Raw genomic sequence first — 144,179 nt, forward strand, 5'->3', positions numbered from 1 at the left:
ATCACTGATTTTAATATATTTTCTATTTCTCCTTTTACAATACCATTTACAAGCCTCCTTTAATTATGCCTGGGATGCCAAATGAGACAGGCTCCTCATTACCTTTAAGCATCCCCAGTCAACAGCCTGCCCACTTCTGAAAGAGCCAGGCAAGGAGTGGAAGGGAAAGAGCAGTACCCATGGCCAGCTGGGGAGGTAAGAGACTTGCCCTGGGTTATACAAAAAGGCAGAGGTAGAGGTGGAATGTAGCTTTGGCCTTCCAGTGCCTCAGTCCTACATTGCATTTATAGAGCAAACCTTGCATCCACAGGGATTGAGCTGTTTGGACTTGCTCTACCTCTGAAGCAATGTCATTTAAACACGTTTTACTCACTGCTTTTGCTTCAGACTGGGGAACAACTGGTTTCTGCCTTATCTGGAGGAATTAAAAAAAAAAGAGACAGGGAAACCTTTAGTTGTTGTGACTGCCAAAGCAGGAAATGTTCAGGATTTTTCAAGCCTTGCAGGCAGCTGGGAGCTGCAAATGAGTGCCCTCGAAGCTGATGTGAAGACAGGTTCAGCCCCCACAGCTGCCTCCTGTTCCCATGGCTTGACCCCAGCAGAAACAAAGCCCTGACAAAACCCTGGTGTGGGAGCCCTGTCCCTCTCACCCCTTTGTGACTCCCGCCCCGGTGGCATCTTGCTTTTATTTTTCGTGCCTGGTCCTCTCAAATGAAAATGCTGCTCGAAAAATGTTACAGAAGCAGACGGAGATACAGATTTTTTTCTTGTCTGTGGAGGAGGGCAGAGGAGAGACAGCAAGGGGGAAGGCTTTCTGGAGTTGTGTTGTGTTTTTTTTTTTTTTCTTTTTGCAACACTAGTTGTTCAGGGGAGTGTCTTACGTTATTAATGCTGAGTGGCTCCGGCAACTACTGTGGTTTAAGGTCGTTAGTCATCTGCCGCTACGGCAGGAGACACAGCAGCGCTGAGCCAGAGCTGTTCATGCAACCCCCTTGGTCCTCCCAGGCCAGCAGGTTGGGAAGAGCTGCAAATGGGGCAGTGGGGGCGTGGGGGGGGTGCTGGGAATGACCTGGGGTGCCCATGTGTATGGGTCTCACTGGGATGTGGTGGATGCCCCCCCAAATGGACTGAGAGGGGCTGAGGGGTGTGCAGAGGGCAGGAGCCAGGAGAGCACCTGCTATGTGTGGGTGTGGGATCCTCCATCCACCCCATGAGAGGGCAGATGTGGGTGTCCTCCCCCCAGAAAGCAGCCCCTGCGTTACGTAAAGCAACATGGGTGCCGAGCCTCCTTTTACAGCAAGCTGCTCAGGAAAGAAGGATGCAGGATGCTCCCTGAGCATTCAGGGAATACAGGTCCATGTGTGCCCTTCCCACTTGATTTCTTCCTTTTTTTGATTCCTTAGGATGAGGGGGTCAAGGCAAACATTCCTTAATTTATTCTGCGTCCTCTGGCTCACGCTTCTGCTGAAGGCTGCCTCTTCCTCACCTCTCCGCCACGGAAATGACCCACCAGCCCCTTCGCTCCCCTCCGGACTGTACAAAGGACACACCTGCGTTGGTATGTATTCAGGTTTTGTTTGCCTGCTGGACTAGTTCGTTTGTTACTTCACTGATGAGTTGAGAATTCCTCTGCACATCATAAATCACTCCTTTATCTATTTCAACAGCTATACCACAAAATACTCGTAGTCTTTGTTGAAATAACCACCAAAGATTTTGCAAGGCCAGCATGGTGTCTGGAATTATTTTATGATTTTGTTTTTGAGTGGCTACTTCCCAAAGTTCATGTTTTTACTCTGCAGGGAATGGCATCTGAAAAGCTGGCTTTAACATCTGCAGGTCTGGAAACAAGTTGTTATGGGATTCTGGTATTTGTTAGGGTTCACAATGCTTTTGGCTTAACTGCAGACTTGCCCAGGGTCTCCTCATTGATTTCATTGCCTAGGAAATAATTCTTAAGGATTGTTGGTCCATATGCAGGCCAGAGAGCTTTGTGGTCTGGATGGTCATCTCCGGGTAGCCAAGTTGCAAGGTCTGTTTCCTCACATTTCCTTTCTGTTTCGTGAGCACATGCATCTGCATGACATGTACTAAAGTGGGGTGAGCATGTTTTGGCAACCCCTCCTCTCATGTCACTTGGTGACTGTGGTGATCTCCCCAGCAGCTATAGCTGGGGGTATCCTATAAGCCTCAGCTGTTTACGTGATTCCAAAAGCAAGACCAATAATGCCAAAGTCAACATGAACTGTGGGTATTTCTGCCCCAGAAATGCCCTTGGTGGGAAACTGTACACCTAAAGAGATGTGGTAGCTTATATTTTATATGTAAGCAAGTTCTAACTGATGGATATGATTCATGCATTATGATCAAACATTTTATTTTCTTTTCTTTTAGCTTTTGTGCTGTAAACATAAATCCTGTCGCAGTTCTCCATCATTCAGAAGGAAATATTTCCTTTCAGCCCCAAATTATTTTCTCTGTGGCTCAAGGAACACAATTAGAAATAATCCTACACTTGATAAAAACAGCTTTTGCATCACTTCTGGGCCGTCTGCAGTGCCCCTGCAGATTTTGGGACTGGTGAGGCAGGGTGAACTGAAAATGGGGTGAAGTCAGATCGGTGAGGTTTGCGGAGCTCCTGCTGGGGTTCAACCACCAGCCAGAAAATGAGAGCAAGTTGTGAAAAGCAGAAATGGCTGTCAGGGACTGACCTTGTTTGGGCTGACAGCCACATAAGCAGTGACCCGGCAGCTGCCAGAGCGAGAGGGAAGTGGTGGTTTTTAATGGTGAGATCTTTAGGCAGCTACCATTTCAATGTCACAGGAAAGGCGGAGAGCGTGCTCACCCGTATGATTTTTACACTGCTGCTTTTCAGATGTCAGATATGAGCATTGTCTGTCCTTTCCATCCTCTTGTCCCAGCAAGGCTCGAAATTCCTAAAGTGACTGTACATTGGATTGAATTTGCCTTGCACAAGATAAATTGTGCACCAGCCTTTTTGCTGGGACCACTGAGCATCTCCCCAGTATGTTTGGTCAGCGGGGAGACAGCAAAAAAACTGCCTCCCACACCAGTTACTCTCTCTGAGGTGTCCCTTCACATGAAAGCCTCCACATGAGCTTGACTTGGGACCAAAACAGACTGTCTACACCTCTGTGAACCACAACCTAAAAATGAAGCACACAGGGCATTAAACCACACAGGCCAGGCCTAGCAAGGAGAGCTGCTGCCTGCAAGCCCAGAAGGCCACCTCTGGGCTTTCACTGATCATCTGCTCTCTCAAGTAACCCTTGAAAACACTGACAAACCATCCATCCACATCTCTTCCTTTTCACAAGTGGGAAAGGGAGGAGCTGTGGGTTACACCTGCTGTGGCGTGGAGCAGGGATAATGTCAGTTCTTGTGGCTGATTCAGTGACCAGCCCTCTTAGGAGGAGAAATTAAGCTGAGATTAACTTCAGCTGTGGGAGGAAGCTTGTGATTTCCTTTCAACAGCTCAACCCCAGACCCTGCTAGTTCAGTTTTCCATCTGGGAAGGCAATGGGAGAGAGCCCCAAGAACTTCCTCCATGTCTCCTTGCCCTTATAGATCGAGACAGCATTTTTAATGTGAAAAATGCCAAATATGTAGGAGATTTTATTGAAGAAATTGACTTTTCAATGCAAGTTAAATGTGTGGTCAGATGTCTAATCTTTCAAAGCTATTTGCCTCTCTTTTTCTGAGGGAAATGAGGTGTCTGCACATTGAATAGTCATTTCTGATCACTCCTGTGTGTACCACCTGCACGATCGAGATTGCTATGTTAGTAGCCAAAGCCAGTCAGAAAATGGATGCTGTTTCAGTAACAAACCCAAGAAAATATTTTCCATTAAGCCTTTCCACTGAAAGTATCACACTTCTTAAAGAAAAATGTAGAAATGATAAGACAGGAGAGTGAAATGCATCTCTGGTAGCTCTGTTGAATGTGATATAACTTGGTTGATGCCACCTTCTGTTGCCCTTGCTAACAGTGCTCCCTGGGTTGGCTGCATCTTCCCTGGTATACTCTGGTAACACTGGGAAAGCATCTGGATGCTTCAAGGGACTTCCATGCTCTTAGCACATCCTAGGAAATGTATTTTGGGAAGCACCTATATGCTGATACTGAATAAGGCAGTTAGAGAGGAGGGTATGTGTCCAGGGAAGTGCCACAACAGGCTGAACAATTCAGATGACATAGTGGGAGGCTGACCAAAACATTTCTGCTTTCAAATTTTTACTTGTCTAAAAGAGAAGGTGACTTTTTTACAGCAAACTTGTGTTAGAAAACATCTGGAGAGACGTTAGTCATCCTCAGTAACTACAGAAAAAGTCACATCATTTTTGCTGCATTTTCTTGAAAAATTTGCCTGCTTAATTCAGGGAAAATCTTAACTGACTTGGTGTAAAAGTAAAACATCCGTAAAGTGTTCCCACTTAAAAAGGGCTTTAATACTACTGCCCTTTAGAATTATGGAAAAGAGAGGCAAGGGACCTGATGATGATCCTACATAAGATCAGATGTAGTATACCAAAGCAGTTCCTAACCATCTCCAACCTGCTCTTAAATAGATACATGGTGTTTCTTTGGCCCTGTAACTAGAAAAAAAATTCCCAATATCTGACAGTCTCTTTTTTCCATCAGTGTTTCTTGCCTCCCCAGGCTGGAAAAAATACCCGCCTTTTGCATAACATGAAGTCAGCTCAAGTACTTCCTCTGGGCCTCTTGCATGCTTGGTGTGTGATATATTCTTCTGCTTTTTCCTTATGGTAGACAAAAGGGCTTTAGTAAGTTTTCCGTTATACAAAGGCCCATGAAGCTGTTTTTCCTCATGTAAAGATGGTGATTATTTTTGCTCTGTGCACTGGTTTTGAAGCTGGATGCTAGGTCTGGTTTTTATTTCTGGCTTTGTTACTGACTGGCAGTATGGCTTAAAGGATTTATTCAGGACAAGACCTGGAAACCCTTTTGCTGGGTGCAACCTCAGAATTTCAGTTGGACATCCTGACAACAAGACGTTGTGTATTTTTCTCTCAAAAAACAAGTTTGAGTGAGCCCTTTAGACACTCAGGTCTTTGATTTCCCCACCTGTTAAATGAAAAAAATTCTGCCTATTTCACAGGGCAAGTAAAGTTTTACTTAAGTTCACAAAGACAGTACAGTAACACTGCGAACTGTTCACACTGCTGTTAATGTTTCATCGTACCTAAGATCATGTTCTTCAATTTTCTACTACTTCTGATTAATTTTTAAAGGTTTTATTCCACACCTCTCACCACCCTGAATTACAACAAAGCCATTAAAGGGTCTTTGCAAATTATCCTTTTCTTTAGCAAAGGTGAATTCATCCAGAAGAATCTGAAGCAACCTCAGGAAAGGCAGAAGCTGCCCTGGGGGACACAGAAAGCGGGGGAGATGCTGAAAAGCAGGAGGGAACTGCTGTGTTCATCTCTCTTCAACATGGTGCTGAAAGGAAATTTGAGGAATTGTGGATCAGTCAGTTAAACATCAATTCCTAGAAAAATCCTGCAATAGTTAATAAAACTTTGTAAAAGCGCCTTTCAGAAGTAAATATGAGTAAGATCCTCACTGGATTTATCAAGGAGAAACAATGTCAGATCAATCTAATTTTCTTTTCTGGTGTGATAATGGCATGTAAGCACAGAAGGAGTAGTAGATACTACAGCTGGACTTTAGCAGGGATTTTGGCACCACCTAAGCACTAATCTAATGGCTGAGAGATATGTGACATTGATTAAGTTTCTACAAGGCAGGACAAAACTGATGGGTGGCCTTGTTCAGAGAGTAATTATGAGTGACTCACTCCCTAAGTGGAAGGATGTACAAAATGAGGTCTTTCCTGGACCTCTGTTTTGAACATAGTATCATTCAATATATTCATTAGCCAGGATAATGAAATAGTGTGCTATTAAATTAGAAGCTCATTTAAAGCTGAAAAAGTTTGCAATGGAGGGCAGGATTAAATTCAAAACAATCTTGAAAACTTGGAGTACTTGCCCCCCAAAAAGATCATTTTAGTATGGGTATGTTGAAGGCACTTCAGCAGAAGCAGTCAATGACACACGTAGCAGATGAGGAACAACCAGCAGGGTAGCATCCCTAGGGAAGATCATCTATCTGGGCTTAGTGGCACAATGATGGCATGCTGTCACAAAGAATGCACATGCTGCATACACCGAGATGTGTCAACAGGAGAGTGACTGGAGATTTTGGAGAAAAACAAACATGAACTGTAAAGAAAGACTGAATAAATTAGAATTATTAAGTCTAGAGAAGAAAAACTTGAGAAAAAAAAACACGATATCTGTCCTCTAAAACATTAAAGAGGTGATCTGCTCTCCAGGTTCATAACAGCTATGCCAAGAAATAACAGAAATGGATACCAATAGGGACATCTAGGTTAGGAAGAAAATTTTCTAATCGTAGTGATAAGTGAGACCTGTCACCAGTTCCTGAGAAGGCTGTGGAAGACCTCATTAGAGATCTTAACAGGTCTGTGTCTGCCCTGTCCCTTTGGAATGACATATATGCCATAGATCAGCTACTAGGGCAGAGGCTTGTGTGAGATGACTTCTGCTAGGCCAGCTTTTCAGGGTTTCTGTGCTGTGACCACATGAACCATTTACAAATAGCAGGGTTTATTTATTTTCTCCCCAGCAGCAAGACTGCCCTGCTCTTTAGGCGATTAACTTTGGCTGCCCTTATTGGAAGGAGGCGATTAGTCAGGGAGTGCTCAATAGAGTCAGACAGCAGCGCTTTCCATCTCCTTTGCTCATGAGCAGAGATCCTGCGAGTCAGCAGCCGGAGAAGCAAATTTCCCTGTCTTTATACTCAATATAATGCCATTCTCAGCAAACTTTGCAGGTCACCTCTTCCCCTAACCCACTAGCATATAATTCCTGGCGTATGAAGAAGCATGTTTTTGGAACATATTTTTAGCTTCAATTACATTAAAGAATGGATGTTTCCAAGCTTCCAAGCAGTGTAAAACACCGGCTTCTACCTGTGTTGATTTGTGTGATAGTCAATGTCCCCAACAGTTTGCCTCCGTCAAGCTGTGTGTGAGTGCAGGGATGAAATATGCCCTGTGGTGCGGCAGCAGGACCGGTGGCATTTGGAGTTCCCAATAACCTCAACACAATGGAACACACCAAATGGACTTGGAGGCTTTTAATAACTGCGCTCAGACAAAGTAGCTGTACACATATTGTATGGGGAGGCACCATGACAGAACGTATAATTTACAGCTCAGCGAGTTCTGTAAAAAGGCCATGCCCAATATCAATGTAGCACTACAATGTATTTTGCTCTAAAAGGCTGGGAATCGACTTTGAGTCCAGATAAAGCAGTGCCAAGCCACAGCACCTCTGTTCACTTCATCAACATTGCTCATTTTAGTCAGTGGCAAAATTTGGCCTGATGATCAGTAATAAATACCAAATCTGACCATAAAATTTTTTCCTATGATTATACTTTGAACAGAAAAACCACAGGCATTTGAGCAGTATTGTAGTGATAATAAAGCTGCTATTAAAATAAGAATGTTTTCTACAGGGATTCACATTTTCCAGCAACTGATGGTAAAAATTTAATTTTCAAAATCACACCAAGTCTTATTGGAAGTTTATGTCTGTAAAATGCAAATATATCTATCGATCACAATAAAAAGGTGTGCTTAGCATACCGAGATATATACATGTATGTGTATGTAAGTACACAGTCATATGTATTTCTTTGCTCATTGGTAGACATGGGTAGTCTTGTATGTTTTTCTTTACTGGTGCTTGCCTTTGGTGTAAGTTTCTTTTTATAATCTTATTTATTAAGTATTAATGATCTAGTTGGTTGCTGATTGCCACAAGGTGTGTGCCTCCGACACTTGTTCATATGTTAGCCCTGTACAGAACTTCTGCTTATGTTTAAGCAATCACTTTAAGCAGTTTTAGGAACTGTATATCCGAAAAAAAGTTTGTGCATTCAGAATCTTAAAATGGTCAAACCATTGTGACAAGGATTAATATATCCACTTACATTAGGTACCCCTGCAACCATGCAGCCTTCAGTAAATTTTTAATACACTTTTCTGATTTGTAAAAGAAAAATATGTTAATGGCACACATACATACACTTTTTTCCCCCCTCTTAATTAGTGCAGAAAGCATTTCAATTGGAAATGCTTGGAGTTATAGATTTTGTTAAATGAAGTTCTTTAAAGTGTAATGTAGGAATCGCTAGGGATACATTTGGCTGGCAGGTATGGATACCAGAGTCTTCTACTAGACAGAAACTGAATTTTCTGTACTGGCATAACCGTATCACAGTCCTCTTTGGGTGTCTTAAGGAAACAATAATGAATACACAGAACTCTGAAGTTAGGGGTCTGAAGTGGCTCACTGCTATTGCATGAGCAACAGAAATCACAATTGATATTCTAGGGTTTGCTGGTTTTGTTACAGAGCTACAATGCACTCAAAACACTGCCATATTGATATTAATATTTTTTAAATGTCTTTAGCCGGTATATGTAATTTTATGTCCAGTGACAGGTTTGGTTATAGTGTACTATTTAGCATTTCCAAGATCTTTTATGACACTTAGAAAATTTAGGGGGAAAAGGTCTGGTATATGCCAACAGATTTGAATATGGATACCTATAATTATATTCCATCACTTCAGTATCTCTGTGAAATACATTAACACTGTAAATGGAATAGGAAGCAAAGTCTGAGTTAAAAGACTTTTACAGTCAGTTCCTTTTCTAAATTACCTTTCAAAGCAACAAATCCTCTGCGTGTATATGGGAAAATAACTATCCTAAGTTTGCATGTACAGGTATGTCATTTGAGCTTTATATTTCCACACTGGAATGAAATTTTGAGGTTATAGAGGACTGTTCTTTGAAAGTATCAGCTCAGTTCTGAGAAGCAGCAAAAGATGGCAAAATGGGTATTGAGAAGTATTAGGAAAGGAATGCATAGCGAAAAAGAAAACGTTTCTGTATTGTAACTTTGCATTTCCATGGTCTGCCTGTACCTAGAACACCCATGTGCATGTCTCCATCTCAGAGGACAAAACCTTATTTCTTATTAGCTCCCCGTGTGAACGCTGTTATTTCAAATAGGAATGTCTTGTTCCATGTGGAATTGAAACTGGATTAGATGCATTAGAAAGGAGTTGTTTTTACACCAGATCAACAACATCTGCATGAGAAGTAGCAGTATCATCTTTTGTAAACAGGCTTTGGGGACTCCTCATCTTTAGGCTTTAAGAACTACATTTGAGCCTATGATGACCTCTAAAAGGAAGAAGCAAAGATTATGTTTTGGGAAAACCCTCATCTTCTCTATAAAACCAGCAATGTGATAGATAGGTTAACTTACACAGGGTCTTGGTGCTGCAGACAGATATTTGAGGCAGAGTTTTGCCTCTTTGCCAAGAAAGGCTCCAGCTCCTGCTCCACCAGGAGCGAGCAGGGTGACCACAGCCTGGCTGGCAGGGTTTGCAGGGAGCTATTTGTGTCCAGGGCCACTTTCTTGGGCTTATTTCCTCCTTGTGCTCCAGGGGATATGTTTAATTTATGGCTGGGGAACAGTGATATGGTTGGAGGGGCAAGAGATATCTCCAACACCCAGGAATGTGAGCAAAAGATGGCAAAGAAGGATGTGCCAGGTGCCAGAAATCCCATTTAACAGAGTTTTACTCAGACAAATATATCTACAAATCTGAAACTTAGAGAGGCAGCTTTCACTATCCAGACACTTCTTGACATCCCTGGGTATAATTCTAATTATAGAGGCTTTCAAACGTGTGCGGCAGAAGTGGATTAAGTTAAATAGTCTGCTCAAACTGCCAGAGGCTTCACAGTGAAGAAATGAATTTCTCTAGCTCTGATTTTTTATTGGAGTATGATTTTTTTTTTTCCTGAGCTTATTGGAAATGTCATTTTATTATTACACACTATTTTCAAATTCATGAAGAGAAGTACTTCCTGACGTATGAGTTTTCAGATTACTGCTGCTGAGCAAAATGGTTATGGTTTTCTCTTATCTCTTCAGAAATTAATAGCAGATGGGACAAACTATCATGAAAAGAGACAGGCATTTTATTAATACCAGAGTCTAGTTTCTAATGGCTGGTAGGTATTAAAATACCAATGAATTTCTTCCGAAGAAAGCATCCTTCAGCCTGTCAAGGCACTGAAACCTGTTATTGAAGTGCGAAAACAGAGTCAATTTCTTGAAACTTATTTCTGAAGAAATGATGTGCAAGTATAAAAAATTTAGAGCTTTTTTTAACCTTTAATTATGAAGCCTATCTACATTGCCTTATATGTGCCCAGCTCAAGAAGAGAAACAAATAGCATGTAAATATCTACTAAATTAAAAGGAAGCAATAGTTGCTAATGACTGTCCAGATCTGGAAGTGCTTTTCTACTGATACCAGTGTATTACAAAGCTTAAATTCTCATACACATCATAAGTAATTAAAACAGTGAGATTTCTACAGCCAAAGACAGCTGAGTTCCCCCTGTCCTTTTCAGCTAACTAATTATTTTCCATTTTTAGCCAGCAGAATTAAGACCTATTAAAGGCTAGGATAACTGGTTAGCATTTCTGATGATACTTGGTGTGCAGGGAGATTTCTGTTGACTTCATTAGAGGGTAGTAACTTCTTATGCTTAGCCAATAGTGAAGTCTTTTTCTGTCACTAAATCCAGAGAAGATGGTACATACAATTAAAAAGAGGGCAGGTTTGGAGAAGGAGCGAGGACAGTCTGAGTTAACTTTAATTTATAGACACTAACCTCTTGGGGGTTTGCCTGTAGCCCAACACAGGAGATAGGTTGTCCTAAAAGATAAATCTGAATTACTGGGAGGAGCACATTTTTATTTAAAAAAAAAAAAAAAAGAGATTGTGGGTGTATTAGACTGCCTGGACTACAGTGAGTCCGCTCAGACATTCCTCTTCCTCTTCTCCCAGGATGCAGACTTTTTCCTGAGTAATTTATAATCTTCAGCCCAAAAACTGGTCCTGATGAAAGGCTCTGAAGCCACCAGAGCTCAAACATAAGCAGTCATCGCCATGGACATGGTCCATGGTGGGGCAGTAAGAGCTGCCAGCAGACCACGAGAAGTAAAGAGAGATGGACCAAGAGCACCGGATAAAATCTCGGGTAGACAGGGGAACCACAGAGCAGATCAGCTGATGGCACATGTTGGTGACACACATTCCTGGGGAGCACTTTTCCCACTGAAGGGCAGGAAGGCTCCCCAGATTTGAGTCTAGGGACTTCAGCTGCAGCACCTGTGGCTGAGGATGCCCCAAGTAGAACTACAGACCCCTTTGAAAGTCAGTCAAGACTTTCTTTACTGTCTTGCCCCGTGAAGCATAGCATTTCATCTGGAATAAGTGCATTTGTGCGGAAGCATTTGAATAACCACAGTGGGGTCTGTGGGTACCTGAGTCAGAGAGGGTATAATAGTGTGACCAGAAGCATCCTCTCTGTGATAGCAAGGACTAGTTTAGGAGAGTAAACATTTTGAAGTTCAGCTCTGTGGGGTTTTCCCAAGTAGTCAGGCTATTATTATTGTTATTTATATTCATATCGCATCTGGTAGCCCAAGGTACTGCATTAAGTACTACACTAACTCAGCGATGGCTCCATTAATTCTCATGTGAAGCAAATCTCCCTTTAGGCCTGGTTCAATAGACATAAAAATGTCTAACTGACTTAATCAACATGAAAAAATTCCATTTAATTGCTGGGAGACCGCTCTGTGAGCAGGGTTACCTGCATGATTGTGTTTGTGATTAAGAATTCTGTTTCCATTTGGCAGAGCCGAATCAAAAATAGCTCTTCTTTTTCCCCCTCTCTGTGGTACCTTGACAAACATGAGAGAGAAACACATTCCATGGAGACTGTTGTCTTGTATAACAGAGGAAATAGAAACACCAAGGCTATTTTTATCCTCGGCCTAACTTTTTGGATTTTGAGCAATCAGGCTGGTTGTCCTTAAGCCCCTTTCTCTGCACTGGCTCTACTGGAGGCAAGAAGACCTCACTGTGATGATGAAAATGAGAGTCATGGGGACAACATCTGAGTCAGAGAGAGAGGAGTCTCTTTGCACCGTCACTCTGAGATGAACCATTAGGCAGGCTGCTCAGCCTACACTTGGGGTGAATAACTCTATTTCAGTGCAAAAGCAGTGCTCTGAGGTGCGATGGGGCTGTGCAGCACTGCAACCACAGGAAAGCTCTTTTCTTATCTGCCCACATCTTCCCCAGCAGACAAGGAAAGAACTTTCCTCTGGCCATGTCATGGGCTAGTCTCTCCCATTTTGAGAGGGTCAGCTTGTTCCATGGATGTTTTTATTTGGCCAGCTTTTGCACTGAAATAAAATATCTCCTTGCAGCACTGGAACCAGCATTTTGTCACCCAAGGATGCTGTAACTGGAAGCAGAGATACTGCAGGCGTTGAATTCTGCTTGTGGCTGAAGCAGACCCACCACCACACAGGAGGCACAAGCCGTGGTGAGGGTGCTGGGGGGAGGTGGGCAGCGTTTGCATTGTGACAGTGCATGGCACACTCTTGGCCTGCAGAGGATGAGGGTGTGCTGGACGTGGGAGATAGACTTCTAGAAAGCTGGACCCAGCTGGAGCCCCCCATTTCCATGCCACTCAGCGAGGATGCCCAGGAAGTGAGGCAGGTGGAAGAGGTGGGCAGGGCAGGCAGGGACCAAGAGACAAGAACTATCATCTCCTCTCCGCAAAGCATGCTGGCAGGCCCTGGTCAAAGGTGCAGGGGTGCTGAGTTACACAGCACACGCAAAGTTAGTGTAATTTCTTTCTGCTGCAGCTGGTGACACTGTCAGCTCCCTGGTGTGATAGCTTTCTGAGTCTCAGGGACATGACATCCCAGATCCCTCTGATTTTCGCTTGCCCCCCTGTGTCTTGACTCATGCTTGTGCTCACAATGGGGGCTTTTCCCTTGCTTTGTTTGCATCCAGGCTTGCAGTTTCACAGTCTGGTCAGGTCATCCTACTTCTCAAGCTGCATTGGCATCTGGTCCATCTGTGCTGTCCATTTGCCCCTCTGCTCAGTTCTGTTCTTCTACCCACTGAAGCATTTTCCTCTGCTAACATTGCTAACCTCTGTGTCTCCTGAGTTTCCTTCTCTCCTTATCTTCACACCTCACAGACTCCTGGACCCATGTTCGCTAAGCTCTGGCACATCCTTATTCATAGCTTCCTCAAGCTCCTGGTGCAAAAGAATGAGAGGTAAAACAACAAAAGCTATCTCCTTTAGAAAATATCAAAGGACTAGCTTTTTGCTGTCTTTCTGCTTGAACTCCTTTTTGTCTTTCAGACTTCTAGACAGCAAGATTGTTAGATGAGGGCCTGACCTTGGTAAGAGGAGAAAGGAAGACAATGAAACAGTATGTGGTTTTGTGGTTAAGGCAACATGTTGGTAAATTAATTTTTCTGAGCCTCCATCCTCATGAATAAAGCAGACACAGAAGGCTAGTTTTGGTTATCTGTAGGTTGCTCATGTGTGTTAATAATATGGCCTTGTAAGAACCAAGTTATGCTATGCCTTTTAGGTGTGTTTCCAGTGTGTTTCAAGAACATGCACTGCCATCTCAGCCCTAAGCAACGGTCAGTCCACTGTGGCTGTGCTCACGCTACCCTTGCAAATAAGCCAGGGTCTGTTTTTCTGTCTCTGGGGCCAGTACAGGTCATGGCTTGCACCCAAACAACTGAAGTTTAAGAAACACATCTCAACTCCGCCCTGCCTTAGCTGGGTGTTGTCATCCACCTGTGCTCTGGGGACTGGTCCCCAGCACAGGCACAAGCATTGTGCCTGGCGAACAGAAGGCTCTGGGGAGACCGTATTGTGGCCTTTCAGTACTTAAAAGGGGTCTATAAGGAAGATGGAGACAGACTTTTTAGCAGGGCCACTTGCAATAGAACAAAGGGTAATGCTTCTAAACTAAAGGAGGGGAGATTCAGGCTAGACATTATCTGGTTGAAGATATCCCTGCTCATTGCAGAGGGGTTGGACTAGATGGCCTTTACTGTTCTGTAATTCTATGATTGCCTGGAGCATGGCATGGGTTAAGGCTGTGCTAAGGCATCTACTTGTGGTTTAACAGGGGCCAGATAGCCCTGAGCTGTTCTTCAAGCCCAAGTCCTGAGCACACTTTACCTTCCAGCTTGGATGTACCTTTTGGTTTTAGTTTGGGTCTTTATTATTCTACTTGTACTTTTTTCTTTATGAGCTCTTGTGTTTTAATTAACTGTTAATTCCTTGGGCTAGCCTGTGGCTATTTTGAGGGGTGGAAGGGAGATGGAAGATGGAATGACTTGCTTCAAGCGTTTTTCTTGGTTCTATTTGTCTCCATTTATTCTCCTGTTCTTTTAGGCTGACTGGAGGTAATGGCTCTTAGCAAGCTTTATAAATCATTCTGCAGAGGACTTGGAGTGAGCATTTTATTTAATAAGTATGGAGAAGTGGGCTTTTATCCCTGCAAAAGAGATGGCAAGTTCACTGTAATTTCCACTAGATTTCTGTATTTGGGCTAGAAGAAGTAATAGAAGACTCAAAGATATTGGTCTTACAGCAAGTTCCAATTGTATTACCTCCTCTTTGACTTGCTACTTGATCCATAGGAGCATCAAAGTTATTTATGTTGAAAAACAGCACTTTGATTTAATAGCACATAGACAGAGGTACTTGGAAGGAATTTAAAAGATCACTTTGAAGAGTTTGGCCAGTCTGAAAACATAAACATTAATGCTCTTGAGCTTTGGAAAAAAGTGGGTCTGCAGCTACATCCAAATACTGCAGCTCACCTCCACTTCCAAACTGTGTCAGAGCAAGCCCTGAAAGCTGAGATTTCTTCCAGAAGGGAGGAAACAGGGCTCAGCTACAGGGATTTCCAAGAGAAATCTCTATTCAGGCTGCTGGGAACTGGCGTCCTGGCTCCTTGTGTCCTGGCTGCCTGGGATACCCATCTCTGTTACACAGGCTCCGAGTCCAGGCAGTGACCTCACTCTGACTGTCAGGTCTGACTATATTGGTCAGACTTTGCATCACCAAATGTGGTTTCTTTATAAAATGGTGAAGACACTGCAGAGAGAGCATGGTGCTGGCCTACAGCAATTTAAAATTGAATTGAAATGAACCACTTGTGTTCATCATGTGGATTTTGAATGATTGCTGTGTGGGGATCACATTGAACCTACTTCATCCCCAAAATACCAGAAAAAGTACTGCACATCTCAAGAAACACTTTACAACGGTGTGTGAGTTCTTGGGTCTCAGCCACAGCCAGTCCAAGGAGCAATTAGACTCAGAGATGAGAAATAACCAGCTTTGTAGGTCATAGGAAGTGGTTTCTTTCCAACCACAGCAGCAGAGCAGAATGAACTCTGAAGACATTATGGCTTTAATAAATGCGTAGCTGGGCCCTTCAGCCCTGTGCATGCCAAGCACTGTGGGGCTTCAGAGGAAACCCTGTGAAGAAGTGAAGCCGCGGAAGCCACATTTGCTTCATGCCATCTCTTCTGCAGGCAGTCACACCCATTTGCTTTTCAGTTTCAGTAGCTCTCTGTGTGGCTTGTGTGGAGAAGGTATAGAAGTCCTATCAAGTACAGACCTGTGCCTTTTTTGTTGTGAGAAATAATGAGAGAGCAGGTGGCCAAGCAGGCAGTTGTAACAGTGTTTTTCCCCCAGCTACTTGAATCTTAATCCTTGAAAGGGTGGAAAATCATTTTTTCAGGAGCAACATCCAGTGCTGTAAAAGCCAGGCACTTCAGTGCACTCCTCTGGCATCAGCATCCTCGTTCCGATAACTTACAGGTTTTGGATAAAGTCAGAAATTCACAGGTATTTTTTTCCCCTTGAACACTCGTCTGCCGTGGAACATCTCAAGAAATGAAATTCCCAATGATGCCTGAAATACTTTGATGGCGTGGAGTGCTTCATCACACTTCACAGATAACCATATTCACTCGTTTTGTTTGTTTGTTTGAAGGATGCGTGCTTGTGGTGTCTGTAATTGAACAGCTTGCACAGTGGCACAACAGTACAGTAAAGGCAGCCATGGAGAGACTGTGCAACTACATACCAGGTAAGTACCAAATAATATGCCATATGTTGTGTTGGTACTGCAGTATTTCTCTGTTAATTAAAAATTCACACGTGGAGTTTGAAAAAGCTTTATATACTTCTTATGTACCTTCTTAAATGAAGGGAACTGAAAGATAGCAAGGTGCTATCTGCAGGGAAGTCAGTGGTGTGTCTCACTTGGCTTCAGAGCTGGGATTTTGTCCCAAAGTTAGAGAGGATGGGGTTGTATTAAGCCCACATGTGTGTGAGCAACAACACATGCAGACCCCTTCCCCCCCTTTTTTGTCCACTTTGTCTCTTTGTTAGCAGCTTAATAATAGATTCGCTGTATGCCCAGCCATTTGTCCTTTTTGTTGATATGGGTCTTTATAGGAACGGTGAAGATGAAAATGTTTTCAGCAGGTATAGAGAGCTGCTATTGTAAAAATCTCAAAAATGAGCTGAGATTGACAGGTGTAAGATGTGAACATTTGGTGTGCACAGCAAAGCTATTGAAATGTAACCGATGATACAAATTTCAAAGCCCTTTATTTTATCTGTACAAAGGAGCTTAGCTGTCCGAATGCACATCCCTAAATAGAGAACAGCATGAATGCCAGAAGAGCTTTGTGCCTCACAGACCAGTCCTATTACTATTTAAGTAACTAGATCTCATATTCATTATATCTTTTAACGTTATGAGTGTAAAAAGATGGTTTAGGATTCTTAATGAAGAAGTCATTTATATAGGACATCACAAAATGTATTTCTGAGAAACCATCTTGCTCTGTAGACCCTAGTTTCATGGAAGATGCATGTAGAATATTAATTTCCTCCTTTCCAAGAGAGGATTTCCCAATGCAGGAGGGAGCAGGGAGGTAATTGCTGGGATTCATTCATTGATAGAATGATGCTTATCTGATTTATATTTCATAAGTCATATCCTCAGTGTTTTAAATTACAGGCACATAACCATGAAGTAACAATTAGAAGAACTGATCCTGGTATTAAAATACAATTTTCTTCTTTAAAATATGACATGCTAGCTCTGTGTTCATGATTCACTCAGTGGACCTTGTTCCACTGACGACATGTCAAGATATTTTTTTCAGCTGCCATTCTTTACAAACATAAAATCCTATTATCCCTGTAGTTAATCTGTATAATCCAGTTACCTTCTATGAGATGCATGGATACACTCAATAGAAAAAACTGACCCTGAACTTGAAAGGAGTGAAAAATCCTATGGATTGTGTGGGAGCTACAGTGTAACCTGATTTATCCTCTCCCGGGAGGTGAATGCCGCAGCCCAGGAGGAATCAACAGCTGCTTCTTGCTGCTTGAAACAGTAGAAAAGCTTTGAATGTTCACAAGGAGCAAACCTACTAAAACAGGCCATGCCATTTCACCTGAAGGAACAATTTCATTATTATACACTTGCCTACAATTGATTGCAGGAGTAACAGCAACAAATTAATGGCAATGGGGCTTTTCCTAGGGCCAAAAAGGGAATGAGAACTTGTGTGGTTTAAGTGCTTCCTATAATTTTGATACAATCAAGTTGGGGTTGGATCAAGCCTCCAGGAAAGTTACATGATGTACAAAAAATGTTTAGAGAAAAAGAGAGAGAAAAATTCAGTACCTGTCAATCCCACTCGATCCCATAGGCTGTGTAGAAAACACGATCACATCCTTATTTATATGTAAATATTTGCAACATGTGTGATTCCAGCAACACGTCCAATGAACCTGTGAAAATAAGAACCGTAATACCATGAATGAAGGAGGCTTTTGAGCAGCGAGAAAAGGCCAGGTCTGAGGCAATGGGCAGTATTTACTGTGTAAGAGACGTTGTTAGCAAGAATGTATGTTCACCTGGCTACTGGCTGTCTGCTTGATGAAGCAGAGGTATCTGACACCCAAAATGTGCTCTGAGACCATCTGCCTCTGGCGTTGCCTCTGAGTCCTGCTCTGCTTCTGTGTCGGTCACTGCTGTGTAAATACCTTAGTGCTCAAGTGGAAATGGCAACGTGATTAGTACCATCTTTCTTGTAAATATTTATCCTCTGGGATTCAGCCAGAATTTGTGTTTCTAGGATTGTGAAGCTACGGAGGAAAACCTGGATTTTTATCATGTAAGAACAGGGCAGTTTAGGGAATCTCTTTTACCTGAAGCAGGACAAAAGCAAATAAACTCTAAATTTTCTCTAATTTTCCCAGCATTTAGTTTAAGCTATTCTCTTGCCCTGAGCACTCGAAGTTATTAGTGTTTTTTTCTCTTTCTCTCTTCTCGTCCTTTCTGACTTATGCAACTTTTTCCTAATGAAGCTTTCTCTCTGCAAAATCCTCTCCTTGTGTGTGTTAGCAGAACCGGAGATTTGTGAAGAGGTGAATGCAGGCTGGTCAGAGGGCAAGTCCTCTAAACACTATGCCTGGCTTCGGTCGGTTTTGCTGAAAGCCAAAGCCTGAATGGCATCTGTATCTTCCAAGAGGACGATAATTTTATGTTATTGCTGTGCTTTTTTCTACCCATCATTGGTTACACCATGGGATACTTACACGTCAAGTTTCCTATACGCATAAGGAAATCAGCACGTAGAAATCAGTGTGACCAGCAGACCCCCAATGTCAGTTCCCCAGAGCTTGACAGCCAGCCAAACCCTCCCCTCCTCGCTGCTACCAGGACAGGTTACAGCAGCCAGCTGGCTCCTCCAGGGCCAGAATTGTTATGGAAACCAGCTGATTTGGGAAACTCATGAGGAGACCACTGCCTGTGATGCACGGGGAGGGGTGTTGGGGAAGCCGGCCACCTTCTCTTCTGACTGCTATAGGAAGCCAGGTGTCCCACAGGCAAGGCTTGTCAGAGAGTGTTTTAATCAGTGATGATACCAAACACAGGGCTGTTGATATCTGTGATGTCCTTCCTTTTAGGCGAGCAAGAATAAAATCTAATTCTAGCCAGGAAACCAATTTATAACTTGCAGATTGCTTTTAAAGAGCCAATAGAGAGGAGTTAGATGGCAAAGGAGGTAAAGAAAGGAAGCTAATAACTTGATTGAAATAGAACACCTGGCAGGGGATAAGAAAAATCAGCTATCATAGTTACAGAAGCTACCTGCAATACTGTATGAGTAGGAGGGTGTTGGGGAAATTATCTTTTCATTCCCTGCTATGCCCTTCTGATGCCAGTCCTCCTATTTTGGGTGCAAATTGCCAGCTGCGGTGTTTGCAGTCGTGGTGCAAGAGCAGCTGCAGGAGCAAGAGCAACCCATCCCTGCTGATGTAGTCAGTGCTGCAAGGTTTCGTACCTTCCTCAGAGCAAAACTGCCCACCTTGTATGCAGCAGACCCCCAGCCCTGGGCATGTCCAGTCTGATGCTGGTTGAAATTGAATATTCAGCTTTGTGGTTTTCTAAGGCTTTTCTTTGGGAAACACAAGGATGTTCTATGTTTTCTTCCCCAAGTACAAATAGTTATCTGTCTGGTTAATGGAGGTGCAAGAGAAAATGACATGTCTCAGGAATTTCAGCAGCTGCAAGTTTGTCAGCACTGCACTTGTATGAACCTGCCTCTTCATGACTTTTCACAACACCACCCCTGCGAAAACAAGGCCTGACACCTCCTTTACTGGATATGCGAATGGTTAACCAGCTCTTGTCTGTTCAGGCCAAGAAATAGTCAATTTTCCTTCACGGGATCTATGAGACCAGTGCTACCATCATGGCCTACCTGTATTTAAACCCCCTGCAAGTGTCTTTGCTCAGGTGTGGGGACCAATTTTTTACAACAGCATCTTAAAGAAATCTCTGATGAGCTGTCTTCTGGAAGGCATGCTTCACCAGGATTGAAGAAAGCCACCTGAGCCAGCATCCCAAAAAAGGCACACAGCTGCAGTCTGTGAAAGGAAGCCAAACGAAAAGTGTCAGATATTTGTTTGAATGTAATTACTCCTGCGCAACTCCTGCTCTACCCAAAACATATTCTCTTAACTCGCAAAAACCCTCAGAAGCTCCAAGGCAGCTCTAGAAGTAGCATCAAGCCCTACATCACTTTCTGCCCTTCAGTTTATATATTTGTTTTCTTTCTTCTTGCAAACATATTTAGCTGTTTGTTTAAACTGCTTAGAAGATGCTGTGGCATGTATGATTTCTTTTGATTTTTCACTATGCCATACTCAGAATATTCAACAAATGCTACTTACTCTTTTTAGTCTTTATCATGTGGTGTGCCTACGGTCAGAGAAGGGCTCTAGGCAAGGTTAGAAATTCAGGCTTTCTCATTCTCTGGTATTCTACTGAGGTCATGGATTCACACCTTCCCCTAAGGTAAATCAGCATTCACCTTAATGAACCAGCTCCTGGTGTATTTTGGCTGTTATAAAACCAGTTTCACTGTGCTCAATTGCTTAAAAAAATGTTTTCTAGAAAAACTGCAAGGATTCTGTTACGTACTTGCTGAACTTTATGGACCACACATAGCTGAACTGTAAGTATTGCTGCATCCTCTCAGGTCTTTGCTTAGCTTGTTATTGACATGTACAGATATGCTGTTGGATTGAAGTGCAGGGGTTTCGCTCTTAAAATCACATTATCATTAAAGCAGAGATGCTTGGGAGTGATGCTGGTTTGGCATTTAGCACAGCTATTGCTGAGCGAGCAAACACAGGCTGCCACTGGTAACCATTTTCATACTCCATTTGAATCTCAGATCAGGCCCACCTGATGTAATTACCTTTTGAAATTCAGCTTGTTTGGCTGAGGGTGGAACATGAATAACCCATGTGTGCGAGACAGGTTCTACAGAGTCATACTACTGTAATACTTGGCTCTTGCTTTCCCTTCTACCTTTAATCAAGCTAATTGTCAGTCCCTATGTTCTCTCAGCCCCAACCTTGATACACACTCTCGGGGAAGCCTACTAAGTAATGTAAGTGATTAAAAAAATAAAATGTAGGTCATTTTATTCCTCTTTGAAAGTTCTTAGTTTAATTAACAGAGCTTGTGCTAGACCTTCTTTCTCCCTAAGGTTTTTATTTTTATTTTTAAAACTAGTCAAGGGACTGCAAAGTGCTTACAGGACTAAGAAGTGCTATAATCAGACATTTTAATTTAATTCCTGATTAGCCCAGAGGTGTATCCCAAAAAGAAAGAAACAATCCTAGCACTTGTGCTTGGTGATTAAAGGTTAAGGATCTTTGAAGGTTTTCTGGTTATTTTCTTGAGTTAATGACTGAACATTCATATGTGCCAAATTGCATATGCATTAACTTCAACCTTTAAAATCTTTGTCAGACTTATGATTGATTAAAAACCAGAACAATCATAATATATTTGATTCAGGTGCTGTGTATAAAGCATGGTGCTTTTTCATCATCCTGGGATCCAATTTTAAATGCTGAATAGGGTGTCGTGGCAGAAAATCGTTAGGACCCAACAATGAACTGAGGAGCAATTTCAGGCCACAGTGAAAGGAGCTGAGGTTATTGTTTGCCGTTGGCTTCCCATGGAAATAGCTTCTCCTTCAAGCACCCAGAAGAACATAATAGTCTTTGTTTATGCACCATTTCCTTCAGCATAGACAAGGAAATGAATGCCGATGTGGTCTGCCATTCCTTGAAGCTGTGTAAACAGGATCCAGGCCAACCACTTTGTCATCTCTACCCTCCTCCCAAGGTGAGTAGGTTTTCTACTTTTCTCAAAGCTACTGATTGTGGAAGGTCTTTTAAGCTGGAGCTGAACAGTACAGAGGCTACCAGTACATGTGCATTGTCTGGGAAATAAACTTCACAATTTTGAGCATGGACACTTTTAGAAAAGGTCTATTTGAAAGGCGCATAACATGCTAGCTGTGTGTGCCACCAACAACATTGTTGTCAGACAGTGGAAGTTACTGAGCCAAATTCTCTTGTACCGGTCTGGGTCAAAGAAGAGTAGAGAAAATAAAATTAGCAGTACAGTAACTCCAAACCAGATACTGAGATTCATCTACAGCACAGCATTGCTATGGAATGATAAGTTATCCCCACATTGCCCGATTTGCTGTGGCAGGCTGTATAGGCTCTAGATACCCGCTGCAAATGCAGGCCTGTTTGACTTGGATTAGTCTGCAATGCAAGAGGTTTAAGTTCACATGCATAATCTTTCACCACAGGCTGGAAACATAATTAGTTACCACTACTTTTGTTATGTACAGTTACCTGCTGCACCATGGTAACCTGATTGCATGTCCTAGACCTTTGCTACACAGGCACATACATAGGTGTCTAGACAGATACAGTTTGTTTTGGGATTTTTTTAGTTGTGGTAGGGTTTGTTTGTTTGTTTTCTTTTGTTTTCCAAGTCATCATGCAGCCCCAGTCACGCTAAAACCTGTGAGTGATGGTCAGGTTTTGGCAGTGTCAAAAAGCAAGTGATTCACTTAGGCATCTGTTTTTGGAAATATTTTTCCTTGCATCTGAATGGGTAAAGATAAGTTTGATTTCTAAAGGTTTGCACCAGATGTTTTACATGGGGCCTCATCCAACAGCCACTTAAATCAGTCAGAGCCTTTTTATGGGATTTGGTGAGCTGTGGTTCATCTCCAAGATGGATTTAGTTCTGGCAGTATTAAGGTGTGGAGAAACACTTGGATTCCGAGACTGACAGTAACATTTGTTTTATAGCAGGTGTGTCCCATGTGACTACTATGCTTCATGGTATACCAACATAAAGATATATGGGTGTGCAACCAGGAAGGGGTGAAAGAAGAGGAGTGCAGGCAGCAGAGAAAGCCCCCTCAAACTTGATTCAATCAGGGTATTGTCCAAACTTCATCAAATGGGTTCCTTCAGAAATTCTGCATCTGAATTGATAAAACAGCTCATGGGTCCTTCCACCCTTCCCCAAGCTAAATCAGAACCACCCGACTACAAACTCTCCATTTATAATTGCCAGGTCTTTAATCACCCCACAAACATTCAGGAGTCTCTAGCACCTTCTGACCAGGTAATTGCTTATTTTTTTCCTCCCCTGCACTTTTAACAGCAGGAGAGACCTTGTCAGTGGCTGTGGGGACTTTATTATTTTTATTTTTTTTTAATTGGGAGTCCTGCAGGTAAAGGGGCGGGTACAGCAGGGGCTGGGAGGCTCCCCCAGCCCACAGTGTAGCAACTCACTCAGGGGGACAGCAGGAGCTGTAGCAATGGTGGTGGCATGTGCATTGCACTGCCAGCACGAGAGTTAGATTTTTATGTGGACTTCCTCGCTTGTGTGAGGGAACAAAGAGAAGCAGAAACCACCCTGCACCCTGACTTCTGCTGGTGGCAGACGTGCAAGCTGTCTCTTGGAGTGAAAGAGGATGCAGGCAGTCACCTACATTGAAAGAGAGGGACGGACTCTCTGTGGCTGCACAGCAAACTAGGCTAACGAGTCTGGACAGGGAGGCTGTTTAAACCGAGGTGGCTCCCATGCAGAAATTAGAAGACCTGTAGTGAAGTTCCTGACCTATCAACCAAAGGGGACAGGCTGCCACTCATGGGGTTGCTCTCAAATCTTTGGTTAGCTTTTCCCATCTGTCAGAGGAGGTGTGGGACCAATCTGTTGACTCCTTCCACCTCCAGGGACAGCTCCAGCAACTGCACTTTCTTTGAGGAAAACAACAGATGATTTTGGTTTGATTTGGGATTTTTTTTTTAAACAAAATTTAAACTCTTATTTTCGTAGCCTGGACCCTGTGAGTGTCTCAAGTAAACTCTCTCTCTTCCAAGTGGCAGTTAAATCCCTTTCTGTCAAGGTGTATTTGTTTCTCACCAAGAATAAGGAAACTCTACCAATAAAACAATTTTACTACCCTGACTGTGCCTTCCTTTCTAGCACACCTGGTGCCCCAAGACAGTGTGAGGAGGCTGGTGGAGATGGGAGGAGAAGAGCAGTGCTTAGAGTTCATGCTCAAGTGGTTGATAAATTGCCCACGGTAACTCTGTGACAAGTCAGACTGAGTAAAGATGAATTATGGGCGAAAAAAAAATATACAGTCAGAGATGCAGATGCATAAAATGCAGTTTACCTCACATTTGCTTCTTTGGTTTGTAATTTGATTGATCACTTCAGTTACACGATCCTGCAAATGTTGGCTCAGTCCCCTGCCAAGTGTTTGAGCAAGACTTTAATACTAATGACTATTTTGTTCAACTCTATTGATTTTCAGGTACTTCGTTTATTCATTTAGATTTTTGGATGCCCATTTTCCCAGGATTGGTATCATATTTGTAGTGGTGAAGGGAGTGAAATAATTATAGAATTACTGTCTCTCAAAAGGCAATGTAACATTCAGGTTTTAATTGCCTTTAAGGTGCTGAATATCAACATGTAGCTGCTTTTTCAGTCAGTAGTTTTTGTTCTGTTTCTTTGATGTTGCTCTAGTGAAGATTGTGTGTCTTGAGGAAGGAAGAGCCCCTGCTTCAGAGGCCTTGCGAAGAATCTACATAAAGGAGACACTGCAAGCTGAATAAATGATACATGCGTTATATTACATACTTCCCTGGTCCCTGACAAATTAGCCCAAATTAATTTTTTGCCAACCTACTTGGAGCCATTAGCACTCTGCGATTGTTCTACAAGACTTGACTCTAATTATGAATAAAAAATGTTGCTCATTTGCACAGAGCACAGTGCTCTCAGCACAGAGCTGGAGGAGGAGATCATCTAAACTGGGTGAGGGCAACTCTGTCACAGGGGCTTGGGCAAGGTGGGCTGCCCCTCTGGTGGACAGTGACAGGAGGAGACCCCTGATGCTGGTGGGGAAGAGTGGATCCTGGATTACCAGCATGGCTATGCAAGCAGATTGTCATTCATAATGGGGTTCCTGTGAGCCCCTAATTGCCATCAGTGGCCCATAGACCAGAGCCTGGGCCAGGGCTGGAAGTGTGGGTAGATATACATGAGTAGGCTGCACATCTACACTGCATGTTTCTTGCCCAGTGAGATGTTCCCCTCTATCATTAGTATGAAAGTAGCAACACTGTGGGTTCCTTCAAGTCAGGAGGCAAAATAATATGGCTCATCACAAGTCTAGGCTTACCATAGGTAGCTGAAAACTGGGCAGCATCTCAAGCTGCTGTAATATGCCTTGTGGTTTAAGATACATTGACAGCAGATGCTCTCATATTTGCTGCAGCACCACTCCAAAATACTGACAGTGGGTACAGGTAGGTATCCAAGCTACCTGGTTTAGGATGACTGCATGTTTTTTCAGTCAAAAAAGTCTATCAGCTCGCATGGTGGAGCATTTTCTGCAACAGGTCCTGTGATGCGGGGCCTTTCCTCTAGAGAGTAAAAAGGGTTGAAATAGGGTGAGGGGCTATAGGCACCACCTACCAAGCTCCCCTTCTAGCCCCAGGAGCAAGCAGGTTTGCGGGAGATTGTTCTCAGCTTGTCGGTAGATCATTTCAAGCCAGCTGGCCTGTTTGGTTGTATGGCAATACTTTAATTGATTTTGTTGGGGCCAGAATAATGGCTCAACTTCAGCACTGAAGTCCTGCTACTGGCAATCTTAAATGGTCTGTGTTGGAAGGAGCTTATGCTCTTCTTTCTGACTTTCAGAATGCCTCTTCTGCTCCCCATCACTTTTCTGCTCTGGATTATCAGAGACCTTGCTTGTGGCTGCAGACTTTAGCTTACACTCCAGTAGCAGGATTTTGCTGGGAGTCATTTTAAGTCAGCAAAAATATATGTATTTATGCTAATGTCATTTTATCTTACCAAAATAAGCTTCATTGCCACAAGCACTCATGCTGGTACGTGTCCCCTCTATCAGGTCTTTCACTGACTTTGTGAAAAGCAAAAGCTACATCCCTTATGGACATTACTGCTGCCAGCCTGTTCTTTGACAAAGTAGGAGCCAACAAATTCTGGCTGGGAAAAAAGCAAGCATTTGGGGTTCCATAAAATAAAAACACTCCCACTATTTTTTCTTGTTCCTCTCTCTCTTTCACTGAAAATGTGAACTGCTTCCCAGGAGGTGAGGCAGAACCAAACTCCAGGGAGAGAATGCTTCTGCATTCCTGATAAGAGCAGGTTGCCACCCAAGGGTAGACCTTGTGACGGGGACCCCTTTCCTTCTTTTGTGACCACAGACTGTAAAGCAAGCATCTGGGAGGCAGGATAGGTCCTGGGGAGGAAGATGCCCTCCTTTCAGTCTTTCTTTTTAGAAACAGGTAAAATCTAATGAAATGTGAGTTATTTCTGCTGCGGTCAGAGCTAAGCCCTGAAGAAACAACCTATAGATAAGCAATAGTAGAAGGCACAGTTTGAGCACTAGTTCTTCTTTCACTTGTTTTTCACAATTTCCTCTGTTCCTCTTCATTGGCGGAACATAAAATGAAAAAATAAACCAACCAAACAACAACTACAATAAGAATCAAAGCCAAAAACAAATAAAGCAAAAACCCAGCTAACCAAACACCAAGCCACACAAGCCTAACTTTCCACCAAAAAAACCCAAAGGAAATAGGGTGGTGTGGGGTTTGCAGTGTGCTGCGTGCAGCTGTGTTATACCAATGCAGATGCTTCTCCAGGCAGGTCCCCTGAAACAAGTCTCAGCTGACCCACAGACACAGTGGCATTTAGGGTGGGAGACTGGCAGACAAAAGTATGAGGTCAAGGGAACATTGCTCATGGATATTGACTGTGTTTTTCAGAGGTAAGCTAGAAAAAGTAAATCAAAATGTTTCATCCAGAACACACTGAGTCCAAGTCCAAAGGAAACAAGTGGTGTAAGATAAGCAGAAGTGAGACTAATTGCCCTGGGAGGAAAAAGAGCCAAGTCAGGCTTCGTGTGTTTTAGATGTGAGCTTGCAGGGAAGGTCACTATTTTGTGTCCAGGGCACATATTGTTTGGTTGGGCTGTCTCATGCAATCATAAAGATTCCCCCTTGGCCTCTGCAGGATGAAAGGTGGGAGTTGTAGAACAAAACCCAGTTTTGCCAGTGCTGTTTAACAAGCTCTGCTGCATTTTGGTACCTTTCTAGGTATACTCCTGGTATAAGGATGAAGAAAATGAATTAGAAGGGAAAATTTCTCGAGTGTTTTGTAAATATCCACTCTCCTGGGGAAGAGCTGGCTAACAAGGATGATAAATGAGAGACAATTAAAGTTGGTCTGTGCATTTGTTTATGATGAGAAATAGATCTGTTTGCAAAAAAATTCATTACTGGGAATACACAGGCTCTGTGGAGAGCATTGAAAGAAAGCAGTGAATGAAACCTCAATGATCCCCCTGCCCCCAGCCCCAGGATATTGGATATTTTGTGTAGTGCTGGGCATTGGAACTGCATGGATTCAGACGTGTGGGGCATTGCTGCTCCCCAGGACCTCTGCACACTTTATGGGTAGCGGCTACAAGTTCGTCCATCAGCTGCTGAAGACTGGGACCTTTCTCGATGGTGGTGTCATGCCATGGGCAAGTGAGGAGGCTGCTTGTTAGCTAAGTTGCAGCAGGAGAGGTTGTATTGGCTGTATGGCCCTTGGTGGGGCAGGCTTGACATGTTGGTGTCAACCAGGGATTACAGGTGACCCATGAAACCAAGAGTGTTTTCTCTTGGATGAGTATTTCAGCTTCCAGTCCTCCACAACCCATCCTGGAGTCCTGGCTGAAGTAACTTCTGCAGTGGGAGGAGATCTCATTTCACAGAGAGCATTTTCTACATGCAGAGGCAATGCAACCTTTCCTCCCTTGTATTTTGCTTTCTCTGTGCAATATTGCTGTAGCTGGCTGAAGTGTGTGCTTCTCATGCATTGCTACTGAGAGCAAGAAAGGTTTCTCCTCTCCTGCCCAGCAAAAAAGGATTGGTGGAACTTGCCTCCCTGGAAATTTTTCATGCATCACACTCAATTTTAAGCCATTTTCTTCATCCAAGTCTCGAGTTATTTTATAGCAGAAATGAGAGCAGCTGGTTGCATCCAACATAACTAAGGCAAATGCAAGAAGCTTGTTTGGTTTTGGGGACAACAGTTGCCCAGGGGGAAGAAACTAGGAAACCATGTCTTGGTTCTTTCGTAGCATCTCTCATCTGTTTGTGACATACCCAGTAGACACAGTGAATTAAGCATATATTAAATATATATATTAATGTGACACATATATTAATGTCATATGTATATTAAAACCCAGTAACTTAGAAGTCTGTTCCTTGCTGCTTACTCTTATTCTTCCTTATCCCTTTATATTGTTCATTGTAAATTTTTGACCCTTGAATACCACAGTTAATTAATTTGCTTTGATCACTGCCTAAATCAACTATAATGACATGCTAAATTTTACCCCTAGTAAAAAAAATGTTGGTAATGGTTGCTTTAAATGCAAATATATGCTGCTTTACTATTCCAACTGGCATGCCCGCTGTTCAGTAAGGTGCCATCACTTGAGGGATATTTTCTTTTTTTCCAAATGCTTTAATACTATCACTTGGCCAAGCATAGTTTTTCCCCCCATGTTGAGTTCCTGTAGCTCCAGCCAGATAAATATAAACTTGTACTGAACTTTGCCTCAGAGCCCTCAGACCTGTTTGGAATGAAGCTAGCAGTTATGTCCTTATGCTGAGCTGTAGGAGAGACTGATGACAGGTCATCATCAGACAGAACAATTTGTCCTCACCATTTTTATCAGAAACAAAGTGCTAGCATGTTTCTGATATACCAGATTTTCCCTTCCATTTTTGAAAGTAATTGATTTTAGTCTTATTTTATTTTATTTTATTTTATTTTATTTTATTTTATTTTATTTTATTTTATTTTATTTTATTTTATTTTATTTTATTTTATTTTATTTTTAAACTATCCTCAAAGCTTACAGAACAAGAGAAGTTATTTCTCCTCAAAGAGGGCAAGTGGGTGGTATTTTCAGCCTTCTTCATGCTGGATGCTGAGGGGAAGGACAGAGGCCATCACACAGATAGTGCCTCACAGATATGACTGCAAAGGTGGCCCTAATAAAAGCAGGACACCATATGGCAATTACCATCGTTGAGATGAAAGAATATTGTCCAAAAGTGAAAAGGGAGCAGCAGGAGGGAGCATGCTGGCATTATCCTGCCAAAACTAAATGCTTTTGCCTGAAGTTTGCACGCAAGTCTGCAAGCTGGGCTCATGTCAGGGGCACTCAGCAACTGGCTGTCTCATGAGCAGGACACCCATGGCACAAACTTAAACCACCCTCCCAGACCTCCGGGACTAGATTTTTTTTCATGGAAGTTGTGGGATCTTCTTTTCATATGGAAGATGTGGCTGAATTTACAAAGTACTGTTCATCAGAGTTGTTAAGCAGTTGTTAAATATTTTGGACTGCATGAACATGTCTGGGGCATCTCCTCACCTCCATGACTGGGTAGTGTCCTTGTGACAGGAAAAACACTCGTGACAGTGTGATCCTTCTGCACTGTGGTACGGGCCACACTTCATAAGGCCAGAGTAAGCACTTAACAGCATGGTGCAGAAACAGCTCCTGCTTACTCCCCAAGCCTCAGCATTCAGTCAGGACTGTGGACCAGGCAGGCAGAAAAAGTCTATGGGTTGAGGTTTCTGCAGTGGCAGAGCGTGGAGGAAGCCTCCAGAGCAGGACCTCAGCAGTGCTGGGCAATTCCCAGCTGTGACAAGCGGCCTTCACTGTGTGTTCAGCTGTAGCCCTGGTGCACTACTTGTGGCACATCCATCCTCCTGTTGCCAGGCGCTGGTCCCTGGCTGTCACTCGCACGCACAGTTGATACCCCTTGCACAAAATTTCCTCTCCTTCTTGAGGAGCATGCTTATAAATGGGAAGGCATTTGGGGAATTATGAAGTTTGAGTCACCATCCCTGGAGGTGTTTAAAAGATGTGAAGATGAGGTTCGCAGGGACATGGTCTAGAAGTGGACTTGGCAGTGCTAGGTTAACACTTGGATTTGATGATTTTAAGGGTCTTTTCCAACCAAAACGATTCTATGATTCTATCACCAGTAGCTGTAACCTATGGCCTTATGATGGCCAACCCATTCTCCTTTGGTAAGGATGCCTTTCCAAGGTCTTTTCTTACAATGGTTCTCCCACTCTCCCTTTCTGTTTAGGTATAAGTACCTAGTTTTGCAAGAGTCCCAAAAATGCTTCTTCAACACAAATTTGCATGAACCCAACAGAAAAACACTCTTACCACTGTCCACGAGAACTTGCCCTCCAGGGCAGGTGTTTCCAGAATAAATTCTAACCTTCCTAGATCCTAAGCAGGAAATTTTTCTTCCAAATTCTATTCCCTGCTTTGTACCTTCCCACATGGCAGCTGTTGCCCTGCTGAGATGAACCTTAGCTGAGAATAACCCTTATTCATGCAAGACCAAATGTTTTCTCTGCACCCTTCTGCAGCAAGTCAGACCAGCATCATATGCGTAGCCCTCTTCTGACCATCTAATGGATGAGTTGTTCTTCAGCAGGAGTCCCTAGAGACTTCTGTCCTCTGCAGCTCATGCAGTGCAGTCAGGATATGAATCTCAGCTTTTTAACCAATCTGGACTTTTCCTGAGGAGATAAATGATGCCCTGGAGCAAAATAAATGAACTCTTGCAACTGGAGTTTCATAGCGGGTGATCAGATAATTGATTGTTAGTCCAATAAAAAGTAACCGATGATGAGTTTGTGCACTCATACATCATTTTTGTGCTGTGACTGATATATATATATTTTTTAATGATAGAAAATGGGGAGGAAAATTGGTAGAACACTGTGATGCTGACCTGTTTTTTTAAAATTTTGTTCTTGCTCTTCTAGGTGGGGCTGAGTACTGCAATAAGGAAAGCAAAAAGGATGATGAAGACTTCCAAGGATCTGGTAAGAAATCAGTGGCATTATGATTTTTTTCACTGTACTTGTATTTTATCACGAATGAGTCCGTGTTTATTATGTCCAATTGAGAACCCACCTCTTCATCACTGAATTGAATGCTGACTCTCTCCTACCTGGTATAGGATCTGCTCTATCAAGTGACACCAGGAAGAACGAGAGGGAGATGACAGAGAAGAAATATGAAAGTATGGGGAGAGCAGAAAAAAACTCATGAAAAATGCAGACTGCTTGTAGAGTAGGCATAACTGCCTACATCCATCCAAGACATAAATTCTGTGAATAGAATTCATGCAGCAGCTGAGGATATAATCTGTGAGTTCCATAGTGCAACTCTGTGCTGAGACACTCACTTGTACTAGTCCAACTCACCTTTGGTGGGGCAGCCACCCTTAAAATAAGACAGAAGCAGATATAGATTTTGTTTAGATTCTTTTTTACAAAAGCAGGAATTTCCCACTGAGATTTGCCCTGTGCTTTTTCACTTAGAAAAGCTTCCTTCCTTAGTTCTTTCAAAATTCTGGCGGTGTTTATTACTTCTTCTCCTCATTTCAGGCTTCTTCCTTGTCCCTTGTCATCCTTGTCTTGCCCTGTTAGCCTTATGTAAGAGGGAGCCTCAGAAACTGAGCCACTGCCTCAGAGCAGTAACTGGCTGCACTTTGGGGTTGTCTGAAACTCATGCAATGGCCCGAATGAAAATTCTGCCTAGTTCTCATTTATTTGAGAGACTGCTTTTGCCTCTAAACTTGAGAACTGGGATTTAAAATCTTACCACCTCCACCAGTTTTCAGATTTATAGAGGATATTTAAAAGGTAGCAGAGAAAGAAATAGCAGCTTTTATTCTGCTGGGTTCACTTACATGAGTCAGCTCAGCCATGGAGTTTGCTTCCAGTTGTCCTCAGACACTTAATGCAGAGCTAATCTTTTTGCTCTTTGTGAAGAAATTATTGAAATTGCTTCTTCCTGACTCCTTACTGTGATGCTACTCACATAAATGAAAATCGAGGTGCCTAATTAGCCTTTGGGCAATTGCCAAATTGCCAAGCCAGGGAAATAACCAATGTGCTGGAGAGATGGGTCTCAGCTCCCGCAGAATAGCAACCAGCAGGATCTTATTCATCTTCCTTCCTATTCAGCACTGTGCTACTGATGGCCTGAGATTTCTGCTCAAATTACATGGAGTTTCTAGTCCGCTTTCCCCGGGTGCAAGTCCTCATGTTAACATCTGCAGCAAGATGCTTTGTGTCAAGGAGGTTCTCTCTGATAGCCAGAGCCAGGGCGCAGGTGTGGGGATAAAGAAGGATCAGCATGCTGGTTCTGCTTCCTAGGACACAGGGCTCCTTTGGTCCCTCATATGTGCTTCTACCCCTGGCATATCAGGCTGTGTCCCTTTCATGGTTGGCATCATCTGGCCTCTGATGTCCATGTGTGCCATGTCCTTTCATAGAATCATAGAATAGTTTGGGTTGGAGGGGACCTTCAAAGGTCATCTAGTCCAACTACCTTGCAATGAGCAGGGACATCTTCAACTAGATCAGGTTGCTCAGAGCCCCATCCAGCCTGGCCTTGAACGTCTCCAGGGATGGGGTGTCTCTCTGGGAAACCTGTGTCAGTGTTTTACTACTTTCATTGTAAAATATTTCTTCCTCATGTCTAGCCTCCTTTAGTTATAGACCATTACCTCTTGTCCTATCACAACAGGCCCTGCTAAAAAGTCTGTCCCCATCTTTCTTACAGGCCCCTTTTAAGTACTGAAAGACCTTGAGTAGGGTGGCATGGTTTTCATCAATCTTTGGGTGCAATGGGGTCTCCTTCCAGCTTGTCTCTGCTCTCCCGTATCCTCAAAGCTGCTTGATGCCCTGATGACCCTATGTCTCTGTTGGTCTCTATCATGATGCCCTTGGCCTCTTCCTGCTCCTACTTGCCTATTTAGAAGCAGGAGGAAGGAGCAAACTGTGTCTCAGCTAGAAGCAGCAAGGCCCTGGTTATAGTTGAGTTTCTTCGGTCAGTGCAGTCACAATACAAGGTCAGATCAAATTAAAACAGGCATCATGTGGTTGTTTGGGCCCCTCCTGCAGGTATTGCTAGCACGTTCTCTGTAATGACCCTTGCTGAAGCTTATTTTAAAGCTAGAAAATTTAAAACCAACATTTCTAGAGGCATTGCTGTCTCTTACAACTTCCCGTTCAGTTGAGTTGTGGTAAGTTTCGTTTCATATCCAGAAAAACAATGGAAAATCTCCAGGAGAGAACACAGCATGTATCAGGCCTGCAAAAGCCCTATATCCCAGAGCAGCATCATGTGATGAAATGGTAGGAAAATCACCAGCAGAACCTGAATGCTGCTAAATCATGTTCACCTGCCTAAGCACATACACGTCAGTGAGCAAAGGCCAGAGAAATTTAGGTGCTCTTGCTGCTTGGGGAGAGGGTTGTGTGGGTGAGGATCCAGAAATGCCCTGTCTGTGGTGTGGGACATCTCTGTATCCACACCACTGCAAAGAGAAAACATTCACCTGACCTGCTTTATGCTTTGGCTTATACTGGACAAAACCATCAAATTGTGTCTTCTTATTCATACCGTATCTGATATTTTACTTGCTTTTGCCCCATTGTGTATTTGGGGAAAACCATCTGAAGAGGTTCATGTAAGTTATCTGTCCCCATCTTTGCTTGGCAGCTGTGTGTGACTGTGCATAAAAAACATGCATGATTATGGCTATGGGTAATGAGAATGGTAAGTCTGTCTGACTTCCAGGGCGGTTGTATTTACTGGGCATTTCTTAGCATCATTGTGGATTTGAGAAAAATAAAAAGTTTTTTCCAGATATAGAGACACAGTGAAAGTGGCTACAACCCCCAAAAAATCTAATAAATGTCTCCATTCTTTCAGAGTAGTGAGCTACCTGTGAGCGACTGGTTTAAAGCAAACACCAACAAGCGTTAAGGGCTCATTATTATTCTTTTTTGTAAAACAAATTAAAATCATTAAGCAAATGTCACTAGGGAATGTGAACAGGCAATTAATAAAACACTGGTGTTATCAATCACTGTGAGCACTTCTAGTGCTAACTTTTCTAATGGGTGGAGAAGACACTAAGAGGCATCTTTGAGCAACAGCAGTGAAAGAATGACAAATAGAGTCATGGCTGTAGCATTTAATGGGAGCAAACACACAGAAGCACACAACCACAGAATCACAGAATGTTAGGGATTGGAAGGGACCTCAAAAGATCATCCAGTCCAATCCCCCTGCCGGAGCAGGAACACCCAGATGAGGTTACACAGGACTGTGTCCAGACAGGCTTTGAATGTCTCCAGAGTAGGAGACTCCACAAGGTCCCTGGGCAGCCTGTTCCAGTGCTCTGTCACCCTCACCATGAAAAAGTTTCTTCTCAAATTTAAGTGGGACCTCTTGTGTTCCAGTTTGAACCCCTTACCACTTGTCATATCATTGTTTGTCACGGAGAAGAGCCTGGCTCCATCCTCGTGACACTCACCCTTTATATATTTGTAAACATTAAGGAGGTCACCGCTCAGTCTCCTCTTCTCCAAGCTAAAGAGACCCAGCTCCCTCAGCCTTTCCTCATAAGGGAGATGCTCCACTCCCTTAATCATCTTTGTTGCCCTACGCTGGACTCTCTTCAGCAGCTCCCTGTCCTTCTTGAACTGAGGGGCCCAGAACTGGACACAATATTCCGGGTGCAGTCTCACCAGGGCAGAGTAGAGGAAGAGGAGAACCTCTCTCAACCTACTAACCACCCCCCTTCTAATACACCCCAGGATGCCATTGGCCTTCCTGGCCACAAGGGCACAGTGCTGGCTCATGGTCATCCTGCTGTCCACCAGGACCCCCAGGTCCCTTTCCCCTACGCTGCTCTCTAATAGGTCATTCCCCAACTTATACTGGAACCTGGGGTTGTTCCTACCCAGATGCAATACTCTACACTTTCCCTTGTTATATTTCATTAAGTTTTTCCCCGCCCAACTCTCCAGCCTGTCCAGGTCTTGCTGGATGGCGGCACAGCCTTCTGGCGTGTCAGCCACTCCTCCCAGCTTGGTGTCATCAGCAAACTTGCTGATAGTACACTCTAGTCCCTCATCCAAATCATTGATGAATATGTTGAATAATACCAGCCCCAGTACTAACCTCTGAGGCACTCCACTAGATACAGGCCTCCAACTGGACTCCGCCCCAATGTGCGCAATCCTGTCATGACTACGTGGTACCTGCAATTCCCAACCCAGCAGCAGGAGAAGTGGGAAGCCATGGAGGGAGCCAAAAGGGAATTGCAAGGCAGAGGGGAGTATGAACCTGTCTCCTGCCCACCCAATCATTACCTGTCTCCTCCAAAACAACACATACTGCAATCATAGCCTGGTTCTGCTGGGAAGGGTCCTGTAGTGCTTGCTCACCAGTACACCCCTGCTTACACATGCACATGCAAAGGTTATCCCTTTTTTTAAACCCGGTGCTCCTTGCTGCCTTTCAAGAGTAGACCAAGACACCTTCTAAGAGCAGGTGAGCTGCTCTCCTGCACATCTCCAGGCAGAGCCAAAGCATTATGCTCAGATCTCACTGTCACACATACTGTGAGGATGTGTAGGCTGGGGAGTCCAACTTGACATCACCCATAACACTTCCAGGGCACCATCATGTCAACCGCTCCCACTCAAGTTAGGTAGTCTCTGGGACTGCAGCATGGTCTTCCTTTGAAACTAACAGAGATCCAGTCAGCAACAATCTTCAAATGACTAGCTGAGAAAAGGGCAGGAAGGATTTTATTCTACTTACCACAGAGGGCAGATTTCAAATGCAGCCTATAAGCAGAATGAAAAGATGTTTTATTTATTTATTTCTTGCAAGCCCTGTAGTTTGTCTTTCTGGCACAGTTTCAGTTCCAGATGCCTTAACTTCAAAGGCTTTGCATCCTGTGACTTAGGCTGAATTGAAAAGCTGGTAGCTCAAATTAAGACCCTGTAAGTCTTAGCCTGATGGAAAGCTTTAAGAGCCTCTAGTGCTTTTTGTAGGCAGCACTGAGATTATTCCTACACGGAGAAGGCAGTGGAAGTGGTTTCTTTCCTCTTTCCAGAAAGGTGTGGCTAGGTTTGCAAAGCTCTTTGAGAAAAGCTGGCATCCCACTTGTGCACCCCTCAATCTCTACCTGGCTGCCCATCCATGCATATGCACATGCACAGAGCAAAGAGGGGGTCTGCATCCCTGCCGGGCTGCAGGACATAGCCTTGGAGCAGCCAGGAAGGTTAAATACAGGGACATGGATGGGGAAGAGCATGAGGTGACTGGAGCCGCAGCAGTGGGGCCAGGTTGGACTTCCATCTCATGGAAAGGCCCCGCTCCCTGTTGCTTTTGACTCTGTCTATCCCCTTCTTTTGCAGCTGTGTTCTACTTTCTCCTCTGAATCCACTGACACCCTCTCGACTTCATCGCTCCCTCCAAGCTGGTGTGACTTCAGCTTTGTCATTTGTGTGTGTTGGACAGAGCTGAAGAGAGTCAATTGGTGGGTTCTTTTGCAGGTTTCTTGTCTCCCCAAGTTTCCTCCTTTTTTTGTCCTTTGATTTCTCCATGTCATCCATCAGAAAGTGCAATGTTACAGCTGCACCTCCACTGCAGGTCTTCTCCACAGGTTACTACTCTTTTTCATCTTTACTTTGTTGCTTGGTCACTTCAGCCACCAGTGCAAACGCTGGCTACTATCTTTGTACTAGGACCTCCATCCCCTCTTCACTAGCCCAGCCCTCCTCTCCATATTGATATCCTGGTCATGACACACTGCTGTGGCTGACCTGCTCTGGGCAGTGTGAGACCCTCATCTCCATCACCCCTTGTTACCTGCCCAGGCAAACGCACTCCTGCCTTCCCTGGAGCTGCAGAGCAATCCCTTAATCACTGTGGTACTGCTGGCCCATTGCCCTGCAGTGCCACCTCAAAGTTCTCCTTCGTCACTCGGAGCTTTATATGCTGGGGTTACTGCCTCTCATGGTGATTAACAGCTTTTCATTGTCCTCTCCTGAGCTGTATCCAACATTTATCTTCTGTTCTGTGTTAGATTTGCGTTGTAATCTTATTAAAGCAAGGACCTTTTTTTTTTTTTTTCCTGTGTGGAACACAAGGGAGTTGGTCCAAAGATAGAAATCTTAAGTGCTATGTCAATAAAAATGATTACCCTTCTTTGCATAAACTTATGGGTATGTCCATCTGCTCATCTGCTCCATATTTACATGCTGAATGCAGCCTCAATGAGTATAGATAATTAGACCGTGCACTGACTAGCCCTCCGTAGTTTTAGACTACCCAAATGCTCTTGGTGTTTAAAGACCACATGAACTCAGAATGAAGGCTGTTTTGAGATTGATTGCTGATGTCGCACAATGTTTCTGTAACTTGAGAACTCATTAACAAGATCTCTTTGAGCTTCTGAACCTTCCTGTTTACCTGAGGCCTCAATTGGATTGGCCAGTGGTTATGGTCTACCAATGTTGAAAGAGTTTTTTATGCAGCAACTGTCTTTTACAACTTGTAGCTCTGACCAAGATAAAGTCTATTTATGAGATTTCCAGGTTAAAATCTCATTAAAAATCAAGGGCATTCTATGCACATGCTGGATCTTCTCATTTTTCCTTTCTTTGTGTTTGTTCCTTTCCCTTTCCATTCCCTGAGCATGCAGAAACCAGCCTTATGGCCCACAGTGTGTTGCTTTCACTAGTTTTGCACTAAGTGTCAGATATCACCAAGTTTATCAAACATGAGAACAGTAATTTTTACAAAGAGTGAAAAAATAACTTTGGTACATGAGTGGAGACAGTTTCTCAGGAGCATCTTCCTTCCTTTTTACTTTTATAGCTCTTTGAAAGCAAGAGTATTTGGTTTATAAAATGTTCAGTCGAAATCCTTGACTGCTGCCTCAGGTCAAAATCCTCTAGCATGTAGCATCCTTAATAGAGTTGTTGGAATTTTCAGGCATTTCTAGGCAGAAAATACATGATTTAGGACTGGACTTTACTGACACTGAATATCACAAGCCACACTGCCCCTATGAACTAATGCATTCTTCTTTTATTTTCTTCCCCTCCAGAAGAGCTTCATGGGCTTCTCAAGTATATGTGCATTTCCTCTTCTGGCTAACCTGTGTGAGAAGATTAAATAGTATGTATAAAGTTTTCAGCCCTTAACCAGAAACAGAATATGGTACATTTGTTTCTTTCAAAAATCATCCTCAGTTAACAAATCTTCCTGTACTTCTGTTGATTTCCTTCATAAAACCACTGTGCAGGTAACATAGAGGGAGGTTGCACACACTTCAGGTAAGATTCCTCAGAGAGATGTTTCAATACTTAAAATATTTGCATCATTTTAGCAGGTCCCAGAAGTCAATTATACAACATACTCAAAGATATGACACTTCCAAGAGGGAGTAGATTTTCTCCTGACATTTCCAGAGCCCAGGATACTTCTCCGTTTCATTTGTTCACACAGTTGGGGTGCTCACGGCTGAAGTGCAGGAAGAACACCAACACCTATGTAACTCTGTGAGGAACGTGAATTAAGTGGCAGTTGCAAAGTGCGGGAGAATCTCAAGGTACAAAGAAAGCTGGGTGGACGGTAGGCAGGAAAAACAAATTATGACTTCAAGTCAGTTTCTGAGAAAGGCCGAGGACATCCACTGGGTTATTACTCCTAGAGCATATTTGACAACGTGCTCCCATGAGATGGAGTAGGAGTCAAGAGAATCTAAGAATAAGTCAGTATTATCAGCAGAATATTTTTACTAATTTGACTGCCAAGACCAACTCTATCACCAATTTCTGCTCATTTGACTGAAACTGCAAATATCAGGAGTTTATTTGGAATGGATTGATTAACATGAAACACCTTGTAACTGCCTTTGAAATGCTAGTCAGGACAAATAATCTGAGTTTGAGCCCTGTGAATTAGGATAGTGTAAACAGGAATCAAATTGCGTATCATGTTGCATTGAATGTGTTCAACTCTTCTGACCTTTTTCTCTCATGCACTCTCTCACTTTCCTCGGTTTCTTCTTTCTGTAGCTACAAAAAAACACATTTGGCAGCTGGACTTTTTGGACTTTTTTATCTGATCTGGATCTGTACCAGTTCCTTGTAAATAAACCTTACTGCAGAGAAGAAGTAGCCCAAACCAGCATGTGGAAATTATTGATTACAGACAGAATAAGGGTTACAAACCCCATCAAAAGTGCATGTCACCTGTCATCTCTGTATTTTTTCTTACCCTGATGCTCATGCAGTCTGAGGAATCCACTTTCATTGCACCTGTTTGCTCTCTGAACCAGGTTCAACATTTCTTATGAGTTTAAGAAGTTGGAAAGAAAACTTTCCAAGGAAAGAATGATGAGCATATTGTTTAAAGAGTGCTACCTGCTGGGCCAAATATGAAAGGCTGCTCAATGTAGGTGAGCCAACCTGTGTCCCATAGCCAGAGAGAGGTGACACACTTGGGCAGCACCATGTGAAAACTAGGACGTGTCCAAGTTTAAAAGGAAGGGGCACAGAGCTGACACCATCATTTGAACAGTCAGTTCAGGCACTGCTAACACCTAGAGGATTGCTGGAAACAAAAATCACAATGAAAAAAAAAGGAAAAAAATAAAGTGTCATTTTCAAAGGTTAATGTAATTAAGCATTGTGAGGGACTGCTGAGGGCTCAGGTAAAATACTTTTCTCGAATATGTTTCAGCATGGCCAGACGTTTGTGGGACTAAATACAGAAATGCAAGATGAGACCCTGATCCTCAGTTAAGGCATAAAGCCACTTATGAATTCAGTGTGTATGGTCCTCATAAATTCACTTTTACTCCATAGAATCAGCTACTTTTGTGTAAACTGCAAGTCTTCTAGACTGAACACAGCAGGAGAGAGATGGTCTGAAGACTTTAGGGATGAATATGAGAAAGGGTGTTTACCATTTGCTTTTAATGAAAGGAGGAGGTTAGTCTCCATCAGCATAAGGTCCCATTCTGCAGCTCTTTCCCAGGTAGAAGAATTTATGCCAGGCTGTGTCTGTCATTGCTTCCAAAAATTATAATTATTTTGACTACATATTTGATATCCTGATTTGGTTTAAAGACTGAAGGTTTGACATTGCAGCCATAAACGAGTCCATCAGCCTCACCTCCTGAGCTCAGTCAGCAGATATTGAAAGAAATCAGAATGTCCTCATTTGGACAGAATCACTTTGTTGAAATACAAGCCTGGAGCTAAAACTGAATATGGAGCTGCAAACAACATGCTAGCTATTATCTATTCTGTGCTCTTTAGTGTGTTTTTTCTTCTGTTTTTTGTTGTGTTTTTTTTTTCTTTTCAAATAGGTTCCCTTCCATATGCTAACACTGCATTTGTTGCTTTTATTTTTACAGTGTCATAAGAAATAAACTGCCTTTTGAAGATTTTGATGGGGATAAATTTAGCACTTTCCCAGTAAGCAAAGTCTTTCCTCTGGTACAGTAATCCCTTGGTAATAACAATGTCTCCGGTATTCCCCCTACTTTCTACAAAGCCTTATTCATTCATGTGAAAATAGATATAGGAGTAAAGTGAATTGAGGGTTTTTTGTTATAAAAAGTGTTTTATTCTGGATGAAAAAACTATCACCCATTTATGCCACCTGGGAGATACACACGTAAAGCTGTGCTCCCTGCAGAAGCAAATTGCTGTGTTGCTGAGTGGTCTGTTTACTGAATTAATAACAGGTGAAATAAAGTTACATTAAAAAAAAAAATTAAATTGCCATCTTGTTTTGTTTCTGCACCAAATGTGCAGAGTGTCGTTTATTAAAGCCTAGCAAAGGGACTCTGGAATACAACCCATTTACTGAGTTTTATTCCTATGCCTTGAGTTAGATTCTCATTTTAGATATTTTAAATTAAAAGTGCAAGAGTAACAATGAATGTCTGATCTATGTGTTTCTCCTGGTTTTCAGACATTGAGGGGCTATCACTGGCGAGGCAGAGACTGCAACGACAAAAATGCCACTGTGTACCCTGGCAGACGGTAAAGCTTTTAATTATTTTAAAAGTGTCCTGGTAATTGTGGCTCCTTGAAGAACGAGCTCCTTATTGGATTTTGGCCATACCCTTAAGAGAGCATGACGCTGCTTGTTGCTTGATGTCACTGTGACGGAGATGAGAGGGGATGACCGAGACCAGGGATGGGGCACATTAGCATGAGGGGTGGTCCATAGGTTTCTTTCCTTTCTCTGAAGGATCTGCAGACAAAATGGGTCAGACAGACCAAAGGTGGGGAAGGAAACCAAGCTGCTGAGGCTTACAAGCCTTATGACACTTGAGTTGATGTGGGCTGTGCCTACTTCAGGGAGCAGCAGGGCAGGAGGGTGAAACAGTGGTGCTCGTGGCTGGCTGCTGAGCTCCAACATCCCATCCTCATGTTGACAGTGGATAGTAGAGCTAAACATGTGTCCTTCTAAGTGAACATCTTCTGGCTGAATACCTCCCAGCTGCCTGAGCATGGACTTCCATGCACACTTGAAATGGAAAACAAGGTCCCCTGTTCTTGCTATTTTATCCTGTGCTCAAAATACTCATTCAAAAATAGAGCTCTCCTCTACATTGGGTCTCTTAGGAAGTTGTTGACCAGGCCTGTTTTTAAAGCCTGGGCATTAACTGGCTTGTGACTAAATAAGCAGAGTTTAAGGGTGTGGGCTTGGAAGAATTATATACCATCAGCCTGGACAGCACACCTGCACTAGCAGAAATATCCTTACGGAATCCATGTGTAATGCCAGACTGAATAGATGGAGTTTCCCTGTAAAAGGGATCTGAGCTAATTAAACTGTGTTATGGGCCAGAGCAAATCCTCATTACCTGCACTGAATTTGGAATGACAGTCTTGGTGGATTTCAGTGAACAATTAAAAGCAAAGAAAAGGGCAGGAAAAAGGGGTCCGTCTTCTGAAAAAATCAGCTCCACTTTGCCTAAGTGAATACACAGGCTAAAAGGAAAAGTTTCGTTCAGCAACTTCCAGTATTAACTTTAAATTAATACTGGATTTTGCTAGGAAAAAGTAACCTTCTGTGCAGAGAGGAATTTCTAATTAATTTATATTTTTAGTGAAAAATGAGAGAAAGGATCTCATTTCCTCAAAACCCCCTTTTGCTTTATTTTCTGTAAAACTATATATCCTTTTGTAACTCTTTTTCAGTCCTGATAACTGGGATGTGACAAGTGACTCTAACTGCAATGGCATATGGGTAAGTAAATGAATTTACGTCTTATACTTCCTTCTTGATGGCTTCTTCTCTTTTTTCCTCCATTTAAATTAGTCTGCAAATGTTTCTTTTTTATTTATCCTGGTTTATTAACTGATTTAGATTACGCCTCTTTGTTTACTACCTTTGATATTCCAAGTAATAAAACTGTATTTATTAAAAACTAAGGAAGCACGGGGGAAGTGGTTATGAGTGAAGTTTGTTTATTGATGTTTATGATTATTTAAATGATAGCTGTTATAAGTAACTTAGATATGCATATACTTATTAAAATAATGGAATGGAAAGCATCATTATCATGATGCAGCACTACCTGCTGGCAAACATTCAAGAAGAACTCAATTCTCAGCCTCTGTTTCGCACTGCCATTTTTCAGGGACTAGGTAGATTCTATTGTCTGTCCCTTCTCTCTTCCAACAGGGCGTGGATCCGAAAGACAGAATTCCCTACGAGGAGAAATTCTGCAAAGGTAAATCTTTACAGTCATTACAAAAACCAGGTGTCTTTTGCATTAGTTTCATAAATATTTTAATATTTTCACAGTCATTGCCAATGTAGGGGAAAGACAATGGGTTTTACAAGGGTTTTACAGCTTCAAGAGAAAGGCAAAATGGCAAAATCTTTTTCTTTCTTTCTTTTTTTTTTTTAATCTTGAGGATGGGCAAAGATTAAATATGAAAAGCAGATGCTGCTGGTAATTTCCTGTTAAAAGCCAGCTCAGTTATTAAGTTGAAATACACAGACGAGGGACAGCATCAAACAGAGATGTCACCCCTGCATCTTCTGTGGTGCCTGAAGCCTAACCAGAGGGTCCAGGAGAGCAGTTTAGTTGCTCTGTGTGTCCTGTTTGACCCATTGCCATAAACACTGGCAATTGTACCAGCAGTGATGCTGATGCTTTTCCAGAGAGGGCCTTAGGGAGGTGAAGTGATGCTGTCAGCCAGTCTCGCTGACAGTGATATGGGTGCCTGTACATACATGCATGTGCAAATAATACTCCTACTAAACAGACGTGGCTACAGCTGCTGGTCATCTTGCTTTACATTTAAATCAGCATCCTGGGGGTGAACTGTTGCCTGGCAAGACTGTTCAACATTTTTAGATGAAAGGCAATCTACAAGTGCTAAATAACATTAATTATAAACCAGCCAGATTGTTCCAGCAGAAATACTCATATGAGGAGCACATCCACCACCCAGTTCTGTTATTACAATAAGGAACTTTAAGTAATTTCCTGAGTAGTCTGATTTCTCTATATGTTTGAGTACTTTATAATGCTTATTCTATGGGTAGTAAAGATAAATGTTAGCCACACATCTTTGAATGCAACCAGGATTTTTTCTGATTAGCAAGACCTCTCCCTGTTTTTCATGCCCAGTCCCCAGTGGCTTCTCTAGAGTTGCTGGCACATGCCTGTCAGTCAGCTTTTTGCTGCAGATGGAGCAAAAATCCCATTGCAGGGTCTGAACGTTTCAGCCAGGTGGAGGGTGGCGTAGCTTTCATCAGCTGCCATTGCTATAAGGGTTGTTTTCCATCCTCTGTTTCCGTTTGCTCTTTCTGCACGTGTGACTAATAAAATGCATTCATTAGGTACAGACTCGCAAGGGGTCGTGCTGTTGGGCGACTCAGCCGGTGCTCACTTCCACATCCCTCCTGAGTGGATGACGGTCACGCAGATGTCAGCGGTGAGAAATCATGCTCGGGTTGCCGAAATCTCTCTGTCGCGGGTTGCTGTTTGTTTTCTCCCCGTGCGCCACAGGTTGCCAAGGGGGAACAAATGCAAAATGTCTCATTGCACTGGAATTTGTAGTCATGGTCTCACGTGAATCAGTGCCCTACCGTGGCTGCTCTTCTGATGATAAAAAAAGCACAGCCCTGCGCTACCACCACTCCCCCAACATCTGTGCAATTGGGTCAGGGAAGAGTTTGGCTTCAGTGGTGCGATGCTGTGCCAGAGACACAAACCAGGACATCTGGCCTTCCATGTGCATGCCTGCAGCTCAAGGCAACCCGTGCTGTCTGTGGGATCAATCCTGCCATTAGCGGGCTTATTGGTATGGCTCCTTGCTGTGACAGTGCTGCAGAAGTGACACTGCTGACAGTCTGGGAACTTCTGTTTTAGGCATTTGACTTTGAAATGACACATCCTGGATTGTTTTCCCTCATCTGTGGCATATGTGAAATAGGTCTAGTAACTCCAGTGTTGAGGCTTTGAGGCTCATTCCACAAATACATCTGCAGGTGTTTAGGGGTCATCCAAGGGTTTATAATGGACTTATCCAAAAGGGAAAAGTTTCAGTACTGACCATAAAATATCACCAACACATTGATGTCAGTCTCTGGGCAGTACCCCAGCATTTCCCATTTTCAAACAACAACAAAATGCTCCTGACTGTGAATTATGCTGAGCCTCAGCTGTTGCAGTTCACTGGCACGGAATGAAGTAATGAGAAGAACGGATCATTCTAGCAAAGTGCAATTGGGGGGTGGAGATAAGAACACAGTTATGTTCCTGTCCTTCGCTGTTGTTTCCTATCCTGAGTTGGTGTCACTCCCTAGCCAGGGAGGACCATGTGTTGTCCTTCTCTGAACAAGGATCTGCTGCACAGGGCTGAGTGCATTGTCATTGCCCACTTTCCCTGGTGAAAACCTGCTCCTCCTCCACTGATCTCTGTGGAAGAAAGATGTTAACATTTTCTGGAGAACAGTGCTTATTCCAAAATACAAGTAGTTACAGTGCTGTTGGAGGTCTGAGAGTTTTCATGCATTTTCCAACTTTTGCTCCTAGATCTCAACTGATTTAAAAGTTGCAGATTAGCAGTTGTTTTCATTTGTTAAATGTTTACGAGCAACGATTAGATGAATGACACTGATGACAGAGCTGATGATGAGCGTAATAAATTAACACTAACGATAATTGAGATTATCTTGTCTAATGAAGATGGTAATAAGACTGATGGTGATGATGATTCTGGCAGTAACAATGGTAGCAGAGCCGTGTAGGCAATAATAGTTTTAGACTATATCAGCATTTTGTTATCACTGCCGTGAAGGGTTAGAAAGTGTTTCTCTTGCTTGAATCTTGCTGGTCCAGTAGCTGGATGGGTTGAGGGCTGGTAATGGCACAAAGAGGCAGAAACTTCAAGGTAAGAAGACGCAGTGCGGATTATAAAGTGAGTTTTGATGACAATTTGTTACTCTCTGATGGGTGCAGAGCAACTTGCATGCCAAGGCAACTGGTGCTCTCTGTGTAAGGCCCAACAAATAGATGCTCTCAGTGCCCAGCTCCATCTGGCCAGCATGTGAGGAAGATCAAGAACTGATTGGAAAGGGAGAACTGGGCTGCTTTCCTTTGCAGAAAAGGTGACTCCAGGTCAGAGTTAGTGGCCTATACTGGGGCAAGGAAGTTACAGCTACCTTGATTTTGAAGTTTTTGACCAACCTGGTACTGCTGAGTCCCAAGGTCTACCCTACAGAGATCTAGCTGAGGTGCAGCAACACAGAGAAAATTATGTTGGAACCATCGCTGAGGACACCTGCCTGCCTGTCCCTGCAAAGGCAGCCAGGAACATGGCTCTGTCCTTAACCTGCCATCGCTCCAGTAAATCCAACGCAATTACAGGAAGAGAATTATACAACTGTAACAAGGGGATGAGTCAACTTTATTTTGGCTTTCTGCTTGTCGATAGGTTTTAGTTTGCCAGGCTTTTCTTCTTTTAAAAGGTTCAGCAGAAATTGACCTGAATGTTCATTCCTTTGACCTGAAAATTCAGACACTAAAAATGAAGTCTAATGCAGTGGACATGCACTTGATGATGTTTATCAAAGCAGAAGAAATACTGGGGTGGGTTTTTTTTTGAGGTGATGGTTTTCACGGAAAGCTAATGTTGAAAATACTGGTGTGTCTAGTGATGGATATTATGTTCCTGCTGCTCTGTCCATCTGTTTGCAATTGACTTCCAAATAGCTACTAAATGCAGCATTTTTCTGTTATATGTCTGGGATAGAAGCTTACTTTTAAATCTCATTTTAGAGACTATTTTATCTGGAGATAAAAGCCCTGTATTTATAAATGTGCTGGAAATTATACCCTTTCTAGGAAGATGCGTTTTAAAACTCTTGGATCTCTATTTCATGCTGAATAAAGAGAAATATAAATCCCATGTCTATCTATAATCCCATAAACATCTACTTGTGCACAAACTCAAGAGGTTCTCAGTTCTCATTAAGTAACTGTTTTGTACTGTATATTTCCTGTTAAAAGAACCCAGTATTTCTTAAAATGCGGATTCAGGATATTCCAAACACTTATCCCACTGACTTCTTTTTTTGCACCACTAGAAAAAAAACAGGAGTTTCACCTGTGATAATCTTATTAAAAACATTTGCGAGCTTCCCTCTAAACCCAGTGAATTGTAGGTGAATTGCAGGCAAGTTTATTCCAGCTAGTATTGTGATGACTAGGATGCTACATTTTGGGGGAAATAATAAATTTGCTAATTTCAAACCTATATCCCATGCAGCTTTACAGAGTAGAAATGCCATACATACTTTTTAAAAAGACAGGCTGTGCTTTCCTCAAGAACTCTAAGGCTTGCTTATTTGTATACTTAGAATAAGAAGGTCATCTGCTGTACTTAATGCTGTCATGAAGATTTGAATATCATTAAAGTCAGTATGAAAACAAATATTCAATTCCTCTTCAAATTAAGGGACACTTCAGTGTTTCCAGGATTTTGACAAGTGCAATTTCTAAAGACCAGCATCACTGTTAGGTTTCCAATGCCACTTTGTGTCCTCATTTTGAAAATCTCCTACCACAGCAGCCCTGAGCCTTGTTCCATTTAAGCTAACTTGGTCCAGAGCATCTCGGGGTGTGTGTGCATTTAGCATCAGCCATGGCTTTGGTTACATGGTGCAAGAGAATCAGGAGGATTCAGAGAGATGTATTTTGAGGTAGAACACATCTAGGAGGTGAGGACATTCCTTTGAAATGAGACCCATCTAGAGCATTTGAGGCTAAAACATGGCATTTGAAGCTAGGCTGGAATAACTTTCTAATCATTCTCTACTAAAATCTGGCAGATAGGCTGAGGCATGGTTTCTCAGCCAGGATAATCTAGGGAATGGTATTTAAACAAGGCTGTGCTCAGAAGAGTTTTAAGCTAAAAGTCAACATAGATCCACCTCTAGAGTGGGACGGATTTGCATCTGAGATTAAGCAAAATGCAGTCTGTTAGACCATGCTTTCTAAACTACATCACTGCAGAGTTCAAGGTCTAGAAATTTCCAATAACTACTCATCTTCAACCTTCAGTCCTGAAATATTTTCAAAAGTCTGGCTTTAAGTGCTTTGCTGGAACAGTGTCAATGCTAAACGTATATAAAGTTTTCAAATGCAACTGTAATTCTGGGCTCAAATGTTCCTTTCCAAATCAATTTGCAAGTCAATTAGGTTCTATCTAATTCATATTTAAGCTAAGTTTTCAGGGGGAAAAAAAAATGCAGTTAAAAATTATTGGGACTTGTCCAATGAAAATATTGTTTTAGAGTGCCAGTGGGAAATAACGAAAGAATTGGTCATAGAAGGATTTGTTTTAAAAATATTTAATCATTTTTGGGCTGTTTTTGTATTCTTACATGCTGTGACTTATGAGAGATCATATCTATAGTTTGTTCTATGTTAAGTGACTATTTCAATATTTCTGTCACCTTTAATGCAAAGCTAGAAGGAGGCAAATATTGCAAATGGCTAAGCCATTCTGTACCCCTCCACTTCTGCTCACAGTTATACCCTTAGAATAAGTGCCTTTTTGCATGCAAAACTATCAGATTTGAAGAAGGCAAATTTGGAAGGACACAAACCTGTATTTATACACATATAAATATGTGTAAATATAAATATGTGTAAAAATAAATATATATGAGAGAGAACCAACTGAAAGATAATTAAACCAGGCCCATTTTCACCCTGGTAACTAATGCAAATCTACTGTAAGTAGGTCAAATATGCTGTTATATGCTTTAAACTGGCATCTGCTCTGCATTAGGCTGCTCAGAGCTTGGCTTCAGGATTTCTCCCGCCCCACACAACCCCCCTTTTCTCACCTCTTCTTGCCTTTCCCTGCATCTCCCCCATCCTCTTACAGAGAAAACCTATAGTCATATACTCAAGCAGAGCTCCCATTCACCTAAACAATAATTCTGTGGGAGTGAGGATTTGGTGGGGACCACAAGCATTAGCTCTTCTGTGGCTCCTCAGTTACCTCTGACCCTCCTGGAGAAAGAATTACTCACCTGTTTGCTGTTTATAGCAGTGAGTGTTTAAGGTAACCCCACAATTGCAGCAAAAGAAAATTAAGCTAATAAATTACATGGATTAAACTAGCTTGTAAGTTCTCTGATTTTATGTTTTGACCTTCTTTTGGTTATTACCTTTTTCATCAACAGTTTTTCAGTATGAGCACACTGGATTTATGTATTTGTCTTTGTGAGTGTACCCCAGACTAAGAGAAGCTGAAAATTTACTTCATGTTCTCATCCTTCTGAGGTGGCGCAATTTCTTGAGGCCATTTTTCTCACCTTTCATGATTTTTGACATATTCGCAAATCAAAGTGGAAACGAACAGGGCACTGTGTTTTGAATGTGCAACATGGCTTGCATCTGCATAGAGACAGTCACTTAAAAAAAATCATTGAGGACTAATATTAGCAAAAAACATAGAAGGGTAAAGGTTGCATCTGTTTGCATGGAAAGGTTATAGCAGAGCATGCAGTTTACCTCCCTGGTCCCTTCCATGCTTAGGGGCCCTTCTGACCCAGAAATTTGCAGTGAGGACCAGACAGAGGTTTTTAGGGGGTCAGATACCTGCAGTTCATCCTGCAAGAGAGCTTTGAGTGAATTTGGTGTTGTCCCTCTGCCGTATATGCATCTCCACTCGTGCCCAAGGAGACCCACCTTTGGACAGGACAGATGCTGCAGCAAACATCTACCACCTTGATGGTCTGCACCTGCAGTACGTGCTCCACCTCAGGAGGAGTTTTGGGCTCTTCCAGAATTAAACAGTGCCAAGAGATGCAGTTCAGATTTCTCTTCTGCTTTTCCTTCCTCTGTCTGTTGATATGCCCATCTTACAATAGCCAACTTTTTAGGTATATGCATAAATAATTACTGCTACAGCTATAGTTACGGTCACTTCTGCCCAGCTAATGCTCCAGCTAAGAAGTGCTCAAGTTTGCTAAAAGGATTGTTTTGTCTGTGAGGGTGGAACTGTGTTGATTTTAAAATTTCTCTTTTCAGAAATCATTTTCTAACCTCCCAATGGCTTTCACTGATGAGTTTGACTGGCCCCAGTTCTCAGAGATCACTGGATTTCTGAACTCCACCATCGGGTAAGACAACAGGCAGGGTGGCCAGGTCGTAGAAAGTCTGAAGGTCCCTCAAAGCACAGCAAAACAAAAAAAGTGTTTGAAAGATAAAAATGCTAGTCAGCTCTGCTTCTGCTCTTTTTGAAATCAAAATCAACATGAGATCTAGGGATTTAAAGAAATCTTTTAAATATATAGACAATGCACAATACTCTAGCCCAGTCAGTCTTCCTGAAATTCAGGGTAGTTTTTAGAGCTGGTCAAACTGTAATTTAGAAGGAGAAAAAAAACTGAACAAATAAAAACCAATCTTGTTTTTCTCCAAAGTTCTGGAGCACATAAAAGGGAAGCATTGCTGAAGCTAACAAAAAAAATCAGTATTTTCTCTTTTTTTTTTTCTTACTGCTTCTTTTTTTGCTGTTGAAACAATGGAATAAATGGTAACCCCAGGTTATTTCATGGTCTTCCCCTTTTTTTGGGCAATCTTGCTTCTCCTTTTTCTCCTTTTTTTTTTTCCCCACATTTAGAGGGAAGTAGCAAAAGATGAATTTGGAAGTGCCTGTGACCTAATTTGCTGTGTTACATTGCTCATGTGGATGGAGAAGGATGCAGGGGTAGATGGAAAAAAATAAGTCTCTGTCAAGGGGGAAGAAAAATAAGTCCAAACACAAATCAAGCGCCTTGAAATGCCTACAGTTTTAACTGTGAAGTTAAAAAAAATATTAATAGTCTTGTTAATCATCTTTCTGGCCAGCATTAAGAGGCCCTTGACCCCTGCCAGATTGGACAGATACAATCATCAACAGTGCCTGTCTGGCCTGAATTTCAGATAATTTTTATTTTATATGTCTAAGTTAGGTCACGAATACAGTGAAATGCCAAACCAAGCATGAATCAAGCCTAAAGAGGCTCTCCACCAACAGAATTTGAAAGTTGGCAGAATGTATTCTTTTCCAGGAAAAAAATCTGTTGCACCATACACTTGTACTTTTTGATGCCTTTTTTTCTCCCTGTGCAAAAACCAGGCTCCTAGCCTCAGCTGCAGTCACACAGCCTATGCTTTAAGGAGGTACAGTACTTGACAAGCCAGCAGAAAATATCTATGCACCCTCCTTTTTTGGAGTCAGCAGCAAAACCAACCTTTAAAAAGCTGTTACGATGTCCAGCTACTCAATACACAGTATTTAACTGAAGTTCACAAGTGATCAGAGCTTGGTATTGACCCTGAAGTTGTCAGCGATAGGCCTTGGTTCAATGTTTAGTTTTAATCTCTTTTCTAATCTTTTAATCTTTGCCACATCTGGAAAAAAAAATAATAAAAGGACTATTTGGGATTTCAAGGCATTTTTAAGAGAGGAATCTCAAAATCTCACATCTCAATGATGAAGTGTAGTGCAGACTGCTCTGGCAAGGTGCAGTGGAAAGCTCCCATTTACTCCAAGACTGCAGAAATAGAGACACAAACTGATGTGGTCCATGCCCATCTTTCCCACTCCCTGATGGATGAACGAGGACACTACTTTTTAAGTAATATCCTCTGACGCAGAACATCTGTTTGCTTCTCCTCATCCGCCCACCTGCTATGCTGAACACCAAAGAGCTTGACCATTTCTTGTGTAGCACATTGCGTGGTGACTGGTTGATGTTCTCATGCATTTCTATGTAGGTAGTTACTTTTTATTGCTGGTTTCAAAACTTGTCATTGTCTTCTGTTTCTCTGCATTCGTCCAATTTTGCTGTTCTTAAGGCATTGTGTTCAAGTTATCTGATTCCTTTGGTGTCTCTGTTCAAACACAAAATCAGCCACCTGGATCAAGATGACCATGTACTCATGGCTGGGAGTGTGGTCTTTTCATCAGCTTCCTTTTGGGCTGGTACCCTTTTCATTTGCATTTTCATTTTTCTCAACAATGCAAACTAAAAAAGAGAACTAATTACAATTAAGCATAACCTGCTTTCAGATCAATCCTTCCAAAATTTATGGCATTGAAAAATGAATGCCTTGCCAATATTTCTTCTCTCTTATTTATTGTTGCATAACAACCAATTGAAAAGTCAATTAGTGAGCAATCAGCAGGATTGTTTTGATAAATGATGTATAACAAAAAGGTTTTTAAACACCTTATCTAAAAGACCAACATGAAAGCACCCTGGATGGAACAATTTCAAAGAAACTCTCCATGAGTTTATAGTTTCTGAGAGGATATCTTGGCTTCCATTTTAGGCCAACCTGTTAAAGATGAAAAAGATTTATGACCACAAAAAAAGAAATGGTCAAATAGAAGTATACACATAACTGGGGCACAGAGTTGTTCAGAGATTAAAACACACTTCATTTTTAATATCATCTGTGTTTTCATCATGAGTTTAGCAGCTTGCGTTTTCTCAATTTGTTTTAGAGGCTGGACAGACTCTCTGTATCTACGTTTACGCAGGAGAAATCGCTGTAATCACAGAGACTTACAGAACATTTCCCAAAATGGTATGTTAAGTTTTTTCAATTTCTTTTTCTCAGCCTTGTTAGTCTGATACTTGGTGCTGCATTAATGAACATCTTTCAGAAACAAAGAGAAACCCCTTTCTAATTGCATGAGTTTCTCATGGAAAAATAGAAAGCAGCATTTATTTAACTCGGTGTCTTTTCTTCTAGCTCGGAGTAGGGAGGTGTGTGGCTTGATTACTTCTATCCATGTACAAAGAATTTCCACTGGACTAAAAACCAGTGTACCCCACTGTAACTCGGGGGGGGGGGGGGGGGGGGGGCGGGGTTTGGCCATAGCCAAAAAGGGGGATTTAGAGGGATGTTGCTAGTATTGATGGAGCTAAAACTCTGCTCTACATCTCCTCCAGAGGCTGTGGCATGGTGTCCTCTTGCCTGCACCCTCCTGCTCTGCACTCCCATGAGGGATGCTGGGGGGGTCCTATACTGCTTCCCACAGTAGCACAGGGGACTCACAGGGCTACCACACCGGCTGGCAGAGTGGGCACAAAACAGTCATCAGTCTCATAGCAAGGGTGTCCATGAGATCCTGTGACATCCTGTGGAGCTGGAGACCAGCAAACCTCTTGTAAAACTGGAGAGGCCAGTGGTGTAGGCATCTTCTTGTGCTCTTAGAACAGATTTTAAAAGAATAATCAAGCACACACAAGTAAACCAAAACTGGGACAAAATGTAACACTTACATTTTAATTAATTAATTATTTTCATGAGACTGGCTTAACACCTCTCTATGAAATAGCATCTTGAGTTGCCAAGGGCATATGCAGCAGACCTAATATACCTAGAATTAAATGCCTTGCATGGTACCTCACAGGAAATGCTTGTGTACAGTGAAGAAAGGAAGATTAATACAAGATGTAAGAGGTAGGTGGAGAACCACCTAAGCAGGGAAGAGCAGTGGGCTTGAACAGAGTACCTGTGTTCCTCATGCTCTCTCCTGAGGGTAACGCTGCTTAACACTTGGTGTGCTCACCTGAGAGCAAAGACCAAGGTGCATGCTGGACAGCATCTGTAAATGATGCAAAATTCCATATTAACCATCCTGAATTGGGCTACTTTCTTTCACAGGAATAATTTAGGTGAGCTTGGGAACAGCAGTGACAGAAATTGCAGAAAATACAATTTTACAATACATGCATTTCAGAGCTAATGATGAAACTCTTGTCTGTACATTAGTGGCTCATCAGCCAGAGACAGCGGAAGGAGAGAGGCATTGGGATACAAAGGGGAATTTCAAGGAACAGTTGGTAGTGCAGGATAAAGCTGGAAAGAGACCAAGGCGGTTGCAAAATGCATCATGCACAGCATTTTCTCTAGAGACAGTCCTTCCTCGTATAAGCCACCGATAAGACCTCAGAATTTGGTCCCCTTTGCTTAGGGAGGACAGATTTAAGTGGGAATAGATGCAGAGAAGGGCTTTGGAGAAGATTAGGGCAATGGAGATTTCTGAAGGGATGTTAAGACACCTTGGCAACTGAGCAAAGCAAAAATTAAAAGGGATTACAAGAACATGGATTTAATTAATCATTAATCCTACCTCTATTTGGAGAGGAAATTTTTTAAAAAGGTTACTATCAAGGAGAGAGAAACTAGAATAGCCCTCAAAATCAAGGAGTGGGGACAAAACAGAAACCCTGAGTTGTTTCAAGATGGAGTTTGATTAAATTTGTCAAAGGGATTTTATGAAAAGATGACAGTAATCTCCCTTAGAAATTGAGGTTTATGATGTTAGCTTTTGTGTGTTGGATTAGGTGATGTCCCCAACAGCAGGTTTAAAAGATACTTGATTATTCTATGATTAGCTCATTGTGTTTCCATTGTATTTAATTAATTTTCGTGCTTCAGAAAACTGGCTGTAGAAGCTTGGGAAAATTTATTCTCCTTGGGTAGATAATTTGGCTTTCCATAAGAGTGCTCTTCCTCTCCAACAGACGAGTCGCATTGACTGCGAGTGAGGAGCTCCGCTGCCCCTAGTGATACTTAGAAACCTGTTAAATGCTCCGGATTTCCTTTGAGATTTAGGATCAGAAAGGGTCTTCCCCAGCCCCCCACCTACGACTGACAGAGATCTTACCAGGCAGAAAAGGTTGCAGAGATGAGTGACATGAAGCAAGGATGACTTCCAGGCTCAGATGGGCATTTTTGCTTAAAAAATTGCCTTCTGGTGCCAGCACTGATGACATTGGCAATGCCTCTTATTCGCCTGTGGCACACGTGAGGTTCCTGAGGCTCTGGGTCTTCTGCACAAGTGTTTTACAATCTATTTGGTGTCATGGGTTGGGAGCTTCTTTCTCATCTGTAAGTCGCAGGGCACTGGAGCTGGTGGCTCCCTTTATTACAGTCCCCTATATGTGCTTTCTGGTGAAAGAATTAAAAAAAAAAGGCCAAAATAGATGGTCAATGGATGACTAAGTGTCAGTGGTTCTTCTCATTTATATCCAGTTCATCTCAGTGTCCGATACGCTATTACCGTGTTCTGCTCTCTTTGAGTTAATGGGGGTTGTACTTTCTGGTTTTCCTTTTTTCCCAATTCCATCATAGACTTTTTTTTTTTTTCTTTAAAGTCTCTCACTGTGTTCATCATTCCTTTTTCTCTCCACTTCACAGATCTCCTTTCCACTTACACTACAGACACCTGCAGGATACCAACAGGATAAAAGGAGGTGAACCTGTGTCAGGGAAAAGGCTCTGAATAAAATTGAGAAGCGAATTTAAAAAGGGGGAAATTACAAGTGACAGAAAAATCCCAGGATATCTTCCCTCAGTATCTTCTCTTAATCATTGCTTTTCTTGTCTCATTTGGCATAGTAGTTTCCCTGAATGGGAGAATTTGAATGGCTGCTCTCAATGACAGTAAAGCAAAAATCTGGCCACCAACCTGACCTTAGCCCCGCCTGGAACAACGTCACCTTCCTCTGAAAATTACGATTCACATCCCCACATATGGGCAGTGATAGGAAGAGAGACTAGAGATACAGGTCTGATGGGGGAGGCATGCAGCCAAAAGCCCAGTGATGGCAAGCCAAGCTGGAGACCAAGAGCAGTGGTCATCTCCAACCCCTCAGTGGAAACACCAGCGCTGTGTCAGAGCTCAGCATGGAGGGACTTTCCCCCATTGCCATTCCCAGGACATGCATCCTAAGCCTGGAGGAAGGCTGCCTCAACATCCATGCTAGCAGGATTTCTGCCTTTCTTAAAAGATCTGATTATCTTAAAAAATCCCATTATCCCCTGGAGATGGTGGATCCTTCCCTCCTCTGCAGCCTGCTGAGGGGTAAGGTGTTCAGCCAGGGACAGGGATGGTGCCCCTCAGCTCTCTGTTTATATTACAGAATCACAGAATTACAGAAAGTCAGGGACTGGAAGGGACCTCAAGAGATCATCCAGTCCAATCCCCCTGCCGGAGCAGGAACACCTAGATGAGGTTACACAGGAAGGCATCCAGGCAGGCCTTGAATGCCTCCAGAGTAGGAGGCTCCATAACCTCCCTGGGCAGCCTGTTCCAGTGCTCTGTCACCCTCACTATGAAGAAGTTTCTTCTCAAATTTAAGTGGAACTTTTTGTGTTCCAGTTTGTACCCATTACCCCTTGTCCTACCATTGTTTGTCACCGAGAAGAGCCTGGCTCCATCCTTGTGACGCTCACCCTTTATATATTTGTAAACATTAAGGAGGTCACCCCTTAGCCTCCTCTTCTCCAAGCTAAAGAGACCCAACTCCCTCAGCCCTTCCTCATAAGGGAGATGCTCCACTCCCTTAATCATCTTTGTTGCCCTGCACTGGACTCTCTCCAGCAGTCCATTACCTATGATCTGTGTATTTATTTGCATCAGAATTGCTGGTGTTCATTTTGGGTGATCAGCTTTGCTCACTGAACACCCCACAAGGCATTTGGTATATGAGGTATAGGTGAATAATCTAAAGCAAATCTGTTCTATGCCACCGTTACTGCTTTCAGCTTATGGCTGCACAACAAGCTGTTCATAGTCCCAACTAATGCTTTCCATCCAGTTGGCTTCCTGAACAGTTTTCTACAGATAATTTTTACTGGTTCGTTGTTTCCAACATGGTTTTGGTGTCTGGCCTTCCAGCAGCTTCACACAGGTTTGTAGGCCATGTGCTATTTCTGGGTTCTGACTTGATGAGCAAGATGCTCAGGTATGAGGGCCAGGAATGAAGGCTCAGGTGTGGAGTCACAAAGTTCTTCTAAATGTTCTCCAGCACTTGTTGAAGATCTCTTGTTTTGATAGGAGTATCCTGATAGTAAAATCAGTTGCTAAAATATTCCAACAAATCATTAGGTAAACATGGGGAAAGTGAAGACCCTCAGAATTTCTAAATAATTACAGAACAATCTTGGGATTGTAATCCATGTTTTGCATTAGATACTAGGATAATGTATGCTATTTCAAAACACAGGTATTGTATAGTCCTTTGCCATTTGTAATCTGATCTGTCTCTTTGAGATTCTTGCCATTGACCAGAAAAATTATGCCTTGTTAGCACATGCTATGACTCACTGAACCATCGAGCACCAGATATCTCACATTGGCTTCAAAAACATTAAATAAGTAATAACTTTTCTTTATCCTTCATGTCTTGGAAATTGTAGCCCACCTGGAGTTCATTTGGGGAAACCAGAGACATTTTCCTTTGCAGTGTTAAATTTCCAATTGCTTTTACAGCAAGAAGGACCAAAGATTAGAGGGCCATCAGCTGTTCTCATCCACACAGTCCTTTTGTTGCTGTCTGGACCCAGGCTCTTTCAGCGCACATTGGTATCACAAAAACTTCCTTGAAAACTCAATTTACCCACAAAAACAGTTCTCTAAAAACTCACTTCATTTTCTGGATGTTTTCACTTGATTTGTAACTGTGCTGATGCTTTCCACAGAGCTGCTTATAACTGCCTGCGCTGGGGGGGGTAATACATAACCAAGAACAGCTTCCTACTTTTTTGTAAATATGTTTTTAATTTTTAGAGATCCCAGCAGTTTATTTGTGCTGGAACTGCAGCCCCAGTCCAGGGAGCCATGCAGCAGAATGGCTTAACAGAGGGGTGTTGAACTCTAGCTGAAAGAAGGCTATTAAACAGGAAAAAAATCTACTGGTGGTAGTTATGTTCCAAGCTGTATTTTCTAAGGATTTTGTGGGGTTCTTATTCTACTGAAAAGAGCTTCTCAGCAGAAGGGCTGGATTTTGAATGGACCGGCAACCCTCAGGAGAGAAGCAGCAGACAGATATATTCACTTGTAGCCTGGAAGAACTGGATTATTTAAAACATCAAGGATTCCTTGATATATGTGGTTGGCATCACTGTGAGTGATAATAACAAAGGCACCACTATTAAAATGCAAAGTGTACTATTGCTACCTCAGGGGTTTATCTCTTAGATCTTTCCCTTATACCAATCCAGCAGGGATTTAATGATGTTCTGTCCACAAGTTTCTCCCCAAGAGCTGCGGGGAGGACAGGATTTGCTCCTCAAAGCAAGTTTCAGAGGCACAATGCAGAAAAGAGAGACCAGGGAAGAGCTGAGTGAAGAATAGAAGGAGCATAATACAAGAGGAGAAGGAGTGAGAAAAGAGAGTGAAAATACTGCAAAATAAAAGCCAGTACAACCTGTAGGGCCTGCTTCTCTGAAGTTTTTATTTCTGTACATTGCTGTGAGGTGTGCTTCTTGCAATCACAGTCCTGGTCTGATCTTGAACAAACCATAAAGCCCTTTTCATCTCTTTGCTATCGTTCTTGCATTGCAGGTGATGGACTTTGATTTGCACGCTGTGGGTAGTTGGGATGTATATGCATAACCTTTAAAGACCTGCTAGTAAGTTTCATGCATAAAAGCTTTCCTAATTGGGAATGCTTTTCTCATTCAAGACATGAATGAAGAATTGTAGACACTCACAGATGCTTAGGTGTAGCTAACTCTTTTCCTGGAGGAGAGTTTTGTATCCAACCATTTGGGCGGATTACCATTGAAATGCAGAACTTCTCGGGAGGGGTGCAGCTGGCCTAATGCTATTTTTTGTAAGACTGCCACTCGTGGGGAGAGCAATGCAGGCACCCAAATGTTGGTATATAGTGCTGTTTAAGATGCTTTACAGTATCTTTCCCACTGCCAGCTGCCTTTCCAGAAGTGCACAATCTCTCAGGCATCCTGTGTTGTATCTGCCAACCCTGCTGCAGGTGTCTTGGATACTCTGGGATGTCAAAAATGGCACTTGGTGCCTATGTTTAGGACCTGAATCTGTCCCAACATGGTATAGCTGTGAGACGCTTACTTTCTCAGAAGAGTGAGAACAGTTCTCTTTGCAATTCATGGGGAAAGTTAAAAGTAGATCAACTGTTGACAAGTCAGGTTGGCTGGTTTACAGGAGACTACAATGTTCAACAGATGGGAAGAAGCTGCCAGATCTAGATTAAAAACTGGATCCAAACAACCCAGCACTTAAAAGTATTTGATTTCCTGCAGTCTGAAGTGTAGGACTCAGGTGAGAGGCAGTAGGTCACTGGATATAGCTGGATAGTGCCAGCACCCAAAAAGCTTGCAGAGAAGGCTTGTTGTTCCATTTCTATTTTTAATGCTTCTACATTCTTGGAAACGTGGAATGAAGTTGGGTTTTGCACTTTCTTTTGTTTGTCACTATAATAATGTTCTACTATTTCTCTTATTCCCACTATGTGTGATCAGGTGGTTCTTCAGGAAACCTCCTCTATTTAATAAAAAGGTGAGTGTTTAATGGGATTCTAGTGCTGATTGGGAATACACAAGTGTTTCTGGAGTCTTGCTTCTTGGAAAGAAACATGCAAAGTACACAGCTTCCCTTGGCCACTGTGCTCTGAAGTGCTGGCTATTTGTTCTCTGCTATAAAAGTTCATCAACAGAAGAAAAGCTGTCACCATCTCCAGGGCCTTGGTCTTAGCCCAGTTAAGCCAATTGAGTGTTTCCAGTGATTTTAGGGAAGAGATTAAGCCTTTCCCTAAATCTGTACTTTGTGTCCCCCTAAATGTGCTACTCCTGATGTGTAAAAATGTAGACAGACATGGGCAGGCCCACTGTGCTATCTCCATATGGACATGATTGAGTAGCTACTGGATAGTGAGCGGCAGCAGCTCTCCTTTTCAGATGAATTTGGATGGGCTGTGGGGCAGCTGGGTTTGATTTAGTTTGCTTGATGCTGACATAGTTCACATCCTAAGGGATTTATTGTTCTCTCCTCAAAAAAAAGTAGTAATGAATCTTTGCCCTCTAGCACTGATCTTTAAACCACATCCTGATTCGATCTTGAGCCCAGTCCTACACATAAACTTAGTTGTCAGCCAAACATAGTCTTCTTCTCCCATCTCTGATTAAAAACTTCCCATCTTGATTTATGTCTTTGCCCCAGGATGAAACTACTTGATTTGGCTTCTGAATAGTACAAAGAAGATAGAAAGCCAGCAGGAAAAACACTGAAGATGACAAGTCCATGAGGGGCAAAAGGGAGAAGTGAAAAACAAACAAACTAACAGAATTTCAGAAATGTTACTAAAATATAAAACTGTAGGGAAAAAAAAAATCTCCCAAATTTAGAAGCATGGTCATCTGAGCATTGGCCAAATCTAAATGAGCTAATTCCAAACGTGATCTCATGCAAGCATGGTGTGTGATTCAGACACTGAGAATGTATTTCCCCATTAATATGGCTGTGTATTTATCTTTTAGCCTGGCCAGAAACCAGCTGTTGGACAATCCAGCCATAGTTATCTATGCTACAATTGGGAATGATGTCTGCAATGGGTAAGGTGTAAACCAAATTAATATTTAGAGTATCATAAATTTGACTTTAGAGTATTGCTGGCTGCTCGGACATTTATGTCTCACTGCTTCGCGCTTCCCCGTGTTGGTATTTTTCTTTGCTATTGGTCGGTGCTTCATTCGTATTTTTCTGCTGAAATTACTGGTTGTTGCCTTACCTGTATTTGTCATAGTCACCTACCGGTCCTCATTCAGAGCTTGTCTTTTTTTCTTTCTTTTACATCCTGGTGATAAAGTGACCAATAGCATGTCTGAAGTAGAATATTTCTAACTTAGTAGATGAAACAAAGTACAACAACAACAGGAGGGGGGGGGAAAAAATTAAAAAGAGTTTAAAAGCATATATATGCATCTTACCCAGTGTGTCACCTCCTGTCAGCAGGTAGAGCATGACTGGTTTACCTTTTCTGAAGAATGACAACGTAGTCCCCTGTTGAGGTCTATTTTCACCCTGCCTCTGCTGCACGCTGCCTGCAGTCTTTGCTGTGCTCTCCTGACAAGGTTTTTTGTCATTCTGGCTTTACTCGCGTCATAAGCTCAGCAGGAGAATGAACTGAAGCTTTCAAAACTAATAGTTCTGGCATTATCCATTAACAATGCTCTCGGGGACGCCAAGAGGTCACTAGTTGGATGTTTCCCTTCCTCCCGGCAGTGGGAAGGCAAAAAACACCAGGTCAATGCTCAGCACATACCTACCACAGTTTTGGTTTTGCAGGTGGTCGAAGTGCTGTTTTTAGTTAACATTATTTTCACCGTGATGAACCTTCAGATTTTATTTTAAGCATAAAAAGAATAAATCTGACTGATGTGGAGACATTCAAAACATTCATTTTACTAAATGACGTATGCTCAGCTAGGTCCCCTTCTGGAGCCTTTGAAAAGTCTCACCTGCAGGCCGCATAATGAAGTTGGAGCTATTATGCAGGCTTTCAGGATTCGCAACTAAAATATCCTGGTTTTGGTACCCTTAAACTTTGCTGAACAGCAAGTGCTTGGGTTGAAACTTTGCACATGAGGTGTTGTGCTCCAGACGGGGATGGCCAAAGGCCAGGTAGGGCTTTCCCTGCTGCTGCAGCACCTGAGAGCCCTCAGATGGGCTAGAAGTGAGACCACAGGTGCCAGCTTGTAGGTCCTTCCCTGGTAGCAAGCAGAAATAACCTGCCATGACACCTTCAGCCTTGGCATCTCCCTCTGGTGTTCATGCTTTCCCTACACCCCTGCCTAGAACTGCCAAATCTGCCCTCAGCACCACCCTCCTGTTACGGGAAGAGCGCACAAATCCTCAAAAGTAACACCACCACCTTTCAGCTGAGTGGGAAAAAGCAGTTGCAGACCTCCTGCTACTTGCTGACAAGACTTGTCCTATGCCCTTGTTTATTGAGAAGCTTATGGAGGCATCATTACAATCACCCCCAGGATGATGAGCCCACCACCCCAAATAGCACCTTCAATAAAGTCTGTGGCTCCTGCCACAGAGTCTTTTGAGGTGTCTTCTCCCAGGCTTGGCCCCGGCTCTGTTGTGTACATATTTCAGTTCTGCTGTTTCGCTAGCTTTGCTAAACACACCTCTTTTTCCTTTGTTTTTTTCCTCATTCTGCAGGTTATTCTCTTCACTTGCCCTGTCTCTAACACTGATCTCTATTCTTGCCTGAATAAATAGAAATTTTCCACAAATTTAAACCATTTTGACCTCGCCTCGCCTATTTGTATGTTACAAAACAGTATTTATTACTTGAAACTCTGTTGTCTTTTTATCCCAGCTTCCGTTACCTGGCAGAGACACTTTCGTCTGCTCAAATTCTCTCTGCTCTCTGTTTTCTTCCAACACATTTACAGCATCAAAAGAGGCTATCAGGCTGTAGTGATCCCTGTGACTCCAACAAGGAAAGATGCTGCAGCTTCTGTAGCAACATGCTGTTTCCATCGAGTGGGATGTACAGCGGAGAGAGGTTTTTTCAGCATCTGGTCACCATGTGCAGCTGCCCTTGCCCTGATGTACCCACAGAGGTTACGGAGGATGCGGAGCATCCGACAGGCTTGCCTTCAAACCTTGGGGTTGACAAATAAAAAGCCTCTTCAAGGACAGCTTTAAACTGCAGTAATAGAGCCTTTCCGGCCACGTCCTGTATTTTACCTTCAAAAGGTAAAATGTGCTGAGTACACCAGAGACACAGCACGTAGCCAAAGCATTGTTACAATGCCAGTATTTAATTCCACTCAAAGTGTAGGGCAATGAGTAATATGAATGTTTGTGGAGGAGAAGGATAATGAAATTGGCATCCTGTGTTACGTGTTCCCAGTAGTCTCCACATTGTGGTGTCCAAACAGGGGGGTTAGAAAAAATAAAGACAGATGGCAATGGTATCTCTCAGCCCACTGAGGTGTAAATGTGGGACACATAAACCTAGAAAAGTAAAAAAAAGATGCAAGAAAATAATGAGTACCAGCAGTCTCAAATAATGTACAATTATCACACCTATTAGTTGTACTTGGGGTAATGCACCATTTATCCAGCCTCTCTTTCCCAGCTTTGCAGTTATGACATCTACAACAAACAGAAAGGTGACACCAGCAAAGTGCGGTGAGCAGGCAGCCACCGGGAAGGAAATTTGTACAAGCTGACACTGGCACCAGCAAGAGAATAACATGCCCTTATTGTAAGGCCACTTTCACCAAAGCACTGCTACACCCCTGCAGCCCTAAGAATAGTATGTCATCATGGAACACATCTAGTGCTCGTGTACTGAGCATGCCACCTGTCTGCAGCGAGCTGGAGCTGAACTGTGGATCCATCTTTCCATGTACGTGCATGTGGCACGTGTGTGTGCACGTGGTGTGACAACACATCAGCTCATCAACCCATGTGCCCAAACCCTGGGTATGTAACAGCATGTGGCTGGAAATCAGAGGTATAGCTGAAACCTTGGCTGGGGGGATATTTGTTTGGGGAGGGGGCAATTGCTACCCTGTAGGACATGGCAGGCCAGGCCCACGAACTTCATGCAGAAGGAGGGTGGAGAGCTGTGTTTGGACTATGCCAGACCCAGTTATAAGGGCCTGGAGGAGGTCGCTGTGATAGAAGAGAGCTGGAAAAGCTTTGCACAGGTTGCATGAGGCTGTCTGGCCCCTCTGTGTTGTATGTGTGGTGGGGTGCGCATGGTGTTGTGACATCTAGGAGCTGTGTATTTGTGTATTGGAGTGGGGTAGGGAGAGCTCCCTAAAATACCCAGATCCAATGTAGCAAGAATCCTAACATTTAACATCCTCTTGCTATATTCTGGTGCAATGAACTGTGGCCAATGTCAGCTCCCAGAGGTGCCAGGTGGGCAGAGGTGATCTCTGGCTGATGCCTCCTAGGGGGACTATATGAGGGTACCACAACAGCCCCCGGTCCTCACCCAGGCACCTTGAAGTCGTTATGGCAGAGTCCAAAACAAACATGACTACAAGACAACTTGCTTCTCAGTCAGTTTTAATTTCATAATCTGACACGGAAAGGATATGTGAAGAAACACACTGAAATACTTGCATGACTTCAGCAGAGAATGACAAAAGAAAGTGAAATTATGAATGTCATATTGATTTCAGCTCACACTGGTGTGTTGACTTGTGGTAGAGGCTTTACATCAGAGCAGTACTTTGAAATCAAGTGCTGCTATACCTGTAGGCAAAATGAAGTAATTTAAGGGCAAAACCACAGTCTTATCTCAAAACTACCTTGCTTGGGTGGCTGTTACAAGGATAAGCCTGAATCTTAATGCTGTAATTCAGTTCTCCCCAACCAGAAAGTCTCAAGTGCTTCAGGAACACATACTACATTAAGAAAAATTTCTGGGCCCAGGGAACTCATCTAATTATTATTTTGTGTGCAAATTGCAGCCCACTGAAGAATCCCAAATTCTTGCTAGGGAACAGAGTTCTCTCACATGGGACTCAGCACCTCCACCCCTCGAGCACAAACATTTCTAATGCCTCAAGACAGAACAAAACTTTTGAAAGCTCCTATTTCTTTGTTGTTGACTGAAAATAAATCCTACCTGATTCCCCAGCAGCTCCCTTGGCACTGCAAGCATCAAGTTTGCCCTTCTCTGACTCCCGGGAAGCCATGAAAGGGATTAAAGGACTTTCTCAGGGAAAGGACCAGGATGGAGCCTCTTGACTGCTGACCTGATGGCTTCCCTGCAAGCCCACGAGGAGAAAATGCGGGAACAGCTAAAAAACTAAGGATGGACATTAGTGCAAACTTATGCACTACTTGGAATGACATCGCCTGTCTTTCTTCTTGAGCAACAAGATCAACTCCTCAGCAGGTGTCGTGGCTTTCTCTCTGAAAGCCTTAGTCCAGCTGAGCTGCACCACCGAGACAGGACCAAAACTGTCACAAGAGCCTGCTTCCCAAGGTGTATGGTACATGCCATGCATGGCTGTACACCTTGATGTGCTCCAAATTCTGATCATTTCTGGGGGCTCTTAAGAGCTTATGTTGCAATTGTGTGTCTTTATTGTCTTTCTCAATTCAAAAAAAGGCAACTTAGGTATTTACATGCTCTGCTCTGCATGCCCCAAGGGATGCCAGGCCACCCTAGAGCTGCTTGGGTTTGGTGGAAGCACACAATGGCCTCCTTCTTTCCATCCCACTGACTCTTCACTCTGAGGGAAGGCAGTGGGACATCTCCAGACAATGGAAGGTTTCTTCCCAGAGCCAGTCTTGCTCTGCATTCAGGTGTTGCTGGAGCAGGGCTCCATGGAGCTGGAGTCTCTCCCATCCCATGGATGCTCTCTTGCTGGGATGGGACATTATCTTCTGGACAGCATTCACCTGCTTGCTTGTAGCCCCTGTTACGGACATGTGCACCATGAGAGCATGGCGATAGCTCTCCAGGGGAGAGCGGGTGATCACTTTTTCTGTAATAAAGTGGTTGTTTTAATGACATAACTAGAGCAATGTTCTCTAGGCAGCCTGGGGTGCTTTTGCTTGTTTGTTTTTCTTATATAAGTTGAAAATTATTTCAACTTCAGGATTTTTTTTTCCCTGTGCAGCATTTACAGCTAAATGCAAGAGGGGAAAGATAAACCTGAACCTGGGATTGTGGGTTGAAGAGGTTCAGGCCTGCCAGTGAGCCATAAAACGTGGGCTTTCAGTCCATGTAGGACACTGACAAATCTCCTGTATCCTAATGAACATTTCTAAGGACTATTTTAACTTAAATACCTCTCCTCTGTGGCCTCCTACCCTTCCCTCCAGTCTCCCATGTTTGTCCAGACCCTTTGCTACTCTTCTGCCTTCCTGCAGTGCTGTAGTGCGAGGCATTCAACACATGAGAGACAAAGCTACCTTGGATATTTCTACCTTGCATAATCAAAGAGCATGTTGAATGTAAGCTACACATGGAAACTCATATGGAAAGAAACATTCCTGTCACCCATCTGTAGGGCATCCTGCACCCTGAAGCCATGTGTGTGGAGCAAAACTGTTTCCACCTTGTTCAGATCTGAACCATGGAGGCTCTTAACTAGGTGCAGCAGCACCCTACATCCCCTTAGGGCAATGAATTCTTTTCCTGCAGAAACCTGAGGTAGACATTAGCTCAGTCAAATGTCAGTCGGAGGCTGGAGTTTGAGAAGACTTTTAAAGACTCCATCTAGGCAAGTTCCCGGGTATATGTGCTATCAAGTGGCTTAAGATGCTCTGCAACAGCTGAAAAGAGTGAGTCACCAGGGTTACCAAAGTAATTTTACATGGACTTTTAGCACTGCAGGAAACCAATGTGATCATAGTCTGCTTCGTGGCTCTCATTTGCCTCTCTGCACTGTAGATAAAGACTCACTCATTTTCAAGCTATGGAATAAAACCAGCAGGAGAGCTAAGGCTTTTTTCTTCATGAAGGTGTGCTTGGCCTGGCTCGGATAGAGTTAATTTTCTTCGTAACAGCCCCTGTGGTGCTGTGGTTTAGATTTTTGACCAAAACAATGCTAATAACACACTTTTTCAGCAGTTGCATAGCATTGGGGCCTCCTCTATTTCTTGCTCTACTCGCCCAGTGAATAGATTGGGGTTGCCCACAACTGACCCATGACCCAAGCTGACAGAAGGGATAGTCTGTAGTCCATGCCATGTAATGTCATGCTCAGCAATAAAAAAGGAGAGGAGGGGATTTGGGTGGGGGATTTAACCACCTTTTGCTCAGGAACTGGCTGGAAACCATGGGAGGTGATAAGTGGTTGTCTTTGCATCACTTCTTTTGCTTGCTTTTCTCCTTCTTCTGCTTCTCCTTTACTTATTGAACAATAACTTTTTTGTTTGTTTTGTTTTGTTATCTTGACCCACAGGTTTTCTTGCTTTTACTTTTCCTTTCCTCTTCCCCCACCTCACTGCAGGGTGGAGGAGAAGCAAGCAAGAGGCTTTGTGGTGCTCTGCTGCCCACTGGGGTTAACCCACAGCAGGATGCCAATCCATAAAAAAAGGGATGCATCTGTCTGTTTTTAGCAGGGAGAAGGGTTACACCAAGGGAGATTTCAATATCACTTTTGATTTTGGCAATAACAACGAGAGACCAAAACACCTAGCAACATTTTTGTAAGGTTTTGTTTAGCTTACTTAATGTGGAAGAACAGCAATGAGGAAAATTCTGCTGTTTCACGTGCCTTTTGGGGGGCACTGTATTACCTGACACAGTGTCCTGTTAGCATCCTCTTCTTCTGCAGGAACCGTGACACGCTGGCTCACATGACTACACCCAAAGAAATGCTCTCCAACGTGGTGCAAGCTCTGCGATACCTGGACTCCCACCTTCCGAATGGCAGCCACGTGATTTTAACAGGCTTGGTAGATGGCCGCTTCCTCTGGGACAACCTCCACGACAGATACCATCCTCTAGGTAAATATGAGGTATTGTGGGGTCCTCCTGGTTATCTGCCAGGTCATGTTGCCTTTTCTCCCTGAATAACTTATGAATCTATTGACAATTTCAAGCAGACCTGACAGGGTGGAGGAGATCTGAGAAATATGAGGCTGTGCAGGTAACAGTAGAAGAGCCAGCTTACTGTCTGCAGTGCAGGACAGGGCAGGTAGAGGGCAGATCCCTAACCTACCTGCCCTCCCTGCCCCAAACTGGAACCTCTCAGCTCCAAACCAGGATCACCACTTGCTGTGGATGTGCAAACATGCTGTTGTGCCTCAGACATGGCCCAAAATTGTGACCAGCCTGCCTGCACTTCATCCTTGTTGTTGTTATAGGTGTAGCTGGACATTTGGTGAACACCTCCACTCACTGACTGATAGAAGTCTTGGTAAAACTGGATGTGGGCTAGGACAGAAGATTAAGTCAGGGGGTGGCAAAAGACTGGTTAGATATTAGAGAAATACATTTTCCACAAGTGCTGGGTGCGTGCCACCTCCTACCCTACCTACAGGTGTGACGACTGAAACCTCACACCACTTGCAGACATGTTTTGGGGCATTACCTCAGAGTGCAGTTGCCACAAGATGCTTTGGGACATTTTTTTCAGAGATTCAGAGGCTGCCTTTGGGAACTGTCATCTCAGAGCATGCACCTGACTGTCAACAGACCACTTGCTCCTTGGCTTCATCCTGTGCCAAGCAGCAAGGAGAAACATCATCATAGCGGGCTGCATTCACAGGAAATGACATGTGACATCCTTGGTTAGTCCGATGGCCATCCCTTTGGGGTCATTGTGGAAATGTTTCCCTGGGGACATAGGAGGTTGTGGGGTGAGGAAACTTGGAAGCTGCAAATTCATACCACCCCACAGTGGATAGAGAAGGTGAAATATTTTATGCAGGTAGGAAAGAAATACAAAACAGCTGATGTAAGTCTTGTTCTCCAGTCAAATGTGTGTACAAGGAACTGTCACGGCCATTTGACTGTCAAATTTTAGAGTAAAAGCATGTTGGTTTTGTTTTGGTAAAGGAAGTTCTCTTGCATGTGAACAAATTGAAAGTTGTCATCTTAGTTCTCATCCATGAAGAGAGAAGCTAAATCGCATCATTGAAATGGTAGATTATATCTTCAGATCATTTTGGCAACCACTGGATACTAGCACTTTCAACAGACTTTATGCCGTGTTTTCCCCAAGGTTCCTGAATTACTGCCTCACAGCTTCTGCATTATCTACTGTGGGTTATTTTACCCCTCAAAAGTACTGTCTCTTCTCAGAAAGTCTGAGGTCTCCATTTCTATTCCTGACATCTTGATACATTATTCTCTAGTAAGCAATATACTAGTATCAAGTGAAAGCAGAAAAAAAATAAAAATAAAAGAAAAGTCTTGTCCCTTTCAGGGCAAGGGGAGCCTGTCATAATTATTTTTTTAATTACATAAACATATTTCTTACCTTGCATTCATGTTTATCACAGGGACTGTTCCTCTACTGGATATCTAATTATCAGAGAAAACACGTAGCATTTTTGGCACAAGCCAAATCAGGAGTGATATAGGACCAGTTGGAAATTTTTCAGAGGGACTGATTTGCCTTAGAGGGACCCAATTAAACCTAAGCAACACGTTTTATAGCAAGAGATCACTTCTGTCAGATCATCTGATGGGTTGTGAACAGGTTTCCTCTCTTGGCTGCCAGGCAGGCACGACCAGACATTAGTCTGGCTTTCTGCCACATCCCTGGTCCCTCTGAGAGCCCATCCCAGGGCCCGATGCTTTCAGGCTATGCTGGTCTGGGACATCCCAAATATCCAGGAGTAACACTAGATCTTTGAGCTCCTCATCTTTTATTCCTCAGGCAGCTGATACTGGGTCATGGGCAGCCATGAGGTAGACAGGGATCACATCTCTATCAGGAAGCCACTGCAAAGCAACCTGAGGAGCTCATTTCACTTGGGAGAGATCATACTTCTTAGTTCCCAAAACAGCAACAAGCATTTCATATTTCAGCACTGCGGGAATAACGAAGCCTGACAGGGTGATCAGTGCACTGCAAACTCAGAGGACTGAGAACGGAGTGGCCATTTAATTTCCAACTTGGTTGTAGCTACCAAAGAAGCACAAAGGTCAAGACAATTATTTTCTTGACAAACCAGGCTATTGCATGGCACAGTGAATTTTAGGGCATGTCAGATGAGTGTTTGACTTGGTGCTTGAATTTGCTCACCCACACAAGCATATCCGCTATCCTCCGTGACAGCAAAACTGTTCCTCCCATTTAAGCCTAACCTCTCCAAGCTAAATGCAGAGCTCAGAGTATATGCAGTCACCTCCAATTTTCCCTTCATCTTTGCAACCCCTGCATTTGTTTGGTGGGTGATAGACACGTTAATAGATAAAATATCAGTCACGCACCTGGGAGATTGGCACAGACCATGATGAAAAACTCCACAGACGAGACAAATCACCCATGAAAGGCCAAGAGGGTTGTTGGAGAGATGAAAGTGGCTCTGCAGGCTGTAGGGACACGGGTGCCTTAGTGGGACGGATGAATGGGTGCCACCTCTGTTGCCTCCTGGCTGTAGTAGCAGGGGGTTAACCTGGGGGGAGTTGCTGCTCCTGGGGTGCCTTTCCTCCTTGAGGGGTCTATGCAAGGGAATGCATGGACCTGCAAAATGAGGCTACGTTTGGCCATCAGGCACACAAGGTTTCCTTCTCTCTGCTTTGCAGGGCAGCTGAACAGAGACATCACATACAGTCAAATTTATTCTTTCCTCGACTGCCTCCAGGTAAGGTCTCTGGCTGTAGCTTACAAGCCCCCCCGCCTCTTCTCCTCCCACGGCTAAACCGCACCTCCCCGTACCTGCCCAGGTGAGCCCCTGCAGCGGATGGCTGACCCCCAACGAGACTCTCAGGAATTTGACCTCAGAGGTAAGTTTGGACGAGGACACAACAGGACAACCCTCTTGCACAGAGGGCCTTCCAGTCTGTCCCTGTGTCTGGGGATGTAAGTCTAATAAAGGCAAGACATCAGCACACTTTTTTCTTCCAAAGGCTGGGAGATGTGGAAACATCCATGCCCATCCTTTCAAACTCCTCTCAGGTTCTGGGAAGCAACATGGTTGAGGGGTTCATAAATGTATTCCCTTTCCAACCTCTCAGCTGCCCAAATTTATTCTCAGTGGGTGCAATCTACCTGAGGCAAAACTGTTCCCGTTCACGTCCTTGAAGGAGCAAAGGTACCTGATAAGAAAGAAAAGGTTTGTGAATCAAGCAGCTGTGAGTATGAAAAGCCAGCTGCATAGATTTTACTGGCAGCAGGAGCAGGGCCCAAGCACAAGAGCCTTACCCGGTCTTCATTTGGGATTTGTGCTAATCTTCCTCAGACACATTTCTGTAGACTTAATCGCCAGATGGTGTGACCAAGGAGCATCCAAGCTCAGTGCAGGAATGGGAACAGACAAAACAGAGAGGTCTTAAAACTCACCCTAAACATCTGACTGCAGAAGTGAACGTCACATAATATCAGCCACTTATTCCCTTACAGTACAAGCTGATTTTTAATCCCAGCACACCCCTGCAGCCATGTAAAAGAGCCAGTAACCAAATATCATCAAAGGTGTCATCACTGTGTATAGTTGTATTAATGTTTGCATTCACTAGACAAAAAAATATGGCCTTAATTTCACCAAGGCTTACAAATGTTTCATTTTATATCCTGTCCCTCTTGACTTCAGAGAAGGCAATTATGCACATTCCTAAATCTTTGCAGGACTGCAGTTTATACATCCGTACCAACAATACAGAACATACAGTACATGTAACTTCTGTCCATGAACAATTCATATGTCTGCAGGGTATGAATTAATCTTCTTTCTGAGCCTCTGTCTGAAACTAATTGCCTATGTTATTATCCAAACTGCACAATTTAAATATTTAGGAAATCATGATCTCTGTTACGACTGTAGAAATCACAGTAGATATATCAGTTAGGTAGACAATGGTGATAGTTTACTCTGCTGAAAGTAAGAGCAGAATTTGGTCCCTCCAGATAAGCATTAGCACCAACAACATGATGGTGGAAAGGATAATGGGAAAGAACATTTTTCCTGTATGAAAAGTTTCAGTTTTCTTTAAGAGGAATGGAAAAGATTGGGATGCTACTCATCAAGAGGGGCCTCTAAACCAATAAATTTGAAATATTTATATAGGTGCAGACATACTACTAAAAGGGGTCTCCAGTAAAATAATCATGTGCTGTATTAAACTTATTTCATCAGCTGAGGCCTCAGTGCAACCTGCAATGACGAATTGTGTGCGGAGCCCAAGAGCTGGTCATGCTCATGCAAGTCTATGTTAGAATGAAGAATCCCATTTCAGCTCCTTTCCCCCAGCTGAAAGGGCAACATTAGCTTTCAAATTCCTGACTGCACATCAGTGACAAAAGCTGTATCCATGCAAAGCAGCGTGAGTAGCAATGAACTGTCATTAAATCGCTTGATTTTTGCAGAGAGCTTTACAGCTTTCCAATGTCCTGAAAGAAATCGCAAGATCTGAGAAATTTGCCAACTTTGACATTTTCTACATGGATTTCCCACTGAAACAAAGTAAGTTGCTTTTTTCCTGTCTTTATCATGAAGCATTTAGTCAAGTGCCGGGCTGCTGCTATGTTCCTCATATGTTATCTCTGTACTGGGAGAAGGGCAGCACAGCCAGCCAGTCTGGTTGACTTTGCGGGCAGGCCAAGGGAGGACCCTTAATGCCATCTCCTGGCTTTCCTGGTTAGGGTGATCACAGACCTCTGCTAAGACAAGACCACATCACCAACCTGGGGGCCACAATCTCCCCTCTGCTCCCAGTTGCTGGCACCCCCAACCTGGTGCACAGAACCCTGACTGTTTGCACTTCGATGTCAGGGGGTGTTGGTGGTGAGGTGATAGGGACAGCAGATGAACCTCTGCTAAATATTCCTCCTGCTTGTCCACTGCAGCTTATCTGGTTGATGAAGAAAAAAAAAAAAAATGAAATCTCAAACCTATCTCAGTCCATAAGATTTGTTTTTAGTTTTGATCATTGCTTTTGTAACGGGTCATCTGGGCTGGAGGTGGCATATCTGCAATGGTGAAGGTGGTTTTTGTGAGCGGTAGTGTACAGCATCACTGACTGGGCTTCACATTGACTCCCCTGGGATGAGCAGTGCCTCAGGAAGAATAACTTTTCTCAGACAGTTTTTCTGCTTGAATAACACAGCCACCCTGTCTCAACTCACTGCTTTCAAAAGTAGAAGCACCTCTGCCAGGATGAGCTACCTTCTTTCATATGCTTCCTTAAGCACCTACATACTGCTGTAACTTTTGACTTGAAGAGTTTACAAAACTCATCCTTCTGTGATCTTAACTGACATTAAGTAAGCACATTACCTAAATCACCTTGTTCTGCAACTGACACTTAAAAAAAAATAATTACAAGAACCAGAAAATTTTCCTCATTGCCATGAACATAGGTGGATTGTGTCCTTGCAGGGCTGGGGACAGACACTTGTCCCCAGATCCCTGTCAGCAGAAGCACCCTGGCAACATTTCAAGGTGTACATCTCAAACACTGCTCCCCATCAATCCCTGGCTCTCCTTGGAATCACAAAGCTGCCAAACCACCTAGGATTACTGAAAAGTTCTCATTTGCAGCCAAATCCTCTCAAAATTCACAAACTTATTTTATCCTACATGACCCAGTTCAGGAAGCTGTTTCTGGGTCTCATGAAGACCACACAGAGGAGGAGGTAAAGAAGAGAGGATGGGGAAGGGAGCCTTTCTGTCCAAAACTGCATCTTGGAGAGGTGGCCTCTACTGTTGAGTTCAATATTGTAGCACAGAGTTTCAGGATATCCAAGTCTCTTTGTGGCCTTTGCCTCAGCTACTTAATATTTAACAAGTCATTAGGATTTGGAACAAACTACCTGCTGGGTAGGCAAATTACTTTAATAAGTTAAATTACTAACTTTAGGTAATTTATTTGCTTTCACGAAAATAAACATCTAATATAATTTGCTGTTCTTGATTACATCGCGTTAAATAAATGAGGTAAACAAAATCATGCACGCACATACTAACATCAACTCTGAAAAACACTTTGCAAAGTTTACTGAAGCCCTGGAGCCAACAATTCGAGTTTCCCATCAGGAAAGCTGTCAGTTCATGAGTGTGCTCAAAAGCCAGCTCTGGCTGCTGACCTACTTTTCTGTTCTCTTTCTAAAGCAAGCACAAATTCCCCCTAAACTCTCCAGCCATCAAATATTTAGCAGTGATTGCACGCTGTGATGAGTACATTGATTTCAGGCTGGCCTGGACATATATATACACATAGCAGCTCCTAGCTTTCTTGGAGTAAAAATTGAGTATACTAGCATTTATTCCAGGTTTACATGCCCACTGAAGCTCAGATATTGCCTTTGGCTGTAGAACGTAGTGGTTTCTTTAAGAAGCAGTGCAATAAATAGGAGAGAGATGTTGCTTGTTTTGGTTTTTTCTTGGTGTGGATGAGAGCAAACTCCAGTCTAGTTTAGCCAAGGCAATGGGCACTTTTAAGACAAACTCTGGACATACTCAAGCTGGTAGATATTTGTTTAAGTACTCCAAGATTTTTGGAGGTCAAGTATAATGGTCTAAATTCACCTCTCTTGATATAAACCTTACTTATCTTACTTACTCTGCTATTTCTGGCACTGGAACACTAGTTCCTCTATGAAGTAAAACACAATATATAGCCTCATACTCAACATATAATATCATATAAAAGAAGTTAGGCAAGCTCATTCTGTGTGCCCATATATGTGCTCTATGGTATAATCTAAGGTGAATATGTGTTGTATCCAATATATTGCAAATCTGAAACAAAGCTACAAGCCTTGTATCTTGAAATAGTTTACTTTGGGTGTTGACTAATGCATCTCAATTAGGTTCCTATAGTAAAACCAGGAATAACGCCCTTCTGTGAATTCAGTGTTAGTACAGGAACCCAGACATCACTTTTTGACACAATAGCCAGGGTCCAACAAACAGTCAGGAGTCTAGGTCGAAACTGTGGTGCTTGAATGGAGAATATTTCCCTCCTGACAGGATGCCTGCATAATGTTATTAAGAATTCTGGATCTATCGTTGTAAAAGAAATCATTGAATTTACAGTCTGTTAATGCCATAATCACTAGCCTCATGTTTGATCACTCCACAGCCCTTTTGAAGAGAGATTTTTAGTTCTCTAATGGCTCTGGGGCTTACAGCAGAGCATCATTTGCATTGAATGTCATGCTTACGTAATTCAAAAGCTTGTTTTGTTGGAGTTGAAAAAGACTGCTCAGAAGAGAAGTAACTGAAAATGACAGTCTATTCCTGAAGACATCAGCCCATGCGAATATTTTATTACCATATCTTTCTCTAAAAAGCAGATTTATCTCTTTTTTTTTTTTTACACTGCTGAAGATGAGACTAAAATGGAAAATGCAAAAGCATTAAATCAGTATTAAATAATTTACAGCCTTACTTGCTACAGCATCCATCTTAGTTGGGAGGGAAAGTGAATTGTTTTACCATCATTTGTGTTCAAAGTGCTTCCTTGCATAAATATAACAGAGAAAAAAAATAACAATAAAGGCTTAAATACTGCCACGAGGAGAGGGGATTGTACACAATATTGGCTTTGACAACTTTATATGAATTATCATAATCTTCATGCAGAGCTGTCGTGTGCTTAAAAATACTGGCGGTGCTTTGAGGAAGTGGGAGCTACATCTGGTGGGCACCTACGTGGTCACAGGTGATAACCCCTTTCCTTATCTTGTTGGCAGCGGCTGAGGAGTGGCAGAAGATGGGAGGTGAGCCCTGGCAGCTGATCGAACCAGTCGATGGTTTCCACCCCAGCCAGGTAAAAATCCTGTCCCGGGAGATGGGCAGGAGTGGGTGGGGATGCCAGCACCCACTGCTGCCCCAAGCACACGGTAGGCACACCATAGGTATTCAGGTTTCGGGGATTTCTCTTTTAAAAGAGATGATGGCTTTAGCTCCAGAGCAGATGTCCCTGTTTCAGCCACCTGCACTCTGCTTGAACTCTTGCAAGGTCTTGTGCTGCTTTCTGTCACTCATTGACCAGTACCCTGGACAAACAGGTCTTAAAACACAAAACCAGACCCTTGCTGCGGGAGTTCTGCAGGATCAGGGCAGTGGGGCAGCACTGGGAAAACCCGAGAGGATCCCTCCAGCCAGCCCCTGTCCCTGCCCTGCAGCCTCAGCCTCTGAGGTCCCCAGTAGAACAAAGCTTTCTTTTTGAAGCTATGCATTTAAATTGCTTTATGCTCTGCGGCTACATATTATGAAGTCTTCTCCCACTTGCTTGGCCTCCAAGGACAAGTGGCAGGGGAAGGTTTACAGTCAGAAATAAATGAAAGGGAAGGAGAAGCAGCTGCTCCACTCTAAGTCCTTGCTTGGGTTTGTTAAGTGAGGCAAGGCTGCCCGATTCCCACTGCATTCGCTTTCAAGGTACCTCTTTTCTGACTCTCTCAAATGCTTGGAGAGAGCATGTTCTGCAATCAGCTACAAACCAAGCCAATTGCTTTTTTATACACTAGCTTCAAATTTCAAACACACAGAGTGAAGTAGCAGCCAGTCTTCCCCATACTGCCCTGAGAAAAACTGTGTGAGCTGAAGTATCGCATGGAGCTGAAATCCTTGCATGGAGCCTGTAGCAGCAATGGCTCACCCCAAAGCCAAAGACCACTCCTGTTTCCCATGATTTTCGATCTTGGCTTTTGAAACAAGAATTAGGCTGGGCTAAATTACAAGGGGACAAATTGCAGGAGATGGGTGAGATGAGGAGGCACAGCAACAGCAGCGCTGATTTTCCCCTCTCTGCCAGAGGAATCTACCTGACAGCAGCAGCAGTGGCTGCTCTCCATCCCATATACTTAGCAATGGGGCCAGAAGTTTCTTGCTACCTGCTGCCATGAGGGAAATGTGCTGTCCAAGCAGCCAACTCCACTCCCAACATCCCTGCCCAGAGGTGCACATCTGGAGGACAGCTGGGAGAAGAAGGAGTGACACTCAGTGATGTTCTTGTGGTCCCATGACAAGAGCAGTTTTGAGAAGGGCATTGTGTAGGGCACTGCTGCTTTCCTCTGTGCTCCCAGCTGTGTGCTCTATTCCACCCCAGCACAACCGAGCCGTGCAAGTGAACCCCACCATGCCACCCAGCCACCGGCAGTGCCACTTGGCAGCTCCCCCTGCTCAAAAGCATGGGGTGAATTTGTGGAACATTTTTATGATGCAAGCTAAGACCCTGCATATATTCACTTCCACTCCCCCATCACCAAACAACCCTACACAATGCTGTTTTGCACGCTGAGAAAGAGCAGTCCATGGAGAAATACTTCAAGGTGTGCATTTTAAGCACTGATGGATTCCAACATTTCAGCAGCTTCCCTGTCGACTGTGCTGTCAGTTCAGCCACGGGAGACCAACAGGGAGAAGTCCAAAGGCAAAATACATATTTTAGTTGCTATCTCTTACACCTGTGTCGGTCAGCTGGAGCAGTACAGTGGCTTGCTTAGCCTTGCTGAGTCAAAAGAACCTCCTGTTCAAAGAGGGACTCCTTCATAGCAGAAATTCCTGCCTTGCTACCAAACAGTACCAGCAGATAGCTGCGTGAAAGTATGAACTTGCAGCCTGGGGACATGGAGAAAGTGCATCTGGATTTTTTGCTGCAGGCCTTTTGCAAGGAAGCAATTAGAGAAAACTTGGCAAATGAAATGAGAGTGAAAACAGTGATGAAATGAACCCTGTTCCCAACCCTGCCATCTGGGAAACCTGTGTGATACGAAGGGTCTGGAGTGAAGAAGAAAAGGTCTTTGCATTATATTTATGTCCCACCCTGAGGCTTCTTACAACCCCCAGCCACAGGCCACTGAGGGAGCCAAGCTCAGGGATCACAGCTTTTTGTCCAGGCTCTTGCCCACATCCCGTATCCCACCAGCAGCTGAAACATAGCACAGACCTGAAGGCAGCAAGTGTTTAACTTAGCAAGATCCTACCTAAGACAGAAGAAAATTACAAAAGGGCACTGAAGGGCAGCCGCAAACCTACATGCATCCCCTGGAGTGCTGAGCTGCAGGACTCAGCCAAGCGCTGCCATATTTCACTCCCTGGGGACCTGGCATCCTGCAGCGGTTCTGATCTCCCCCTCCTGCTGTTAGGATGACGTTAATGCTTTTATAGGTACATTTTCCCTTACAGTCAAGGTGCCAGCTGTAGATATGTCTCACTTCAAGTGAGTTATTGCCCTTCTAGGATTTATTAATTAGCCTTATCCAAACATCCACCGTTTTAAATCCATTTTTGTTCTCCTGCTAGTATACAGATGTCTGTTATCAACATACCACTGTTTGAACTGAGCCATAGCACTCTGTTCTGAAAGCATGGCTCTCTTAAAAAGAAGGGGAAGTGTGAGCAGAGGGTGATATTTAAGCGGATGCTTGAGAGAGATGATAAGCAATTCACTCCCTCCTCATAGTAGTTTTATTTAAAGTTTTACTTTATCCTGACGTGAATGCCTCTGGCCAGGTACAGTTTTTATACCATCTAGAGTTGCCTACTGGGAGAGGATTGATGCTGTGTGGCTCATCAAGTGAATGGGGCTCTTACTTCAATCTCTGCAGCTCTTCCCCTTGCCTTACCTACAGCTTGACTAATAAACAGGATGGATAAGACCTAGCCTGGGCATTTATACTGAATTTTCTCTCTGAAGATCTCAAAGCACTTGACAAATATTCACACATTTTTGAACTGAGAAGCACTCCAAGGAAAATATAAACATTTTAGCCCTTTCCTTCAGATACAGGGAAACCTTGGAGTCTGGGATACTAGAACCACAGTGCCCCTCTCTGCCAAGAGAAAGCTGGAAAGGTACCAGGATCCTTAGTCATTATGATACAGCAGTGGGCAGGATAAGCTGGGATCTGGGATCTGCCCCTGGATTTCACCTGCTGTTTATCTGCTCTTTAATTAAAAAAAACCCAATCTGCTGGCATAAACCTTGCAGAAGCAGGTGTCAGCATGGATATACAGTAGTCCATCTATGCAGGACAGTTGTGGAAGGGAATTGAATCTCCCTAACAGTTGTGCACTTAGCATTGCAAAGACAAGGAAAAGAAAAAAAAGGCAAAACTTGCCTTGTCCCATTAGAGCTATTCTGTTTTTTTCATGCATTGGAAAAAAGTCTAGGCTGGGACACTCTTGAAGGAAAAACTAGCCCTTATAGTCTGCACTCTAGGCAGTATTTTATGTTTAAAAACCCTTGAAAGAAGGGATAAACATCAAGTACTCATTTGCTTAGCCAGGCCCAGAGCTGTATTCTCTTACTGCAAATTTCTTGGGGGAGAAGGGAGTTCCCTGCATGTTTTTATTAAGTTGCAAAACAGAAGGCTGCAAAGCTAAAATTTGGCTCCATGAGTTTGTTTTCCAGAACACCCAGCTCAGGACATAGGTGGAAAAAAAATTCACACCATTTTCTTTTGACACTTAAAAGCAAAATGTATCACTCAGTCCTACTAAGTTCCCTCTAGAGCTTTGTCTGGATACACAGTTCCCCAAAACCCATCTCAGTTGTCTTCAGTTGAAATCTGACTTCTTCTGTTATGATGGAAGCCTAGGGACTTCTTTTTCACCACCTCTCCCATACTATGAAATCTCACAGTGAATTGTTCTGAGTGCCAGATGGCTTCAAGGTCATCACTTCTCTCTAGAACAGCTGATTGCTCTGTTTGGATGACAAGACCATGCACTTCTGTGATAAGTAAGGAGGATGGTCAGCAGAACTGCTGCTTTGGTCTTCTGAAGGGCAGACTGTTTAGGAGGCTGGTTGGCAGGGTCCCTTGGGTGGCAGTCCTGAAGGGCAAAGGAGCCCAGGAAGGCTGGTCACTCTTTAAGAAGGAAATCTTAGAGGCACAGGAGCAGGCTGTCCCCGTGTGCCAAAAGATAAGCTGGTCGGAAGAAGACCATCCTGGCTGAATAGAAAGCTGCAGCTGGAACTTGGGGATAAAAGGATAACTTATAAGCTTTGGAGGAAGGAGCAGGCTACTCAAGAGGAATACAAAGATGCTGTGAAGTTATGCAGGGAGAAAATTGGAGGGCCAAAGCTCAACTAGAGCTGAGCCTGGCTACTGCTGTAAAAGGCAAGAAAAAGTTTTTTTAATAAATACATTGGCAACAAAAGGAGGGCTAAGGAGGATCTTTACCCTCTGGTGGATGTGGGGAGAACACTGTGACAGAGGATGAGGGAAAGACTGAGGTACTAAGTGCCTTCTTTACTTCAGTCTTTAACAGTAAGAGCAGTTGTTCTCAGGATACCCACCCCCTGAGCTGGAAGACATGGACAGGAAGCAGAATGAAGCCCCAATAATCCAAGGGGAAACGGTTAGTGACCTGCTAAACCACCTAGACACACAAGTCCATGGGATGGATGGGATCCATCCAAGGGTTCCGAGAGAGCTGGTGGAGGTGCTCAGTAAGCCACTTTTAATCACTTATCAGCAGTCCTGACTAAATGGGGAGGTCACAGCTGACTGGAAGCTGGCAAATGTGATGCCCATGTACAAGAAGGGCCAGAAGCAGGATCTGGAAAATTACAGACCTGTGAGTCTGACCTCAGTGCCAGGGAGGGTCATGGAAGAGATCATCCTGAGTGCCATCACACAGAACATATGAGACAACCAATTGATGAGTCTCAGTCAGCATGGGATTATGAAAGGCAGGTCCTGCTTGAGCAACGTGACCTCCTCTATGACCAGGTGACCCACTTAGTAGATGAGAGAAAGGCTGTGGATTCTGTATACCTAGACTTTAGTAAAGCCTTTGACACCATATCCCACAACATTCCCCTGGAGAAGCTGACAGCTCATGGCTTGGACGAGCACACTCTTCGATGGATAAAGACCTGTCTGGCTGTCCGGGCCTAAAGAGCTGTTGTGAACTGAGTCAAATCCAGCTGATGGCCAGTCATGAGTGGTGTTCCCCAGGGCTCAGTATTTGGGCCAGTTCAGTTTAATCCCTTTACCAATGATTTGGATGAGCAGATTGAGTGACCCTGAGTAAGTTTGCAAATGACATCAAGTTGAGTAGGAATGTTGATCTACTTGAGGGTAGGAAGGATCTATAGAGGAATCTGGACTGACTGGATTGCTGGGCTGAGGCCAATTGTATGAGGTTTAACGAGGCCAAGTGCTGGGTCATGCACTTGGGTCGCAACAACCCCAGACAGCGCTACAGGCTCAGGGAAGAGCGACTGGAAAGCTGCCTAGCAGAGAGGGAATCTGGGGGTGTTGATTGACAGTCGGCTGAACGTGAGCCAGCAGTGTGCCCAGGTGGCCAAAAAGGCCAACAGCATCCTGGCTTGTATCAGGAATACTGTGGCCAGCAGGACTAAAGAAGTGACTGTGCCACTGTACTCAGCACTGGGGAGGCCCCACCTCAAATCCTGTGTTCACTTTTGGGCCCCTCATAACAAGAAAGACATTGAGGTGCTGGAGCAAGTTCAGAAAAGGACAACAAAGCTGGTGAAGGATCTGGAGCACAAGTCTTATGAGAAGTGGTTGAGGGAACTGGAGCTGTTTAGCATGGAGAAAAGGAGGCTGAGAGGAGACCTTATCACTGTCTACAACTACCTGAAAGAAGGTTGTAGCATGGAGGGTGTTGGTCTCTTCTCCTGAGTAGCAAGTGATAGGACAAGAGGAAATGGCCTTGAGTTGCACCAGGGGAGATTTAGATTGGATATTAGGAAAAATTTCTTCACAGAAAGGGTTGTGAAGCATTGGAACAGGCTGCCCAGGGAAGTGGTGGAGTCACCATCCCTGGAGCTGTTTATAAGACGAGGTTCTTAGGGACATGGTTTAGTGCTAGAGTTAGGTTATGGATGTACTTGATGATCTTGAGGGTCTCTTCCAACCAAAATGACTCTATGATTCTATGATTTCAACTGGATCCTGCATAAATGGCTTCATTTCTTGCTTTTATGAAGTTACCAGAGAGAATGCAAAAGCCCTGAGCATCAAAAACTGGAACCTGAGACACCTGAAAAATTCTTAATGACTATGTACAGCCAGATAAGCACAGCTTGAGCATGATTAGATTCTCCTTTTTCTCTTTCCTTAAGACACAGCAAAGCACAATCCAGGCAGGAAAAATAAAACCACAAAGAGAGAGGAAAAAAACTGAAGTGATGCATATCAAATCAGCTGGTTATTTACACTTTGCTCAGAGACATACCCATTGCCAGATTGGTGCAGAAAGAGGAAAGCGATAGCCAGAAGCTGCTGAAAAACACAGCCGCCTCCCAGTTTTGATCACTTAGGGCTCTATGAGGAATAGGTAATATTTCCTTTAAAATACTGGTTATGGGTTGTCGTCCTCACAAAAAAATTAATTGCAAAAATGTATGAATTGTAGCGGGCCTCAAAGCACAGGAACTTTGGAATTTAAAAAAGACCTACAAGAAAAGTGATTTCTAGAATCAAGAACATTTCTATGTGCCATGCTACTAATCTAAAGTAAATTACCAAAACCGCTAGGACCACATTAAGTGATGTCTGAGCTGGACCTACGTAGTTTAGGGCAGTCTAAGCACATATGCCTAAAATTCCAGTCAACAGTAGAGACATTGTAGAGCATACTTCCAGCAATACTTTTGTAGAGGGTGCACCATGCAAAGGTAGTATGACTTTTTAAACAAAAAAACAAACAAACTCTGGCAAAAAAACCAGATGAAACTTAGGGACTTGTAAAGAAGATTTGGAGATGATCATGCCAGAATGGACCACTCTGAAAGAGATCAGTCTCAGTCCTCTGGCAGCCATAGGATGTCCCAGAAAAATCCACATTTTGTAACATTAGAAATTTTGACCAGGGGAAAACAACCTATTGTTGCACAATCTCCCCATCCCTCTCACCCCCAATTCCTCCAATAGCTTAGCGAGACCTCGAGTGATCAGAGTCTAAGAGCTTCCACCTCACAAACGTGTCTCTTTGTATATTAGCTCTGAATAAAATAATTTTTTTGTCTTCTGGCCCATCATTTGAGCTTCTTTCAAAAAGCACAGGATTTAAAAAGAAGTGCACAACAGTTCTCCAAAGGCTCCAGTCTGTCCCAAACTCTGAAACATCAGTATTCAAATAGTTTGATTCCATAAAGCCATCTTGGCCCTGAATAAAAAAGCTTTGTTAGCCTTGTTTAAGCCTCAAAATTATAATCCATGTCAGAGCGAGTTTTAGGATTAAAAGTGTTGTTGCTGTATAGCAGAATATAATTGTGGGTCAGAAATTGAAACAAAAATGCATTAGCAGGATGTGTAAACTTGGTTAAAGGAGAATTGGGCTGTTCTCTCTTCCCTGTTCTCCTGCCTTAAATGTTTTCCATTCCCTTTCCATTATATCCATCCGTGATATGACGGATGCAATTTCTCTTCGGTGCTTACCTTCTATGTCAAAGCTAGAGTGGTTCTGATAGCAAGGAGAAAAGCTATTTTACCACTTCTGTAGGTCTTATGGAAAAAAGCTCTGAAGACAACCAGCAGCAGGAGCAAGCTTAGAGCATCAGAGCTGGGTGGTTTTGAACATAGATATAATTGGGCCTCTTTTTCCTCAACACCCGTGGTTTCCTTGTAGGACAGCAGACAGAATATTTATTAGAAGTATCAGCAGCATTCGAGAGCATGAGTTACTTTGGGTTTGCCAGAGTTTTATGGATTGTATCTAAGTGATGCTTTTGAAACACTTTCAAAATTTTTTTTTTTGGTTGGTTGGTTTGGTTTGGTTTTTGGTGGAGGTGGGGGTGTGTGAAAATCAGACTCTAGGGCTTTTGAATACAAGTTTATGGACCAGGCATCAGCAAGTGGTTGCAGACTATAAGTGGATGAAATCCCTGGTCAGGGAGGTGCAGATATATGGTCCTTGTCTTATTTTTACTGTTCAGAATGATTTTCATCCATTGAAGCAACTGGGTGCAATATTTTCTTTGGTTAGAGGTTACAGTCCATCAAGCGGCCATACAGGGGAGTCTTCTTTCTGTTGGAGTCTCCTAAGTGCTGGCATGAAACAACTACTTTATAGGGGCACAAGAAGTTGATGGTATTTGTGCTGTTTGCAGATTGCTGGAGCCCTCGGAACAAGCATTACCTGGCAGAAGGCGTTACGTGAATGGCCTCAAGTGCTTGGAAAGGAGAATCCATTCAACGAGCAGATTGAAGCTATATTCAAAGATCAAGGTGGACACTGACTTCCATGCTGCTAGAACCCTGACATGGTTTATGGTGATGCTTCCCAGTGCATTCCACAAAACAAGATGATTAAAGACACACACAAAAAAAGGGGAGGGCAAGTTATCAGAGCCAGTAGCAGTGGACATAACACAACAGCATTCTTTTCAGCTTGTAACTCACATGCACAAATAGGCTATGCTTTTTCTGTGGAGCTACGAAAATAAAAATCAAAGGATACCTGCTAGTTAGGCCATTTATTGTACTGGTTTGCAAATCTGTATGATTGTTTTTTTCCATACATAGTAAACTCCAAGCCCCATCTTTTTGTTTGTTTGTTTTTTCTTTCCCCTGCAGAACATTATTTTTGGGCTTTCAGTTTGTACTGTTTCAACAGTTAATCTGATCTCAAGGGAGTGTGGGGGAACCCCAAACTCATGATGTTGCTATAAATTGTCTGTATGCAATTGCCCTGACTGTCAATACATTATTTAGCTGCTATTTGCTTATTAAAATGTGCCAGGCATAACAAGCATTCTGATTTGCCTGGCACCATTAGTGCAGGCTGACTGAACACTTTGCTGAGTTCTCTTCCCCCCATTAATAAGACAGTAACTTGACAAACCTACATGTATTTAAAACAGGTTGCTTTTTCAAGCTTTAGTATATCTTTACTCTTTTGCTTCCTCATGATATGCCCAGTCCTGTGTCTTTCACAGGCATGACCTAAGGAATCACTGAAGATACTGGGCAGCTCTTACCTGCTGTGCTTCATACACAGACTTGAAGGTTGAGAATTACTAGTAGGTTTTTTTTTCTCCAACTTATCCAATGCCCTTAGCAAAACAGATGAATAAATTAATAAATACATATAGACAGCTCTACCCCACTTGCAGCCCTGCCAAAGGGATCAGACAGCATAAAATGTCACTAATTATATGTGGAAAAAAATCTAGTAAATAGAAAGTGTTGGCAAGATATAGCTAAACCCTGTCGAAATTAGCCAAAGCTCAGGTAGATTTGCTCTGCTGTTTGTTCAGAACATGTTCTCTGTGTCTGGCTGGGTCACCCATGTACCAGCTCCTGGGCTGTGGTCCAAGCTGAAGGTGATGGCCTGGCCATGTATGGACCTCACCACACTGGCCATGGCCTCAGGAGATGCATCTGCTCAGTATTTTGAAAAGGCAGAGGGTAACCTGGCAAATACTATTTCGACTAAAGCACATATTATTTCTACCCTAGAGTCTCTTCCTTTTTTTTTAAAGTACAGTCAGTGCTGCAACTTTTATTAAGATAGAAATTCCTTTGGGACAACTGCTAACGTTTAAGGAAATACTCAAGTCACCTACTTCAGGAAACCAAAAGGGAATACGTTCCTTAATTGAATGATACTTACTAATAAGGCCCAATTCATTCAAGGCATTTAGATGTTACCAAAATACTCAGCCTCCCAAGAAACAGTTTCAGCTCCATAGAGGCATGTCTAAGGAAGACTATTTAGTATTAAAAGTAGGAAATCCATGTGCTTTCTACACAAACTATCTCCACCAAACAGCATAAAATTCGATGCACATTGGCCAGGTAGAACACCTTCTAAATATTCATTACTTACACAGGCTTCCTATCTTTCATTAAAAAACAGTACAAGGACAGAGACAAATGCATCCATGTGGTTTTACTATAGACCAAGTACAGCAAAGACAATAATTATAGAATATCAGATAATTTCCTTTACACCAAAATACAGAAATGCAGCAGTTAAAAGGGGGAAGGGAACAGTACATATTTAGAAGCCAAAATTTCAGCCAATCTCATTGCAAATTGTTGTATTTCATTTGAGTTTGGGATTTAATAATGACAAGTAGGAGTTTTACAAGCTAGTAACACTGAAACTTCCTCAGTTAAAATAAGCTTCATTGCCCAGAGCAAAGCATTTTCCATTTATAGATTTTCTTATCAGCAAACATCTTGAATTTTTGAGCAACAGAGAAAAACTTCCTTATAAAATTAGACCAGCAACTTCTCAAAGACGACCTGAGACCCCCATACCTGAATCCTAAAGCAAAGCTCTCAGATTTGCCCAGTACAACTGCCCTGTGCTTGATCAGGGAACTCTGAGGGACTTCATGAAATGGGCTTGTCCCTGGCTGAAGGAGTGCTAACCAAACCATGTGTCCTCCTCCCTGAAGCAAGCTCCACAGCTCAGAATTAGGCTGTGTAAGAAACTTGATTTGTAATTAATGCAGTAACTATTTGCATAAAAGGATGGATTTGGGGCCTTTTAAGGCATAAGCTTTTACAACCACTGTGCCTCTCCATTCTTTCAAGGAATGCCAAAACCAGCTGAAGATTTTTACCTCAACCACCAATCACTTACCAGTACCATTCTAAAAATAAATGTGTTATATTTAAACAAATGCTTTTGAAAGTGTTTATTTATCCTAACAAACTGTGTCTCCTAGTCTACTCCATTAGTTTAACTGTCTCCTGGCACTTAGATGGGTTGAAATTGACAAACACATGAGGAAGAGAAATAAACAGAAAAGAAAAAAACCCAATTATTTTGGAAAGCCAGGTATAGTTCAATGAAATTCAAGCTGTATAGTAGTACAGATCAAGAAGAAACAGTCTATGAAGGTGCTTTTGGGAGCCAAGTTAGAGCACATGATTACAGGGGGGGGATTATGTCCTTGGGTAGTTCTAGCACACTGCAAATGGGAAGGGGTTTTTTGATCTTGTTGTGTTCATAAACTGTTTTGCGAGAACTTGAAGCTTTGTTTGAAATCACACGGTAGCAACTGTTTTTGAGATGCACAACATCTACAGCTACCTGAAGCTATTGGAGTCTGGCCTCTTCCAAAAATATCTGTTACAAATGTGAAAAAAATAACCCTGAGAATTTAAAGCTTTCACCACTTAGTGATATGTTTCATGGAATCACAGAATGGCTGGGGTTGGAAGGGACCTCTGGAGATCACCTAGTCCAACCCACCTGCTAAAGCAGGTTCACCCAGAGCAGATCACACAGGAATGTGTTTGAGTAGGTTTTGAATGTCTCCAGAGAAGGAGACTCCACAGCCTCTCTGGGCAGCCTGTTTCAGTGCTCTGCAACCCTCAGAGAAGTTTTTCCTCATATCCAGATGAAATATCTAATTTTCTAATGTTTATATCTGAAGGTTTTCAAACCCTGCAGTCTTATTTGGTATGATACTTTCACCCACAGCAAGATATTCTTTGCAAGATGCGCAGGATTCTGTTTAGCAAGTTTTACAGTATCTCTGCTGCTAGCACTGATCAAAGTTCTAATACACCAGCTGCCAAAAGCCTGTCGTGAGTCTTGCCCCACACAACACTGTTTTCCTTGCTCCCTTGTGCCTGTCTTGGAATGCTCAGGAAGCAAACTACCCCCACCAAGATTTTTGAAAAATTTTCCAGAGCTCACCCTTTAAAAAAAGGCAGGGAAGCAGGGAAGGGAGGAGGCATACCCCAGTGCAAGTGAGTAAAGCTGTAAATGCACGCCACATGCTAAGCCAGAGTCACGTGCTTCAGCTTGCTCAGTAGCACACATCACCATCACTGACAGCTTGTGCCTACAACTCACCATCTAGGTCAGCTTTTCTAATGTACATCATCTGTCACACTTATTACCTTTCCTTCATGAGGACAATTTTTCATCTTGGGTAATGAAAAAACAAATTAGTTTCTGCAATGGATAATAGCCTAATTACCTTAAATAAAAGTATGTCATGACCTTAGATCAGTTCCATTCCTAACACCTTCATAATACTATATTTAATGATTTTTAGTAACAGCTGCTTGAAAGTTTAAGTAGACAGCATGTTGTGTATCCACAGATGAAATGTCCCACTCTCCATGTTGTATTGCTACTCTGCTGCCCTGTTTCTATCACAAAAGAACCATCTCTCCTCTCAAACCTGATGAACTGTTGGCCTCTAGCAGTCTCTACATTCAGATACCATGAACTGGTTGGAATGTAACTGCCCATGGACCATCTGGCCTCCCACTACAAAATTTGGTGCTAGCTACCCCCAAAGCATCATGTTATCTTCCCAATTCAAGTGGTATTTTGGAATAAACATACTGAATAGAATCCTTTTTTTAAACAAGGTGTGGAGTGCAGCTGTTCTCCTTCAGCCTACAAACTCTTATAAAATCTCAAATGCATAGATGACATTATGAAAAAAAAGCAGAAAGTTTTATGCTTTATTTTAAATGAATAAAATAAATCAATACATAGACTGAAAATATTTAAAGATGTCAGAAAAAGAAAACCAGACAAAAGCAAGTACAAAAGTGGCAGCATGAAAACAGTATAATCTAACAGAATTTAGTGTTTCAAGTGTGAATATATAACAGCAATAGCGATTTTAAGTATTCCACTATTGCATTCACAACAGTGAAATAATGAGATGGTATTTCACTAAAAAGCTGTGAAAATTGCGAGTTTTAACTGTGAAGTTTTGCTATTTTAATGATGGGTCTGAAGTACTATTTTTATCTGCATTTATGGACAAGTCTGTGAGGGGGAGGAAGATCCATACTTTTAGCCAGCAGAGTATTAGTTGGTACATAGCAGCTTTGTAGTGTCTTACCAAAAAAAAAAAAAAGTTTTATAACCTATTCCTTATTCTCATGAGGAGAATCCTAGCTTGTACAAACCATAAATCTCAGGAAATACTGACATATAAAACCCTAAAACTAATTTTTTTCTGTTTGTGTTTTTATTTTTACCATATAGCCATCCTAACAAAAATATTCGAGACCTTTCATTTCCATCAAAGTGCAATATACTACATACATAATTCCACATCTGTAAACGACATAGGATACATGCCATTCACTTATCCATACCAGTTTCGTACAAGAAATTGCAAAAGAAATATGAATATGTTGTGCATGTCTTTTGTTCTGACCACAAGGACACTGCAAGCAAGAAATACCTATAATGCATATTGTAAAGTTTACTAGTAACTTCTATGCCTGATCATTACAAAAAACCTGACAAACCCTCCAATATTAAGTCTTGTGCTTCAGCACCATCGTTGTTAGAGAACTCTGAGCTACTGTTTCCTCCAGGGAGCTGGGTTATCTAGTAAGCTTGTTTTTTCACTAGCTTGCCCCCACTTCCTGCCCTTAGGTGTGATTTCCTGCAATAATTTAATTGTTTAAAGAAGAGAATGTACTTAGCTAAAAGAGACTTCCAAAAAAGGAGTTACATAAATATTTAGCACATTTAGAAACAACTAATTACTTCCTACCACACTCAAAAGCTAGGAAGTAAAAAAGTTTTAAAATTCTTAAAGTGAAATAAAAATACTGCATAACATAGTCCTGTATAATGTTAAATACTCTCTCAAATTTAAAGCGTAAGTGACTCAGAGGAATTCCCATATTTCCATTTAAGTTTTTTTTTTGTGTAGTTCATGCTGTTTTTTCCATACATGTTTTCTTCTTATTTCCCTTCCAGAGTTTAAAGCTTTCCAATAGGTTTGTAGCAGGCATCAGGCTGCCACATGCGAAGGTCAATGAGGACTTGGTTGAGCTTTTGCATCCAAAGGTTACGCTCTTCTTTAGTATCAGCAGACAGCCAGTTCCTAAAATGCAAAGAACTCAATGGAGGAGATGCATCTTTCTCCACCTCTGCTTAGGTATTCTGAAAAATGTCAAGTCAACCATATATGGAAACCCAACTAGTAGTGGAAAAAACAAAGCTAAATATTCCCCAATCTGCTATCAAGCTACCTGGCATTTCCATTTCTAGAAAAGTTGAGTTCTTTGTCCTCAGAAGACTGAAATGGGACAGCAAGACAAAAAAGGAAGAAAAGTGAACCAAAGAGTTCACACGTCATCCCAAAGTCTTAGCATTTAAGAGAGCTTTGCATTGGCACAAAGTTGTAAAGCTCCTACATTTTTAAAGCTATCACTTGAGGCGAAACACCCCTCCCACACACATCCCATAACTCTCCCACACCACCTTCAAGATTTTATCCACTCACTTTGTAACACAGAGTGTGTCTCTGCACTGGCTGACAAGAGTCTCTCTGTCATCTTCTCTCTGAGGACGGACAGTTATTAGTTCAAAAGTGTTGGGACGGGCACAGAACTCTCTATTGGCAGGTTCGATCCGATGATTAGTGCAGTTGGCCAAATTTATCCGTCCCAAAGGATGCTGAAAGTGAAGTTAGTTCATCAGTCAAGAATACTGAAATCAAGTGTAACTCTGAACAACATATGCTTTGGCAGTTTTTGCCATATTAAGTGAACCCCCCTCAAATCTATTTTCTATAGAAAAAGAGATTCCACCTTTTGCATTTAAGAACCATGGTTGAAGCAATATAATACAGACAATGGACCATGTCCTGCCCAGCTACATACAATACAGCTAAGAAATCCTTACCAAAGGCCTAGGTTCTAGACAGATATAGCCCTCCTTTTGTTTATTGCTTAAAAAAGAAAGCAGCTTTTTAACTGTCAGATTCAAGAAAACTTAATAAAATTCAAATTGATAGAGTAAAGCTTGTCAAAGCCTACAGAAAACAAGCACTTTAGGAATGCTTGCATCATTCTTGTCAAAACTTATAAGCATATAGATTCATCTTCAAACATGCAACTAAGGCATCTAAGTGCCACATCCAGTTGCTTTAGCTCCCTCTACAGTCAATAGCTGGCCCCTTCAAAGAGCATTTCACATTTCACAGCAGTTCTCTCTTTCTGCTGACTATAGACAGAGGCTCAGCTGTGTGCCTAAAGTTAGTTACAGCCCTTGGCTCCGTTTCTTCACACCTACAGAATCCTTCATCAGGGAAACATCACAGGCTGCTCTTGGCTTGGAGAAGAGTTTGCTATTTATTGGGCATGTTCACCATTCCATAGATAGTCAAAATAACCTAAGTTACAGGAAAAAGAATAGTTCTATTTCAAGAACATTAAGAAAAAGGTTATATGTTGCTGATATGTGTACAGCCATGGGAAATTTATTTTAAAAAGACATTCCACAATTTAAAGAACTCATTGCCCAACACTGATATTTCTGAGCTACATCTCTCTTTGCACAGCTGAACAGATATAGTATTGGTAATGGGAAGCATTGAGTAAGGAAAGAGTTTAATATTGCTGTAGATGGTAGTATATCAAAAGAATATAGCTGACCTTGTCTCAGAATGATAGTGAAACAAGTTTAGAAGATTTTCAACAAAAGAATCTGGAAAAAAACCCAAGACTCCAAGGCTTCATTCTTACCACCAAAAGCAGAATAGGAACCCTTTTCTAGCTTAGCTTTTTTTTTTGCCTATCTTCTGTTACAGTAGGCAGAGATTTTTCCCTCTCTGCTGGCTGGGAAAGAAAGAACATTGATATATTTTGGCAATGTCAACTATCAGCATATGGTCCTCCTCTGTTAGCAGGGAAGAAACTAAGCTAAGGCATCTGGGTTTGCATAGAAGGCCCAAAAGGACCAGAGTTTGCCACAGAGTTTGGGAAAGAAAGTGTTCTGCCAACGAATAAGCAAGTGTTTATTGGTAAATTGCTTAAGTGAGTCAGAAAAACTCTTGAAAGCAGTCTTTGAAAGAACCTGGAAATATCTTAGTGCACACTGCAACAGCAGGCTAAGGAGACAAGAAGGTTCACCCCAATGTCAGATGAACTTCTGATTTGTCTCACTAGCCAGACAATAACTGGAGTTTTCCTTGAGAACCATTTAAAAAGCACCAGTTTTAGCTACAACATGGAGCTGCAAGAAAACAATGAGTGCAAATAAGATAGTCCATAATTACAGCTATAGAAGAATCGCCCACTTGCCATATTAACTGTTAAAGTCATTATTTTAGATAAAACTTAGGGCAACTAGATACAGTCTTCTTATTAAACTGCAAAAGGTCAGGTCACTTTCCATTAAATAATGAGTCATTTGACAAATGCAATGGAAAGCCTTAAGACTAAAGGGAAAATTAAATACGATTCTTCCTTCTCTTTTCTCCTTTCCCACTAGATAAAGTAGTCAGATTCTAAGTTTGCACCGATTTAGGTCAGATTTATGAAGACAAGTCTTTTCCATTCCTCAAGGAAATTTTGAGCTTGAGTCCCATGCTTTGAATGTATTTACATGTTTTAAGCCTAAACAGTACTGTTATTAAAACTTAACAGCTAGTTGTGTAAGGTACTACACAACTTTAGAACAGAGGTTTATAAAACAGCATTACCTTTCGTTTTTCATCATCTGGGTATGTCCAGTAAGAGATACAATTTCCAGACAGCACACACCAGCGCCTATGCCATGCTCCAAATCCACTAACATCTTCAAACATAGTCTTAAAAAAAAAAAAAAAAAAGAGTAACATTATACTTTCAGATTCTCTACTATTTTTCTACAAGAATGGTTCTGTAGATACAACCCTTCATAGGAGTAAACATAAGAGAAGGAAAAAATACATAGTGGGAGAAGCTTCTACTAATACAGCACATTTATTTTCCAGATAGCCTAGAAAATGGGCTTATGCTACCAGTCTCAATTTTGCAGCCTTTGCTCAAAATGAACCTACTTCTTTAGATTACCAAATTTTCATCTTGACAGGGGAAGCATTCCTGTTATTTTAAGATAATGGAGTGTTACTTACAGCAAACGCAGGATGAATAGTTCAAAAACCATGTTTACTATAACATAATAAGTTATGATTAGGTATTTAAGCCATCTTTGATTTAGAATTAAGGATTACAAAATGTTTGTCTAATCTACAGGCCACACTCAGGACTTCGGTCAATTTAACAGAAATCAGAAGTTGATTTTTAAATGCTTGTGTTGGCAGTTATTTTACTGGATGTAGGATTATGCCAATTTCAAGCCCCATTTCCTTAGTACAGGAATGGAAAATTTAGTATCTGACTTCTATTCCCTCTTGAACTTGTACAGATTTTTTTTTTCCAATTTTCATGTGTTGTGTTTTTCATGTCCAGAATTCAGATCTTAGTTTTTAATGATGCAGCGAGTTTCTGAACTCTGACATAAAAAAGGAAAAAGAGAAAGACATCAACAGCATTCTTCAGGTTTTACGTATTTTACAGAAGTACACAAAAACATGAGATAGCAACTAACAAGCATGTGAAATGTTTGCATCTAATGAATTCTGTTCAACTTGAATTAAGTGAAGAGGAAGCAGACAGAAATGGCTGCTTGAAAAGAATCTAAAGAAATTACAATTCTGAAAACACCAAAATAACAGCAAACGTTCATGTTTTGCTGAAGTGTTTTCGTAGCACATTTCCTGCCATCTGCTGGACATAATCTCAACAGCTCTATTAGACCCAAGTATCAGCTGCATTTTCTAGGTCTAGTTTGAGAGAGAGAACTGTTCAAAATGTTTCTCAAAAAATACTGTTGCTTCCTTGTAAGTCAATGTCTATTAACATAGTGAGGAAAAAAAAAAAAAAAAAAGAAGTCTTTTTCTAGGGAGAATTTGGCTTTACTAGAGGAAAACACACCCCACCAAGATGTCCTTTAAAAGTTTCTGACAGAGAAACCAGAATCCCATCTCACATCATAGATTATAGCAAGAGAAAATTAATTGAAGTTCAGAAAAATAAATGAACAATGTTTAGAAGAAAAAAAAAGATATACAAATGCCTCAAAAGTTGCTTTAGTTTAGGCAAATTTAGAAGATAAACTAGGAAAGTTTTGAGGTCTGGCTCAGGGTGGGGGGGGGAAATCCAACCAGTTTTAAGTTTCACAATCACTACAAATATATGTGTGAAGTTAAAGTGGCTACATTTAATAGGACCTGTAATTTTCAAGGAAGGAATTTGAAGTGAATATCTTACCAAGAACCCTTTCTCCTCTACAGAAGAGTCCACTTGGCATTTTAACTTTAGATATATATGACCTTCCAAAGGAGACAAAAAGGGAACCTGCAAAAAGCAAAACAATTATTCATTTGATTTTGACATCTCTCAGCTCTATCAGCTGGGGCAAGCCACCTTTGCCAGGGTGTTAGCACCATCTTGTTCTTAGGATCTGCAGCCAGAAAGAAGCAGTCAGTCTCAAGCAGAGAAGTAATAATCACTTTTTGTTTGAAGTTCATTTAGAAGCTTTTCAAGACTTACTTGCTTATTAGTTTGCTCAGGATATATGCACGAACATGCTTTTATATAGAAAAGCAGGCACTTAAAGCATGGTTAAAAACAACATAAGGCAACAGTCCACATCCTGCAAGCTTCTGCCTCACTTTGACATCAAGCTGTTTGGAAAATATCAAAGTGGGCTTAAACAGGATTGGTACTTGCATGCCATAAGCATTTTTGGCAGATACTGATGTAGTGCCTACTCAGATAAATATTTGCATAAAAAAAACTAGAAGGAGAAAAAATAATGAAAGCAGTTCTCAACTCGCACTCGTGGTGTTGAGGTCATTTCTAACAAAAGAGGTTCCCAGCCCTATGTTATACCACGGGAGAAAAAAGAAAAAAAAAAAAAAAGGGCGGCTTAACTGCTGTATCAGAGGTTGGTTGCATGGTTATTCAATATTAAAAGGTTTTGAGGAAGCACGTGCAACAAGCCCTGCCTTTGAATCTCTCCCAATCCCTCCACACATGGCACCCAATTGACAGCTCCCAACACTACTATCAAGAAACCACATCCCTTCTGTTTTTCCCCACAGGGAAGCTAAGAGACAAATTGCTAATTCAGCAAGCAAATTATGATCTGCAGGGCATTCCACACACCATATTTTGCTGCTAATCTGAATATGCAACAATGTAGGAATCTTGAAAAAGAAAATCAGAAACAGTGTTCTGTCTAACAGAAAAAAACAGAAAGGTTGATGGTGCTGCTTAAACGGAAAGAACAAACCACTTGTCAGGGAATAGGCATGCACGAACAATCATGAGGTAACTTTTAGAGCCACAGAATCAATGTCAATCAAAGGGAATTAAATTTTGCTGTTAATTAAGATCAACAAGAGTAACCCTTGGTAGTTAAAAGTATACATCTGTAGGCCTCGGTGAACCCGCAGAACATGAAAATAGATGTTACGGTTAGAAATCGATCACCTTTGAATTGTAGGCACACTGCAGCTTCCTCCCAGACAGGATGCACATGTGCACATGAAGATGATCAAGTAATTTTTCCATGTTAGATCTAATCCAACTAAGACAGCATGCATGGCTTGCTCATGTACTTGGCACTACAGTACAGTACAGTACAGCAAAGTCTCAAGAACCAAGTGGGAGTCTGCATGACCATTTGAAAAGCAAAAACAGTCAAATCTTTGCAGACAACAGAAATAAGTTGCTTCAGTCCTGGATTTTTTTTTTTTTTGGCAAAGACACCTATAAACCTACATGCTACATCAGGGAATGTTGGCTGATATCTTACTAAACCACAATAAATCCATTTCTGAATGAGAGTCTCAAGGAAGTTTGACCACTTCCAGTTTGTGGGTTTTGCATTCCTTTCTAATTTACATCAGGAGAGAAGAATCTACTTTATACATTATGAAGTTTACCAGTAAAGGGCTGTGTGACATTAGTGCAAAAAGGCTGTATAACAAACTGAACATATCAGTTATGCAGAGCCTACACCACCATTGCCAATTACTAAAGCAGGTCTCAAAACACCTTTCTCTACACAAAATGGGAAAATATTACATTCTAGTCAACAATATAACCCTTTCCAAGGCAAGTGGAGTGGAGGTGATGGAAAGAAAGCAATTTATTAAACATGCAACTAGATGAAGAGAAAACTAAAACCCATGACTAGGTTAGCTTGCATTCTGGTGTGATCACTCAGATATCTACCATAAGAAGCTGGCTTTACTGTAATAGAAGATTATCTGTAAAGATACTCAAGACAACTCAGGAATTTTTAAAAAAAATGGTTTCTTAAAAGACTCGATTACAAATAGCAGATGATAGGTACTAAAATTATCACCTGCTTAGTTTTGAGAGAAAACATATGTAGTTATCTAAAACACTTTCTTCTGAGGGATCTGAATAAACTATTAACTAAAAAAACCACTATTTTCAGAGATTAAAGACCTGTTTTTATCTTAAGCATATCAATTTACACAACTTTTAAAGCCAAAAGTATATACACCAAGCAAAATATTTCAATTGCACCTTTGGGTACAAATAAGAACCTCACACTTTATGTGTTTAGTACTTTCTAAACTTTAGTTCTTTATGATCACTTTTTGCTTAAAAATCAAGTCCTAATAGGTCTTGACAGAACAAGGTCTCAATAGAACATAGAACAAGAGATTTACTTTGTGTGATTTTCTTCAATGGCAACAATCTGAGTTAAACCAACATTAAAGCTGCCAATCATTTTTCCCTGGTCCTCTATCAGCCAAGTGGCTGATTCTGTGTTCTGTGCAGTTGATCAAGACATTTGCTCAAATTTCCTGATTTGCAATCTTTAAGAGACACATTGATCTGTTTTGAAGTAAGAAAAACCCTCCTCTAGTGATTGAGGAGGACAAGAGACACATGCTAGTTAAGGAAAAACCCTAGGTGGTCTAAATAAATTTGAGTTCTAGCAGCATGCTTATTGTTGTAAAAGACAGGGAGTAGAATTCTGAAAGTCCTAAAAGGCCCTAACATCTTATGTTAGTAAATTTTTGTAAGCATTTTTTTAGAAGAATAATTTTTTAAAAAATACATTGTGAAAAGGCCATGCAGACATAAGCAACATGCACTAGGAAGCAGTCTTCTGTTTTAAGTTATAAACTAAAGGATCACAGCAACCTTGTCCTGGAACATATAGCCCAACAGTTCTTTTTCCTCCCCTTCAAAATTTATCTAGGGAAAAAAGAAACATGCTCAATGCAATTAGTGTAAAGTTAAGGTTCTTTTTTTTAAAAAAAGAAAAAAAAAAGAAATGGAGAAAGTGATACATAGGTACATTTTGGTCCTTTCTACATACACTGCATACAAAAGGGAAGAAAGAAACTCAAAAAAATCCACTGTGTCAGCAAGTTGTTCCGTATTAGAAATGCATGGGGCAAGTTAAAAAGCAGCTGTTTGATACAGCCACAGGCCAGTACAAAACTGAGTATTTACAGACATGACAACTATTTTTTGTTAAATTGTCTGAAAAAAGGGGAATTCTTATTCATTACTGTTGAAGTTTGCACCTTGAAAATTTTAACCACGTGATGGCTTCCCTGGAATTCTATTTGAACCTTGTGTTTGTGCTACAGTTTACTAGGTCAGTCCAGTGTCCTGTCCTAAAGAGTGAACTAAAACAGTTCAAACCCAAATTCCTGACTATAATGTAAAAGCTGATTCTCACAACTCCAAGAACAAGGGGTTTTTCAGTAACCAAATCATACACAGAATAAGATTTCTATACATAGTTTTGGTCAAGAGGAACATCTATGCTGAAGAACCAAAGCTGGTAATTCGGAAGTTCACAGAGTCAGTAAAACAATCCAAATGTTAAGTTCTGCAAAGTGTTTCAGTAAAGGAGTTTATTTCTATCCATGAAAAGTAAAACTTCTAAAAAGCAAATTGGGATTATTGTGATATTTTGTTTTCAATCTTGTGTACAAACACAAACAATTCTTGTTATCTCATCTCTCATCATAAGCTGTAATTGCAATCACAATAAGACTTAATTAGCCAAGAAGAAAATTTATTCTTACACTGCTGTTTGGATAGACGAAGCTGTAATTTAGTACTACCATAATCTGTAACAACTTTTGAATTAATTTAAGTTAATTTAGGATAGCTGCTGGCATAAACACGTATTAAAATAGCGTTTAGGTGCAAGATACTTAAAGGGTTAGAGATTACAATGAATATAACAACGTGGTTTTTAACTTCTAATAGTAAGAGCCAATAAACATACTCAGTTTAGTCAAGGAACTAATGATATAAAACTCAATAATAGCTCTCTTTCAAAAATACTCAGATAGTTTGCTTATAGAAATTTAATTGGAATATGAAAGGAAACTCATATTCCTAACTATATAAACTCAGTAAATTTAAAGTCCATTAAATGTAGAAAGCTTCAAATACCTCATTATCGTTAAAACACACTAAATGTCTTTTTTAGTGATGACTGCAAGACTGTAAGAGCAACAAAAAATATGAAGACCATGCACAGAGATGTTACCTGCATACATAATTTTTTGTCAGTGGAAGGAAACCAGTAACAAAATGCATTCATTATCTTTGCATAACTATACCTTACACTCAGCTACAGAAAGGTAAGAACATCTGGCATAATAATTTAAGTCTTTTTCTGTTGTATCTGAATTTCATTTCAGTCACATAAAATTAAATATGAATAACAACAACTATACATATTTTAATATGGATATAGGTTTATATATAGGGAGTTTTATGTGTTTCATTTCTAGGATGATAGTTTCACCTGAAAACAGTAAACCCAGCCTCATATTTTTTCTAGTAGTATCTTTGGATCAGCAACCAATAGTTTCCATTACCTTGTCCAATGCAAATTTGACATTTCCTACAGAAGACAGCGACAGCTTGTGGGATCCAACAAGATTGAAATTAGTAGTGCGTACAGCATTAGGGCCACCTGGACTGGACATGGCTGTGGAGAAATAAGTTAAAGACAAGTTGTAACACGGCAATCAGGACTCTGCAAGGCTTAAAAAGGTTTTATTTGTACTACCGTATGTGTGCTCTACTCATTACTCCAGGAGACGCACTCTTTGCAGTGCAATCCAGCAGGACATTCAGACAGGTTCTTACTACACACTCCTCAATAAGTCTTTCAGAAGATGTTTTGAAATATCCACAAACAAGAAGACAAAGCATTTTATTGGTCCCGAATTATCATCTCTTACAAGTATCATTTATTCATTTACTGCTTTAGACAGCAAGTGTACATTATTCATCTTAGCATAAGATGAAGCATGAGGATGGAGCCAGGCTCTTCTCAGTGACAACCAATGATAGGACAAGGGGCAATGGGTATAAACTAGAATGCAGGAGATTCCACTTAAATTTGAGAAGAAACTTCTTCACAGTGAGGGTGACTGAACACTGGAACAGGCTGCCCAAGGAGGTTGTGGAGTCTCCTCCTCTGCAGACATCCAAAACCAGCCTGGATGCCTTCCTGTGGAACCTCATCTAGAAGCTCCTGCTCCAGGAGGGGGATTGGATTAAGTGATCTTTTGAGGTCCCTTCCAATCCCTAACATTTTGTTATTTTACTTACCTGGAGTAAGAAGGGTGCTTTTCTAGAAAGAGAAAGAAAAATAAAAATCTTAGCGGAAAAGTAATTTAAAAAAAACAAACAAACAAAAACAACTTGGGAAGAAAATCTGAATAAACATGTAATAACTCCATGTTTCCAACATCGCATGTTTAGAGTTGTTACCTGTTTTTTGAGCTGATGGATGAAGAGTTTGGCAAGAAGCTGGACAGTTTATAGATTTTTCAAGTAAGGGACACAAAGAGTCTAACACAGGCACAGCCTTATTTAGTGAGAATATGGCCTTTGGAAGCAGTCAAACAGATCTGGTTACAATATTATTCATACTTACAGAGGTAATAGATGTTAATAGTCTCTTTGGAGTAATAACCTACAAAAGAATAGCAGAAAATAAACGTATTTGCTACTGAATTTGTTCACAGTGTGAAAATTATACTGTGAAACTACTGAAGGCTTATCATCTAAATCAATTTTTAACGGATAATAGTTGTTCTTAGAAGTCTTGTTTCTTGTTTGGGGTCACAAGGCCTTAATAAAGCACAAACAGTTGAAATGTGCACCCTATCCAAGCTGAAATATTTGTGTCCAAGGAATCAAGACATTTCCTTTAAAAATAAGCAACTAATGCTTTTGCTTAACACTGGAAAGAAGTGTTGCAATTGATCAATAAAACCTTCAAGACAAATCAGACTGCAGCATCAGGCATATTAAGTGGTGTATTGTAAGTAAAATGAGGAATATTAAGTAAAATAGAGAATAATGGCACTAAATCACTATCAGAGGCACTACACCTAACAAATGAAAGTTTGCAAAGCATAGCATTTTTGCAGAACTAGTAAGATTCCTTTTCCTTCCCCTCCAACATATTTCAGACTCAACCAAGTGCTGCAGGTCCAATCTTCTAATAGCTGCAGAACTCTAGAACCCATCTGTCATTGCAGATGTTCCAAGAAAGAACAAGAAGCGTTAAAGCAAGCAACAGATTGTCTAAGACTATTAGACAGTTGTCCCTGAACACTACAGTCTTTCTAGTGTACCTTCTGTTGAAATACAACATACCGATTTTCAGGTTTCATTTACCTTCGATTTATTTGCCTTTTTCCTTTTTTCAGTGCTTGTAACTTCTTTTCTCTGCACCTGTAAGACAAGAAGGTATTGAGAAAGTACAACACATCATTCTCCCTTATACTTCCTCTTTACAGGAAATAATACGTACCAAACTGTAAACTTCTATATTTATTTCAAAGTCATTTGACACATCGTGCCTAAAAGGAAGGAGAGGGGAAAAATAAGTTAAACACAGACTAAAGAAAACAGTGGGTTTATGTTTTAAGGTTACTTATTACTTCTTCCATCCTTCCACTCCTTAAAACTCTCCAGGGAGCAGCTAGGTTCTACTCAAGAAAAGCTTAGCCACAGTGCTGACAAATAGTTAAACTCTTATTATTAATAGTCACAGTTTGTTCTTGCAGGTCAACTGGGCTGTCTGACATCCTTTCACTTCTACAATAGTAATCTCCAGGGCAAGCAGCGTTGCCATTTTTAATACTTGAGTGTATTACTATAAAGATACTTCCCACAAGAGGGGAGGGCGAGCAAGGGGTAGATAGTGTGCATCTACTGTTTCTCAGAATACATCGTTCAGTCCACCGCTGGCACGTGTATTTCTAGAAACAGATTGTTTTTTGAGTAAATAGTTTTAAGTGAAAGTACCAATTGGGTTGGACTCCAAAAAATGGAGTTTGCTTATTTATTTTCGAAGACTTTTACTAACAAACAGCCATTTGAACTCACAGCATTTTTAGCTAACCTATGAGAGCTGAAGTTTTAGGAGTACTGTTTTTTCCAGACACAAAAAACAAATGGTTATATAAAATGTTAGCTGTTGCAAGAGAGAAAAATACATTGTCTCACGCAGAGGAATCCATCTGTCATTGCAGGTGTTCCAGAAAAGAACAAAAGCAGAAAAAGCAAGAGACAGATTAGTTGATGGATGGTAGGATAACTCTAGATTGCTCTTTTGAGAGAAGTGCATTCCACATGTTCCTTGAAGCAGGAAATACCCATACCACAAGACCTCACCATATTTGTTTGCAGAATATGACATCCTTATATAAAGATTTTAAATATTTTTATGCATCTTCCACCATCAGAGTTGAAACTGGTTCCAAACAGTGTATTTATACTTACATAGTAAATGTCGTAGTAAAAGTAAGAGCATCTCCATTCAAGGAGCTGGCAGTACTTGCTAATGGAGTTGCAACCAAGTTTTCTGATCCAGATCTCAGTATTATTACATAGTAGTAATTTGCTGCTTCTGTAAATACATATCAGATGACTTTGTTAGCCAGACGTGTCCAAGTACCTAAAAACCCTCAAGTCCTGCATTGTCATTAATCACACTTTTGTTTCACCTTACTTAAACACTTGATTACAGTCATGATTTGCTTATAGACTTATTTTTAAAACAAGGTTTTTCCCATATTGTGTCCATGAGTAAGACTGTCTCCACTAGGTTCACAACAACTGCATTACTGCCTGAGGCATCTGAAGCCAGACCTACACTACCCAGTGCATGAGAGGTGAGGAAGAACTTTCAATCAGATTCAGCAGTTAATCTTAGACTCCAGTGCTATTCTCTAGGTATGTCAGCTTAACCACACAGCAGCTTTTGTTACTTCCTATTCTCATCCTTTTTGTTATCCCATGAAGGAACTAGTCATCCAGGCAACTCATTTCCTTAACTTTTCACACAAGGGGATAAAAAACAAAGATGACCACAAAAGCACATCTCAGTAGTGTCAGGTGTAGGACAAGTCACAGCTTTCAGAACAGCTGTTGGAGACTCCAGTAAGCACTGATTTGTACTCTTTACATTTGAGGTTCTCTTCAGAAATGAAAGTGATTAAAAAATCTTGCTCTGGTGCACAATGTATAGCAAATGCTGCACTTCTGGAATAAAATTGGGATGACAAACGGTTCATAGTTGTTTGTTAGGACAATCTGATTGCAAGAATTACCAACAGGAAAAAAAATGTATTTTGTAACAAATTGAAAGGCTTTTCTGTAACACAGATGAATAGTCTTATGCAACAAGAAAAGTAATATGTCAGGGGGTAAATTAGGTCAAATATTGACATTTCTATTGTTGGCTGTGGGGTTTTACTTGAAGATATAAAAAATACACTTTACATTTCACAGAACTATTAAACAAGAAAAAAGGTTACATATGAATTCATTAGTAGAACTTTTGCAAACAATATTAAACAAGACTTTGCCCAGTGACTTTTGTCTTCAAAGTTTAGTGAGGTAAGAAGTAGGAACCTGTTAGAAAAATCCAGCTACACTCATATTCTGTGACATGATATAAAATCACACTGGTTATTGTGGGCTTGATGATTCTTTAAACAACCACATGACACAGAAGCTTAGTATGTTACAATGTAAGTATCTAGACCTACAAAGATATTACCAAATATTGTTCTGGAACAAAAAAAGGGACAAATCCACATTTTTAATGCTTTAATGACTTAACTATAATAAGATAATGAAAGACTGGTCTTTGTAAATGAAATATTTTGGGATGTTAACCAAACTGAAAAAAAAGAGGATTCCTGAGCATTACACACCACCACAAAGGTCAGAATTTATATAATGATATTTAGTACTAGAATTTCATAGATAAAAAAAATGTCAAGGCAGCAAAAAGGCAGCAAGATACAAAATTCTGCTTCTTCCCCAATAGGTCGGTGGACCAACAAAAGATACTTAAGACTAGTTGGGAATGTCTTGTTAAGTTTATTGGAACTCACAAGACAGAAAATGATGTAATTAAAATGATGAGGAAAATTTTGAAAACTTAACCAAAAAGCAGATTGATTATATGTAATTTCTAAATTTGTATCACCCCCAGAGTTCTGAGAAATGTCACACAGAAGACAAAAAAAACCCAAGGGAAATAAACTAGAAGTACACATAGAGAGGATGGGGAAATGGGGAGAGAAGGGGTAACACTTTCAGTTGCTGTTTTTACCTGGCTTTTGAACTGTACCACATACAAAGTCTGCTTTTAGAGGTAGACGCATTTCTGAAATGGAAACAGATCCCCTAGATGGAGCAAATTCAGTGGATGCAGAAGCAGCTTTATTTCTTCTGCTCTGAGGACCCTCACTCTTCAGTTTGTTCAGTTCTTCCAATAAAGCAGTTCTCTTCTCAGCTGCACAGAAGAATTAATTACAGTTGTAACAGAGGAAAAAGTCACACTGAACGCTTTTTTTTTCCTTGGCCTTAAGTATGTAAAATGCAACAGAAATGTTAATTGTCTTCCAGAAGAGTGGGAACATTAGGGACAAAGTGGGTACAAAGATGTCCTCTTGCCTATAGAAGAAGCTGAGACAGAATAGATAATTCTGTCCTGTTTTCTATGTGAAGAACTATAAATAAGCAGCTACCAAGTAGCATCATAAAAACATTTCCAGAGTTCAAAGTCTTCCCAAAGTGCTCAAGACAAAGAACTGACCTTGAACCTGAAAACCTACTTGCAAGGAGAAGTAGTCTCTCTGCTTCTGCTTCTTCTTGTGACCCTTTTCCGTGTTCCTCATCAAAGCAGCAGTTCAGAGCTTGACTGGCTTGATAAATCACTGTCTGCTGCATGTTGATCTCATTATTCAGCTCCTAGAGTAAACCGGTAGTAAAAATAATTAGCAAGAAGAGAGATTTAGTGTTACATTCAAACAAGGAAATGAGGAAATGTCTCAAGATTAGTGTTTTGGGAGCTAAGGTCAGAAAAATAACACCATTTTGATAGTAAACTACAAAATCTTGCAGTTTAGAGTTTAATTCTGCAAAAGAATACGGCAGCACAACTTTTTTTGAGCTCAGAGGCATTTCAAAAACGTTGGGAAGTCAATGACTTCAATGTTTTTACACTCCATATCTGGTCCAGTCTTCCCTTCACTGGGGAAGAAGCAGTTAACCAGAAATTCAGCGGTGTAGACGAACAAAGCACCAGTAGAGATCAGAATATTGCCAATTGAAAGTATGTAGTTATGAATCCTACCTAATTCAAAGGCAGTAATAAGATATAGATTCCCTGTCCCCTGCTCAAAAAGATGGCTTGTTCTCTCCAGACTTACTCTATAGCATCATCCTTCTAAAAGATGCATTATGTTGGAATTAGGCAGTACCATTCCCTACTGTTAGATATTCGCACTGAACAATGTAATTTTGCAGTTCTAAGCAGTATATTAAGGTCCTAGACTTTCAAAGGGAGAATTAATGAAGGAATTAGTAAATTAGAAAAAGGATATTAAGAAGTACATTAGATACCTGCATTTTCTTTTTTATATTGACGTGATCAGATGGGCCGTTCTTTTTCATTTCTAGTTTGGAAGCAACATCTTCTTTGCGAACAATAATCTGCTTTATCGAAGGACGATCGGTTTCTTTAAATCTTTGAGATCTATATGCATCGATGCTTTTAAAAGAGAAAAGCCTGTTAAATGCTTCCAGGTGTGCCAAGGTCTTTTTTTATATATACATATCAGGTATTGATGTTTTTCAACTTGCATAAATGGCTTTTAAAATAAGCTGGTAAGTGCTTTTTAAGTTTAAATATCATAAAGACTCCACAGAGACAATATTTGATGAAGATAAAATTCTTGATTAAAAGCTTCATCTGTAGTTTAAGCAGTATGGTTCATTAGAAGAGTTAAAAAAAGCCAGTGTCTCAGTTTGTATGCTTAGAGAATAAGGTGTGTGTGCTTATTACCTATATGGAAGGTTGTGATCTTCTGACATAGAGCCAATACTGTCTCCAGATTCTGCCCTTGGGACTTTAGTCCTTTGGAACTTTTCAGACTTCAGACTTACATCACTGATACTGCTGCCTTCACCAGACTTACAAGGAGAAACAAATGCCTAGGGAAAATAGGTTATATTACAGATATCTGTCCAGATTAATCATTATCCATTTTCTCTCACCTTTACTTGTTTTGCACGTAAACAGTAAATTTGGAGACTGCTTAATACTATTTAACAGACATCTTACAAATATTTTCTGGGACATGGATCAAGCTATTTATATATTTTAGAGACACCAACAGATCATTGAACTCAAAGAGATTTCACTCTTAGTTTCCAAACTGGCACAGTTACGTAATTTCTTCTCTTCAGATTTTCATCAGCAACTATTTCACTGAATACATGTATACCACTGGATGTCTAGCACAAGTAATAGATGTATATACTCAAGATTAATTTAGCAGAAGATAAACCACTTGTTTAGCAGAAAATCCAATCTGATATGCTATTTTCAGAGGAAGATAACTTTACCTCATTATGTTTTCATTATCAAAATGTCATTTTTAACTTATTTGCCCAGGTATCACTATACAACAAAGTATTGCTGTTCACAAGCAAATTGTACATCTCTGTACGATAAACAAGCCCTTCCCCACCTCCTAAGAACTCTCACCTCTGAGCCAACAGACTCCACTAGAGGGGTTAGCAGAGACATTGATGAAATATTCAGTGACTCTTCCTGCTCATCCTCATCACTTTCACCTTCCAGGCTCATGCTCATTTCTTTCTTCAGCTTTTCTATGTCTGGACTAGTCTCTTGAAGAACTTCAAAAATTTCATTTATCACTTTTGAGCTGTTCAGCTCATCATCCACACCCATTTCATTTTCATATACTTCATCTAAAGGATGATGTTTTAAAAATATTAGTAATAGCAAGACTAAACTCTTCTCATTAAATGAACAGAAAGATTTTAACAGATAAACCAACTATTTTTGCTTTTCAAGTAAGCTCGATTAAAAAGCACTTATTATAGTCAGGCATACAGAACAATATATTAAAATAAGGATGGAAGTATACTATACTGTTATCATATATACTGCATAAGTGATAGAGAGTGTATAAAAAGATGCACTTGTTAGACAAGTTTCAACATTTTAGTTAAAACAGGTCTGAAACTTAACTGTAAGTCCCATAGTAGAGCAGGAATTTCTGTCCTTTCCCAATAAGCTTTTAATAGCAGCATTAATATATTCCTTTAAGACTTCAATGTCAAGAAAGAAGGGTTACAATAAAAGAACTTTCCTGCTTTGTTTTATATAAACCTTATTACAAAACACATAGGATTGTAAGCAGATGTATGCTGAATCCATTGTTCAGACTTCAAGGATATTAACACTCTGCTGGACAAGTGGCAACAGATAGCTAAGTGCATTAATATACATCTTCTCAATACAAACCTTTTGGTTTCTCAGCAAGTTGCTCAAGTTTTGAGACAGGCATCGTTTGTACAGGGCTCTTTGGCTCAGTATTTTTCAGAGGACTGGGTTTATCACTCTCTTCACATTTAGGAGCATCTAAGTAGTTTATGAAAAAAAGAGGTTGCTGAAGATCATGTCTAGCCTTTGAATGTTTTTTTGTTTGTTTGGTTGGTTGGTTTTGGTTTTTTTTTGTTTGTTTGTTTTGTTGTTGTTGTTGTTGGTTTTTTTTAGCTATTGAACTTTGGAAGTTTGAGAAGATAGCTGACAACTTACAAAAAGTTTGCTAGATTAAGTATTCCAGTTAACGTGCTGTCAAAAAACAAAGGCATATGAATACATACCCTCCACAACCTGTACAGTTAGACTTCTGCCGTATAATCAAAAAACCCATAGCACAAGAAACAATGTTGAAACCATAGTAGAGTGCAGCCACTCAAAAGCTAAAAGGGAAAATTTTAAAAAGCAACCAACCACACAAAAAACACCCCGCCCAAACCAAACCCAAAACCAGGGTATCATTCTCTTCTTCTGGAAGCACATTTGATAGCATGATTACCCACTCTTCCACTCAGTAAGCACCAGACAGGATATCACAAGCATCTCAGAATGCTTTTCATATCCCCTACTATAAGAATTAATATCATAAGGGCATATTGATAAGGGAATAATTCCCTCCCATCAGATTGTTGTGGAAATTTAAATACGCAGATACAGTAAAGACTGAATCTATAACTGACAATTCTCATTCACTCTCCCCACACTTAACATGCATGAAAGGATGAAACACAGGTAAACCCACTGAGAAACTAAAAGGCAGTCTGCCCTGTCGATCTTTCAAGTGGTATAGGAGAGCAGAATATTATATGAGAATATTTAGACAAATGAGTAACCAAATAAAAGGTCCAGTTCTATGCTTCAGTGCTAGAAACATCTTTATCTGCTCAGTGTCGAGGTAGTGCTTCAGTCTGGTATTAGCCACAGGCAAACAGTGACAGTTCTTACCTGAAGACTCCACGCTGGGAGACTTTGGTGGCCCATCACCTGCTTGTGTGTCTTCTGCTGATCCAAAAGTGGTGGTATCTGAACTAAGACGTTTTGGACTAACCTGAGATTGGCTTTCCTGGCAAAAATAAAAACAGTAAATTTAGGATATAATGTTCAAGGTGACTAAGAAAAGTGCCAGAAAAAAAAAAAAAACCCACACCACAATTTTAACACCTGTTATGAAAATGAGGCTGCCTATCCAATATCAAGAAGGTTCTACTTATTTACGTAAGACATTCAGATGAATTACTAAATACTAAATTGAGTGTTTGTGTAAGGAGCTTTCTTTTGGTTTTAATGTTATAAAATATAAAAACCCCACACACTTAACATCAAAAAAATAAATCAATCGGCTCAAAGCAGTATCACTTTTGTCCTTAATTGATTCTACAGGAGGAAAAAAATTAATAATTTGTTAACAATCATACAAACCACTTGACAAGCAGTATTGCACAGCCTGAGCATTCACAAAGCATCATTTTTACCATTTATTTACATTTGCACATCTATCGCTGTGTTCAGAACACATAAAGCAATTCACAGACTATCTTTTGATACATGGAGGTAACACATTACCATTTTAGCTTCTGGAAGTTTTCTCTTCGAACCTTCACTTTTTTCTGCACTCCACAGATTGCCCCTATCAAACCGGCCACGAAGGCATGCAAGTTCTCGTTCACGTTCCTAATCAAACAAAGTGGAACAGGGGAAAAAGACGACAGCTTTAAGATGTCAAAACATTTCAGATTCCTCAGGTAGGTCCAAACCTGTAAGAGTCCTCCCCAAGCTTATAAACAAGCTATGAATGTATCAAGTCATACCTGCTTAAGCTGAAGAGCTAAACTGGCAGTAGAGGAATTTTCATTTTGTTTGAGCAGCCTTTCCTGGATTGTCCTTGTATTTGGGGTAACAATGGGTGTTCTGCACCCTGGAGTATTCGTAGCAGGGCTCCTTGCACTACGCTCTGGACAGCGCTCCCCAAAGCGTTCCAGGAAGGGCTTAATTCCTGATCCCCCTAAAAGAACAATTGTTTTGCTTTGAAAGAAACTCTCAAAAATACAGAAAGAAATCATTGCAATTTTGCATCCTGCTGAAGGTTCTCAGTGAAACAATTTGGCCATTTCCTTCACAGGTCTTACTCCATTCTACTGCATACAAACAAAACCTGAAGTAAAAACCGCCACAGTAACAGAGCACTGAAGTTAATAAAGCAGCAAGTCAGAGCAAATAGAGGTTCTTCTCTTACTGAAGCACACATGTGACCCACCAGTTATTTAAACTGGCTTGCTTTTTTAACATTTCCTCTACAATCAGCCTCACTTGCATCCTTCATGTAAATAAGCATTCTAGTACATAAGGCAGATACATTGTTTGGCATCTGCCCCACTTTATTGAGCTTGACTTTTATTGTTAGCACATCTAGAGACACATGCTTGCTCTACTGACCATCATTTCAAAGAGTTCAAGCTGTTAGTCCAAGTTTCTGACCCAACAAAGAGTTGAATTTAAAACTGGGGATGATCACTTTTTTCTTTATATCGATGCTAACACTGAAAAGACAGATGCTATGCAAAGTCAGAGTAGCTATGTGGCATTTAGCTTTGATTTCTTCTGTCATATGCAGACACTTTACCTTATATTGATTGGATATACACAGTTTCCAACAATTTGAAAGTTTTGAAAAGTCTCAATTAACTGATGTTGGAATATATTTTTACCTAGTGAGAAAAGTTAGATCGGTTTTGCTCTCGAAAGTTACTGAAATCATGTCCAAGAAAATACGCTTGCAAAAGTACAGAAGCTGTACAATTTATGATAATTGCCACAGAACTGTTCAGGACTTTACCAAAGTTACAGAAGGAAATAGGCATTACCTGATCCATTGTCATGAAGTCTTAACTCATCTGTAGTTTTCAGCACATTTGAATGAACATTTATCGAAGCTGAAAAACATCCTACCTGGTGTTGTGGGTTTACCCTTAGGTTCAAGTTGCACATGTGTTCCTTTGACTGGCTCTTCTTTGGACTGAATTGGTTGAGACAAAGTTGATTTTGCTGTTTGTGTACGCTTTTCAGTTTTCTGAGGGCTGCAGGGATTCTCTGTTAGAGGTTGTTGTACCTCAGATTCCTTAGAACAGGGAACAGTGACTCTTGAGGATTGTGTTAACAACTTGTTTGGATCCTTAGCAAGAGAAAAAGGAGTAACATTAAAATGAGTCTGTACCCTCTTGTTTTCTCAGGAGCAAGAAGAATGAAAGCATTCTCCACAGCATGCTATAATATGACACACCTATTCCATCAACAACAGAAAAAGCTGAGAACAAGTGTTATAAGCTTTTTGTAGATTTTTTTAATCTAGTATTTCAAATTCTTTCAGCATTTGATTCCATGTACTTTTGTCAGCTACTTTAGGTATTATCCCACATTTACCTAACCAAGACTGCACATGGCAGATATTGCCATTTCATAAATGCCATAAATTGAAAAATAGGTATCTGGCACTACTAATTTCAGCATTCTGACTGAGTTTTCTTACAGCAATAATATGTACAATTTAAGTCAATAAGCATTCTATATTTCACTGTATGAAATCCAGTATCTCTGTAAGAAGTCTCTGCCTGACGGTTGAAAGAGCAGCAATCAATTACTGCGACAGCAACTTTTACAAAACTTACAAGTACATTTAGCTTTAAGTCTCAATAAAAAAGATGGTAAACATTTCAGGTCTGCTATTAAAAAAAGTATATGTGGGATTGCAATGAAGCAAAAGTTGTAAATAGGCTAAGATTTCTCACACCAAATCTTTAAATTCAGATTAAACAGTTACAAGTTAATATTTGTTCCCCCAATTCTCAAATTTTTAATCAGCAACTAAATCAGACACTCACCGCTAGCTTCGAGTTTGCTGGTTTATTAATAGAAGCCTCAACAAGCCTTTGAGAACAGGATGCAGCTTCCTGCTTTACACTGCTACTATTGATTCTAGCAGATGCTTCACTTGTAGTGGACAATTTGGATAAACAAGTAGTGCCAGGCTGTTCTTGTGCATTGTTTTGCTTTGCAGATGGATGACTTAGGTCATCTTCCCAGGAACCAATTGTAGCAGCAAGGTTAGCTAAACGGCCTCTTCTCCCAATAGGGGTATCACTTGCCAGGGAATTAGATGTCTGCTTAGGTGGAGAAACAGACAGATCTTTTGACTGGAGGGGAGACAGAGTAACACATTCAGAGGGATCTGGAAAAAAAACAAACACCACATTTATTTAGCTAATAAAATATATTGAGATATATTTGCCTTTTTTTTGCATATTGCTATATTTTGAGTTTATCAACAGATGTTCTCACTATCAACAGAATCAAGTTATTAGCTCTGAAGGCATTGACACAAATGAAGTTAAATTAAAGTTTATTGCAAAGCCAACACATTTTTAACCAAGCAGCTTACTAGTTATACATCACTTTCGTGATGAGGAAGGCGTCACACTAGTAGGGAAAAACATGTATAAAATTAATCTGTAGTCAACAGTTTGGTTATTTTAGGCCTTCCCCGGTGCTAAGAATGCAAACATTGAAAAATACCAATAATGCTTAGCAAGTGAAACATACCCTCGCTATCCCAGCAGCGTCGCTGTTCTGCCAATCTCTGCATACGTGTTTTGACTGAAAGGGCTGCAGGAGTTTCTGACTTGGTGTTTGTTTTTCCTTTCTCAATAGGCTGAACCAATGAAGCCCTGTTGGAAGCAGCTACGTGCAGCTCTGAAGTAATCTCAGCAGAATGATGGCTTGTGGAACTTGAAGGAACTGGCTGTATGTTCTCTGAACTGGAAGCTTGAGTCTCCACATTGTTAGGGCAGAGCCTTTTTGATGGTGATGGCTTTGTACCAGGTTTGTCTGTACAGGTCAGAATATTCAAATTCAAATTAGTATTCAATCTAAAATATTTTCAGAGGTAGTACAGAACTCTAATGCAAATAAAGTTATGAATTATTTCATAATTCATAACATGCTTCCGAGAAAACTGCCCTTCCCAAATTCTACCAGGCACAATGCACTATCTTTGGCATTATACAATTATTTTTAAATAGCTTACTAATTACTTAGAGCTTCTGCTCTCAGGTTAAGCTAAACATTAGCCATATTCAGTCCTAGTGGTCAGGTAACTGCATTCATTGATGTTTAGTTTAAGATAAACACCAAGGGTTTTCACTTGCCCTCAGGAAAAAAAAGAAAAAAAAAAAGGGACTTGTATCAAAAGGTGATCTTTACTAAACTTGTTCAAAATACCTTGTTCACCAGGAAGAGGTGCCTGGTTACCAGTTTCTAACAAAGGCTCTCTGACTCTCTTGGTCTGTATTGTGGGTTTCACTCCCATCTTGGGCCGCTCAGCCATTTTCTTCTGCAAGTTCTCTCGCCTGGCACGGGTTCTTTCAAGGAGTTTCTGTGTAGTCAATAGATCACATGTTACTGTATATTGTAATAAGTGTGTTAACTAGTAATAGCTCAAATTAAAAATAGTTGAATTTTATATAAATATCCCAAGATCCACAATACCAGAAATTTAGAGTGAAGGCTACATTAAGACAAACACAGCTCTCAGATGTTGCTAACCAATCCACTGTGATATAATGCAAAAGAAACATTCAAAGTCCGGTTTTGTGACTGGTTACCTCCTCCTGAAAGCAGAACAATACAAAACATGTTTTCTACACTGTCAACTATACGGCTTTTCTGTCTACCTCCTTCTCACTGTGACAAACCCTGATCTCCATACTTTGATTCCACCATTGCTATATCCACAGCTTCCCCAGTTCTCAGCAAGTACCTGTTAGATAACAGGTAACTTATAACGTAGCACATCCCAAGCTACCTTTGCTGTCTGTTTGGTCAGTACATGTTTGCAGGTTATCTGAAATTCTTTGGCCTACCAGACAGATAACAGGCTGAAGCATTCCCTTCAGAGACAATAGCTTGTGTCTTTCACCTAGCGACAAGATTAGATGAAAATTGTAGAAGCAGTTAAGTTCCAGTCATTAAACCAGCTAGTGTCTCCCATTAACTCAGCTTTCAAAGGAAACCAGGCTAAAAAGACACAAGCAATGGCACAATTTAAAAAGGGAGGCTTCTACAGAGCCTGAAGTAGTCAGAAATATTTGAAAGTAATGACTTTTTTTTTTTTTTTTTTTACTGCATTGCCACATAACAGACTTGAATTGTCAAGTCTTTCTAGTAGGTTTTTTTGATACATTGTTAAAGCACATGGTCAAGTCATCTGATTGGCACCAACCGTCTGACAAAATAAACAACATTGAAGTTGTTTCCAAGTGACATGCAGAAAGTTGTCATAAAAGAAAAATCTAACTAGTTAAATGCACAGCTGTCAATATTTTTAAAAATTCTGCTATTGCACCTTCTAAATCAAAAGGTGAATTTATCTTCCTCGAGCTTAAATTTTAAGAATAGACTGATGTCTTAAGCAGGTTATTTATCATAATATATCTGTATACAGAAGAACATATAAAGAGATACCAATTAAGCTACATAACATTTTGTTTCATTCCCTGTCCATTAGAAATTTTAGTACTATGCTCACATTCCATACAAAATGGCTGTTTTAGCAAACATACCATGCTAGTAGAAATTATTCTTCATAGCATCCAAGTTTGAAAGAGGTTATTTTAAAAAAGAAAACAACAACAAACTACTACATTCATAAATCATTATCATTCAGTTTGATCACATGCAAAATATATTTAATTAGTCCTTTGATCTAGGTTTTAAGGCACTTTGAGACAAGAAATTGTGTGATTGAACTAATGCCTTTTAAAAGGAAGCATATAAAGTGCACTTGTTTGGTGGCACATAAATTATTGTGAGAACTGTGCCAGCCATTATCCGTCCTGTTGCACAGCAATTAAATACACATTTCACATTTTTAACTGTCTAAGGCTGAAGTCTTAAACAATGTCCCATTGTATGGCAACAGAGGACAAATGGAATGTCAATCTCAACAGTTTTTTGTGAAAGCAAAAATCAGCTTCTTCAACTTCAATAAAAAGAGGAGGATTTTGGAAAAAAATAAAAAAAAAAATAAAGGGACACATGAAATGCCAGGAATGTCTTCAATGCAACATCCATGCTAGTTGTGTCTCCAGGTCAGGTTTCCTTACCTCAACCTCAAAAAGGCAGAGCTAAAAAGTGCAGGTAATGCCCACATACATAAAATCTTAAGGGCTATATAAATTAACTTTATTTTTTGTGTGTGAAGTCAAGTATGCCTTCCTCAGCAGTATTCCTACAGTTCTGTTCAGATGCAGTCACATTCCTTTCTGTTTTGTTAGTCCAGTAAAATGGAGTTTCAGTTGTTACAAATAGGATGTCACTTCCCAAGAATGCATGCCTCTGTTGTTGGGCTCCAGCTCCTATTGGCTCTTTGTATCTCAAGTTTTCCATGCAACTGCCATATTTCAAACTCTGCTATTACACATGATGAGTAAGCCACTCACCAGAACTCGAGATTTGCTTTTCAAGTTCATCAGCAGGATATTTGCTGTAAGTACATTCTCCAAGTGTTCTGATGACAAAGTTTCAGAGTAGGACATAGGTATTTCATTAAATCTAGCCATCTGAGAATTACCCAGTCACAGTTAAGAGGATCACAGTTTGTGTTGTAAAAGCACCTTCTAAAAATCAGAAAAGGCCTTCCTACTTTAAATGTTGACAAGCTTGCTTTCAAAAAGGTACCTTTTAAAGTACTTATTTATCGGCATTAAAGATACTCAGGCTTGTATCTGACTACAAGAATTTGTTCTAACGACACTGCTTTACTAGCAGAGTGCAGCAAAGGGATAAAATTCACCCCTGCCATTGAAGGTCTAGTTAAATCCAAAGTTCACATATATGCAAATTTTGCCCTGAGCAACTGCATCACTTATTTCTCTCTGGTCAGCCTTCACGCTAGGAAACTACACTTTCCTCTATGAACATTAACAAGTGTTTCAAAGTACAAAATAACCTAGACTATTTCTAACATCTTGTAGTACCAAAAGAAGGCTTTTGTGCAAGAAAGGTGAATTAAACTGTCAGCTTAAACTGAAAGTCAGAAATAGTATGTTAATTGGGATCCTAAAAGATATCAATGGCACCATCTCCTCAGTGCATTCTGTATTAATAATTTGGTTGAGATTCAGGAGTTTATTAGTTTTTACTTGTAAGATTAATCAAAAGAAACATTATTTCAGAATTGTCTGATTTGAAAGTATTCTAACTGAATCTGACAGCAAAATTTGAGTATAAATTCAGTGAGACCATGACAAAATTTGTTACTGTGAAGTAATCAGCAAACACTGAATGAACAGTATGCGTTGGCCAATTCAGGTTCATATAACACCACTTCACAGAATCAACAGTTACACAATGCCTCACCATTTCCCTGTAAGTAACAGAGCAAAGTTTATCTGAAAATAGTTAAGCTAAGGAAAGGTTATATTAAAAGAAAGAAAAACAGAGCATAAATACTTCATGACAGGTAAAAAGCTTCCTTTTCAGAAAACCTTTTTGAGGAAAGTTATTGAGCTTCAATACTAATATACTAGTATTAGTCATATTTTTACACTACGGTGGAATGTCTTCCACAATATATACATTCTTGATAAAGAAACCTTTTAGAGACTCTGCAGTACCAGCTGACATTTGAATGAAGTTTATTCTGAGGAGTGGCCTTACAGTTGGTCACAACTTTTCCAAATCAGTTATCTACTAGAAGGGTGTGTTGAGGCTGGAATATGTCCCAGCATGTAAAACCATTTTAAACTTTATTCACTAGTCTGGACTTGAAGTTTATATAAGACTAGTCTCATCATGGCACTCACTACCAATTAAGGAAAGATCTTTTAGCTGTTTATACTTAGGAAGACTTTACATTGGGGTACGGTTAATTCGCCTTGGCATAACACATTTGGTAAAGATGTTCAGATCAATATCTTATGCTCAGTTTTTTAAATCAGATCTGTGCAGTTTCCTTTCTTGGGCACTCTATTTTAAAATAAAAGTATGTCAATGTCAAATACAGATTTTTTTCAAGGGGACAAGAAAGTATTTCACCAGTGTATTTGATTAGGTTGTTTTATGCAATTATTTTAGGTTTTTGTGTAGGCAGGCTGTGCCATTTTTACTATGCCATTTCTCAAAGCAGTCACAAGACAGCTCCAAAGCTTTACATTTGTCACACACAAAAAGAGAGTGCAACATCTTTAAGAAATCTCCATCCTTCACACAGATTCAAGACGGTCAGTTCCACTAGTTTTGTTACCATTTTGCCTCTGTAAAACTCAAGCACACACACACAAATCCACCCTGACAACTGGCTTATTCTGCTTTTTTAAAAAAAGAGGAACTGTGCCTGACAACAAAAGTAGCCAATCACACGGGGCAATAGTGTCAAACCGGACGCATTTTTAATCAGATTGTTGGTGCTTTGGGCAAACTTCACTTGTGACCTTTAGATACGGCAGGCATAATGTGTGTCAATACCACTCCCATTAGCTCACAGTGCTCCTTCTGTTTCAGCCGAAAATCTTATCTGCCGGACGCACAGGAAACGCAAACACTAAAGCGCTGGGAAGCACACTCAAGCATCAGCCCAATTTAGAAAAGGTCCCCTCCTTCACAGCCCCTTGCGTGAATAACCCTTTGTCCTCTCCTGGAAGAGACCTGACGCTCCACGGATACCTGGGCGACTGCAGTGCTGGAGGTACGAGCAAGACGAAGGTGCAAAGAGGTGATAGCAAGGAGACCTGTCACCCTGTCGCAGAGAAAGAGGCTCTCCACAAGCCCACGGATACCCGGAATAAAGGGGAGCTGGAAGAAACTATCCCAACCCAACAGCGTGGCCGCAAGGAACAGCTGCCCTGTTAATTCCGACCGGCCTCCACCACTGACAACTCGACCCCACAGTCGACCCCTCCCCCAGATCAAGCCCCATGTGTACCCCTCGGCAGCTCACGATTCCGTGGCCGACCCACGCCATCCCCTCACCTCAGTGAAGGGGTCCATCGCCGATGCTGATACCGACACTGCCCCACGCTCTGTCCGCTCCCTCAGGCCGCCCGCGAGCCGCAGAACCACCACCCCAACCGCTCCTCGGATTTGAATTTCAGCGCCCGCCTGAGATGCGCATGCGCGGGGCGGTGCGAGGCGGTGCGCACGCGCGCGCGACAGGGCGTGGCGAGCCACTGCGCGCTCTCGGCCGCCCGTCCACGCATGCCCCGCCCCGTTCCGCCCCGCCCCGCCCCTGCCGTGTTCGAGGCAGGCGCGACTGGCTGAGGGAGGGGCGCCTCAGCGGGCATCGATTGACGGGAGTACTATCCAATCCGACAGCAGCCTGCCCTGTCAGGGAGAGAGTGGGGAGTGGGGGGGTGCGCAGCAGCGGGGATTGACAGGAGCACTATCCAATCCGACAGCAGGCTGCCTACGGGGCTGGGACGGGGCGGGTCCGCGGGGAGCGTGATTGGGGTCGCAGAATTGCGAGGCCCATATGTGCTGTATTCGGGGCTGGCTCTTCTTTTCCCGGTTCTGGGAGCCTGCCTGGCTTCCCGTGCTGCACCCCCGGGATCTGGATCTGCCTCGTGCCTCTTGTGCCGCTCAGGGTGTCCGTGTGTTGCATGCAGGGAGTGCACCCACCCATGGCGGCCCTGTCACCTTCCTTCCTCTGCCTCCTCATCAGTCCAGCCAGCCGCAAACTGTGTTTGTTTTTTGTTATTGTTTTTCGTTTGCGTTTTTTTGGTTGGTTGGTTGGTTGCTTGCTTGCTTTTTTTTTTTTCCCCAAGTAAACTGTGGCCTTTTAGCTCCTTTACTGGCAAGCAGAGCAGTGCTGCCAGGTTGACTGCACATCCTTCCGCGGCTGCTCAGTAGGAGTGTCCCGGGAGCATTTTTCATTTGAAGCTTCGTTTTTCAGCTGGCATTGACAGGAAAACATTTTAATGTTATTCTGTGAATGGAGAGGATGCTTATCCCAGTGCAGCTGTGAGAACTGGCAGCTCCTTCTCATGACTTTTACATTACTCTTTGTGTTACAGCCTATGGTGTCATCAGACCTCACCCACCAGTTCCTCCACCGTCTGCTTCTCCATTTCACTGATAGACCTGTATTAATCATAGAATCATTTTGGTTGGAAGACACCAAGATCATCAAGTCCAACCATCACCTAACTCTGGCACTAAACCATGTCCCAAAGAACCTCATCTAAACGCCTTTTAAACATCTCCAGGGATACTGACTCCACCACTTCCCTGGGCAGCCTGTTCCAATGCCTGACAGCCCTTTCCATGAAGAATGTTTTCCTAATATCCAATCTAAACCTTCCCTGGCACAACCTGAGGCCATTTCCTCTTGTCCTATCACTTGCTACTTGGGAGAAGAGACCAATACTCCCCATGCCGCAACCTCCTTTCAGGTAGTTGTGGACAGCAATAATGTCTCCCCTCAGCCTCCTTTTCTCCAGGCTAAACAGCCCCAATTCCCTCAGCTGCTCCTCATCAGACTTGTGCTCCAGGCCCCTCACCAGCTTCATTGGCCTTCTCTGAATTCTCTCCATCACCCCAATGTCTGTTGTGAGGGGCCCAAAACTGAACACAGTATTCATGGTGGGGCAAGTGTGAGGGATGCTGAATTGGCAGAGAACTATTGGGTGCTCAGGTCCCGTCCTTGCTCTCTGGGCACCATCTCAAAATCCCTTCCCATAAATGTGCTGAACACATCTGCAAATATAGCTTGCTTTGTTGTCTCTGCTGTTCCCCCCGGGAGGCTACTATAGATAGGCCTGACTGCCCAAATGACTAAACATTGTCCAATTTCCAGTCTATCCATACATATTGGCAACCCTACACACCTCTTTTCTGGTATGCAGATAGTGTTCATTACCTTGCACCCTAGTGCTGTGCTTCTTGCCTCTTGGATTATTTATAGGCAGCAGTCATTTCTTCTTCCAACCTTTGCCTTGCTAAACAAACCACATTCTTCTAATCGTCCCTCATTAGAAAAATCTCTCCAATGCCTTATTTACAAACAGCATGGCATCAGTATGCAGCAGAATCTATAAATACAATATCAAATAATCTGTTCCTGAAGAAATGTTCAAGATTGGACACCCTGGTCAACAAATGTCCCTGCACTATTCTCAGATAAACGTGGATAGGAACAGCCCAAGTTCCAGCATGGAAACTTGCTCACACAGCAGGCTGAAAATTAGGACTTAGCAGATGGGACTTCTCACTCATTGATAATCTCTGAAACAGCCTGTGCAGTGATGATAAGGGACAGGGTTTATTTCCTTCAAGAGAAACTAGGTATAGCTATCACTGGGAAATAACAGAAATGTTCCTTTAATGGAACAGTAGACAATCAATGCAGGGAAACAGCAGAAGACAATATAACCAATATGGAGCTCAAAGTCATTGGCAGAAAATAAAGAGTTACCTTCAAGTCTTTTTTTTTTCTCCTGCCATTCAAAAGGAAGGAAAGTCATACATTATTTGAGCCCTTCAAATACAGCAGAATTATTGCAATTTAAACATGCTTTCTGCTTCACATGTGGATCTATGAGATTTATACAGTGCAGCTCCAGCTATTTTTGGTGCATTTCCAAATGTGGCTCCATCCATTGGTGTCATCTTTCAAATGATATGACACAGTGCATGATGCTCAGCCTGGGGGCCAACTCATATGGTGTTAGCTGCACTGTTAGTGTACATAATAATCTCATCTACTATTTAATATTAAAAAAGAGGGAAACAATCAGGCTTTATTCTGTAAAATAAATTTATTGTAAAAAATATTTCTCTGAAGTATATTCTGAAAAATGAAATTTGGGTTATTAAGTGTGTAACTGGATTAGATATCAATGTAACATGCATGTGACAAATGTCCTTTACTTTTGGTCTCTACAGAGCCAATAATTTCTTAAACATTTTGATCTAGAGTGAATGGGGCCCTGCTAGAAATAAATAGAATACTTAGTTTCTCATCTTCTCAAAGTGTTATGTCTGTCTTCCAGAAGAGCAATGGATAGCAAATGGATGGCAAAATCTTATCCTTTTATCACTCCAAAGAGTGAAAGAACGTCAGTCTTTTATAAGAATGGTGCTATAAAATGGCTACGAGATCTGTTGTCAGTGTAATGGTGGGGGGTACGGCCCGTAGCAATGGAATTCCCAGTCAGGGTTATTTTTTTCTTAATAAATTAATAAAAGTATTTGAAACTCATAATACAAATCAACTGATGTTTCACAATCCAAAGGCACAACGAAAAAGAGAGGGAAAGAAAGGAATGCCATAGTGAAACCAGCAGAACAATGAGCTGGCTCTGCCTGCTGAACAGCGTTATTTTTTATGCCAGCCTCTTGCATTCAAAAATTATGAATCACACCCTTCACTGTCTCCTCACCCCACGTGATATGGTTTAAGATTTCTTCTTGCCAGGGCCAAGCTAATGAAAAGTAATCCCTTCTGTAACAATAAATAACGCAATACAAAGCACTCGGGGAACAGGTTTTGCTGGCTTGCAGTTTTTGTGGGAATTGAGAGCATGGGCAGGGACGCCAGACATTTTTCTTTTAACATGGCAAGAAAAACATTTTTACTTTCCCAAGTTTTCCTGCAAAATTTTTTAAAGCACATTGAGTGTTTTCAGGGGTGTATTTTCATTTTCAGAAGGTTATAGAAGTTTGCGTTAGCACTTTAATGAGAATGGAGCACTTTTTAACTAATAGGAGAGCACTAGCCAAAGTTGTTGTAGCTCTGGCTTCCTTATAATACTGATACAATCATAAATGTAAAATATTGAAGGTGAAAATGCTGGTCCTAGTGTAGTTCACTGTATAGCTCCATTCTGTAATCCTCAGGGAATATTTCCTAAAACTTCATTTCTGCTGAGAAATTGAGTTCACAATTCTGATTCCAAATGAGAGATGAGGAAGATACTTCCTTGATTCACAGAAAAATCTCAGTAATCCTGTCATTTAGAGAAAAATACTACTTTCCAATTTGTATTTTCCTTTTATTCACAGTAAAATAATTCAAAGTGAAAGCTGATGCTCACCTATCTTGCCCTTGCTAGCAGATTCAATCTATTGCATGGTAATACAGTGCATTATAATGCAGCGTGTTTGAAAAAGATGGACACAATTTCAAATTGAAGGAAATTCCAAATTGGGTCCATCTTTTTGAAACACCCTGTACAGTGCCTTGTAGTATTACTTGTAGTTTAGATTTACCTTCAAATGGCATTTTTACCAGAAAATTCACTCTTCCACTGATCAGTTGGAGAGCTGTCATGATTCTGATACTCATTTCGCTCTGGTAGTATGACTGCATGGGATGCCATAGGGAGGAGAAGCAAATGTATAGTGCAGTACAAAGCGCTGTGCATCCTTATTTCTGGCCTATAGTCCCATTAGAACTAATTCTTCCCAGGGACTTCAAAGGGTTTAACCCTGGGGAAGAGGCACGGAGCTTCTGGAGGACTGTCCCACCAGCATGGACATTCCTTTCCCCCAGCTCACCATTATTTTGCCTCCAGTGGATCCTGGAGGATGTTTGGTCCCGGACTGACGTGGTGCCTCAGATACAGCCAGGCTGTAAGAAATTCCCCTCCTCACCAGCCCCACACCAGGACCTTTGTATAAGGGAATCCCGCACTACAGAAGAGCAATAAGAATATCATATCCATCCTTCTCCTCGGTGATTCTGAAATGAAGACTAAACTGTGCCCTCGGATCCTCTTGAATATACTAACATGACTTGCCCTGGGAAAAGGCAATTTCACCCCTTAGCAATGAATAGAAGGGCTGGTCCATAATACGGCAAAACAGGGCAGTTGGATTAATCTGTATTATCTATTGCAAATATTAAATAATCAGAAACATTTTGATGGGCAACATGTAGGATCTGTTCTCTATGCCAAGCCAAAGGTGATTATACTGCTTTTGTCAGCTCCTATGATAATCACAGAGGGAACTCAGGTTGACATTATTCAATAAAGGAATACATTTATGTCAGGAATAAGACAGGTTTCATGAGTAAGTAACCCAACGCATGACATGGATTTAAATTAGCAATGCTCAGAGCACAGGTCTTTCTTCTAGTAGCTCAAGTAGGAAATAGATAACCAGCTCAACCAGATAAAAACAGTGAGACCCCATAGTCATTACAGTCTAACTTTCAGCTGGGACTGTCCTTTATCATAGCAAAAGGCTTCATTTATTCCTCTGCCTTGGGAGGAAAATCCTTTACACTGGACATTTGCAGGGGGAAAATTTGCTACATCTTCAGAATATACAGAATGAATTTCAAACAGCATGAATTTTGTTTGTTCCTTCACATGTCATTTGCAAAATGTGGGAGGTTCTCGAGAAAATGCTGTTTCACTGAAGACACCATTTATATTAAAGGTTGGACAAGCACACCATCATTTGTATTCTGCAGTAAATTACTGTATGATGACATGGATGGATTAGTGTTAACTGTTAGAGCTGAAATGCACCACCTCATATGAGGAGCGACTGAGGGAAAATCACACAGAAATCGAAGCTGGAGGGAAAAGCAAAAATATTATGGGGAGAAAGAATTTTTTTTTTTTTTAAAAGAGTGGAGAATGGCAAATAACAAGGGAGGATAACAAAGAAAACAGGAGAAAGATAGAGAAGAGAAAATATATTAAAATGGAAAAATGGTGAGACAAAGAATGAGACAAAACTCATATTTCATTAACAAGAGACAGTTGTCAAGTGAACTCAGTTTCATAAAAAATCTCTAAGTGGTTGAACTCTGCATTTTTACAAGGCTGTGGGAGTTAAGAAATATTTGCCTGTCATGCACTCTGAAAAGATTTATTGTGTTCACAGCTTTCTTAGTATAATATTGCATTTTTATCACTAAGTCACAGAAAGTTTCTCAGGACCTTTCATTTAGGTCTCCTATCTGATTTACACAAGACAAAGGGAATTAGACTTCCTTCTTTTGTGTCGCAGTTATAAAATACCCACTTCCCTTTCTTCATCCATACAGTAAAGACTGACACAAAAATTCTGAAATGACGGAAAGGGCGTGAGAGTACTTAAGTGTCTGTATGTTAATTTAGACCATTATGTTAATTTACCGTACCTGAGACTTGCTTGCAACTCTGCGGCGTAATGCAGAGTAACTGCACAATCACATCAACAATTTCACCAGCCAAATTGTATTACATCTTACATTCTTGAAATAATTTTCTGAAAGATGGAAAAAATAGGAGATTCTTGTTGAAAAAAACAGTTCTCACCAAAAAAAAGTTTTCTATCAGCTCTAGTTCCTTTTTTTGAAGACTCAGTATTCTGTAAGCTCAAAAGGTGACAATTTTCTGACCTCATTCTTTCCATCTTATTCTCATATTTTAAATCAATGAACGAAACTATAGGACAAACATAAACTATAAATGATGCGTAAGGAAGGCCAAGAATGTTTCCTACAAAATTACCTGAAAGTTTTAAAAAATAAAGTAGGTGCTGCAAGCTAAGCACAGCCTCTATGCTTTGCTAAACAAGGAAAGACTTAAGGTTATGAAATGGGTTTTACATGAGTTTATGATTCTTCTTTTCTCCTTACTCTCCATGTCATTCCTCTGAATAAAATCCAGACACTAACATGAAATATTTTCTGCAATAGTAGCATGTTTACGCTAGAGGGTGCTAACAAGTCAGGATTTTAGCCTGCTTAGTGTTTTGCTTTGGAAATCTCTCAGTATTCTGGAAAAAAATGCTCATCTGAAATAAGAAGCAGCTGGGTTTGGAGGGATAAATTCTACTGAAATTTGAACAAGCACAATTAAAATGTAACAGTGATGATATTTTCCACACATGTGCCCATAAGGGACACTGATAATACAGTCAGCTTCGGTAGAAACTACATACATAATTACATTAAGGCTGTGCTAGAGATGAGTAAATATTCCTAATATTTCAGTCTGCTTTTGCTTAAAAAACTATTATGACATGGAAAATAGATTAACTAAAGGGATATGAAAATGACATCATGGCTCGTTGTTAATGAGAGGGACAGAAACATCCGATGGAGTAAAACATTAAAGTGGCAGCCTATAGGACAAACATAGTCTCAGCGAATGTCTGGGTGTGATGTGATGGAGGGTTGCCTCTCTTTGCAATAAAGCATGAAAGAAGGTAAAGGGAATGGAAATGGCCAGTAGGTTGTTCTAGGTAATTCTTCCCTCATCCTTCCAGGGCTGGTGAGGATTGTCAGAGCCCTGAACATCTCCATATCTCCAGGGACTGTGGCTACCTGGAGTCAGAGCCCATGTGGAAATGGTTTGGGGTCTTGGGGCATAAAGCTCCCTGACAGCTATTTGCAAGTGGCTTGGTATGGGAAGCTTGTCTTCTTATACACCTAATCCAAAAATCTCTTTTGAATTCAGCAGATCTGTAAGAAGGCAAGACGTGTGCCCTGCACTGTCCTCCACTCAGGGACTCTGAAGCTCCAACTCTGGGACTCTAGTAACACTGTGATAAAGTGGTACCCAGGGAATCTCCAAAACCAGACATGAGATGGAGGAGAATAAAGTCTGAAAAGAACTCTGTCTTGGCTTATGCTTTTCATAAGTTTGAACTCTATTTCCTTCAGCTGAATTTGGCACTGGTACCGCTTGAAAGGGATATACTTTTTTTTTTTTAATACAAGGGATATACTTTTTTTTTTTTATACAAAACTCACCATGGAGTATGTAAAATAGTCCCAGTGGTTTTATAGTCCCATCTAATCCCCAAAACTGTGCGGGAACCTGCAAGGTAAAGCCAGGTAGCAGTGAAAAGCATGCACTTGGAAACTGAAAGAAGAGACTGGGCTTATAACTTGGGTTCTGCTCATCATTGATACCAGTGCTTCTCCTTGAAAATGGGTCTTACTAGAAGACCACCTTCTCCAGGCCAGTCAAAGCCATTTCTGCTCTACAGATCCTGTCCTAAGTGAGAAGATCTGGATGTCCCATGAAATGAAATGCTTTGATGAAGAAGTAGATCATCGCTCTTTCCCCAGCTGCTGGATCTTTGGCCAGTGAGGTCAACTGCAAATGGTCCTCTGCTCCCAGCACTGGGGCTTCAGCTCTGGGAGAGCACTGGCCCCAGCATGCAGGTGAGACCTCTTTCTCCAAAGCACCATGTAGTCACACCTATTATTGCACAAGTTGCATCTTGTAAAAAGCTTCTAAGATGGTGTTTTGTGTTTCTTGGATATCCTCTTTTCATTTTCTATGTCTGTTGTACAGCCTGGACTGGCAAATATTAGGGGATTGGGTAGGTGGTATGGAAGACAAAGGGATAAGGAAATGTATGGCAATAGGGAGAGGAACATTGTTCTCTCCTCAGGTTGGTTAAGAAACAAGTGAATTCCCCATCTGATCAGCCAAAAAGGGCAATGCATTACTATGAAAACATTTGCTTGTCGACTGAAATTATCCCAGTGCCACAGGAGAGCTGGCAGACTTCAAAACGCCCAAAGATAAAAGTATTAACATTTAAAAAAAAATTCTCAGAATTTGGGGGCAGATTGTCGTTAGCCCTGTGCTGCCTCACCTGGCATTTGTGTTGCCAGAGCAGAGTTTATGTGACTCATCTGCAGGTGTTTGTGGTTCTTGCGCTTGCTATGGCTGCCTGCCAGCCCTGCTTGCTTAGTCCTGCCTGCCAGCCCTGCCTGCGGCTGTTGAAGGCAACAACCTGCCTTTCTCCAGAGGACCCCTGTGGTGATTAGGCATTGCTGCAGAAGTGGGCATACAGAGGAGGAAAGGTTGCAAGGGGTGTATTGGTCCATCAGTCCATAATGTCAGCAGGTACATGCTTGACTGTCACTAATGTATTTATATAACCCAGTTCTCTGCCATAGGAAAGCAGCCTCTCTTTTTTTCTTAGTAGATATAACGACATTTGTGAGTATACTATAGGTATTTCTTATTTTTTTCCCACATATGATAACAGACAACAGTCAGCTACATTTGAAGGTTCACATCACAAGGCTCTTACATTGCTTTCACCTCTCTGCACTTCACTGCAAGGTTTGCCTGCATTTTGTTTCCCGTTGTTGGGCTGGGTTTACAGTATTGAGCCTCCTTATCATAAAAATAGGAAAAAATTCAATGGAGAAATCAATCTGAATACTGGAGCTGTATCAAGTTGTGCTCTTCAAGGCATCTTAAAATAGCAGTCCCATTGAATAAGACACTATGAGTAAGCATCTCCCACAAGCATGTGCTGCCTTTGCTATGTACTAGAAACGTCAGACCCAGCTGGAATCAGACAGCAATGTTAGACATTTCAGAAAGAGCTTGTAGAAATAATATGGCTGGAAGGGTGGTCAGTTGGAGTCACTTGGTTAATAAAATTGTTTGATCAGAAGATGCTCAGCCAGCCAAGAGTCATGAAACCAAGGAGGGGAGACTAACCTTGCCACTCTGATGGCCCTGAAGCTGTGTCAAATGATGCAGAGTTAGTTAAGGACTCTCATTCTCAGTTTTCCGAGTTTCTCAGTGATTCTTTCTTGTCAGCACAGAGAAGCGGAAGAAAGATATTGGTGTGAATATGGGGGAGGAACCAAATAAAACTGACATTAAAACAAGTGTGTGTATGTATATATGTATACACATATCTAAAATTCGTATTTAAAATCCATATATATTTATATATGCATGTGTGTGTTTGAATTTTGCAGTGTTAGCTTGTGACAGATGTAGAGATCAAAAAAATGTATCACTGCTCTTTCAGACTTGCCCTTGCAGAGCTTACTGATGCTAGTATTTCTAAAAAGATACTTTTCTGCATGAAAGACATGGCAGTATTTTTGACTGGGTGAATATGAAATTATCTCTGAATGCATGACCAGGTAAAGCTGAAATGATCTCTGGAAATAATATTATGTTGAAGCTGAAATACAAGATGCATGTCAGCTTTAATTTTGTCTCCTAACAATGGCTACGTGATACCAAGATATAGATCTATTTGTATTGTGGAACTGTATTATTTAAGCTGTATTCCACAGTGTGGCTTATCTAAACGTTACCATTTGTCCCCAAGTCCCCTCACCTCACTACAATGCGATCCGTGCCAGCTGCACTGACAGCCTCCAGGAATGTTTTCATGACAGAGTAGCTCATCTTTTTCCCAGTGTCCACCCAGATAGATTTGCAAGCTAAGATGACTTTGAGGTCAGAACTCTTAGAGCTATATTAAATACATATATAGTATTTTTTATATAAGCATTGAGATGCTTAGTAATGTTTTTCTTGACTGAGCTTTCCTCATTATGCTTTTAAGCAATAAACCTGACAAAGCCTGCTCAGAGCCAAAGCCAAAAACGGGGGCAGGTGGCCTGTTAGCATCCCTCCTCTGTGCCTTCTGCTACTGCCAGCGGCATCCTCCTTCTAGAGCCAGGAGCTAGCATGACCTAACAAAACCTTCAAGCCACCTTGCAAAGGAAAGAGGCTAGCAGGAAAAGAAGAAGTAAGATGGAGGCAGCAGATACAAGGGTGACTGAATGCCCAGGCCCTGGGTGAAAAGGGACACATAGACACCAGGGAGAAGTAGGTAGGAGATGAGAAACATGGGGAGAAGGCATTCACTGGAGGAAGCACGGAGAGGGGATCTATGTGTAAAATACACATCAAAAGCTGGAGTTATCAATTTCATTGCTATGGCTTCAAAGCATACATAAAATATCATATCTAAGATAAGAATTTAGGGTCCACAGAGCAAAATCCTTGGGGAGTTGTGGTAAAATGGTACCATCAGCTTCACATTGTAGCAGCCATTTATCATTTCTTCATCTGCTGTGCGGTGTTTGAGATGATTCACTGTTTTTGGTTTTGTTTTCTTTAATTGCTGTGTATCACAAGCAAACTCTAACCCAGCTTTGTCTCTCTAAATTTAAAAGTGTTTATTCAGTTCCTGCAATTTGAGATTTGGAGACAAGCCTGCAGCTTCCAGATACTACAGCGTTAGCAAAGTACTTTAGAGGGTATTTTAGGTTAAACTTAGACATGTTGACAGAGTATGTATCTTCTCTGAACCTCAAAGAATTCAAGTTAAAAGGGACCTCAGATTCATCAGCTAGGTAGAAGGGTGTTTCAGCACTAGCTCTTCATTAGCAGACTGAGAAAAATGACACCTCAGTCTTTTCATAGCTGGTCTAAAGAGTGCTTGTCTTTGACTGTGTGCGAGGGAGTACTAAATAAAATGAAAATATGTCCTTTAAACTCTTTTCTTTTTTTTAAATTATTGCCTGTGAAGAGTGATATGAAAGCAGACAGAACTGCCTGATCAGCGTCCACTCAGTTGTATAGTTGCATATGTGCAAGTATCTAAAAGAAGGATTAACAAAGTTCAGTAACAAAGGATTAACAAAGTTCAGTTCTAGGTAGGACACAGAAAAGGGTTCTCAGAAGCATCAACGAGTTGTGATCTGTGGACTTCCCATCCCTGCTACATGGTGATACAGCCAGATCTCATCCCTTATAGGACGATGTCATGGAGAGACTCTGTTTGTACAGTGCATTGCAGATATGAATTTATTGATGGGAGGGAGGGTGGCAGACTACTCCAGTCATTCAACCAAACCAGCTTACAACTTCCCAGCTCTCCTCTCTCTGGCAGATCGCTACATTCACACAATGTAACTTGCGCAGTATTGTGCTGTTAAGTCACTTTCAAATAAATTGCTTGCTCCATTAAGTGTTGACCATTCAGAAAGGTAAATGCATTACCATGCTAAAAAGTATTCCTGTATAATATGACTTCAGTAATGCCCTTAAATCTGCACGAAGAGTACAAAATCTTCCTACGCCATACCAACATTACACAACTGTAATTGCTACAGTAGAATAGCTTGTTCCTGTTTCATGTTTACCAGGCATTTTAAAACACGCAGATTAGATTTCAAGGAGTGAAAGTTTTCACAAGGAAAGCAACAGATTGCACAACTAAGGCAGAAGTGTGCAATATAAAGTCTATCTTCTCAATTCCATTTATTACAACCTTCTCAATCAGTAAAATAAGTTATTGCTCCAAACTGTTGCTTTGATGCAGTTGCCCCATTCTCTTTAGGAAGAGATGATGGCTCCTTGGGGTAGCACATTCATACACCTGCTGAGTGTCCTTGTCCCATGCAGTCCTTTCACTGACTGCCTTAGGCCCGGCTGATAATTATCAGTTATACAAATTATTATAAATTACAGCAGTGACGATAATTGATAATAATCACCGATGTACTGCAATGCAGTCGCTTGATTCAGCACAAGTTATGCCTGCTAGGCTCTTCCAAAGGATGATGCTGAAAACCCGTCGATGTTACTGGGACCTCACGCCAAGCCGTGCCGCTGTGATAAAGCGGGCTCTTTCGGCGATATTTTTGGGTGCAGCTCGGTGCCCGCCCCGCCCGGGGCCACCCCAGGACGCCAGCGGGGCCGCCCTTGCACTACAACTCCCAGAATGCAGCGCGGCCTCCACGACATGCCGCGCCAGCGCTTGGGCGGCGCAAGGCGTGCCGGGACTTGTAGTCCGCAGGTCAGAGCGGGTGTTCCGCTCGCCCGGCTCCTGCCTGCCGGGCTGGGGCCAGCCGGGCTCCCTCGGCCGCGGCGGGGCCGGGCCGGCTTCGCTGAGCTGTCGAGACAGCCACAGCCCGCGCCGCGCCCGGCGCATTTCGCTGCCTCCTTCCCCGCCGCCCGCCCCGGCCGATCCCGCCGCGCAGCGGGAGCCGGCGGGACAGAGCACCATGCTGGAGTCCATCCGCGTCACCGGTGAGTACCGTTCCCAGCCCCAGCCTTTCCCGGGGCGGAAGCCTCCGGCACGGCCGGGCCCCGGTTGCCCCTCTGGGGCGGCTGTGGCGTTCCCGCCTCGGCCAGGGGCTGGCGGCGGCAGGAGGAGGCGCAAGGTGGGGCCGCGGTCCCCTCCGGCGCTTTCCGCAGCGTCCACGGTCCTCCCGGCGCCCACAGCTGCTCCCGCGCGGGAAACAAATCACCCGAGGGGTTTCTCTGAGCGCATCTGTTCCGTGGGGTAGAGGGACGGTGCTGCGCACCTACCGGACCTGACAGACGGCGACGCGGGGTCCCGTCGGTGAACACGGACACCGTGTCCCCGTCCGGTGACACCGGGGCGGGCGCGACACCTGCCCGCCCGTCCGCGGGGCGAGGGGCAGGAGACGCAAACCAAAATGCTGATAAAAATACTGCTGATGGCATCGGTGTCTTTCACCCTGCAGTAATCCTCTTTGCCGTATTTTCAGAGAACTTTACAAATCTTTATAATACACGTATGTAAAAACCTGTGCTATGACCATATAACTATAATGTGGAATGGTTTTATGTGGTATCAAAATCTTTTACCTTGAGTGCTGAGTATATGTGGCATGTAGGAAAATCTGCAATACAGTTGCTGCTGCATAACAAGTTTTTCACTCAGATGTTTTCCTTGTTTAAATTTGATGTCATGTCATGCATCACTTCTGCTGCTGCTTTATGCCAATGTTGTTTTGTTACACGGGGAGCCTAGAAGAGATCTTAGGGTCTTGTCATACAATACTGTTACAATCGTAACTAAGATTTCTTGCAGTTACTCTTTCTCCATGTAATTTATATGCTGTTCCATCTGTGTGTGGATATAAGTACGGTGTTACTTCTGGTAACAGGAGCAGAAATATCGTTCATGGAATCAGGTGGAGCATCCCTAGAGATGTGCAATGGTGACTGTAATCTTACAGGATTAAGATTTCTTAAAAGGAGATATAGTTGTTTGGGGTCCATCCCCCTCCATCAGACATTCCTGAACACACCTGTGCTGCAGTAGAGCAACCTAGAGATCTCCTTGGATGGAAGTTTCATCCTGTGGAGGTCTGTCTATAAATCAGTTTTGTGATTATATCCTGAGTCTATTAAATGAACAGGTGTTTGTTACTTGATTTCATTAGGGCCAAGTCTTCACTTTTACTGATTATTACCGTGCTATATAATTTAATTTGAAGAATCTGAATTTGGAGTAAATTACGTAAGGTCATATTTCAGTGTAGGAACATACATGCAGGAAACTGCTCACACATCAGTTTATGCTTTTTAAGGCAGAAAGACTACATTTTTCAATATCATTGCAATTTAAAGGACAAAAAATACAGTCTAAAATCATGCCAATGAGTCCTGTAAATGGTAGATATTTCAGAGTTATTTACAAACATTGGCAGTTAATGAATCAGACATACAAGCTGGCTCGTAGTTGAATCTTGCCCTTGGTTTTGGAGCTCAGAATTAAAGACAGATATGCTGTTGCAGGAAGAAAGCAAATAGGTGGATAATTTGGGGGGGGGAAAGATCTTAGGTTAAATGTCACAGTTTCCAACATCATATGGACACAGCTAGCTGTCCTACTAACCCACCTCTGGGGTGGCAGAAACCAAACACAGCTGTTGTCTCAAAACCAGGGTCTATTCCATGTGCAATAAGCCAAAGTTAGCACAGATAACTGAGTTGTGCAAGCCTGGATGCTGGAATAAATCTGGCATGCCAGAAAGAAAAGTAACAGCTATTATATACAAAATCTTATCACTACTCAGGGCAATCCTAAAGAGCCAATTGGTTTCACATTGGCATATTAGTTACATCATCATTTTAACATATAATGAGCAATGTTCAGCTAAAGGACACTTTAACCAACAGTCTCAAGATACATGTAAAAAAAAGACTCAACTTATTGTACAGGTTCCAGAATGTCTAAAGCTGTGAAGTCAGTAGTCTAATCTAGTTTCTTCATTAGGTATCTTGCAAGTCACTCTTGTTTTTGTTAGAGGAGCAGACTGACTTAAAATGGAGAGGATTTATATATTTTTAGGTTTACAATTACCAACAGAATTAATTCTTTTAAGTGGTAATGGCTACACGGCTGCACCAAAGAGGGGCAGAGCTCTACTCCAGCCCAAGACAATCAGAGTAAATTTCCACCCAACAGGAAGAAAATCCTGTCCCTTGGTACATTACTGATGCCAAAATTGAGACAATGGAGGCTCTTGCCCTCTCCTCCTTTCTACATCACCACTTTCCACTCCAAACCTGGCAGATTGTTTCATTTAGTAATTCACCAGTGTCTCTAGGACCTATATTTTTATTACTGTGCTGTTGGAGAGAGGAACAAAATACCAATAACTGGAAGTAAACGTGATGGGAAACACTAGTTTTGTTGTGGTTTGTTTCAGTGGGGTTGTTTTTTGTGGGGTGTTTTATTTGTTGTTTGGTTGGTTTGGGTTTTTTTTTTTAGATTTTTGAGGCTTTGTGACTGAGTGTTTGGAAGTGCAATCAATGAAGAGAACTTGTGTATTTAGATTGCACATTTTTAGGGAGGTTCTCAAAGGTAACTGGAGCCTTGGGCGCGTGTTCTTTGACTGTTTGCTGTTGCAGAAACTGAAATGCATAAAGTCAGTAAATTCAAATTTTTACATCTCGGAACACATGTAACACATGAATGAGATTAAAAAAACCCTATATGATGTGTATAATTGATGGCTACTTTATAGCAGTATGATATCTCAGTACTTTTCGAAACACTGAAGTACATTTTCAGAACACAGGCTGTGCAATGAATTGGTTTTACATTCAGAATACTAGACCCCTTTTTCAATGACCGAACATTGCTAAACCTTGGAAACTCTTGGTTATAGTTTAGTAAGTTGAGTTTACTAGAAGACAGTGTATTTTTATTTTGGTTGATGCTGTCTGACTTACAGATGTGAGTTTGAAGTGGACGTTACAGATTAAACAAATATACTGGAGAAAGAACTTTAAAATTCGGTGTTTTGCGGCATGATCTTGATATCTCAGGTTATATTTTCTAGTTTATTTTGTAGAAGAATAATATTCACAGGACCAATAAACTTCATAATGGCAGTTAAATGACTTCTGTGAAAAGTAGTTACCTAATATAATCTTTCAAGTCTGATGGATTATCTATTGATTCTAGGTTTTCAGCACAAATATGCATCAAAGAGTATCCTCCTTTAGTCAGAAGAAAATGAAAGAGAGCCACACTAGATGGGCAGCTGAAAAAACAAATCACTTTGCTATGAGATTGCACATATATAGTAACTGCAGATTTGGGGACAACTATTTTTGACACAAACCATTTGCATATGAAACCTGCCAGTACATGTTCAGCACTCGACCACCATTTGTAACACTTGCAGGAGAATTCTGATGTTCAGAAATTATCTAGATATAAATGCATGTATAACTGGCCAACTGTACTACTTAGCTCTGGAAGTCTGTCATGAGTTTTTGGTGTTGGATGAATGCAAGAGCTTGGAGGGGTTTTTTAAGGTCATTTTTAGTTGTTTCTTTGAATTCTCTTTCTGGCTTTTTTTTTTCTTTTCTATTTATCACTTCTTAGAAACATGTGTGGTATTAATTCAAATTATTCCCTGTGTAGTAGCAATTTGAGGCTGCTTTCCTCTTTGTGACTTTTGAGAATCGATGCACATAGAAGGTGAAGTGTTACCACCTCATTATATTATCATCTCTCATCTGTATTTTAAGAAGCAGCTCTTTAATTTCCAAATTCAATTTTGTCTACACGAGCGAAGTCACATGCTCAGAAATGTAGTATTTCTGTATTCAGGCATTCTGGAAACCTTGCTTTTCATTTATCCTTAAAAGTAAGGATTCTCATAGTGTAATACTTGGTACAGGCCTGAAGTCAGTCTTAAATACTTGCCAAGAAAGATGCACAAGCTGTCATCTTATTCTGCTGTCCAAAAAAATGCCTCATTTTGTAGCTGTTGTTTGTAGATAGGTACACATAGAAATGAATGCCTCGTGCACTGTATTCTGGCTGCATATTTGGTGTTGTTTTCCTTGTGATGGGAACTGTGGTTCCTCACCACTACAGCTCATGGTAAAGCAAGGTAAGCCAGGTAGGCAGGATGTCACCTGTGTGATGAGAATGGTCTGACACAATTTGAACAGGAATAGCAAGGAGCACGTTCCTGCACCAAACATTGAAAGAAGATGCGCAAACCTACCGTGAAACAAAACGATGCTTGAATAAGATATACATGCTGTAGTGGAAGAGAATCATCTAATGCTTCTATCTCTCTCTCTTTCCAGTGGAGGAAACACTCAGGCTGCAGATTTTCCATCATATGTTGATGTAAATAGGACCCCTGTTGTTTTGGTTTGGTGTTTTTTGGGGTTTTGTGGTGGTTTTGTTTGTTGTTGTTGGTTTTTTTAGAACAGCATCTTCAGGAGAACTGAGGAACACAGATTGTCATGGAACTGACAGAGGTCCAATAGCATGAAATACAAGGTCATGGTGCCTATGTTGGGAGGAAAACCTAATTTTACTGTGAAAATAAAGCCGAAATTAAACTACTATTCCTTCCCCCCCCCCTCCCCCCCACCTTGGAGGCATTTAATGATCTCTTGCTAATGTTCCACTCTGAGTATAATTACTGTGTGTAAAATAATTACAGCTTAGCTATGTATAACTGTGGGCTGAAGCTCAAATCCCTTTTGCTGGCTTTAATCAAACTCTGGTCATATCTCCTGTTCTGTGAATCCTTTCATTTTAGGTGGAAAAGGACGAAGCTTTTCTCCATGCCAGCATTTATTTGTGCCCTGACTTCTGGCTCACCTAATGTTCTAGGATGAGCTGGTTGGTGAGAAAAGGGGATGGTTAGAACCAGTGAAGAGAGGTCAGTTCTCTCTAACAAGCCTACATAAACATTAAATACATTTTTGGTCCTCAGTGACTTTTCCGTGCAGCTGCTCTGCACCAGGGACCCGTCTCCCCTGCAGGCTATGCCAGGGGTCAGAGCAAAAAAAGAGGGCTCATTCACTAAAGGAAACTTGCTTCTTGCATTTAGTTTAGTTTGCAGTGTTTCTTTTCAAACGTTTTCTCAAATCCAGCTGCTACTGTAGAACAGCTTTGAATAGATGAAATGACAGTGTTATGTAAGGATTCTTTGGGGTGTATTTGTAACTAGCCAGTCTCTCTTTTCCTCTTTAAATACAGCTCACCGTCTGTGTTACAGAGTACGTGAAACTAAAGTCTTTTAAACTTTTTAAACTATTTGTATGGCGGTGTAAATTGTTCACAGTAGCGGGCCCATTCTGATGTTCTCATCCTTTCTCAGTGTAAATTCTGTGAATCAGATTTTGCAGATGAGACCACACCAGACTGCTTATATCACAGCACAGATCCCTGTGGAACTTTACTGTAAATACTGCTCATATACTCCTGTATAGTTTCCTATTTTTTTAAAGTTTTTTTTTCTTTTAATCCATAGAGAAAGCCTTGCATGATAAAGATCATTCAGATATTGCTCAAAACTAAAAACTTGTTAATGTGACAGTAAACATGCAAAAAGTCCCGCACAGAGTCTTGTTTTAAACAAGTTCTTAGGTTCAAACAGTACACCTGTGCCAGGAGTTGCAAGCATAAAATATGTGTTTAGCTGGATCTTACAAGTCCCAGTCTAATTGTCAAAAGTGATATACGCACACAATTCTTCTGTATGTCTGGAAGTCAGGATTAACTTGATGGAACTGCAGTTATTCTGTGTTTCATTTATGTCGCAATTTTGAGTTCTTAAGATCAGTGTTGCTGTGTGAAAATCAAATTTGTCCTCAGCTTTTTTTCTTCTTTTTTTTTTTTTTTTCCCCATCAATGCAGAAAAACTTCACTGGCCTAAGACAGAGCTTTCTAAGAAAACAGTCCTGAGCCCAGAAGAACATAAGCTGAACATTAATAATGAAAACAGCCTCCAGCACCCGCCTTCTGGGATCCTTAAGGACATTTTCACCACAGGAACCAGCAGCTACAATGTCCTTCTGCAGAGCAAAGAGGAGAAGAAACACCACGCTCAGAAGCAGTCAGCTGCTCACCACAAGAAACACAGAAAAACTACCAAGTGTTCTGCCACCTCGCGAAGCAACGAGCATCGCAAAATCCAGGTCCCGCTGCCATTGCTCAGCAGCGGCTGGTACTGCACAAACAGGCAGCCGCCCGTCCTCCTCACCAGCCCCGTGTCCGCCACCACAAAGTTTACAAACGGTATTTCAGTTGCGGGATCACCGCGAACCAGAAGTAAAGCTAAGAGGCATTTTAATCTAGCAAAGCCAAAGCAATCCCAGTCCTCAAAAAGTCATGGAAAAGAGGGGGAGATCTCTGGCCAAAAACTCTGTTTACTGGCTGCAATCAAGCCTTCCAATGTGGAGAAAGAGAAGATGAAATTCTTCCAGTCGGATTTCACATACAATCCTCAGTTTGAATATGCAAACCCAGCTTTGCCAAATGTGTTAGCTAAGCACAGCCATGCAGATGACAGATTTCTTAAGCAGGTATTGTTACTTTTGTCCTCTCCTTTTCCACTGATTATTGTTTCCTATGCTTGTAAAGGTGCTATTTGGCTTTGTTTGTAGCAAGTGAAAATTGTTCCTGTTTATCATCCTCCCCTGCTGTTTGAGAAATGCATCAATGATAAGAATAAAGGAGTAGAACTGAAAGAAAATCTTCTTGAGCCTTCCTAATATTTACGGAGTCCTATATAGGATAAAGACACAGTTCATTACAAAGGGGTTTACATGAAACGTAATTTGAGGCAAGAAAGCTTTTTAGGCAATGAAGCAGAGTTGAATACAGGAAACATACAATGTCTGAATATGTTTAGATAATAGATAATAAATAGAGGAAAAAAAGCAGTGTAAAAATCCTGCCAGTCCTTTTGGTGACGCAGGCTTTTGGATGGGTAGCAATTATTTGAGGTCGTGATTATTGGATAAGCATATGTTGATGTTCCTTGTTTTAATCAAATTTGAAAGGATATTTGTGTATACATTAGGCTCAATCAAGCAGCAGACAAATTCCGCTCCACAGAGAGGTGAAATTTAAAAAGACACCATCACCACCATAATATGCAGCCCCACTTGTAACATAGGCACAGATTTTCCCATTTTGTGTAACTACCCTGGCTTCCTACCTGGTTTTGAATTACGAAACCCCCCAAAAACAATAAGAACAACAATAACCTTTCTTTCAACTTCGACATAAGTGACAAAAACAGTGCTTGTCTGTATAACAGAACCAGTCATCTTCCCACTCTTGCTGTTTTAAAAGTGGTTTAAAAAGTCCTTATTAAGTCTGACAAGCTTTCCTAAATAGAGAATCTTACATTTCAAGTGATATGTGACCTGGAAAGATTCTGCTGTTACATGGGTTTCACTTCTTTGTGATCTGAAAGCCCCAAAAATTCCTGACGAAAGGGCTATAAGAATTGAAGTACCATGGATTCTAATAACTGATGCTTGACTTGTAAATAGTCTGACTTTAATTTTTTTATTTTTTTTTTTTTAAATCTTAGAGCACACACAGGTGTTACTACCTGTTAAGTCATTGTATTGTAAGGCTTGGTCTGCATTTTCACATTAAAAAGATCCGTGTATTTTAAAAACTCACTAGCTGGGTTTTCATTAAGAAAATGTTCTTTATGAGAACAGCTGTTCTGTTCTTAAAATCAGGTTCCATACTTCTAAACAACCAGCTAAATCATACTGATACCAAATAAAACCACTCCTTCACTAGAACTTTTTAGCAAGTTTTCCTTGCATTTTTATAGCAATATTAGCAACGTTAATCATAGATTATAGCAAATCAACAATAACTAACTTGCCAAACTGAACTGAATACAAATTGTCCCTTTCAGTATGAGGTAGCAAAGCCTTAAAAATTATTTTTGCATGATGATTTTGTGGAGCGGGCCTGTCATTGATTTATTCTTCTTTTAATTAAACTACCTCACACCTAAATAATAAATATTTTAATAATGAGTGATTTCCCAATATTATTCTGATTTGTAATTTTAGCTTTTTCCCTTTACATATAAAACATGGAAAAATAAAGGCTTTATAACAACTTTATAAAAAGCAGTGAAGGATTTAATATTCAGTGAAGTATGATATTTCTGAAACTTAGCAAGGAGGACGTAAATTGTCTCATAATATTTAGTTTAAGTTACAGAAGTTCTTAGCCAGAAAAGCATTTCTTCAAACTTCAGCTGCTAAAAATACCGAACAAAAACATCTTGCACTTCATATTAAAAAAAAAGGGGCAGCTTTAACACAGCTCCAAGCCCAGCAGGTGGCACTCTCTCTTTTTTTTAATCTATAACAAGCTTCAGAAATTTTCATCTCCACGCAAATTTGAATTTCATTTCATGCAAATTTACTATCCAGGAAAAGCAGCATTAATCACTGTTTCAATCAGCAAATATTGGATGAGCACTTGCTCTTCCTCAGTGCTATCTTTTTTTTCCTAATGCAGACTTTACTTATCAGAACAAACGTATAGGTATCTTATAGGAAACGTTAAGTTCAGAGGAGATCACTTCAGTTCCAAAAAAAGTACTCAGGGCGTCAAGTTTTGTGTCTGCAGTGAAAACACAACCGCGTGTAGTCATCCTTCTTCCTGCAATAACAATAAATTAAATTTTGTTTATTGAAACATTTTTGGCTTTAATCTGTTGCTATACTTATTTTAGGAAGCTTTGTTTCTGTGAACAGAAACTGAACTATTCCTATTCTGTAAAAGGTGCTTACAGCAACTTGCACTTGCTTGCTCTTCTGTGACTAACATCTCTGTAAAACCAGCTTTTTACTGACAGAGCTCACCAGCTTTATAGGGGGATTTTAGATACTTCAGTGAAATGAGCTGAAAATTTTACAGGACTTTTAATAATTTCAAAAATATTTTTATCCACAGCTGTGCATAGCCTGCTAGGACATTAAAACAGATGGTGTTTTATTGCCCTTTCTACTTTTGTGCATATCTGTGAAATTGGTTAATATAGCATTGCTGCAACACATCTGGAAAGCAAATCACACCCTGCCCCATTTATTTATTCTATTTTTTTAAAGGCAAAACTATAGTTTTGCAAGCCGTTAACACAGCAGTGCTGCAATGGGGAATGCACAGGCTTGTGAGCACCCACTTCACCCCCAGGCCTCTAGTCAGATCAAAGATTTTAAGCCTTGAGCACAGATAACAGTTTTACTGATTGACTTTTCACAGACAAACACTTTTGAATTATTAATATATTTGAAAAAAGTATTTTTAATCTCTCTCTTCTTCTGCTTTGTTCTGTTTCTTTGTTTCTCTCTACTTAATCTCATTCTCTTCATGATAAGATTCTTTCATGAGTCACACTATCTGTGTCTTTAGGGAAGAGAATTTGAGAATAAAAAATAGTATGCAGACCTGCAGCTTTTCGCACTGATTGACATATCTAATATTACAAAAATTAATTCTCTTATTGCTGTGTTTCAAGGTCAGTGCAGCAACTGTGTGCTTTAAGTGCTATGAAAGTTTTCTTACTGGCACTCCTGCTGGCTCAACCTTCTTGTCCTTCATTGTTAAGTTTTTTTAACAGTGTTATTTTTGCACAGATGCTAGAGGTGGCAATACTGAGCTAGAAGTAATCGTCCCCAGTGTTTGCAGAGCAGGTGACTTAACAGTTGCAATTTGCTGAACCAAGATCAGCAAGGAAGTTGCAGCTTCAAGTAACCTGTGTGTTAACACCTGTTTCTTTGAATTGTATGTGAAGTCAAGAAATCTCTCTCTATATATATTTTTTTTTAATCATCATTTTGTTGAATTATCCCCTATGAAGGAGTTATACATCTTCTTCCCTTGTACTCATAAAAATATAGCAGCTCTGAGGTAATAAATAAATCAGTTGTGCCACGTTGTGTTTGTATTATACACCTCTTAAGTCATTCATATAAGTAGTCTGTAATTAGTAAATGTATCAGATGTTGGAAAAATAGTTAGTTGGGACTGGAAGGCAAAACAAGGCATTTGACATGGAGTAACCCCTTGCAGTATCTACGTGATACCACAGCTTAGGCATGTTGAAGATTCAATGACGTATCACTGGCTATAAAATCACTTAATTGCAAGACAACGCGTTCTTCACTAGTAACAAACTCCCTCCTACGCTGAGATCTACAGATAAAGTACATTAATATATAACACAAAGCATATCAAGCTATCCAAGTGTAGCATAAGTTCTCAGGGTCCTACACAAACTTCCTCTTCCACGAGAAGAGACTGTAGATCACTTCTAGTGATGCCACAGTAGGACCATAGGCTTATATCAGGACAGTGTCATACAAAAAACAAATAAGTATTCATTTTTAATTCCATGCAAAGTATTTGAAAAGTTTTTCATTAAAAATACTTCTGCCAGTTCTAAATCACTAAAGCACATTCTTTATCATGCAAATAAAAAGCACGCAAAAGAAAAGACACTGTAAACACTGAATAAACCCCAAAACACTACAGCCTGAATAGACCAGCCTCAAAACCCCACTCTTACCTCTTTCCATTCCGCTTTACCCCAGAAAGAAGGGGAACCACCATTTTCTGGCTGCTGATTCGACTAACAAGTTCCATCTGGTACAGTTTGTTGTTACCTAAGGATGCAGCTGGGAAGTTTATCCCCTCCGCAAATAAGCTCTGCAGGGAGGAAAGCCAAGGTGCCTGCAACCTTTGGCTTTCTCACAAATCTCAACAGACTGCAACACTTTTGTAGCAGAGTTGCTTCTGAATGTAGGATGAGCTGACTGAACTCAGCGGGCTGATTCTGAGGTCACTGAACCCTTTTTCTAACTTGATTTGCCTTAAATAATTCGTGGGCATGTCTTACTAGCACGTATATCTACAATAACTCTCAAGTAACTAAGCCGTGTTGCTGCACATGGGTGACTTGGAATTCAGAGACATACTTGGCTGCAAGCAATTTGTTTAAAGACGTGCCCCCCCCCCACCTGAATCTGTCAATTAAGCAGAGCCTTGTCTTGCTCTTGTTAGTGTTTCTGTGTCATTACTTTCTTGAGCATCAACAGGATTTGCTGCTCAAGGAGACTTGTCTTAGGACCGCTGCTTCTTTTGACACGCTTTGGTAGCAATAAGAGGGATTAAACCAGATCTTTTAGATGATAATGAAAATACCAGGAATTACTCCTGCCCAGTAACATGGTATAGCCACATAGTCCTTCTTCCATTTTTTTCCCTGTTGCTGAAAAGTTTACAGTTTGGACTTGGGGACTGTGGCAATATCAGTACCTTGTTTTCTGTTGGCCCAGAGGCAGGAAAATAAGCTCACAGTTGGATGCTGGAACAGGCAAGAGCTGGCATGCTGGTCTGGATTTTCCCCTTTCCCAGAAAGTTCTTGCAACACCCGATTTTGAGTCATCTCACCTCAGAGACAGGTGCAGAACCCCAAATGAAGGGCTCCATGTTATATTCAGTGCCTGTTACCTGAAAATAACCCCCCAAAAATTATCCTTGTGCTGCTTTCTTCATTCCTGAAAAAGAAATTCAGATCTGACGAGGAGCCCCTTATTATTTAGTAATAACTATAATATAATATGGACAAATAAATACTAAACATTAGATGCAGTATTTCGTTGGCATTCAGATAAGTGGTATTTCTCTCATCAAAGAGCTACAGAACTTTGCGATTATATTTAGCTAGCATTTATGGCTTTCAGTAGCAATTAGAGTATTTTAGTTGCAACTTGAAAAACAGGATTGTTAGTAGCAGTGAGAGATACACAATGAATCCTATTTTTGTGGATAATAAGCCAATCTGACAATGTCAGAATTTCATAGCTGGAAACAACAAGCATGTTATCGGTTTCATGCATGGATATAAGTGTACAATGTAAAAAGAGATTCAATCTGCAAGATTTCCACCTTCATCATTAGTAGCATTTTTTTAGCAAGAACCTTCATTTTTAAGGCAATATTGGTAGTATTTTTTTTCTTCCTGTGAGATTCTTCATAGCTTCCGTTATTGTATCTAAGAAAAAAAGCCATTTCCTGTAATGTGGCTTTTGCTGGACAAGTTATTCTATACCACATGTTCTTTTAAGGGTGTGAAATGATATGTGGGGAAGTAGATTACTGGGGATGAGCATTTCACATCCCACCAGTAACATCTTCAACATGCAGAGTTCAGGTCATGTTATAAGCATCATGATCTGCTTTCCACCCACAGGGATTTCTTCTAGCAGCAATACGCAAGACAGTTGTTGATACCACTTTATTTGTCTAATGAAACATGCCTTCTTCATTTTGGGGGATAATGAAGAAGTATTGTGATTTAGATGAAAGATTTAAATGAAAGTTGTATGAATAAAGTTCCTGTTCTCTCTCCTCCTTTCTGAAACACGGTACACTCATAGCACAGAGGATTTCATTGTAAGGAGACATTTTTGGTAGAAATATTGTCATTAAAATTATAGTTACACATCTGCGTAGTGATGGTTCAGCATTCCTAAATAAAGAAAATACCAAGAAATGACGCAAGATGACAGTAATGGTTGATCTTTGTAAAATTCTTTGGAAAACCATAAGAAGAAACATGCAAATGTCCTTGTGACCTGTTATGTCTGATTTACAAGGCAGTTGTAAAAAATTCCCAAAATTAAAGAGAAAATGGGTATTATTTCACTAGACTGATAATCATCTTTGTCATGCTGATGGATGTGGGTCCAGAATGAGTTAATCAGAATCTTTTTTTTTCAGTACTTTGGCATTAATGTATGTCTGAAGATGGTATAAATTGATTACAGAGTGTGTCAGCCTGTATCTAATGACTACAGTTTGATAGTGACTCCCAATGAGTTAAAAAAAGGAAGAAAGATTTAAGAAAGGGAGAGCAACATTAAGAGGGAAAGAATACACATGCCAGTCTGATGCAGAGCTCTTACCACATTCATATTTGCTATGCTTTTGTATTTTATAGTCCATTAACATTATGGAGCGGACACTGCAGAAGTATGGAAGCTACGAAAAATTTGAGCAGGCCACTGGAGGCAGCTTGCTGACCAAAAGTCGCATCTGGAATCACGTCAGGAAGTATATGGTGAAAGAAGGCTGTCTTGGTGAGGTAAGTCATACACTGGATCAGGAAAGAAACATTCATGTAGCTCTTCGAAGTTACACATGGATGGACCTGGGGGGAGACCATTTTTGAGGCCTTTCCTCCATAATTACCAAAACATTCCTTACATCACATTTTTCACATGGCTGTGCCCAGTCTCATTTTTGAACAATTGAAATGATGCAAATTCCTTGTGAATGCTTCAGCCGTCTCTCAGCCTGTTTCCTGATTCCTATATAATTGCTCTTAAATTCGCCACTTTTGGGAGTACCCAAGAATGACACCCTTCCTTCCCTCCTTTTTTCAGCTACTTGAGGGCTAGCACATTTCCATTTATTCACCAGTTCTGCCATCTGTTCTCTTGTATCAAATTATTTACACCAAAGGAAAGAGTTAAGAGAAGGCCAAGAAAAATAAGCACCAGTGCAAGAGACTGATTTATAAGAAGCAACACAAATGAAAGTGACATAAGTGAATAAAAATGTCTGAGAGAGGGTGGCATGTTGAGCTGGTTTGAGTGCTGTTTTTTCCTGACTTTAACCATCTAATTTTTAGAGCTTTGTGCAAAAAACTTATTTCCTACATGTAGGATTTTGAAAGTCAGTATGATTGAGTTATATAGTAGATGAAATCAAATGTATAAAAAGAGAAGTATTCCAAATGAAAACACCAGCTGACACAGTCCAAGACTTGGATGAGGTCACTGGCAGTGAGCAAGAGGAATCTGGAATCAGAGGTCAAGAGACAAAAATTAGTTCCCCAGAAACCAGGCTTAATTAGTAAACTTAATATTATTAGGATAAAAGATTGAATGCATCACACTTTTTTAGGAGACTATAATTTGACGCTGATACTAGACTTTACCTGTGTTCCTAAGAGTAGGTTATAAAACTACAGGTTAGAGCAAGCAGACAAAAAAAACCCCAAACCCCAACATTTTTGGTCTCTGCTGTGCTTTTATCTTCCTTTGCATTCATTTTTGTCTTGGTTTGTATTCATGTAAGCAGGATCCTACACCCTTGTCAATTATCCCATGTCCTTCCTAATGAAATGCTTTAAATGCTTTGCTTTTTCTACAAAAATAAGGTTAATACATCATGCTTAGTATGATCTAAAATATTATGAAACTACTTCTTTCCAGTTGAAGAGATGTAATAAAACTAAGTGGTACCCATGCTTTAAATCTAAATGCTTTGGGATTTACCTATCTTTTCTGCATCTTAAATATGAGTTTTATGGGACTGATTACTTGCTGTTGAACTTGAAGCTGAATGGTGGGCTTTGAATACAGGGAAGTACCATGTTAATGCCTTTGATCCCTGGGTCCTTTTTGTTAAATTTGGTATTAAAAAAATGCGCTCTCTTGTAGGTTCTCTCCCTTGTACTCTTCTGAGCAGTGCTGTTTCTTTATGTATTGTATGAAGAGGGAAGGGTGCTTAGTTTTCAAGAAAGAGAGTTTCCCTTCTCCCTCCCATTTATTTGTTTAAGAAGTCTTTTGAAACTCAAATAACAAAATATATCAGTATGCATTAATTACCTTCTCTGGCAGTTTTTGTTTTGATTACCAATTTTCCAAGAGAAAACAGGAAAACAAGAACTACTATCCTGTATAAAACAAAATAATACTGGTATTTTAATAATATTTCAAGTCTGCATCATGTGTCAGGAAACAAAGTAAATAGTGCTTCCTTCTCTCATTCTTGTGGCTTTATAATTGCAACTGAAAAGGTTTCAGACATTAAAGTGCATAGATACCTAGTCCATTTATGTGTGCTTATCTAATATTTTTCATTTCTCAGTAGTACCAAGATAATTAGACACAGTTCAGAAAGCGGAATTTTGTCTAATTTGCTCTGCATATAATTGCTACCCATCCCCCCAAATCCAGTCAGTGTTACCATTTTAAATTTTGCAGTCTCCTGTCTGTCTATCTTGACCCTGATGCTGAGTCCCACCGAAGTCCAAGGTTTTGTCACCAGCACAGGGGACTAGGGTAGCTCGGAGGGGTCGGAAGTGTCTCTCATAGTTGATGAATGGTAGCAAGGAGGAGTTGTGAAGGGCAAGGAACCAAAGAGAAGTTAAATAATGGAAGGGCCAATGGAAAAAAAAGCAGGAACAGAAGCGAGAAGAGAGCTCTTTGCTACCCACACTCTCTCATCTTCAGATTGTGGTCCATCTCACGGAGGACCTGTTGTCTCGAGCCTCAATGACAGTGGTGAATGGCCGCCCTACTCTCACTATCAATATCTCCACCGCACGAGAGCACTGGCTGGAAGGGATGCTGAGACATGAAATTGGTATGAGCGTGACATCAGTTCTTCAGGCAAAGGGGAGTACTTGCATGTGTTCTTTCTTATTTTGTGATGTACATCTAGAGAAGAAGGAAATGTGCCTGTCTAAAGAACCTGTGCTGTAGGTGTGCTAAAGGAAAGGAGAAACCTATTTATCACTCTGGCATGAAGTAAAAGGAAAATAATCCACTTGAGGATTCCTAGGGTTCACGTACATTAGCATTTTTGGCCCACAA

The 144,179-nt window shown here is 41.3% G+C and overlaps 3 protein-coding genes across 5 annotated transcripts in view; 2 read left to right on the forward strand and 1 right to left on the reverse strand.

Annotated features, from left to right (window-relative positions):
• The first annotated feature begins 888 nt into the window (after nt 1-888).
• AOAH (acyloxyacyl hydrolase) lies at nt 889-85,543 on the forward strand. Its single transcript, XM_065830117.2, has 22 exons — nt 889-1,013; nt 1,404-1,558; nt 16,078-16,173; nt 20,575-20,635; nt 21,723-21,822; nt 30,919-30,978; nt 38,085-38,155; nt 40,404-40,464; nt 40,967-41,037; nt 42,205-42,253; nt 42,692-42,740; nt 43,862-43,956; nt 49,572-49,663; nt 52,039-52,121; nt 58,833-58,869; nt 59,847-59,921; nt 66,645-66,817; nt 69,569-69,627; nt 69,710-69,769; nt 71,349-71,445; nt 74,679-74,755; nt 83,018-85,543. Exons 1-22 carry the CDS (start codon nt 889-891, stop codon nt 83,144-83,146), a joined length of 1,875 nt encoding a protein of 624 aa, XP_065686189.1. The 3' UTR covers nt 83,147-85,543.
• A 1,786-nt stretch (nt 85,544-87,329) lies between these two features.
• On the reverse strand, nt 87,330-115,825 carry ANLN (anillin, actin binding protein). Of its 3 annotated transcripts, XM_065830115.2 has the most exons (25): nt 115,684-115,825; nt 110,935-111,088; nt 110,257-110,541; nt 109,539-109,885; nt 108,610-108,832; nt 107,472-107,665; nt 107,227-107,334; nt 106,609-106,726; nt 105,586-105,702; nt 104,800-105,026; nt 104,095-104,243; nt 103,653-103,800; nt 102,863-102,998; nt 102,358-102,540; nt 100,515-100,641; nt 99,541-99,589; nt 99,405-99,461; nt 98,656-98,694; nt 98,328-98,349; nt 97,586-97,698; nt 95,880-95,933; nt 92,958-93,044; nt 91,346-91,453; nt 89,144-89,316; nt 87,330-88,741 (listed from the first exon to the last, which is right to left on the reverse strand). In XM_065830115.2, exons 1-25 carry the CDS (start codon nt 115,699-115,701, stop codon nt 88,618-88,620), a joined length of 3,360 nt encoding a protein of 1,119 aa, XP_065686187.1. In that variant the 5' UTR covers nt 115,702-115,825; the 3' UTR covers nt 87,330-88,617. The 3 variants fall into 3 exon arrangements, with proteins under 3 accessions (XP_065686187.1, XP_071660927.1, XP_065686188.1); XM_071804826.1 differs by lacking the exon at nt 105,586-105,702; XM_065830116.2 differs by lacking the exon at nt 95,880-95,933.
• Nucleotides 115,826-128,243: 12,418 nt separating this feature from the next.
• The window catches only part of MATCAP2 (microtubule associated tyrosine carboxypeptidase 2), a 25,428-nt gene continuing 9,492 nt past the window's right edge, over nt 128,244-144,179 (forward strand). Inside the window, exons 1-4 of the mRNA XM_065832237.2 lie at nt 128,244-128,471; nt 134,380-135,047; nt 141,515-141,658; nt 143,817-143,949. Coding sequence (XP_065688309.1) covers nt 128,447-128,471; nt 134,380-135,047; nt 141,515-141,658; nt 143,817-143,949 — 970 coding nt within the window. The 5' untranslated portion in view covers nt 128,244-128,446. The remainder of the gene's footprint in view (nt 128,472-134,379; nt 135,048-141,514; nt 141,659-143,816; nt 143,950-144,179) is intronic.

This window comes from Patagioenas fasciata, chromosome 2 (assembly GCF_037038585.1).
Source record: "Patagioenas fasciata isolate bPatFas1 chromosome 2, bPatFas1.hap1, whole genome shotgun sequence".
In the NCBI taxonomy this organism is placed as follows: Eukaryota; Metazoa; Chordata; class Aves; order Columbiformes; family Columbidae; genus Patagioenas; species Patagioenas fasciata.

Coding starts and splice junctions, on each gene's coding strand:
- AOAH (XM_065830117.2), top strand. CDS start 889: ATGCTGAGTGGCTCCGGCAACTACTGTGGTTTAAGGTCGTTAGTCATC. Junction 16,174..20,574: donor ACTGTGCAACTACATACCAG/GTAAGTACCAAA, acceptor AATGTTTTCTAG/AAAAACTGCAAGGATTCTGT. Junction 42,254..42,691: donor CTAACTGCAATGGCATATGG/GTAAGTAAATGA, acceptor CTCTTCCAACAG/GGCGTGGATCCGAAAGACAG.
- ANLN (XM_065830115.2), bottom strand. Junction 102,999..103,652: donor ATATAAAAAAGAAAATGCAG/GTATCTAATGTA, acceptor GGTTTACTCTAG/GAGCTGAATAATGAGATCAA. Junction 102,541..102,862: donor GAGACTACTTCTCCTTGCAA/GTAGGTTTTCAG, acceptor TCTTCTGTGCAG/CTGAGAAGAGAACTGCTTTA.